The sequence below is a fragment of the Amblyomma maculatum genome, chromosome 5, assembly GCF_055883805.1.
Source record: "Amblyomma maculatum isolate TAMU_Amacu chromosome 5, ASM5588380v1, whole genome shotgun sequence".
NCBI classification, from domain to species: Eukaryota; Metazoa; Arthropoda; class Arachnida; order Ixodida; family Ixodidae; genus Amblyomma; species Amblyomma maculatum.
This window is the reverse complement of record NC_139348.1, coordinates 54,017,512-54,161,690: the sequence shown is the minus strand read 5'-3', so window position 1 is coordinate 54,161,690 and position 144,179 is coordinate 54,017,512. Positions and strand designations below refer to the sequence as shown.

Genomic DNA, 144,179 nt, shown 5'->3' with positions numbered 1-144,179 from the left:
TAATTTGCATTCTACAAGTTGTGATGGCCATTGTTCCGGGCCGCTTGCAGCATGCTCGGCGCACCGGAGTCACCCCGAAGCTTCGTGGTGATTGTACACACATACTGCAATGTACGCAATTGTCGATTTCGGTTCATCGTTGCAAAAACAATACTCGATGACCGTTTTCATTCGCTAAAATTTGTGAATTTCTCTCAACAATCAGCAGGTTCGCACACATGAAGCAGCGCTCAAAACTGCGCACGAAAGCGGTGCCTCGACCAGTGCATGCGATGAAAAACTATAATACCCGCGACCATTTACTCGCCAGCATTTACGCGCGCTCCTTCATAGTCAAAGCCTCCGCTAGGCGGCCTGCTGGGAGGAATAAGTTTTCACAGAGCGATTTGGATACAGCTGTTCGCAGGCGACAACGGCATGTTTCATAATATTTCGTGTTGGCTCGGCGTGACAGGATCGCCAAAACGACGCCAATATCATGTTTGGATGAAGTCGACCAACTCTTTCCGCAGTGGGACTCTGCCATAAGAGCATATGTGGAGTCACACTGCAAACAGAGCAGACGACGCGCCTACTTGTTGACGTCACCAGTTTTTGACCCATGTGACATTTGAATGTTATGTGTAGTGTTTTTACATCAAGTAAAAACCTAGCAACGAGAAATCAAAATTGGAACTGCTGCGTACTAATAATAACATAATAACTTGTGTAATGCGAGTTTGCGCTTTTAAGACCGTGCTCTATGCTTCAAGAATCGCTACGCACTATTTACGACACAAAATTACGGCACAAAGGTTTGGTGTCCCCTACCCCTTTAAAAGCCCACTGTCCACCCTCTGGTCGAAAATATTTTCTTCACCGGTGACTGTGAGACTTCGCCCTCAGAACGCAAGGCCGAAAAATGTTTTTGAAAAGAGTAACTAATAACGCAGTTACAGCCACCGCAATCATCCGATTCTGTCGTGTTTCTCTTCTCCCGTTCCCTCGCAAAGGTTTTTCAGTCCTGCCCGGTCATCTAGCCTCTGCAAAACGAATTCCCCTTCCTCCTCCGCGTTTGGCGGTAGGTGGGGCGTGGCACTCCGCGGGCGCGAAAAAAAAAATAATAAACGAGCGAGGAGCGCGTGCCGCTGCGAGCTGGATTCAGTCGGGCCATGGCGAGGGAAAAGCGCATGGATGGATGGATGGAATACAGGAGCGTCCCCTTTGAAACGGGGTAGTAGCAGTAGCTATCATGCTCATTTTTCTCCGTATATCTTAATTATTTATTTAGAATGGTTAACTAAACCATCATTCTATTTATTAAATTTTTGTTTCTACATTACTAACATTATGTCACTCCTGTGCTTTTAAGCCACCAATCTTCCAGTCGTTTTGTGCTAGTTTCCACCGCCAGTTTATTCACCCGGCCACTGGTATCTCTAAACCCCAGAGCTTCAGGAACAGTGATTGCGTCTGCATCAACTTCCGGACGGATACCATTACATTCGAGTATAATATGGTGAATTGTTTCACTGGAGTTTTCACATATAGCACATGCGTCATCTCCATTGTTAAATTTCGTTTTGTAGCTGCGTGTTCTAAGGCACCCTGATCTAGCTTCACGAAGTAGGGCACTGCCTCTTGAGTTATCAAAGAAATCTTCCTTCCTGATCTGCATTTTACACTTACGGTATAATTCCACACTCTGTTTCTTTTCCATCGCGTTTATCCAATTTTTAACTTCTGTGTTTTTCACCTGTTCCTTAATGCTCTTTATTTCTCCGTCCTTGTTACTAGCATACTTACTAGTTAGTTTCCTAGTTCTTTTTCTCCATTGTGAGTCCACGCTTTTTAAGTACAGGTATTTAAATACTTTAGCTGCCCATCTGTTACTGTCCAATTTCCTCAGGCGTTCCTCATATAAAATTTTTTACTCTGAGCTTCCCGTACTTCGAAAGATGCCCAGCCCATATCTCCCTGTACCGCCTCATTTGTAGTTTTGCCGTGGGCACCTAGTGCTAATCGTCCAACGGATCTCTGATTTATTTCTAATGTCGACTGTACCTCTGATTTTAGGCACAAAACCGCATTTCCGAAAGTGAGTCCGGGCACCATAATTCCTTTCCAAATACCCCTCAAAACCTCATACTTATTGTATCCCCACAATGCCTTATGCTTCATTATCCCGGCATTCCTTCTCCCTTTGGCCTTAAGTGATTGCTCATGCTTTCCAATGTATGCCAATCCTTTGTTTACCCATACCCCCAGATATTTATATTCAGATACTCAAGGTATTTCATGGCCTTGTATTTTAAGACCCTGATCAGTTGTGCCGTTGAAAATCATCAGCCCCGACTTAACTGCGCTGAAACTGAAGCCTAGAGCGTCCCCTTCGTCTTCGCAATAATTAACTAGAGTTTGCAATTCTTCCAGACTCTCAGCTAGCAGCACAATATTGTCTGCATACATCAAACCGGGGAGGCGCTGCTCTACTGTCTTTCCACCTAATCTATATGACAGGTTAAAACCTAGGTTACTGTCTTGTATCCTCCGTTCCAGGTTTATCAAATAAAGCATGAACAGCACCGGTGTAATCCTTTGCATACTTTGACATCCTCCGTACTACTTATCCCTTCCCACGTAATTTCTACTTTGTTATCCCGGTATATTTACTGTAGGAACTCTATTATCTCATAACTGATACCTTCTTTTTTTAATATGTTCCACAGGAGTTCCCTACTTACGTTGTCGTACGCCCCGTTTATGTCCAGGAAGGCCAAATACAAAGGCCTATTTTTAACTCTAGATATTTCGATGCATTGGGTAAGCACGAACAGGCTATCATCTAAGCGCCTACCATTTCTAAAGCCGTTCTGAAGTTCTCCGAGTATAATGTTACTTTCTACCCATGCTTGCACCTTTGATTTCACCGCCTGCATGGCTAACCTGTACATAACAGATGTTATGGTAATCGGCCTGTAGGATTTTATGTGAATCCTGTCTCCTTTCCCTTTATAAATCAAATTCATTTTACTCTGCCGCCAACTGTCCGGAATTTGCTTATTCGTTATGACTGTTTCCAGAGATTTTAACAACGTTTCCTTACTTTTTGGACCGAGTTCATTAATCAGCTTGATCGGAATTCCATCTATCCCTGTAGATGTGTTTTTAGGAGTATTTTTTTCTGCTTTTTTCCAGTTTAGATTGGTCAGTTCTAAGCTGTTTTGTATTCTGCTACCTTGTGTTGCTTCCTGATTTGCGGAGATTGCCCTATCGTCGCTCTTAAATGATTCGGCTATAACTGATGTAATGTAGTTCACTGCGTTGTCTCCTTTAAACAATTTCCCTCGTTATCTTGAATCCGAGTCTGCTTTCGTTGATTCTTCTTCCCTAGCCAGCTTATATGGTTCCAGAATTTTCTTGCTCCGCCTCTAGAGGCATCGTGTATGTCAGCCATCCAGCGATCGGTGGACTGCTTTATTTTACTTTGGAAGAGGGCCTGTACCTCAAGTTTCTTTTGTCGATATGATTCCCATTTTTGGTCGATTTCCTCCTGAGATACCTGTGCTTTCTTTGCCACTCGGTGTTGCCTTGAAGCAGCTCGTCGTTGTTCAATAGCTTCCCTGATTTCCTTATTCCACCAGCTCCGTGGCTTCTTCTTTCCATTCCAGCGCTTTGCTACTTTAACTTCCTGAATTTTCCTCCTTATGAGCAGTTCTACCTGTTCATAATCCCAGATTTCCATGGGGCATTTCTCTATTGCTTCCTTTATGTCTGCTGCTATCTGCGCTATTTGATCGTCGTTTTATTTTGCGTTTACGTTTTGTCTAAGTTTCATTTCTCTTTTCATCAAGGGCCCCACCTGAAGAGCACCAGCGCCGCCTCCTTCCTTTGGCGGTCCTTTCTGAACTACTGGTCCGGGGCGTCGCCGGGGGAGCGCATTGAACCACCCACGCCCCGACTGGTACGCGCACTGCCAACACCTCCCAGGTGTTGGTCAAGGCGCGTGCTCGTCCGAGAGAAAGCGCACAGTGCACACCGTGAAGGAAGCCAGCTGAGCAGGCAGCGTCCTGTGTGCGCCCGCGCAACAAAGCAGCGCGAGACATCTGAACGTGCGCTGAAGCGAGCGAGCGAAGGGAGAAAACTTGCACGGGATGCCTAGGTGGTACCGCGGCGTGTATCCCCAGTTTCTATTTTTCTGTCAGAGATGGCGCTCGCTGTCAGGAGCAGCAGCGCCGCTCGACGGTGCTTTGGAAGCCTATATCTTGCAGAGCGTGTAAACAAACGTAATACTCGTGCATGGCACAACCGCGGTCGAACCGACGGCCGAGATTCCCGGCAACGCTGGGTTATTCAGCTGATTTCGAATCACTGCCTATGCAGGCCTGCGCTTGCATAGGTAATTTTCCAAAAAGAAAGACTAGCATGGCACATACGCAAGACAGCGAGCGCACTTCATTCGTTCGTATTAAGTGATTTATCTCTTGAACATGCGCTCATTATCTGGGCGAAGTGCGAGGCAATGGATCACTGAGCAGAGCAGAGGCGGGCCTTGCGCCCATCACGATGAAAACAACGCAAGTTTCTGCTTCAGCCGACTGCCAGTTTTCTCCGATTCAGGAAAATGCAGTCAATTCACAAGTTCAATTACCTACAAAAAAAAAAGCCCGCGTCACAAGGATGTTTTTGCCAGCGTTTTAACCAGCTGTTACCGCAGGACACATATCCTGGACAGTAATACGAAGCACAGTTGTACGTATTTATTCTCTTCTGCTCTAGCGATCCGCACCAACACCTCTTTCATATTTTATAAGAATAGAGGAGGCATTGTTCCCAAAAAGGCTACTTGAGCTCGTCCTATGTGTGCAGGCTCATCACAATACTTGGAAGAAACTTACCTTATTTACTCGATCCTAAGCACCCGCCCCCCAATTATTTTTTCAGGCTTGAGCTTTGTTCAGCACCATGACAGAGAGAGCGAGAGCGGAACTATTTATTAGTCACAAGTGACCTCCTTGGTCACAAGCCGGCAGCCGAGTAGTTTTCTTGCACTTCCGATATGGTCACCCATGTCCATCAATTCAATCCTCGAGTTCAAGGGGTCGCTTACTCCCTTCATACGCTGTACCAACTGCTTGAGGAACACGCCAATGTTTCCCTGCCTGGAATAGGTAAGAAAAGGTAATTTCCCAGGTTAGGAATCACACTGCAAAAATTTCTACTTTCTCACGCGCGGTTCGTCATTTAACGCTGCATATCAATAAACCAAAAGAAGAGCAGAATTTTTACTTTGCATACTTTTTCCGTGTTCACGTAAAAAGAAAAAAGAATGCTAGGAAAAGCAAGAGCACAAAGTAAGACTCTTAAGTAAATACCCCTCATGGGTCTTTAAGGTAACAAAATGAAATGAAATGCAAAGTAACTCCCCTACTTACTGATCGCCATGACAAATCCTTAAGCGAAAACAAAGCGAGGTACCGTAGTGGACAGCGCCGGAATAATCGCTCAGCGCGTGTCCGTTTCATCATCAATGAAACGAGGCCGCAGGACGGGTACGATGGCTTCGAGGAAAAAAATGCCAAGACGGGAGAAGTAGCAGCTAGTATTCTCGCACACACGCACGCGCGCGTTCTCCGGCGCTCTCGATCACAATGTGCTGACTAGCGCTCACGTGTTGTGAATCACGAGTGTTAAGAGGATAGACATTCGTCGAATTGAGGCCGCTAGGTAGCCAACTGCACGCCGTATCCCTTCGTAGGGCAGCCTGTCTTAAAAACCCGCTGTGAATAACCGAGTTGTCTCGGTTGCGCAAAATTGGCTGTGATATGTATCTGAAACATAATATCTGCATCACATTTCGAAGTCGCCATGCGCTGCCTCAAGGTGCTCGCGGAGCTTTGCCGCGTACTGCGTAAGCGGAGGGGGCGCGGGCCCCGCCGCGTCAAGTAGGGCGTTCTCTAGCGGAAAAGCGATCTCTCTCCCAAAATTCAAGTAAGCAGGTGTCATACCCACCGACCTGTTCACGGTTGTTCTAGTGGCGAAAGCCAGTTCGGACAGCCGTGCGTCCCAATCTCTGTGCTGCTCGGTCGACGCAACCAGCATACTCTTAACATTCCGATTCACTCTCTCGGTTATGTTGCTCTGAGCGTGGTAGGGACTCGTTTTCCTGTGGCGGATTTGAAGCGCCCGACAGGAATCAACAAAGACTTTGCTTGTGAAATACGAATCATTGTCTGTAATGAGGTCGGAAGGGAAGCCGAAACGAGTGAATGTCTCCAACAGTTTATCCCAAATCCGTTCTGACACAAGCTTTCTAAGGGGGAAAACCTCAACCCACTTGGAATAGTGGTCCGTTATTACCAGGATATATTGGTGTCCGCGCGCGGAGCGAGGGAGGGGTCCCATGATATCGCACGCGACCACTTGCCACGGATAGTTGCTAACTACAGGCTTCATCATGCCAGCGGGTTTCCCGCCCGAGGCTTGGCTACCTGGCAAACAGGACATGTACGGGCGTAACCCAGCACATCCTTTCTCATACCTGGCCAGGTCGCGACACGGCATAACTTATCGTAAGTCTTACTGCCGCTGCTATGGCCTGCCAGCGCTGAGTCATGGAAGTACTGGAGGAATCGTTTCCGCAACTTCCTCGGGACCACGACTAGGAAGGGGGATGCAATCGCCTCTTCCTCGTCAAGTTGGGGGATGTAGCGGAGCAGTAAGCCATCATCGCCCAGCAGATACGCGTCGTACTTGCCCTCAGCGTTCCCGGTGCAAGCTGCACTATTCGCAAGCTCTGTCAGTACCCGCTGGCATAGACCGTCTGCTTTCTGGGCCTCAGTTAGCTCTTCCCTACTGACCGCTACTCCCCAAGACAGATTTCTCTCTGCCTCGCTTCTTGGCAGGCGAGTAGTCGCCGACACCAGCTGCTGCGCCGTCTCTCTCTCGCAGCACAGCGCGGCAACTCTGTCCGCCTCCTTTCTCTCTTTAACTACGCAGGGCGCGACACTCGTGTCCGCCCTCTCCTCCTCTCCACTAGCGGCGACGCCGCTTTCAGCAATGCTGGTTTGCGCCTCTTCTGCGCTTCTGCCAGCCTTCAACGGTGCGCGCGATAAAGCATCGGCCACCTTATTCATGCTGCCCCGGCGGTACTCAATGGCGTACGCGTAACGTTGCAACGTCAGCGCCCATCTCGCGAGTCTGCCTGCGGGGTTTTTCAGCCTCTTTAACCACGAAAGTGCCTGGTGATCTGTCTGCACGGTGAAAACCGCTCCGTGTAGGTACACGTCGAACTTTGACAATGCGAACATTATCGCCAGGCATTCCTTTTCGGTCACGGAGTAATTCCGCTCCGCCGATGTGAGCGTGCGGCTAGCGAACGCGACAGGGCGCAGTTTGCCCTCGTGTTCCTGCAACAAAACAGCTCCTACACCGGCATCACTAGCATCTGGCTGCAAGACAAACGGCTTGTTCAGGTCGGGGAGGCGTGAACTAGCGGTGTTCGCTATCGCGTGAGCCAAGGCAACAAAAGCGTCGTTCTGTTCCTTGCCCCAGACCCACTTCGAGCCTTTCCGCAACAGCTGGTTCAACGGCCTAGCGAGCTCTGAACAACTAGGGATGAATTGTCTGTAGAAGGCAACCATTCCCAAAAACCTCTGCAAGCTTTTCACGTCCGTCGGGCAGGGGTAGTTCAGAATTGCCTGCAGTTTGTCATCGTTCGGTCTCAAAGTGCCATCATCAACCACAAATCCCAAGAGGTTCACTCTCTTCGATGCCAACTGCACTTTCTTTGGGTTGATCGTTATACCCGCACGTCTCATTCTTTCAAGAACGGAATTCAAGTGAATGAGATGCTCTTCGAACGACTGTGAGAATATCACGACGTCGTCGAGGTACGCCATCGCGTAGTTGAACCTTGCATCGCCCAGCACGATGTCCATCAATCGCATGAACGTGCTCGGTGCATTAGACAAACCAAACGGGTGTCGAGTAAATTCGAAGAGCCCGCGGTGACAGGTGAATGCGGTTTTCTGAATGTCACCTTCCGCCACCTCAATCTGCAGGTACCCTCTGCTTGCATCCAGGACTGTGAAGAACCTTGCGTTCCCTAACGCGTACATCACAGCCTCGATCGACTGGAAAGGGTACGCAACCGTAGGCGTCAGTGAGTTGAGCTTTCGATAATCAACACACAGCCTGACCGAACCATCTTTCTTTGGCGCTAGAACCACTGGGGACGCCCAGGGACTTTGTGAGGGTCTCACCGCGCCGGTATCAATCATCTCGTCAAGGGCGCTGTCGAGAAGCTGTCTCTTATGCGCGCTTAACGGCCGCGGGTTACATCTGAAAGGGCGCGCATCACCCGTTTCGATCTCGTGCTGAAGCAAGTCGGTCCTGCCTGGTTTCTCTACAGGCGAGGGGGACAAAAGCCTCTGCGCCCCCGGGGCGGTCGCCCGGTGACGCGGCGTGGGAGTACATTTCCCATTTTCCGCCGTGGTTACCACGAAATTCTCCCGCCGACGGCGACAGGCCGGTGTTACCAATTAGGGCCGCCGGCGGTCCGCGTTTCCCTGCATAGGCCTTGCTTGACACTCTCGTGCCACGTGGCCCGGCTGGTTGCAATTCCGGCAAAGCCGATCGTTCACCTGCCGCGCGGTCGGGGGATGCCGCGTTCCACGAAGCGGTTGGGGACGTATTTCCCCTCTCTCCGCGCCTATGCGGACGTCGCTGGCGAGCCCAGCTCGACGCCGCTGCTCGAACGCGTACGGGTCAAGAGCGCGAGGAATATCGGAGCCTTCCGCTGGCCTTTCCTGCCCAACCGTCATTACGTCTGCGCCCCTGGCGCGCGGCGCGGAGTCTTGGCCTCCGGCCCAGGCGCATCGCGGCTCTAGCGATTCGGCTGGCCTTGGGGGTGGCTGGTAGCGCAATTCAGCGAGTAAATCCGCCTGTACTACCTTCGTTTCCTGTGCTAGGGCCTCGAGGTTTGCAAAACCACGTCCCCGCAAATACGGCTTGAAGCGCGGATGGCATTGCCTCATCACGCGTGCGACCTGTTCAAGATCGGTTGCCGTGGGATCTGCCCTCTTGTAGAGCTCCTGCATTGCGCGTACATACTCGAGGAGGCTCTCCTCTGGGTGCTGTGTGCGCAACGCTAGCTCCTCAAGCATCCGGCGTTCGTAATCGGGCGGCAAGAACTCGGCGCGGAAGCGATCTGTGAAGTCTGCCATCGACTGGAAGGCCGGCTGGCAGCGTCTCCACCGCGCCGCGCTCTCAACAAGTGCCACGGGGATTACCTGCGCTAGCACCACGTCGTCTGGGGAACCCAGTGCCGTCTGATAATCCTCGAGTTTTTGCAGGAACTCGTGGACTGACTTTACGTCCGTGTAACCGGAAAAGGAGGGAACCTCTACATTTATCCGCGGACGCGACACTGCCGCCGCAGCTCTGGCTTGGTTGGCGCTAGCCACCGAACCGAGCTGAAGGGTGAACACCGACCACACCTCGTTCATCTGCCTCATCAAGGCGGCCGCATCGGTAACCTGCACAGACTCTACCGCGTCCTTTACCTCACTTCCTGACGCACTGGCGTCCGAAGCGGCGGCCCTATCTGGCACGTCTTTTCTCGGAGGCATTGCACTCAACAACTAAGGCCGGTCGGGAGCCTAAACGCGCACGACTACCTCCTAGCCCGCATCAAGAGGCTAGTCACAAAGGCTAACCACTTCATAAAACTAACATATGCACAAAAAAAAATTAAACACAAACCGCCCGACACTAACAAACACGCACATAACCCAAAACAAGATAAAACACTGTACAAACACTGCTATACTACACTCCGTGTCATCTGCACACAAGATAGCCCTAAACTCAAAATGGCGTCGCGCCTAACATACAAAGGACCGGCCCGTCGTGTTGCCGTGCGCTGCCACGTTGGCAGAAGAATCGTCCACATGGGTGCTAATTCAGCCCCAGTTGGGTGCCAGTTGTGGGCGATTCCTCTGCCCGAGGGATGCGCACGACAAACACACAGTGGGCCGTATGATAAACATCTTTAATCTCACAGGGATCGGGGATCGTCGAAGTCGGTGTCGTCGTCCGGGTGGCTGCGGGTCGTTGAGCGCGCCGGAACGAAGAGCCAGGGACCAAGGAGCCAGAGACCAAGAGACAGCGACGGCGGCGCGAGGCTTCCTTTATAGCCCCCTCGCGCGGGACCGCTTATCCCCGAACGAGCGGGGAGAGGGAAACAGGCACCGCGCAGGGGGCATTGGGATAGTGGCGCGGCCTTTGAATGCGCGGCGCGCCACGAGCCCTACACCCTTCAGATAGCGAGGTGAGGAAACACTTGACGATATCGATATTGTTAATAAATTGAAGATTCGGGCTCGCAACAATCACGTTACTTGATGGCACGACGGAAAGATTAACTATTTATTTACTCATAAATAAAACGAGAAGACACAAGTGAGGAGAAAACTATTTACATGACTTACTCGTTTGTCGGACGAAATCAGCCCTGGTTTAATCCAGAGCGCTTACTTTTGTGCCATATGTTTGCGCCCTTAGCGGGGACAGCAACCAATAACCAGTAAGGCAACTTTTCTTACCAATCAAAGACTTGGGAAAGGATATTAACTACAGAATAACTGCCTGGGGGGCGAGTTGGTGCATGATGGAATTGAACGGCGGCGCAACACGGAAACGGACACAGACAAGAAGGGAAAGGAGAGGTCTCACACAAACATATGAACAGCACTGACATCACCACATTCCAAACCTCTGCCCTCCCTTGTTTTCTTTCGCACACATACATGCTGGACTAACCTTTGCCCTGTGAACAACAGCCTTAGTTCTTATAAATAAAAAAAAAGCAGAAAGCTGTCACTGAGGGGTAAAACGCCACCTGGAAACTCCCAATTGAGCAAGCCCTTCTTCTGAGCAACTGTGGCTCAATGACCCATTGCGCCTGATCGCGCGCTGGTCAGCCCCGCACACCTGCTACCCCACAAAGGCTGTATGCACATGAGCAGAGGGAAAGATGAGTACGTAGCAATACCAGAATGCATACAAAAGAAAATCTCCACTAGTCCCCAATATGACATTCAACATTGAACACTGCCCTAAGGGAAGGAGCACTGCCATGGCCACAATAGAGCTGCCACCGCGCCTCCATCATGTGTCTGTGGTTCCACCAAGTTAGAACCCTTCGACCCGGGACAGGTGCACATCTTAACGTATCTACCTCGGGTCGTACCGTCTGTGCGAGATACCGACGACCCGAAAGTTCACCGAACCTCACAGTAGCTATTACGGAAAAAAGAAGAAACGAGAAACTAACTGTCTGACATAGAGATGTGTAAACCTAGTCCGCCAGCAGAAACAGGCCTGAATAAGTTATCGCTCTGCCTAGGCTCAAAACCGGACGACCATGTGAACGTCTCAAACATTCGGTGAAAACTTTGAATGTAATTCCTCGCGCAATGGATTACCTGTAAAACGTAATAAATCTTTGTGGCCAGAAACATGTTACATGCCTGTTCTTGGCCAGAAAATGATAGGCGTGTGGAACAAAAGTCTGAGCATAGCTTTGGAGAGAAAAGAGACATAAAAAACGACCATATAAGGCTGACGATGCCAAATTAGCCAGCCATGTCGGGAAACTGACAGAAGCACTCGACACATTAAGCAATGAGCATGATGAATGCGACCTTTTCGCTCTATCTCTAGCAAAAAGACTAAAAAGGCTACCGGCGGCAGAACAAACCCGCATGCAAATAAGGATCCTGGAACTGTTCCAGGACCTGCCCCAATAAAAGGTGGGCATATTGATATGCATTCCGACATATTAGTGAATGAGTTTTGCTTGAACATTTAACTGACTTTTCATCTGATGCACAGAATATGAAAAAATCACGAATAGCTGCTTTGTTTGTGAGAAAAAAATCAATTATCTCTAGTGCAAAGGCAGCACTAATATGGCTAAAACATTAGAGGTGTTTGAAGAAACATAAATGCATTAAAATCCCCAGACAAGCTTGCAGGAACGCCATGATGCAAAACAACTGTCCATGCAAGTAACGTGCTAAATACGTGTACACAGTTAAAGTAGCCAGCCCCAGCGAGCCCTTAACATATAACTTTAATGATGCTAAGAGCAATGCTAATTTCCAAGAATAATTTCCTGTATTTTTTTTTGTAATAGACACGGCATGAAAACAAGGAGCATACTTTCAATCAATAAATCTAAATCGGATGGCAATTCTCATCCTGCCAATCTTTTTCATGCGGAGCATTTATTGCTTTTTTTAAGCCATGCATGCATGCAAACTTCATCAACCCAAAGCTTTTATGACCTGCTCAAAACTTTGGCCCTACTATGCTCATGGATTCCTGCTACTTCACTTCCTGTCAGCTTATTGCAATAGAAACACAATATTCAAGTAGCAAGGGAATACCCTTGTTATGATCAGGTTTGTGAAAAAGGAAAGTTACATGAAGATTCAAGCACTTAAGCCTGACAGGAACTTGTTACCTGGTTTAGAGAAAAGCCATAGCCTGTCAGCTTTGCTTGCTATACACGAAGCTATCGAACATTTTTGTCGCAGAGAAATAGGTACTGCACATAGGGAACCTGCACTGCATAGGAAGCACTGCAATTGTCCTGAAGCGTGACTCAAAAATGCTGCTGTTACCCATTTGGTTCGCGATAAACGACCGAGCATGATCAGCAGCATTATAAATACGCGTTTGACAGATAACGTCCTTGCCCAGACCTCTGGATCTAGTCCAGTTATCTGACACACGCCACGCAAAGCTTCGACAGAGCGTGCATTATTATCCTGCAAGCTCATGCAGGCGGCGTAAAAAATGCCCTAAAGAGCTAAAAAGTCGCCTGAGAAGTATTTGCTCTTCTCGCTAAGATATGTGTTCCGGCGTGGCGATCGGCGCAGCAAGCTTCATTGCATGTTGCATTGCAGCAAGCTTCATTGCAACTTCAAGGTCACTTGTTCGCGTCCTCGCATTGCACGTGGGCCTTGGCGCCCGATCTCGGCTGCGTCGTTTCTTCAGGTCATGGCTGGGGCATACCGTTGTTACTTCGCTGGGCGGCGGTGTCTGCTTACACTCTGGTCGTGTTGTCGTCGATGTCGTCGTGTGGAGCGGCGATGGAATGGTTGCGTCGTCGTTAGTGGTCGTCGGCGGCGGAGGATCTTCGTCTTTTCGCCGTTGAGCAACCTCACCTCCAAAGGTTGCTGCCTTTAGTTTCCCCTGCGCGGGCTTGGGGACCTTCCGCGCATACTCTCATCATAGTTACGGCCTGGCGACGCAAAGCGGGCCCTGTACGGCGATGGAGATCTGAACCGACGGCTTGGTGGTGCAATCTCACCGCTACGCAGGTAGTTGTCAATTTCTTGTGGCCGTTCACCTGGGCGTGGTCGTGGAGCGTCGACTGCAAATCCGCGGAGACCGATTCGTCGGTACGGGCAGTGGCGTAGAATGTGGCCGGCCTCACCGCAGTGGAAGCATAATGGCCGGTTGTTTGCAGTCCTCCAGGCGTCGCACCTCCTGGGGTTTGGGGGTCGTTGGTAGGCTTGGCGGGCGGGGGCCAAGGGGCGGTTTTCAGTAACAGGACGGTAGCGGCGAGGGCTGGGAAAGTCATCACGTCGGGGCGGAGGGCGACGTAATGCACCAGCGTAGTTCATCGCTGTTGCTTCTTGTGCTGGAACAGTCGCAGCCGTCGCTTCAGGAACGCCCAGCGCCTGCTGAACTTCTTCACGGACGACGTCCGCGAGCGTCGCCACCTGGGGTTGTTGCGATGATGGCAACATTCGGCGGAGCTCCTCTCGCACGATCTCCCGGATTAGGTCCCGAAGGTTCTCTCCGCTTGCAGATGTGCTGAGGTAGTGGCATGAGTAGTTTGGTTGAAGTGGTCGCTCGTAGTGGCGCATCCGGGTATCCAACGTCTTCTCGATGGTCGATGCTTCACTCTCAAAGTCTTCAACAGTTTTCGGTGGGTTCCGGACAAGCCCCGCAAAAAGCGACTCTTTAACGCCTCGCATTAAGAATTTCACTCTGTCATCTTCGGTCATGTTAGGGTCGGCGCGGCGAAACAGGCGTTTCATCTCCTCTACGTAGGCCAGGACGGGCTCGTTTGGTAGTTGAATTCTTGACTGGAGGAGGGCCTGAGCTCTTTCTTTTCGAACAGAACTTGTGATGGCCATCAGGAACTGTGCTTTGAATATCTCCCAATCCTTGAAAGAAGTCTCGTGATTTTTAAACCAAACTCGGGCATGTCCTTGAATAACAAAGTAGACCTGCCTGAGTTTCGCAGCGTCGTTCCAACCGTTGAATTCGGCCACACGGTCGAAAAGGTCCATCCAGTCTCCCGCATCTTCATCCGGTCATGCATGGAAGCAGGGGGGCTCACGGGGTTGGACGAAAACAACCGGTGCTGTAGGCTGGGCCATTGTCAGCGTCGATGCCTTCCGAGATCGAAGGGGGTCAGGAAGTAGACCGTGTTCGGGTTGTAGGCCTTGGAGTCGGCGGCTGGATCGGTGACCTGTAGGCTGGTTTTCCAGGGCGACAGGAACAAGGCTGGGGTCTTCGCTTGAAGGATCAGAGGCAGCACCTCCACCAGATGTCACGTAGTGGTGACGAGGTCGACAACACAAATGAGGGGTCGATGACTGCACTAAAGAAACTCTTTATTTGGGCTGACTTGCGCCCGCAAAAGAACTAAGCAACTCGGCGGCGGCGATAGAAACAAACGTGCTCGTGGATCGTCGAACAAAGAATGCTCGTCACACTCGGCAACGCTCAATTTAAAGGCTGCACAGAAGAATCTAGATAATCTCGCAAACAGCTACCAGCATGGGCTGGAACATTGTGGAAAGACAAGCGAGTGGCCGGAACCTTCTAGACAGATCTCGGTGCGTCTTGCGCTACAACAAAACTGATAAAGGTGTGACTCGCGACATCGAGCAGTAACAAACAAAGATTACGGAACTGATACGCGGTCCAGAATCATAGTGATAAGCCTGTATGCCGGCGGCTGTTAAAAAAAACAAATACTGTTTTGAAGGTTTCGCGGCAATACTGATGGGTAGGAGGCTTAGGACGAGAGTCCCAATGCTGCCTTCACACCGCAATCCGGGACAATGCTGTGTGCAAGAAGCGGCAGCCAAGGACCGTAAAGTCAGAAAGGAGCAAAGCCGCCACTTCGACCGACGTCACCGGTCTAAAAATCTCCCAAAGCTGGAAGCAGGTGATGTGGTGTGGGTGACGGATCTCCGTACCAAAGGCACAGTGCTCGGAGCAGCACCACAGCCGCGTTCATACCGTGTTCAAACGGAAAACGGGGTTGAAGTCCGTCGAAACAGGAGAATGCCTAACCGTCTCCCAAAAGACCGGGTAGATAGCGGGAACAACGAGTTTCCGGATAGTCAGGAACAGCCCAGCAGGGCCGAATTGGTAACTGCAGTAGACAACCAATTTGACGAAGCTCCGGAAGCTTTGGTGCCTCTAACTCAGACGGAGACTGACGGTGGCAATTCTCAAGCTAGGATTGTAACTATACGACCAGATTTGGCAGAGTTGTTCGCAAACCTATAAGGCTGGGCGTGGACGACTTATGCTTGGAGTGACTGTGTTCTGTCTTGTTTTCTTGGATGTGTTCCAATTTCATTTTGAAGTGTATGTGAGTAAAGTTAATAGTGCTTGAAAAGGGGGGATGTGCTGTTATTATCTGTTTCGGCTTGGCGCGCCACGTCAGCTGCCACTGGCAGCTGCGACTGCGATTGTGGATCTGCGGCGCAAGTGTATAAAAGCCGAGTGCGATTATAAACGGGGGGTCATTTTCGTCGCTTGGGAGCAGGGTGTCTGGACTGCTTTCTCGGACAGCGCTCCGGCGCGTGTGCGGCTACGCCCCCCTGCCTGGGCTAACACGACACACTGCCCAAAAGATTTGAGGAGGATGAGGGGGGGGGGGGGCGGGATCGCAGAGGTATTTGGCAGTGCAGGGAAGCACTGAAAACATTTTCTCTTTGTCAAATTCCACCTTTCCAAGACAAGTTGAAACTGCTTTCTTCTAGACATTTTTCCTTCTCAATCAGAAACAACAAAAGGAAAGACGAAAACGCAGAGGAAAAAAGTACAAGTCAAGTCCCACGTTTCCCATTGAAAACTCGCTCTTCCTCTTGAATAACCAACTCGGCATGCAATATGTCAAATTCATGTAACAAGGCTGCAGTCCGGAGCACCAGAGCTTCCTGGGCCCGGTATATTTGTGCACTTCTCCCTAGCATGGTCAGCACTTGCACTCGCATTTTTTGAAGAAGTGAGCAGAGGCAAACCTCCCTTTCTAAGTAAACTCTCGAATGTGAAGTTGACTTCAAGATGTCTCAGGGAGACATGTCAAAAAGGTACAATGGTTGAATACCACTCCTTCATATGTAAAAAAGAGGGTAAAAGGGGTGGAGATTGTCCAGCGCCTTGCTGCTCCAGTGTGACTGGTTTCGGCCCATTCGTCGCTCTCCCTCCCTGTCTCACTTTCGCGAATCGCCAGCATGAATGCGCCATTGAAAGGCTTCTGTCACTTTTCGTTTCGACAAAGACTGCGAGAGTGGCGTCTGGGAACAATACCTTTTGGTTGGAAAACAAGCCTTGGAAAACAAACTTCCTCCCCCTATGTAAAAGCTACAATTGACATTATTGCAGTAGCGCAACTGTTTTGCGACCGGCAAGAATAGTATGTTTTACAGGACGGGTTATGGAGAAAATGCCCACAAATTTGTTTTCCAAGCAGTGGTTGAGTGCAGGGCCTCCAAAAAGTTTGCAGAGGGGGCTCGCGGTGGTGATGGAAACGCTGAACACAATTTCCAAAATTCATTGCCTGTCGAAACAACTTTTATGGGCAGCAGATCCGGTTTCAAACACTCCACAGAGGAAGAATTTTGACAACTCTCTCACATGATGCAGAGGCTACAATTCATGATCTAGAGGAAAGCAGAGAGTGTCAGTGGAGTGAAAGGAATGAATGAATACCTGGAAGCCCCACTCGATCAAGGACGTGGTGCGAAAAGTCCGAGATACCACTGGTACTTAGCACAAGAAGACCAGCCACTCAAAAGTGACAACACAAACAGTCCATTAGGGAAGGACGGCGGAGTGAAAGTTCTTTTAGGTGATAAGACATGACACGCACGCTGCGTGCACGTGTTTTGCGCGCATACACTGTGGTTTATGCGGGGGCTATTCTCGCGCACGAAGATCCTGAACCGCATCACCCTTTGCACCTCTGCATTGTGTGCGAACAGTGGACGCTAGCCTGCAGTGCTAAGCCGCTAACCTTCACGCGCAATCTCTGGGGAGCTGCGCGCCGTTTCGTGCTTTCCTGTACTGGCCCTGTACTTTCTTTCTCAAGCATTCATATTTCGCTACCAGGCTCGGACAGCAAGTGACACGGCTAGCAAAAACCAAACAGAATGCGCAGAATCTTCCGGTAAATTTACATGACTCGGGTGTGCTTTTAGGCTGGCGAATTTATCAAAATGAAGACATGCCTTGACAGATTGCAGATTGCGTCCTCGAGGTTCTTCATCCGTGCGCGTGCTTGGTAGCCAGTGGTATTTCTCGCAAAATCTAGACATTATGTGTTTGACAGCGAGTGCTACGGATGTCGCCACGTTATGCTGCATGGTGTGCTGGCAAAAGGCTCGCACGTGACATCACGATACGCCAGCTTGCATACCACGCGTATGATCCACCGCTTAGGTGTTATGTGCGTCATGCGACTTTCAAATATTTGTTGAAAAAGGAATAGGACAGTGGGTCACAAGAAATAGTTTCGGCAAGCGGTATCGAGCTGTTGTCTCCTTTCCATCTTCGTTGGTGCGTGCTGTTCCCTAGAGCTTTCAGTGGCACACGTGCGCCTGTAACTGTCCTCTCGGATAGCACCGTTTTGAATGCAGCTTCGCAGCCGCTACAAGAAAATCGACTGCAAAAGGACGGCTGCAAATGCCTAAGAAACAAATAAAGAAAGAGAGAAAGAAAGAAAAAAAGAAAGTACAGATGAAAAAATAAAGAAAAACGAAGGGATTCAACGCTGCTGAACCGAATGTCGAGCGTTAGCTGAAGTGGGAATAGACACTGTATTGGCTTATTTTCCCATTTATTTTACATGTGCATGATGTCCCGCCATCTTCCTTGCCAATTCCGTTTCGTGAAGTGTTCTGTCCCATGGATTGGTCGGAAGCATTGCGGCATCCACGGTGAACCATAGATGCACAGGACCCGAAATCTGGTTCGGCGTCCATTTTTTCATAATACCAAGTGCCTATAGCACCACGTGGCCTCCGCGCTTAGCCGCAACGACGACGAAGCAGCTGTTGACGCGTGAGGAACACTTGGGATAGTTTGTCTGGGCACGATGACGAAGATGGCGGTGTTTGCTGCACAGCGCGAGAGTGTGTTGAAATTTGACACGAGCTTTACCGGCGATAGCATAGCCACCCCAAATTAAGGAAAATATTTTGCAAATTGCAAAGCAGCGCGGGGTACTCTAAAAGCAAAAGACTTCTCCAGTTTTTGGCAGACAAGGGTTTGCATGACTTTCTTTAGTATGCTTTATGGAAAGTTAGCGAAATAAAAAAAATGAGCACCCCCCTCCCCCTTTTCTCGCTGGTAATGACTGCCGAATGAGCACTAAAATATCAATAAAAAAACGATAATTGAGCAGTATGTTGTGACAGTAGGTATAAGGATGCGCCCTGGACGCCTCATGCCCACACGCAGTGACGCGGGTGAGGGTAAGTGGGTGCACATAAGCGACACGTCTCTAGTAATATGTACGTCTCCGATACGCGAACAGAGTCCGTTACAGTAATAATAAGCAAAAATAGTTTGGATGTACATAATTAAGTCCTCATTGGTCGCTGCACTATGGGGCAGGAGCAAAAATGAGAATAGGCATTCGTGTATACGGAAAAACTATGCCATTGTACGTTCTCTCACTATTTCTAGTGCGTGTGTGTTTTCTTGATTTGCAGGACTATCGGCTGAAGATTTATAGAATGACCATCTTGGAAGAAGGCCGCAGAGCAGGCAACAAAACAGAAGACGCACACACAGACACAAGGAAAACGCTGCACTGACAACTATATTGATCTCAACCCGCACATGTTAGACGAACTAGCTCAACGTTCTACTCTATTATTATAGAATGAGAGTAGCAGGTGCTTCTTGCACGCAGATTCTGATACAGGGCTTTGGACATTCGAGGATTGTGGCACCGGGAAATTGTTACGGGGGCATTGCGAAGCTGATATAACAACGTGGGGTGTTGTGGACGGGCGTCTTCCGTACGGGGCATTCGTGGTACAACAACCAGTATTTGTGTTCTAAGTTCTAAACAGGGGTTGCATAGAGGTCCTTTTATTGAGACTGCAACACACGGAGAAAACGCGGGAAAAAAAGCGCATGGAATTGTGCGTAGAAGTTATGAGCGCTGCTCCTGATATCTGCCCCAGAATTGTCCATGCCTTCGTGATAAAGTGTTCTCGCTCTGCAAACTAACAGACTACCACTTTCGAATTTTTGCAGACGGCCCAATGAGCAAGTAAATATAACCGCCAAAGATATTTTTTCTTTTGGTGTTTGATTGAAGCACTAGTCATGTATAAAAGACGTATCTCCGCTTGAAACAGGTGAGCAGAATGAAGTACACAGTCGTGCGAGGTGACGCGCTCAGCTACCGAACAAGCGAGGGCATTGAGACACGCTATAGCGCACCGAGTGCCAGTGCGAGTAAATTGAAAATGCTATGACCTTTTGTATCCGTGAGAGCACAGAGTGCAAACAGAAGCGGTCAATATTGGCATGCACACCGCGTACCGTTCTCACGTGCTCGTTCTGGATCAGGCAGTAATTATACTTTGCTTCCGCTGTAGACGGTTACCCAATAGCGTTTGGAGAGGAGGGAGCATGACACAGCACACGTGTATTCATAAAAATACTTAGTCTGAATTCACATAACGAATTGGGAAAATGGAAAGAAGTGGAAAATGAACTCGTACGCATACGTCCGGTGAACGTTATCGGGTACTGGAGTTTGAAAAGTCCGGCCCGACACACGGTGGAGAGAAATATCGAAGTAAATAAACGAAACACAAACGTGCGTGTTTCGTGGTGCGCACCCACAGGACAAGCATTCTTGTAATTTTTTTCACTGCCTGCATGCCAAGTCAGTTGTAGAACGGTTTACTGTAGCCTAAATTTTCGAAAACATTATTCGCTGAAGAAGCTGTAGTAAAGCGCAACATCAAATTCTTCAATCTCTGTTTTTTTTTTTTTGGGGGGGGGGGGGGGCACTACTTTTGCATATGGTTATGAACGGTATAAAATCCGTTCTCAGCAGATCATCAGAAGTGCCGGAATTTTCTTTTCCTATTTTTATTTTGATTACTTACAACCCTCAGCTTCTACGGTCAACTTTGCAGAAATGCTGCCGTGGACCGTACTGCACTGCGTGGAAATAACAGTTTCGAATGCAGACAACATAACATAAGCACAGCGACGCCGCTGAGAGGACAGCTGGGAGCATTTCAGTACGATAATAAATAGACAGCATAGCAGAGAAGCGCTTGCCTAGAAGTAAAACGAATTACCGGATTCCTTCGGCCCACACGCAGTGGCAGTGATGGGGCTGTGTGTGTGTGTGTGTTTTGGAAGGGGGGAGGGGGGTTGATGTATGCAAGAAAATCGCGCAGCAAAGTAGGGGTTGAGTACAGCTTCTCGGACTGCAGTTGCAAGACTTTTGAGTCACTTTGATTCTTTTTGTGAAAAAGCTGCTGTCATACTGACCATTTCCCATCATGCGCATGCTCGAGAATTTTTCAGCTCCCATGCTTGCTCACCATTCCAGGCGAAAATGGAGAAGTTCGCTTCAAGAGCTTTTTACGAAACGTTTCCTTGATCATCCCGCTGACAAGTTGCTGGAGAATAATTAGGTGCAGCGAAAGCCCATTCCAGGCTTTCAGAAATGCACATCGGGTCTCTCCGCCTGTACTTCTCAAGCCAGAATGCCTAGTCAGGTTTGCCAGTGTCCTTTTGTGCCAGAATAACAATATAGCGCGAAAGTGCTCTAAGGTGGGTCAACAGATATCTCACATGCCTGTGCGCACTCTAAATACTGGCTGGCAGGTTTTCGTGCCTCTGCAGCTGAAGGTAGGCAGGCGAAGGGAGACATGCCTTTGTCACACTGCCATGGGATGCATTGTTTGGAGTAGGGGTTGGGTGGGGTGAAAGGGGGACTTGAATGAGGAGAACCAGTCAGAAAAGGACAAAGAGAAGAGATGTACACCAGGAGGCCTGAGGTAGCCCATTGTCCACGGGCAGGAACTGAGGCCAATAACCTTCGCCCAGCCCACCGCCCCTTTGTAAATGAATTTTCGCCAAGGTGAGCTTGGGCAATACAGCCTGGCAAGCGCAATTTGTAGTGTGTTTTATTGACTAGTCTATGCACCTCAGGAACAAAGTGATGCGCGGAAGCAAAATCTTCCCGAGGCAGGATAAGCAGATCAACAAAATTACTCATCATCATCATGACTATAAATAGTACACAGCAAAAGTCTCTGATATCCTTCAGACATAATTTGCCATCTGCATCAAAACGAGGGTGCATAGCCCTCAAATGAAGCGGCAGTTTGAGCCAGTTGGTAATACAAATGAAAACAGGACGTAATAGGAACACAGTGCTTGTCCTGTGTGCCTTTCATGCCCTTGTTCCTTTTGTGCTAAAACCCCCTCTAAACATAATTCATCAAGCAGGCATGTTTAGCCGCATTCGTGCTACAAATTGTGTCAAAACGCGCTCTGAGAAATGTCATTGTTTTTGTGAGTGGACAAACGTCTAATAATTACGAGCTGATCTGCTTGTGTACGCGACTGCTCCCTCCAAAATCTACCACCTGTGGCAGGCTGAGATAAAACTTATGTATATGCATGTAATGTTTCGTTTTTTCTTTCTTTTTTTGCAGTTCGAAGACAAATCCTTCATAATTCAACCTTACAGAACCGCGCACCATGTACACGTACAGCGCAGTGGTCGCCGATAGCCTACATAATGTCCTTGTTTTCGGTAAAAGGAGCCTGGCAAACTGGAAATTTCTTGCTTGTTTTGGTACGGTATGTCCACACCACTAACCAGGCCCGCTTACTCTTTTTCAACTCTGTCCAGGAGACGGTCACAGGCGCTAAGGCTAACGCAGGCACGCCTCGGGGCGTTTTTGCGTGCTTTTGTTGTACAAGGTTTTACTGAGTTCTTTCAGAAAATCCTTTTCCGTTGTTAGAAAGAGTACTGAACAAGGGTAGAGGGGGAGCCTCAGTTCGCAAGCGCAGCCAATATTCCCGCAGGTAGACTTGCGCAAAAAATCATGAGTACTTTACACATTTTTTTTTTTCATAGGGATAGGAGCAGTACCTTTCCCAATGGGGCAAATTTTTTGTTAGTATAACCTCCGTATTCACAAACCGGCCTAACCTTTACCTTCCTGCAACTGCAAAGGCGACCTTCATAAAGGTAACAGAAAGGGGATGGTCACGCAAAAGCCAAGCCGCGTTTCAAAGACGCACCTTAGGGCAGCCTTCCGGAAGGGGCGGCTTAGCGCGGTTGTAAGCGATATGGTAGCGAGGCTAAACAAATAATAATGTTTCAATCAGCAGCATATGTTCGCGTAGCTTGTTTTTGTCCTAGAAATTGCAGTTAAATATATACAAGAGCTGTCATGTGCTTCGTACTGAATTGTGTGAGCGTTCGTTTTTTTTTTTTTTTTTTTGTGCTGTCTCAGAATGTGAACCAAAAACAAAAAAAAGATGCTCATTTGCGGAGAATGAGCGTGGCGTTCTAGTAGACCTTGTCAACAGTACTACAAGATAGTGTGCGCGTCGTCTGCTAGCCGGAAAACGTAGTACAAGTGGTGATCGTGGTTATCATTGCGCGAACGCCAACCTTTCTTTTTTAAAGAAGAATTTAAGATAAAGCTCCGCGAGTATCGTTTTTATTTTATTGTCTGCATATTCACTTGAGAATAAGTCGACAGGGGCATGCAGACGGCAAACCACGCAGCGAGATCACCAGAACGCAGATGGTACGGCATACAGCACGGGATCACCTGTCGCAACTTGAAATGTCCCTGCACCATAGAAGCACAGGGCGATCAGCAGTCACAGGAGCGGACGGGCAGGGTTAACCGCGGTTACGCGAAACCATGCTACGGCGGACCAAACCGTGGTTCCGCGGTTATCGCAAACCGAGCTTCGCGACCTCGGTTTGCGTCGTTAACTGCGAGGCGTCTGTTGACGGAGGCTACTCGATCGTCGGCGCCCGAGTGCGCGAGGCATGCGAGCGGGTCCGCTTCACAATGTTATTCATTTTCCAACTTCATCACGTTTAAGGATCGATGCATAAAACAGGCGTTGTCTACTCTACCGCCCGACGTCTTCGGTTACGGCCAACAGCGCAGCGACTGCGTACTGAAGCCCCGTCCTGCCTGCAGTATCATTTGAACGACTTGTTGCTGAACGGAACACCAAAAAATGTGTGGCCTTAGCTCTATCGTGAAAGTACACAAGTTTGCAACGCTTTCAGCACGGGATGCACGTTACACTTACCGAGAGCGCGGCGCACGACGGCGCCGTGCGTGACCGTCCCTAGTCGTCGCTAGGCCTAAATATTGTTTCGCTTCGAAGCCGCGGCGGTCGGCGCTTTGGAACTGATCAACGCTATCGTAAATAGTCTACTTATGAAACTGCCTTATTTTTAACCTGTTCTGCCATAGTAAAAGAATGATAGGATTATGTCTGGCGACGCATTAATCGCAGAGCTAGTACAAGCAGATCTAATGAACCGCAATGCACCAGCCGCAGCTGGCTTGAGCAGAAACTTGCTTGTATCGCGGCTATCGCTCATACCAGCAATTTGCTGCTGGTCAACGACCCTCACGAGTGCTACATTCTTGATATTCGGCTGAGTATTCCAGACGCCAACAAATTTATCACGCTTTATTTCGGACATCGGCGCTAGCGATCCGCCGTGTCGTTCGCGCACGGTTTGCGGGAGGAGGGGCTACCCCGCGGCGGTGTTTACGGCGGTCAAGGAGGTGCTGCCATCGTGGGGTGTTTGACAGCGCTGTTGACGCCTCGTTGGACGGCACTCCGGTACTCCTGAAACCACGTTATAAATTATGATATTTGTAAATGCACCTTCGTTCCACCGATCACCGAAGCGGTACCGTGGTATAAAGGAGCTGCTGAAGGTAGGTCAGACGCTACCTTAGCGAACGCTCCCTTTCCGAGGCCGAAAGGCCGGCTAAAGGTCTAGTTTAAAGGGAAGGCTGGTTTCTGAAACGCGATAAGGAGGCGCAAAGGTGAGAACCTCGAAAGGGAAGGTAAAGGTTGGTTCGTGAATACGGGGAAGGGAAGGTTGGTTCGTGAATATGTATGTGGCCCTTGTATAGTATACAAGGGCCACATACATATTTTCCATCATATCGCACCTTTCCAATTTTGGTATTCACTTGAGCTATCATGAATGTATGTCGAGGATGTATCATCAACTCGCTCAAGCTTCTACTCTATCAAGAACAGTGAACAACAATAAAACGAGGTGACGATCAACGTACTTTTCATTTAGGTTACGTACATGCGGTCATGGCCGTTCGAGCGGCGGCGTTCCGCGTCGCTGCTCAAGGTCAGCCCTGGTAAGGGAAGCTAGCACGCCGCAGTCCTGCTATCCGCTGTAGTCAAGCTAAGAACAGGTGAACCCTTCCCCCTGCGCACGCGGGGAGAAGAATGGGGCTTTGAAAACCCACCCTCCAACAAAAGAAAGTTTCTCTACAAAGCAAAGGTTTGGTCGTTCGGCCAACTGGGGGCAAGGCCGGTAGGCACATTCTCAGTCCTGAAGCAGTGGCATAGCATGGTGATGGGATTTGAACAAATCCCCCGATGGCCGCGGTGGGACCCCCGTCTTAACCCACGGCCGGCCACGAGAAAGAGCGCGCTCTCTCCCTCGAGACCGGCCGTGCTTAACCATGCTACTTGACAAGCTGTGTTCCGCCGAGGACCTTCTTTACGCTCTTCTTCCCTCCGTCTTCCGTACTCCTCCGTCCCCTCCCAAACCCTCAGCAGCAGAAGTAGAGGGGATGCGGCACGCCGGAAGTTCCGCTCGGACGAATGGACAGAAGCCGATGGGTGGATTTCGCGCAGTCTGCGCAAGGATCTGCGAGTGCTGGGATGCCTGTGCAGTGCGATGCTCGTCGAATTGGCGCCGTTTGTTGCTCGACGTGCGCCGTGGACTCCGTCGCCGATACACGTGCGTTCGTTGTCGGAGCCGTAAAGTGATGACCTGGCGCAGCAGCTAATGCCTCCTACGGAACACAGAGGATTGCGCCGTGCTACCGTGACTCTGCGGCATCTTCCTACGCTCTCCTCACGTGAGTGACGACACTTTTGGGCAGGCTCATTTGTCCGTGCCAAGCGGTAATATCATTTCGAATGTTTTATTCTATAGCCCGAGAATTATTTTTCGCTCGTGCTATGCGAGCGCCCTTTCCATGTTGTTCTTTTTTCGTTTGTTTAGTACGTGTGCGGATTTGGCTTCTCGCAACCAGATCATGGGGCGAAAATCCAAATGGTGCCTATATATGACCCTGAAAACAGCGTCAGCCAGAGATAAGCAGGTTGGAATTCACCCAAACCTTCTCCGCTTCGCTATAAGACACAGCGTGATATTTTTCGGAGGACACTCCTGAATTAATGGTTGCTTACGCACGACGTATAAAACTGAGAGCTTGTCCACGCACTACGTTGTTGGCAGCACTGGCGTGCACTCGCGCGTTTACGGGATACAGTTTTCAGACCACGACCTACTGTTAGGTCGTGTTTCAGACATTGTTCCGTCAAAACAAATTCCAAGGACGTTAGAAGACATCTGTCTAACATAGGAGGTCCTAACCTTTACGTCCCCTTTTTCATATTTTTTGTCTTATCTTCGGAAGAGGCACGTTCACTTTGGGCCAATGTGGCGATTTATTCGTACTCTGGCACGTGTTCCCTTTTGCAAGGGTGTCTGTCGGGTCGTCTTAACCCTCATCCTCGCGACGTTCATCATGTTTTTCGTATATGATGTCCGTGCTTTCATTACAAGCACAGAAGCAGCGCCTATTAAGAATGGTTGCCGCAACACTGGTGACGGCGTGTCCACCTTCGCGTCATCTTTTTATTATTTTCGAGCGCTTACCTTGCGACAATGCGGGGCAGTGTAATCCTGGCATTTTCTTGGCTATAGTAGCAATCCTAGATTCGAAAAAAACTTTCCACGTGGTGATTTTTTACATGCCTGTGCGAAAGCTTGCGTCAGGTATGTTTCCAGGGGCCGTATTGCGGGCCGCTGTACAACTGAGAGCGCTATAAAATGCCCGCTCCTATTGGTCGCAGTCGCCATCTTGAAAAGTTGCGTCACGGGATGCTGCGATTGCGTCGCGGGGGCGAAAAAACAGATGACGTTGCGCATCTAATTATGCCCGTGGTTTTAGACTAAAGTGCGCGTGGTATAGAGCGCGATGAGGGGGCCATAAACGCTTTAGAGCGAAAATGGCGGCGGCGGCATCCGCGGTGTGGTGGTGTGAGTGGTGGCTGTGGCGCTGAAGCGGCAACGAAGTTGCGAACAACGATGAAGGACGGCGTGTGAGAATGTGTTCTACTTGTTCGGCGAGTTGTTTCGACGCCTATTTCGACTTGAAAATGCGAAAGCGGAATGGTGGTGCGACGAATGCACCGGTGAACTGTGATGAAGCTCGCTGTCGACCGCTCTGTCGGTGCGTCTGCCATGCGTGCTCCGATCTTTTTTTTTTTTTTTTTTTTGCCTCCGGAGGATTTCAAGTGTCTGAAGGCAATCGGCCTCTGATAACTGACGGTGAGCAAGTGCGTGCATCAAATGGCTGAACTCAACTGCTGTAAAGTTGGCGCTGAAGGGTGGTTGGTCTCCGCAGTGCACCAAAAGCAAAAGGTGGGAGCGAAGGCGACATACAGTACACAACGAATGAAAACGATCGAGGTTGGTAGTGTACGCTCAACCGCGTTGCTTTTCCCCGTGTTCGTTCTGACTGAACCATTTGTGTGTGAGACGTCCGTGTGGGCATGAAAGTTTATTTTGCCTGTGCTCCGCGGTCGATCTTTCTTTTGTTTCTGTTTCTTAAAGAAAAATAAACAAAGCCACGATTACACTGCCTTCGATATGATTTCTCCACGCATTTAGGACAATCACACAGTACCACAGTACGCTATATGCATATAAAGTTAGCAAACGGCTCCTTGACATGCTAATAAACCTCTTGCCGTGAAAATAAGCGGCCCGGGGCGGCAGCCTGGTGATCATTGGTTGATTCCAATTCTCGTCACGGCGTTGTCATTTTGACGTCACGCTCTAAAACTTTAGAGGGAGTCCCGTAATTCGGCCCCAGGTCACTTCTGAAGTGTTCATGCTCATCTGACGCTCTTCATTTTATTCATTGGGCACGAAAATCTTGTCTGTGCACCAAGCTAGAGTGAACTCTACACCAACCATTCCAACCGGTCACAACGCTACACTGTCGTCGCGAAGAGAGCTTTCGAATTTTTTCATGGAGTGTAAACTCACATTCCTAAAGAAAGAGGAATGCGGATATCCGCGTGCACCTATGCTGTGTTCCCCCCCTGACCATGGGGGTCATACTGAGGAATGTTTTGTTCGCACTTGGCGCTTAGGTAGAACAGCAAAATAATTTGAGACGAGAGAAAGAGGAGATAAGGACGATGCTCCGCTCAAGGGAAAGGAGACGGAAGAGTGTTCTCGAGGGGGGAGGAGATTGCTGTCAGCAGCCCAACAGGCGCGGGAGGCAGCCGTCTGCAGTCCAAGATCAAAAATGCTGCTTACTTTCCCGCTGGTCGATTGTGGCGGCGTCTTCAAAAGACGAACTCTGTCTATAGTGACCGGGCGCCCGTTGTATGGCGCCACCGTCGCCTCGGTGGACAGCGCCGCCCGCGGCGGAGTGCCAAAACAGCGGAATGCCGAGGCAGCTGAGCGGCGGAGTCGTTTCCGTTCTGCGAGGCGTTTTTGAGCCTGTCCGTATACCCTTCGTTTTGCGGTGTGGCTTTAAGAGCTTTGAGCTGCTTTGAGTAATCGCAAGGAGTATTTTTTGACCGGGAAATCTTGAAAATGAAGAGGGCCGTTCTCGGCAGGGCGTGCGTGTTTTTTTTTTTTTTTTTTTGAAACCGCTCGGCGCATGGTATTTCTGTTATATACTCGTAAATGCAGCGCGCGTGATTTCACCATGCGCTAGCAACACCTTCGTTAGGCACTTGTTAAGGCGACTTCGAAGACGGGAATTGCGCCTGCACTGCGCGTCCATGTTATATTAGGTCTAGTCGAAACCTGCCTGAAGATCAAATACCGCCGAACCATGTAGCCGTGGCACCGTAGTAGTGGTAGTTGTAATGGTCAGCGATCAAGTAAAATGAAAAAGATGCTGCACCTGTCTTTTTTGGTAATAGCTAGACTCAAACGATTCAGAGTAGAATAATAGCAAATGACATTCCAGTTTCAACCTTGGAACGAGAGCTGTAAAAGGAGAAAAATAAACAAGCAAGACAAAAGTAGGATCCTATTTATGGTTGGAATAGCAAACACACATATACTTCCAGGACTTCCTACACAATTACGCTACAATAGCTCACTGAACCTGGCCTTGAGACTATCAAACTTAATCATAAGTCAAATGAGTAATACCACCTCAGCATCATTTTTACATATACGACAATGCTCTTGTTGAACACGTCACAGCTGCTACATATAATTGACTTAGAAAATATTATACTATACATGCCTTTCTCCCGACATGCTGCGGAGGTTGTGAAAAGAAAAAAAAAATTAAATTTCCTGCTAGCGTTCTCTCAGCGCAGGAAGTTCAATGCGATTGACCGCACCTGCCTTGAACATCTGAAGGCAATAGTCCAATACTGTCAAACTGTTAAATGCAATCGAAAAAAAAAAACACACGCAGTGTGATGTAAGATAAGACACCGACAACTAAGAGGGCTTTCTATTGTTAAATGAATCCCTTTGATGGCTCGTTCGCCAAGATGGTCTCCTTTCTCAGCGTACCACGAACTTGCGGGGCCGATACCTAGCTGACCTTGATACCTGATGTGTATAAGGGGACACGACCATGTATGTAGTTTTCTATTTGCACGTAAAGGAATCCGGATAACTGAAAGCCATTTCTTTTACAACTTTGTCACTGCAGCTTGCCGGACTGCTGCTAAATCTGTTTACATTGGCCATAGAAGGAATTTCTGAGAGAGGTAAAACGGTCTTGTCATACTACACCACAATCAGTAAATCTCACGTTAACTAAAACGCCGATGAGAAACACATGTATTAAGGCGGGCCAGGAAATGGACGCTGATGAGAAAATACGTAAAGCCGTGTCAGGTGCAACGTGAATGCGAAAAAAAAAAAACTGCTACACGGCCTTCGAAATTTAGAAAAAGAAAATGCTACGTTTATGCTGGTTTCCACAAATTAAATTGTATTTTTTTTTCTTGTTCGACTTTTATGAAGCCGATAGCAGATTTTGTGACCATACGGTATTGATTGAGCTCTGAAATGAGTGATTTTATTAGGCGAAATGAACGTGCCACAAACAAATGTTAACAAATGTTAAGAGTATCAACGCAGAGCTCTCAGCGCATTTTCATTGGTTGACAAACGAAAAGAGAAAAAATCACAAGATCATGGTAATAGGAATCGTTCATGTCTCCTATCTGCTCTTTCTGTTAAGAGAAAAAAGTAAATTATCTTTGACTATGTCAGCGAAAGTATCTGCACAAACATTGTCTCTGTCCATCACTGAATATCGTAACGCAGCCCGAACGACGATGGTGGAGCTGCCTTTTCTTTTTCCGTGCTGGGGTTTGCTTGTACACAGGCGGGGAAATGCTAGCGTTGTAACTTACGCTGTTGGGTCACTTCGATTTCTAATTGTCAATAAAGTGACTACAGATGAAGGAGTGCGGCTTCGACTCCGAGACTCTCGTTCTGTCACTCCTGGGGAACAGAAGGCACAGAGCATCCGGTAGCAAGCGGAATTTTAAAAATTCGGCACTTTCCATGACCACACAGTAACCAAATACGTAGGTTCGTGCCTTTGCCTTTCAAAGAACCATGCTTAGGTCACCCGCCACTCATGCTTCTGTGGAAACCCGAAGAAATGAATCGATTTAAAAACGTCCGACGAGTTTGCGTAGCTGCCAGTGGAGCCAACAACGCACCACGTTTCGCCAGCCTTGTTTGGCCAGACTTCATTTCACTGGACATATTCACACAACTAGCCCAACTTTCGGTTTCCTTGAGGATATATTCACGCACAACGTCATCTAAACCTTAGGATTTCCAATTTCCACACAAACCAACGACAAACAGTACGCACCAATTCGCTGGCAATGCGCCGGCCGGGGCCGGCGCATTCCAGCGATTGAGCGATGCGTACTGTTCCATTCCAGAAGAGGGCGAATGCGGGCTGGTTGGTACATGTTGAAGAAGAGAATAAAACAGGGCGAGGCAAGACCGGCCAAGTGAACGACAGACACGTGCGCTGAGTCAACGCATGTGTTTGTCCTAGAGCAATGCACGGGCCTGATTTTACAGCCCGGACCCATTGTTTGAAGCCTGGGTCTGCGCTGATATGGAGCAGGCACGAACAGAGCCAGCGCTACCAAAACTCTGCTCAGGACCAGCGGTCAGTCTGCGAGCACTGTTTAAAAATCTACAGGTGATACTAGGAACCATACCCGCTTTTTCATTTCATCATAAATGACCTAGTTTTGATTGGTATAAAAAAGAAGAACCGAACAAGGGTAAATAGGGTACGCCTCAGGTCGCAGATGAGCCAACGTTTCGACAAGTGGACTTGTCTTCGTCTGGGGCCTGATGCAAGTACCTCTCGTATATGGTTGATTGACATGCAACCATATACGAGAGAGTCCCCATCCCGAATAATTGCAACAAAAATTTCCAGCATGTAGAAGAAAAATAAATTTTCCCAAAAGACTGTATGTAGCATAATACAACATTTTGGGTGAGTTGGTCACATACATTCATTATTACAGCGCAAAGACGGCACAGAACAAGAGGAGGACACAACAGCGCTGACTGTCAACTAAATTTTATTCGAGACCAGTAGGGTATTTATACCGCCTGGCGATCAGAAACGAAAAAAAAAAACAGGAAAACATGCAAGATTAGCAACAAGAATGTGCAAGGGTACAAGAACCGAGGTTGGCCGACACGTATCAGATTTCACGTTCTAAATATTTGACCTCTTTCTGGGACAATGCCACTGATGGTGCGCTTATGCAATCGTCCTGCAATCTTATAATCATACAAGCTTCTATAATCTCTCTTGTTAATGCGTCTCGGTGTTTCCCTATGACACTGCATTGCCTGTACATAGGTTCACATTGATCGTCACTATAATCTTCTGCGCAGCAGTCCCTGCAATGTTTGGCTACGTGGCCTAAGGTAGCAACACGTTCGACATTATCACTGTGCTCTTTTAGCCTTTTGTTGAGACAGCGGCCAGTCTGCCCGATGTACTTTTTCCCACAGCAATCCTCAAACGTACCAACAAGGCTAGAAAGGTGTCCAGATGAATACAAAAGACCATTTGCGACAATTTTGTAGCTAAACTCTGACCTAGCATCGGGCATAGGGCAGTCTTGTTGGTCAGACGTCTGGTGCAGGCCTCACAGCATGTCTTTCGCTGCATCTTACGAACAGCATATTCCGCCATGTAGTAAACTAACGGTCTCGAACTCTTCCTTATGTTATAATTATGCTCTTCCTGGAGTAGTAAATTCACTCAGCCTTCTTAAACTTTCAGTCATCGACAAATTTGTCGAGTTGTGCGGCTCTGAACTTGTGATACAGTGCACTAATCATCTCAGAGCTACAGTTTCCGGTGCTAGGCGGGAGCGCGAGGTGATAAAAAGAAAGCGCATTAATAGTGTGGGGCCCCACAGCCCCTTTTAGTGTTTCAAACCGCGCGCGCTTTTTCCTGTTTGTGTTGGTGTCCGCCCCGGCAGCGCGAGTACGCATGAGCGAGCTGCCCGGAGCGGGGGCGGCATGTTATCGGCGCGAGACCGAGGGTAGATAAGCGCTTCGGAAGCATGGCTCGGGACATTCGCATTTTCGCCGGGGGGCCGGCCAGCGAAGGGCGGCGAGGCAGCGTCCCTGGCCAGCGGGACGTACACGGACGACGGAGCGGGGTCCCGCCAGACGAAGGCGGAAGCGGTGCCTACAAGAATGCCTTAGGAGTATTAGCGTGAGTGCTGCACGCAAGAAGCAATGCTTTTGTACCGTCGTCAACTCTTTGGCCCTATTACTCGCCCTAGCCGCAGTGTGTTTTGTGTTGCCGCAGTGAAGCCCTGGCCCATGTTCCGTTTTATTCTGCATAGTCCGTTGTCGCACACTTCGACGGCATGTTTTTAGCGCAGTTTTTACCAATGCTGTTTCTTTTTTATTTTATACTTTCTGTTGATCCGGAATAAACCGGTGTTTTTAAAGAAAGACTTGGTTTTTCACTCGTCGGGCGAGACCATCGCTCGCGGACCCGTATTCTAGAAGGCGGAGCCTTCAATGGTTGTTAAATACTGTGCTGATGTGAGGTGGTCGTTTGCTTCATTTGCCTTCCTCACAAAATCGAAAGCGCTTTCAAATTTACCCCGAGAGAGATGCGAGGTCAGAATATATTTGAAGCTGCATTTATAGCAAAGGTAATTTTCAATCTCCATTGTTTGTGGAATTTAAGGTCACTCGTAGTCCTTCGGCTGCGCTGTCACTTAGGAAGCCAATTATTTAGTTCTTTTTTTATGCGTTCAGTCGCTATTCATCAAGGAAGCCCGAAATTATTTCGGGGATTTTTCTTTCAAAGAATTGGGCTTTAATCCCTGCCCTGGAATTTTTATTTGTTTCAAAAGCTTTGCTAATTCTTCTGTCTCACTAGCTGAACCTTGCGCCTTTTGGACCTCACTTCGATATATAAAAAGGCTTTTTAGGACCTCTTGCCGTACCAGCTCTCATCTTTTCAAATCCATTTTGAAAAGGATGAATTATATTAATGTGAGGCATAACTTTAAACTTTGTATTTTCATTGTAATTCTTCTATGCCTCTTTAATGTATCCCGCATGCACGCCACCGTTGGCAAGTTGAACCCTGGTTTCAAAAAATGCATTGCTCGCAATCTTCACCAAGTGCGGCAAGGCCGAGAAGAAGTGGAAGGGACGAGTTTCATCCGCTCGATGTCGGCACTTCGACTTGATGTTTGCCAGGGCGGCTGCGCATGGCAAAAAATATGCGTTATTTCAGATAACTGAATTTCAGAACAGGCAGCATAAAATGGTCGCATGTTCGCACATATTTGTTTTTCATAAATGTATGGACGGTCTTGTGTCACTATGAATATATCTCTCTGGCTCCGCTAGGTTATTTATATTTTAGGTGAAACATTAGGGGGCCATGCGCACTTTCGTGTCGACCAAAATGCGTTGGAGCTTAAATTAAAGCTAATTCCTAATCAAACTAATGTCTTTGACACTTCAAAACCTGGACATACAAGAGATGTAACAAACAGAACCATTGCAACTGGGCTTCTGATATATTCCAATCTTTTTCTAAGAGTGTGTAACATGACCTCCCTACATAAATAAAATCGACGATGTTGCCACAGAGAGCAGCATCAAAATTTAAAAAAAAAATTTGTCCTACCTTTTATGGTAAAAGCCTGCCACATCCTCCGATTCCAGCTGGTGCCATCACACTTGACTCAATCAAAAAAGAGGCCAGCCTGTTCTCATAGGAGCGTCCCTTGGAGCACTACCTTTGCCAGGACGCTTGCTTTTGCGTTGCCCTTTGAGGCAAAAACGGCCAAGACGAGTTCTCCTGCTTGCAAGAAAAATGAAGGCGCTGCGAAAACGTTACAACACCGAATCTTTGGAACACGCTTTTCGATCGAAGAGAGTAAGAAAAACAATGAGGCTTCCGATAGAAGATTACCTTTAAAAGGCTGGAATATAATCACCAAGCCGTGGTCACGTAGTTTAACCGCAGAACCTCTAGAATGATCCGAAGTGGAATTTCCTAAACCAACGAACCCCTCCCGCGATCCTGCACAATGTCAATCAAATAACGCTAGAAAAGTTACAGGTTACTTAACTTCAGAGCTATATATACTGAAACATTGCCTCCCAATTAGTACTTTTGATAGAGTAGGAATAATGCATACCTGAAGTCGTTACATCGATCTGCTCTGAAAGCTTTTTCTCATCGGAGACGATAATTCCGTGCCGGGAATACTCATCTATTGTTTGCATATTCTCTCACAGTGCCCCAATAACATTGTTGTTGAAACCAAATCAATTCTTAAAATTTTGCGTGCCTTTCTTGAGGCAGGTGCGGCTGGGTAGCGTCAGACTCTGGTGTCTGTTTAAGTGTTCATACACCTTCGGACTCTGCATACGCACCGATATCCATTGCAAAAGCCATTCATTGTCGTACCTCATCCGGTTTTTCGGTTTTCTTTGGCAGCTTCGAAGCATGTGTGCATAGTAGGTGTTGCTTGCTTGGAAGGCCTTTGATTGTTTCTGAAAGTATTGTTCGAGCAGCTGCTCGTTTTTTACCTTCATATCGCTCGCACTCACCTCGGCTTTTTGTAGCTTCAATTGCAATTTCCTCACAGACCGATGTATCCTAGCTTTCGTTTCCTTCACAACTCTTTTACACCTTTGCGATAGCTGGTTTAAAATAAGCTTTCGCTGGTACTTGCTAGGAACACATTCGATGCCTGGATTGGTTACCAGGTGACTATACGTTTTGGAAAGGAAGTTTCCATTAAATTATGAATTCTCCTGACACAGGCTTTACACCTGCTCCAGGACACGATTGCTGATGCGATCGATCAACGCTTCTGCATCAGCTGGTGTCGAGACATTTCGTTTGAACAGTGTTTGTTATCTTATAAAGATTTCATCTAGAGGAGTCACTTCAGCTTAGAGGAGTCACTTCAGCTGTTGTAGGAATGGCGGATGTATCAATTTTTAGCAACTTCCTCTAGACTAATGCATTCACCTGTTTAGTGGCATAAGTGCGCCTTCAGCGTAATAAAAAGCATCCTCACAACTCGCAGCTCTGATTATCGACCACAGGCTGAAATTTGCAAGGCGTCAAATAATGAACACTGGTTCTGTCAAAAATCGTCTTCTTTGACTGATCTTCGGCTATCACTTTCATTTGCATTAAGCGCGGAGACTAAGGTGCTTGGTTGCTCCCCTGTTGGTTCGTCTGCTGAGATCGGATCATTAAGTCGCTCACGCTTTGGCGCAGGTAGCTTCTGCTCAGAAAGATTTCTTGCCTTCCTCTTATTTGGCAGGGACTTGGAAATATAGCTTGGGGCGTCCGGAAAGAATGTATAGAATGGCATCGTTTGGTAGCAGCCTCAATCCCCGAGGAATTTCCACGATCACGCCCTTAATTGGGGTCTGGTATGTCTGTTGGACGAAGTGCGCATCGAAGTCACGTTCGCAGACCACGCTGGGTTCGTCCAGGGCTTTATCGCCCATCCTGATGTTGCGGGACCATACCTCTCGCCGATTAGCCTTCAGCGCGGCACGAAAAAGGGATCGGCATTCCTTACAACTCCGATCGCCGCTGTGGCAGTCTAGCACAAAGCACGTCCTGTCCTTGATGTCTCGACTACGTCCCGTCATACTTTCATTCTAGCAGTGGGAAGGAACTACGCGCCGACTGATAGAGGACGAAGAAAGAGACACTGGGCGAGCGCGAAGTAACCACTGCTGTTTTGTTCTCAACTAGTGGAACTTAAATGGAGAATAGGTGAGTAACTTTCACACTTTTCAACAAGGATGTAAGCAAAATAGGGGGCGTTCAATGCGCCAACTATGGCCCACCTCTTGCAACCAGAAGAAGGTCACAAAGGGTGCACGCACAAAATGATGAAAACGTGCTTTGGAAGTCGAAACTATGCCTTACATGGGGCTATAATGGCCAGCGATGCGCAGTAACTTTAACAAAAAAGGCTCCAGTGGCGGGCGTGCGCGAGAGGCGGCGAGGAAGGAAAGCAAAGCAACACCCAACGGGGAAGTAAGGATACCAACTTATTTAAAGTTCTTTCCCTACCAATTTTCGGCGTCTAGCTTTCACGATTCTTATCTCACATTTTCCCACGTGCATTGCTTGTTTTCGGATTTCCAAAGCGGCGAGTGGACGTGCGCGGCGAGGAAGAAGGAAAAAAAAACAACACTCACGTGGGATAATAAATTTATAAACGTATATAACCTTTCCTCCCTTCGTACTTCTTTTTGGCGTCTCTTCTGTCATTAAGTCCCACCTACCTCACGGCGCTTCGGTCACATTGTTGCCACATGCGGGGCTTGCTTTCGGATTTCCAAAACACTTACTTCTCGCGCGGAGGGTGCGTTCGTTTTTTTTTTTTTTTCTTTTGATAGAGCAGTGCGAATACTGGGCGTAAAGTGACAAACAATTCCTTCGAGCGCTGAGTAACAGGTGGGTATTCGAAAGCAAGCAGCATAGCCTGGTTATACTATTCTATTGCAATTAAACGATCAGGGAGTCCAAACGTCTTCATAAAAGGGAGGGAAGAAAGGGCCTGGTGGGAGGCTGCATTGGCCTTCCGCGAGATGAACAAAAGGATAAAATCATGCGGTGCGGCAAACGACCGCCTAACGAACGGCCAAGCAAGAAAAAAAAAAAGACATGAAGAAATATGGAGGGAAAGGAAGGGCTGCAAAGATATTTACTGCATTTTCTTTTCCTCCGCATAGTCTCTGGAAGCCAACGGCTGTATGCAAAGAACTTTGAAGGCAAGGCGGAATCGGGTGGTTATAATAATATGTAAAGCGTACTGCAAAACTGTAGATACCGGTACACACGGTACGTCGGGAGTAAGTTTCCAATTGTTTTTCCTGTTTCAAAAAGCCTGAAGGACTCATCCAGCCAGCAAAAACTTTGCCATCAGCCTTGCTGTGCGAAGTATGGGCACCGTGCATGAGTAACTCGCGGCTCGACGCGCACGCCCCTCGCGGCGGGAAGAATCCGTTCGTGGTGGCCCATGCGCCCGGCCGTGCAGCGGAGACGCGGCGGATCTGCTGTGCGTGGGACGCATTCGCCATTCGTTCTCTAATCGCGGTATTCTGTGGTCACAAATGAATTGCTAGGTAGCAGTCCCTGGGTTGCTGCTGTAGCACACATTTTCACTGGCCTGATAAAATATTTTCACGCCACCGAATAAGCTTTGCGAAGCGAAGCGACGCTAACTTTGGATCGCTGCCCAATCATGCCCGTGTATTTCCGCGTCCAGATTTACCGGGAAGCAAAAGCTTCCCGGTAAATTTATCCGAGCATGATATTGGTGCAATCCTGCGCATGTGCTCGTGGTTATAACAAATTGGAAGAATTCAATATTTCCTAAACAGTGACTGTGGCTATGAACTAGTTCAACACCCGAAGACAACTCGAGCTATGAGCAGATGTTTTGTGCGCTGACATCGCGCATTTCACGGGCGTTTGTTTGTTTTTTTTTTCCTTTTATACCGCGTCCCTGGGCTCAGAATTACTTCAAGTGCCCTAAGCGCTTAGCCAGCGTGGCGGGGCAAAGGAAATACAGCGGAAATGGCAAATTAACTTTTTATTTTCACTTTATTGCATCAGGTGTATTTTCATTTTTCTGTGGGATGTCTTAGAGGCCTGCACATTCATGCAATGCCTTTAAAAAAGTGCTCGAAGTGAAAGCGTCGCAGCTTTGGTACCGCAGATGACAAAAAGCCGTTGTCCTTTTTTACAGGTGTCGTTAGAGCGTCGACACTTGAATACACATAGAAGTGGCAAAATTCCAGTCCTAGCACATGCATGCAAACTTGATCTTTGCGTGTAGTACTGGTGGCACCGTCTCAGGGAGATCTCCCTGTCAGCGCACAATTAATTAAGCAAGGGCTTACCCTTCACTGTCTTGTTTTTACGGCTGTAAGAACTCTTGATTTCGAGTAGGACTGTTCTCTCTTCTTAATCCCTGAAAAGAAACACAAAGAAGGGTGATCGGTTCAAAAGAGAACTGATTCAGAGAACAACTTACCTGAAAATTTCATCAGGGGAGCATGCTAGCCATGGGTCCTCAGGGCACGCAACAAGACCAAACTGCGTGACTTTAATGTCACATTCTTTTCCAAATTCTGCGCTAACTATCGGTTCCATTGAGACGCCATATCGAATTGAGGGAGCGCTGAGTGGCGCCTCTGTTAAAATGCGCCTTGCGCTGTCATGAAACCGCTTCTCAGGGCAGGTCAAGATCCTGTGTGCCTGTAAATATTCAGTGTCGAATATTAAATGCCCATTGATTTTGCAAAAGAGTGTTTGGCTTTTCGAGAAAAACAAATGAAACGAGTTGTACCTTTGTGGCTGTATATCCCGGGAACCTTCTCCCCAAATAGCTTCATTCTTTCCTTTCGATAGACTGGGAATATCGTCTCATAAAACTGCAACGTTGTTCCGGTAGAGTTGCAATAGCTGGTCTGACAGCATACATAAATCAGATAACGTAAGTTCATCGGCTGTGGCACATGTTCGAAGAGTATGAGAGAGCATTTCACTCTACTAGGCCATATCCGGCCGGATAAAAAATTATACTAACATAGCAGGCATGCAGACAAATTCACCTACGTGTTAATGAAGTTGGTCCTCTTTACAACCAGACTGTTATCCCCCTGTTCCGAAGAAAAACAGAACTTTATTGCACACTCTTTCTAAGTGAAATAATTAAAGTCACTGGCAGTCAACTGCAAGGTCTGGTTGGCTCTTTGGAGGAGAATTTTCAGATTCAGCACGAAGTGTATCCACTAGTGTGCAGTCAATCTCGCCCCCAAAAAATCTAAGACATAAAACACACGGAAGCTTTCGGCCCGGGCTGAAACAAAACATAATTGCAAGTGGGTGCAGCTGTACTGACTCATTTATTTTCATGATTTTAGAATTATTTTCTGATGCTATGAGCAACTTAATTCACACCAAGAGCCATGACGTACCCTGACCTTGTTCTTTTAGGGAAGCTCCAATCACGGAATGCTTGGGATAATGTTTTCGAGGCGACGGAAAGTCCCAAGCTCGCGTCGGCTCGTTTTGCTTTCGCAGGTGGCGGAATGCACAAATAACGCAGTAGCCGCAACATGCTTGCACTTCCCGGATACTCCGGCACGGCAGTCGCATTCCGCCGAAAGCAACCTTCGGTTCGTGTCAAACTGAGAAGAGTACATCACTTACAAATCTAAAACGTAGAATTAATGGTAGGAAAACTTACGTTAATCATCACGCTTGCAAAAGCATTGATTCTGGTTTGTGGGAAGCATTTCGCCGTGATTTCCGAACCGTCATTGAGCAGCAGGCGTGGGCGGCGTCTGAACCGCAAAGAAACGAGCCCTCGCCGGGAATACGTGCGGGTGACCGAAACACTTCACCGAACGGACGCCGGCTAGTAAACACGCACACACTCTGTCCTGCGCAGCAACAGGCTGCTACTCCCATAGTTCAGTCGGTTTGGTGCAAACTGTCGAAATTCCCGACCAATCAAGCCGAACAAGTTGTAAAGATTTTAAAGCCAGTATTATGATTGGTCGCAGCCAATATAAATTTTAAAACATATAAATCAGCAATACATATACTCATTTTAAAAAGAGAAATAATACCAAGCAGTAAGGGTATATAAAAAAAAGACAAGACATTGCTGTCCTATGCAAAGCATAATTCTGTAGGCCATAATGTTCTAGTAAACTATGAAGGGCGTGCAGCTTTTTTTCTCAACTAGGCTATTGCAGTACAATGGAAGACTTGCAATAACTGATAACAAGAAAGGGTATCATAAAAATTTGAGAACTATCACATTGGGTTATTGTTCATGTTGAGAAACGAAACAGCGGAAAACTGGCAAGAGACAAAGGAGAAGAGGACATAAGCCCCAACTAGCAACTGAAGGTTCATTAAAAAAAACAAAAGAACTTGTGACCATATAATAGAGAGCATGCTAAACTGTAAAAAAGGCAAAAAATCAACTAAATGCAGTAGAAGGCACTTATTCAAGAAAACCATATAAATTTTCTGTAAAGCGACAGATGGTTTTGCCATAAACATGTCCAGATGCAATAATAGAGTATGCCTTGAAGATTTATTTGCCTATGTATTGCTGTTTGTACATCCAATTGTTAGTGTTTTGTCTGTTTTGTATTGCCAATTTAGGTACTACTGCATTTCTATTGTTATTCATCATCCCTTCTTTCTACACATTATCCTGATGTGAAACACTCAAGTACAAAGACTGGTGTGCCAAACTATGTTTTAGAGGCTATGGAATTAAGCTGTACGTATTATTTTAGGTGCATTTTTTATTTTTGTTCTCACTGCTCTGTTCTCGATTAAAACAACATTCAGAGGCAGAACAGTAATGTATGCAGTCCCTCACTCAAGCCCTTATTATATTTGCACCATAAAACATAGCCTAAAATTATTTTCAAACTCTCCATATTACTGAAATAATGAAAAACAAAACTGCAGTTACACATAAAAACATTTCAATAATTTTCGCAAACAAAAAATTCCTTCATGACATTTTCTGTCTGCCGCTTTACGTTGGCCAGCAGACGTTAAGTCATGTAGTCGGAGCTGCGACACTTCATTTTTGGCTGCTCCTCCCGTGCGGGTGGCTCTGGATCCTCGCATAACAATAGAAGTTAGTATGTAATCCACAAACCTTCAGAAACTTCAGAAGAGTAGCCAGAATGGTGAAGATCAATGCAGGCATTCCACCAGAGCTTGGCTGAGCACTGGCGACATTCCCAGGCTGCAGGCTTCAATGTGGCGTGCAAAAATTGTCAATGACTGATGAGGACAGGCTGAGAATTCAGCGCTATAAGAGGACAGTTCAGCCATGCAAATACCAATTTTAGTTGCAAAGCTTTCCTGTAGCTGGCCCTTCAGCAACACTGTCACCAGCAGCACTGCCCAGTCGAAAAAAACTACAGAAAATTTTCTGATGTTACGGCAGAATTTCTGTGCGGTTTTTGACGGGAAACCTGTTGTAACAACAGAACATTCTTTAGTAACATCAGACATCTCTGTAGTTAGAACAGAAAAGTGCTACAGAACTACAGACAACAGAAATATACTACAGAAAAACTACAGAACTACAGAAAAGTACTACAGAACTACAGAAAAATCTGATGGTTACGACAGAAGTACAGGATATTTTGTTTTATTTTTGACACAGTTCTGTTGCTTTTTTCGACTGGGTGATGCTACTGACTTGGGCCGATGAGGCCAGGCGTCGTGGAGATATAATTGGGCGGCCACTCATGTCATCATCAAGGAGCCCAAAATAGGGGAACTCGAGCTCCCCATGCTCACTGCCTGTCCCAGATGGGGGATTCTTGAGCTCCTGGGAGCAAGAAGCCTTGGCACTGAGCATACTAACTGCAACAATAGTCCTAAACTTTACAGGCATCTTTAGCAAGTGCCAAGAGAAAGGTACAGTCGTGAGCAAAAGTGGTATACAACACTCAGCCGGTGGCAGAGCTCGAGAAAACTGCACCCCAACTTTATCTAGCAAAAACTATCTAAGATCGAGACAACAGTGCCGGTGCCTCACCTTATCCGCATGCATGTGCGGATGTCGCTGTCCCTGCCACTGTTGCTAGATGACATTTCGATGCAGCTTTCCCGGGCTCTGTCACTGACTGAGTGTTGTATACCACTTGTGCTCACGACTACGTGCACAGTACGCATTCGAAAAAATTAATTAAAGTTGCCTTATATTGCCTTAAGAAGTTGAGCCATTTCTTAAAGCATTGTTCAGGTGTGGCTCCCCACAACTACGGTTCCTCAACGATTCGACTAATAAACATTAAAATGTTGCTGGTAGATGATGCAGGAAAGTACTGAAACTTCATGCATAGACTTTTTTGTTCAATGGAAGCAGTAAAACTTCGCAGGTAGATGACGCCAACATGCAAACAAAGTGATTTTGAAAAAAACAACTTAGAGTATAGGCTGTGCTGCTTCATGGAATACATAACAAAAATAGATTTGCTGTCAACTACCTTTCATTGGGCCTAGTTTCTCACACCATGATCGCTGTGAATGCAGGCGGGAAATTTGCGATATACGGAAAGGAAAGAATACATGGACAACAGCAAAAGGCAAGGTAAAAGTTCAATGTATACAAAAAACATGCACATATCAAATTCATTCTTAGGCTACGCTACTTGGCTAACAGGGCTGCAGTCATGCTACGCACACACGCGATTGCTTTCTTGAACAACACTTAGAGCCAGGCTTGTTTGGAAGAATTTCTTTTCTCGGTGAATGCCGCCTCTATTTCAAAGCGCTTCACAATAAAACGCCCTCTTTGTTCCATTTAGACTATGGCAAGGTGAAAAACGTGAATCTGATAAAGATTCAGGTTTTCCGCTTTGGACATTAGGAGAAAGCGAAACCCAATAAAATAAATTGTTTTAATTTTATACAGAACAAAAGCCCGCATGTTCAATCGCCACCTCTTGGCAAAGGCAAACCCGTGATATTACATCCCGCATTATTTACGTCCGAGTAGTCGCTAGTACGTATAAGAATTAACCTAAATGAATGACTTGCATTTGAAAGCTGACGATTCTCCGTGTTCCGGCGCGCGTGGTGAGCCGCCGACATTACCCTGTCGGCGGCAGGCGGCCCCGACGCCAGCATTGAGCAGCAGCTCCAGGAGGCTGTTACTGCCAACGAGCAACACCTTGACAGCACAGGCCTCCGACTTTACCCTGTCGGCGGCAGGCGCCCCGACGCCAGCATTGAGCAGCTGCTCCAGGAGGCTGTTACTGCCAACGAGCAACACCTTGACAGCACAGGCCTCCGATATTACCCTGTCGGCGGCAGGCGGCCCCGACGCCAGCATTGAGCAGAAGCTCCAGGAGGCTGTTAACTGCCAACGAGCAACACCTTGACAGCACAGGCCTAGTATGCTCACCTGCCAAATCCGAGCTGTTCGTCCTCACACCATTACAACCGAGACTGAAACGCGCTCCCCCTCGAGAGTGCGATCGTGACTGCATCGGGGCAGTGCATCCCCGAAGTTCCCAAGATGAGGGTCCTGGGCCTGCTACTAAAGAAGAACGGCCGCAATGACGAGACCATCAACAAGATTACCACCTAGGCAATGGATGCTGTCCGGCTCAAACACCGAGTCTCGACACGACGCGCAGGCAGCGTGAAGACAGCCTTCTGCGCCTCGTACAGTCGTTCGTGATCAGTCACATCGCCTACGTTGCGGCCTACCTCAACTGGCAGGTCACTGATAGGACGGGTTGCAAGACGGCGGTGGGATTAATGGGGACCATGAATACGGCTCGGCTCGTGCAGCTCGGCGTCCATAACAACTTCGAAGAAATAGTCGAGGCGCTGCTCACTACTCAAATGGAGCGCCTCTCTACCACCGCGACAGGCCGCAGTATACTGACGTCCCTGGGTTACAATCCCTGATCTCCAAGTCGGCAATCGTGCGAGATCAGCGATGAGGCGTGGGCCCACATGCACGTGGACCCCATCCCGAAAAACATGCGCCCCGAGTACAATCATGAACGGCGGCAGGCGCGGCCAAAGTCCTCGTCGAGCAACACGCCCAGGACCCGCACGCCCGGTTCATGGACGCAGCGCAATACAAGCGAGAAGGATTAGTGGCAGTGGCCGTTGAGGCGGCTACCGGCATCAAGATAAGGTCATTAGCGTGCGGTTCAGGGACGCCACAGACGTCGGGGAGGTTGACATTGCTCTGGCGATCTCGGAGGCCGAGTGTCGCACCGTGCTCAGTGGCTCGAGGAACGCTGTGCGCAACTTTGCAAAGGGCGAGTGTGCGCGCCGGCGGCCGCCATCATCAGTAAGCTCAAGCTCCAAGACCGCCGGAATGCTATCCCCATCAAGTGGTTCCCGGCGCACGCGGGAGATTGTGCATCCTCACCGAATCACAACGAGACGGCTCATTCGGCGGCGCGAGCGCTTACCTTCCGCGCCTCCGAAGGGGACCGTTTCGAGTGGTGGTACGAAACAAAAGACCGATTGACCAGTTACGATAAAGGGGCTAAATTTTACCGCCTAGCTCGACGGACAATGCCGCCGCCTCACCCGGGACGTAGTCGGGAGGAGGCCGTCATCCTAAGGCAAATGCAAACCGGGTCACTCCTAGCCCCGGCAGTGCTACACGTCCTCCACCGAGACATCTACACGAGTGATATGTGTTCTGTATGTCAAGTGGGTCCGACAGACCAATGGCACATCATGTGGGATTGTGCCATGTTCCCGACCGAAGCTGCATCCAGGACATACCCGCGGAATTTCAAAGTGCTGTGCCAAATACAGACAAGGACATTCAACTATGGGCCGTCCAGCAGGCCTGGGGTGCGCTCGAAAAGCACAAGCCTCACCCCCCACCACAAACGGACCAAATGAGGTAGTGCAGAGTAGGGCATAACCCCGGGTCGACGCTTGGCCAGCGTCACGACGTTTTAACCTGTCGTTTGCCGGCTCCTTAATAAAATTATACATACATACATACGTAGAACGAATGATAGCGGAAATGTTTTCGACTCACCAATGCACCCGAGGGATGCTGGAACGCGGCGCCAAGCGGCAGTCTTTCGTGGTGTGGACTTGTAGTGCGTGTAACTCAGGTCGCACAGTACCCTTTCTTTTTTTCATCAATCAGTCGTTCAGTGAATTTCTGAGAAGGCGCCATCGCTGCCATTTTCAGCTGCGCGTCGGCTGCTGCTCCGATAAAAGCGGGCCAAAGCGAAAGGTTCTCGTGCTCAAAACGGGTCGGAAGTTACGTGCCCCCAACGCCAACATCCATTGGCTAGTCTCGTAAGGCACCTCCGGGCAACGCGCGAAATCTTCTACAAACTAGAACCTGAGCGACAGCGGCGAGCGGCAAAGCAGCTAGGGCTTAATGGTGCCTGTGTATACGGCGTGTTGAAGATCGGGTATATTTTAGAGTACCTGTGCTAAACGAGTTAGAGCGATGTTAAAGAGGATGGGTGAGAGGACAGCCATGAGGTGTCGCAGTTGGTTAAGTTGATGGTCGGGGATGTACAGGAGTCGAGTGTGATGCCGGCCGTGTGTTCGGACAGGAAAGCGATCACTTAGTACAAGAGGCATATTCTGCATTTAAGTGTGGCAAGGGTAGACAGAATGTGGTCGTGGGTTATGTTGTAAAGTGCTAATTTTATAATAAGACCAAGTATAGCTGGTGATGCCTGCACATGGAAATCGTTGTTGAGGACGGTCTTTTTCAGGGGTAGAGGTACGGGTGGAAGCCGAATTGAGTGTGAGGAAAAAGCCGGTAGATTCGTGTTAAGGTTTACATGCTCGTAGGGTTTGTCGAAACAGCTTGTCAGACAAATGGGCCGTCGTAAAGAGGTTTTCCGGGAGTTAGAATGAATTTGATCGTGGCGTGCTCCCAAGATGCCGGTTAGGTTACTTCCCTCCAATGTTGGTGTAGTAATCTATGAGTTGCGACAGTGACCTATCGTTGCGGTTTCGAAGGAGTTTATATGTAGTTATGTAATTTAGTCAGTCCCGGGTGCGGTGCTACGAGTGATGTGGGTGAGGGTGGCCCGTACTTCTGCACTGGTTACGTCTTCATCCAGTCTCGGGTTAGTTGAAGGAGTTTCTTGTTGTGCCGTTCAATACAAAACTAGCCTTTGGACCACAGAATAAACAATTGAAGGCCCGTGCGCAAAAAGGAGCAAAGATGTTTACTCCGACTATAGCGGTCGATAACCTTTAAAAGAACGGTTAACTACCTAGAGTTCGCGGCGCCGTTAAGCGCTGGTCCCGCGAGGCCACTCGATGCCATGCGTCCGGTTCTCCGTGCAGCTGATACAAACAGGACTGCTCTCGGCGAGCGAAGAAAGAAGACTCCCCCTGTTTATTCGTTCCTTTCGGGTACATGATACGAACAGTAAACACGCCTGAATCCTGCTGGCTGCGGCACGCAGCACACATGGAGGTGGTCCCAGCACAGAATGGATCTAATGTGTATAGTTAAGCCCGAAAATCCACTTTAACAGCTCTGGACCATGTATATCATTCCGGCTTAAGATTTGCTTTGGGCGCATGCAGAACATCGGTAATAGAGGGCGCATACAGGGAATGCTATGAACGATTTTTGAAATCACGAAAACGTTACTCAACATTGACATACGCATAAAAGGTATTTTTGCTCTCGGATCACACATGCAAACCTATCTTTGAACACAAACGTATGATCACTCCCTTCCGGAACAAGCCAAACCGTATACCGACCATAAGATCTAGGCTAAACCAGATAGGAATATAGCATGAAATTGATGTTCCTCTAAACACGTGTTTTTGTACGAAAAGGACGTTGCTGCATGGATGAAAACATCTCTTCAATGTTATTTTACACTTGCCAAATGCAATAAGAGCTTCGCGTCGTCAACAATAATCCAAAGCGAATTAATGGAAGTGAAAAATAATACACTCATTTTGCAAATTTCTACCTAGATCACTCCAAAACACATAACCGCGGTAGAGCACTGCCGTACAGAAAGATTCAGCCGGCCATGTCATCATCATCAACTCAAAAGGAAGTGTGTACAAGGCCAAGCCGTACGGTATGTTAAAGACGCTAGAAAAGGTGAGTAGTGAATACAATAAAAATTCCGTAATTTAAAAATTGTTGAAGTGCTATGACATCAATTAGATAAATGTTAAGAAACAACAGCCTTTCAGTGTATGCAATTCAAAATATTCATCAGCTTGCGATACGCGGTTCTACTGTGCACTTTTGCTGGGTTCCAAGTCCTGTAGGTATTGTAGGAAACGAGCTTGCTGCTCCACAACAGAAAACGCCGCCGTGAGCGACGTGCGAAAAACGACAATTCTCTATCAAGACTAAACAATCAATTAAACTTCTGCTGACGTGAAATTTTCACCTCAAATCGAACCGCCAACGAGATAACAAACTGATTTTAGTCAGACACCAATAAAAGAACGGAATGATTGCCATCAAAAAATCGTTTTATGAGTGATACACCCGTGACTACGAATTTGGAGCACACATCTTACACACAAGTACTTGCTTTAGGAACACAGCCACCGCAATGTGACAACTGTAGTGGCCTACTTTCAGTGCCCATGTTCAGCTTACGTGTCCATTTTATCAGTACATCGTCGCTGCCATTTTAGAAGCTTTTGCGAACATTATGCACCATTTCATCCTTCACTTTTAATACGGGATGTTCCCATTGTGCCATTCGACGGTGTCGTGCACTATTTGCATAACGTCGGCATTTTAAAGAGTATATATTGTTTTCATCTTTCGATTTTACAATGATTTGCAACCTGGCACCGAGCGGGATCGCGTCGTAACCAAGCACGGTAGGAGGAAACTCCTCGCTTTCTTGCTCGTGCCAAATCAATGCTATTAGCTTCGATTCACATTTTACAATAAAACGAAGACAAGCTAGTTGGTACATATGTACTAAAAGGAAGGTACTAGGAAGGGAAAGGAGACTATCAACAGCTGGCTTCCTTTTCTAAGGAGACGGCCGCTATCTACCGCCGCTTCTGAACGGCCATCGATCGTGAGCGACTGGCCGGTGACCGTAGCTGGCAGTGAGCCGGAAAACACGCGATGTAAAGGAAAACATACCTCTCCCCGTTTTCGTGCGCTGCTCTATTTTTTCATTTCCCTCACCCCGCATGTGGTAGAGACACTCCTCGCTGTGATGCGGTTGCTGTGAGTGTTGCCGTACGTAATTGCTTGAGGTCAATAAAGTCAGCTACTAAACTCAGCTGAGCTAAAGTCCGATAGAAACCTTTTGAGGCACTTCGAACACACACAGCCCGAGGCCGGGGCTAGTGCGACAAAATTCATATTTTTGAAATAGGATGCATATATAGAAAAACAGAAGTAGCAGTTGAGGCACTTTGACGAGCGTCCCTTCTGAATCCCATTTTGAGCGCGGTATCCTGCTGTATCTGCAGTAGCCAGGTATCTGGTACCCCTGCTGAATGCTACCCTGGTGTGCAATAGTTGTCGGAATTTCACTGAAGCTCGCTAGTAGCTACATTTTTCCCCACTTAGTCGCATGGTCAGCTGCTTTACATCGCGTTTACCGGCTGCTTTGTCAGCTCAGAAAAATTTGTTTACCCTTCCTGCTTTGCTTTTCTTCGGCGATTTATCTGCCCCTCTGCCAGCAATCTTATGACTCTTCGATTGGGCCCACAGTTTCAGCATGCTTCAGGTTGTTGGCACTGAAGTCAGTAAGTAATCATACAAATGATCTAACTCAAATTATACCTGGCGGGTGGCGCAATGGTTAGGGCGCTCGGCTACTGTGCCCAAGGATGTGAGATCGAATCCAGGCCTCGGCGGTCGCTCGTGCGATGTCAGTGCACGTTAAAGAACCCCAGGTTGCCGCAATTTCTGGAGATCTCCATTAGGGCATCTCCATAGACTTAGTCGCCTTTAAAAGTTGAACCTCACAAGCAAAACTAATCAAAATATTATACTAAAAAAGACTCCCACCAAAAACTGTCACCTATGCGACATCGTACTCAATGTCGCACTCGAAAGAATATCTGGGTTGATGATAATTCCTTGGAACTCGCTTTCCCTCAAACTACACGTAAACCAGTGGCTGCCTTAACAACAGGTTAACTAGTGATAGGTTAAGTGACTTGCTGCAGACGGTATGCAATCATACAGGAACACATTGTCTGCAAGCACGAACAGTTTCACTAAGCACGGGCAATTTTATTCCACTTTTGCGTTCGCCGTCACTTTGAGTCAACGTGCTCTACCAGTGCTGTTTGAATTTATTTCAATTTTCTGCGTTTATGATGTCTGCACAGGAGAATGTCTGCTATGCAGCAATATGCCGTGCAAAACATCCTTTCTACCTTTCCATATGAAGCAGGTAATGGACAGAAAGATTTCTGCGACCTGGCTTAGTACTGGCAATCTGCAGGCAAGTTTCGTCACAGATATGTCATTCTAAACTTCGCATGTGTGATGGTTCCCCCTTTTTGCCATCTTGCTGCAGGTTGCTGAAGATACCACTGGGTGTGTTCTGACGTGGCCATCTGCGCGCAAGAAAGCATAATTCGTCTACTAATGAAAAATGAACGCATCTAAAAACAATAACACACAGGTAGCGCGCCAGTATGGGTCGCAAAAGTCGCACGAATAATATAATCCACCACGCGTGCGCGCGTGTGTGTTATGTATAATTTTCGTGATTTTCACTAAAATCTAACAAGCAGTGGGGCGTGTAAGAAACTGACTAGAGGAATGCACAACATTTGATTCCGCCTTCTCTTTTCCTCCACGAGCCTTCTAGCCACCATGTATGAGCAGCGTGCCAGACCTTCAGGACATATAGCTGCAGGTTGGACTGCTTTAACTCGGTTTTGGGACACAGAGTGGAAGCTGCTATATTTAGAGGCTCTACGAATGCAGGACCAAATATGTCATGCATGTTAGGCTCATAAAGGGCCTGTCCTCTTTCGTCTGGATGCTTTTGCAGGTTGAAAAAGTAAAAGAAAAAAGAACAATAAAGGAGCATCATGCATGACACCCGGGTACACTTACTAAACGTCTTCGGAGACTAATATAATCGGTAGATGAAGTCGCAGGTGTTTGGCATTCATCTGTGACGAGCGGGATAAGTGATGACGTCACGCCGCTTCCTTGATGAACGTCAGTGGCTTCCCCCAGTAGTTTCAGTTATTCCCGAGACACTTTTGGTTCCTTTCTGTAGGGCGAGGGCTCATAAACACATTTGTTTGTCTCGTCATTTCTGTGCTGCAGCGTCTCTACAATTGCAGTGAATATCCTCAGGTTTGCTAAAAAGACGTTGAAATAGGTGCACACCTATATTAGAACGACGGTCTGTATAAAAGTATTAGTTTAACTTGCCTCTTACAGACGCTCTGCAGCGTGAATGAACGAATTCCACCGTGTGACAGAGGACATCACCAGATTGTTTTTGCATTTTTTGTTCCGCGCGGCTGTCCAAAAGGGCGACCGCTAACACGTCTACTACGGTGGCAATGCCTTTCACGCCGTGCAAGGCATCACTGTAAAAACGTAATGCGTTATTTATATCGTGATCAGAAGTGTATGCGAAAACAGGACAGGCACTCCAATTTTGAAGCGGGCGCCGAAACCAGCATTAAACTCGCGATCGATTTCGTCGCTAGAGCTTGCGTTGTCTTCCTCTTGGTACGCGGCTTCTTTTTTCTGCAAAACACTCTTCGATTCCGCTGTTTCATTGTGTAGAATGCGCACCTTCACAGCCTCGATCATATTAGCGGCGTTTTCAGCCATAGCATAGCCAACCTTTCCTTGGTTCATAGCGCTAGCCTTTAACTCTTAGCCAACGTTTTTCTCAATTTTCGCACCTGCATGCAATTGTAAAAGTAACTAGAGCAGCCAACGTAGGTTGGAAGGTACATTTAATCATAGTGACGCGGCAAGGCTGCCTGGAGCTCGAGCGAGGAAGACGAAGAACGCCGGGGTCACTAGCCAGCTAAAACGTCCGGTAATGCCGCCCGGCTGCGTGACGGTGCTAAAGGAGTGATTAGAAATGCGACATTAGTCCAACTCTTTCAAAGGGGACGTCCTCGGCGTTAACCAATGGCAATCCAAGTAACAAGGAACATCGGTAGTGTCGGGTGGCTGGGGCGAACGAGTGGCTAACGGACTTTGTAAGGCTTCATTTGTGCGACGTGTACCACTTCGGATGTTGGCCGTCGATAGGAACGAACAGTCCCCTGGGGAAGAACTTCATAGTTCACCTCGCTGAGTTGGCGGACTACCTCATATGGGCTAAAGTATCGCCGAAGCAGCTTTTACGACCGCCCTCTCATACGGATTGGGCTCCACACCCAAACTCGTTGTCCGAGCTCGTAACTTGCATTTCTGTGGCGTAGATTATACCGATGAGCGTCTTTTGCTTGCTGGCGCCGGACACACTGTCGAGCAAGTTGGCAGGTGGCCTCGGCAAGCACAACGAATTCGTCAGAACCGATCACTGCCAGATTAGCACTATCTGGAAGCAGCATTGTGTCCACCATAGTCATGGCTTCGCGGCCGTGGACTAAACGAAACGTAGTGAATGTTTCGTTTCTTGCGGCGAAGTATAATACGCGAAGGTGGCATAGGGAGGTTTCGATGGTCGTCGTCGACATACATTGAAAGCATATCAGCGATTGTCTTATTAAGCCGTTCGGTGAGTCCATTTGTTTGCGGGTGATAAGCTGTTGTTCTTCGGTGACTTGTGCCACTGAGGCGCATAACCTCCTGTATAAGTGCAGAGGTGAAAGCTGGTCTCCTGCCAGTTATAGCGAATGCGGGCTAACTGTGACGAAGCACAATGCTCTGCGTAAAAAAGGTCGCTATTTCAGCATCTGTTCCACGCGGAAGAGCTTTCGTTTCACAGTATCAGCTGAAATAGTCGGACAGCGCTGGGAATTGTGCAACCGCAAGCAGGTTTACCAATCCCGAAAGTTGTGTTGCACATAAAAGTTCATTCACTCTATTAATGTTGTTTATAACGTTCCAAACAATATTTATCAACTACTACAAACATATTTACGGTACCATACACACAACCACTTTTATGCTTTTATGCTTTTATGGTAAAAATAGAAAGACGTCTATTATTTTTCTTTCATTTTTCTAAAAAATTTCTTATCCAAGGGAGGCAGTCACCATGTCACGCTCATAAAATCCTCTCATTCATGCACTATGGGCCATACATGCATGAGCGCCGGCAACACATAGCATACGTGCTGAAGCCGAAAGAAACATACTATTTACAAGACATCCCCGACACATACCTGCCAACTCTTCCGAATTTTCCGTAAAATGTACGGATTTTGATCAGTCTTACGAGTTTACGAATCTTGCGGGAAATTTTACGGGGAATGTTTTGTTTTCGAAAAAAAAAAAGTGCGGACATCTATTGACATCGTGGCCTCCGAGATAACACCACACGCGCGGAAGGGTAATCTCAGAGGCCATGTTAACACTATTATGGTACCTTTGGCGGCCACGAGAGGGCAACACATATTTGTAATATCATCATCAGCAGCTGCAAACGTTGTAGTGACTTCTATCGTCTACTCGGGGGAACACGAATCCATATCCAAAACTCGATACCGCCTCTGCCAGGTTAGTGGCTGTTCCTTTGTTGACGTATTTGGACAACTTTGGTGTAGGCCTCTGTTTTTGCTTGGTCTGCGGCCGCGTCCGACTCAGTGTGACTCTGAAGTTTTAGTAGTAGCGGTTTCGCTGTGCAATGGCGGGCTCAAAGCCGCGACAGTACTTCCACGTATTTTTGAACTCGTACGCGGCAGAATTTACGTGCTTCGTGCCGTCTAAGAAAGGAGAGAAGTTCGGATTTTTCACCATGTCTGCCTGTGATGTTAACATTTCATATGGTGGCAAGTCCGACATAAAGATCCACATCGCTTCGAAAAAGCACCAAGGATACGTGAGAGCCGCGGACAGCCAGCCGAGCATGACAAGTTTTGTTCGCAGTGATAGCGACCTCGGTGTGATTTGTGCAGAATGCCATTTCATGGCGTTTTTAGTTGGACACAACATACCGCTCAGGGTCAGTGATCACGCTGGACCACTTTTCCGGAAAATGTTCCCCAAGTGCGAGGAAGCCAAACGCTACGCCTGTGGACGGACGAAGACGACGGCAATTGTTCGTGAAATGGCCGCGAACGCAGACTTCTTTGCTGGATGCCCTAAAAAAGTAGGTATTTTCGATTGCTGTGGACGGAAGTAACAATAGAGATACGCAGCTTTACCCTATTGTTGCGACATACTTCGTTAAAGAGACCAGCAGAGTTGAAAGCCGCCTCCCTTTCCTCGGTACAATCCAAGGGGAAGCGACGGGTCAGAAAATTGGAAATCTGATTCTGGACGAAATGAAGTCCCGAAGTTTTCCTCTTGAAAACCTGTTGGCATTGTCTTCGGACAGTGCCCATGTCATGATTGAAAAAAACAGCGTTTCGACTGTATTGAAAGAGGCCCAACCAGCTTTGATCAGGGTTGGTTGGCCATGCCACCTCATCAACTTGGCCGTCCAAAAAGGAGCTGTATGTCTTCCTGTAAAGGTTGATGAGGCCTTGGTTGACATTTTTTTTACATAGAGAAAAGCTCAAAGCGGAAAGATTGACTGAAATACTTTCAAAAATTGCACGACGTCGACGTCAGGAAGATGCTGAGGCATTCGCCGACACGTTGGCTGTCTTTGGGGAAGTGTTTTCAGAGGCTGCTGGACCAGTGGAAACCACTACTTAGCTTTTTCTTGAATGAAACAGAACAGTGCAATAAGCAGAGCTTGTTTTTGGAGTCTTACCAGATTCCCAGGACTTCTCTATAGATCGCCAAGAAACCTGCGCCGGCCTCAAATACTGCAGCATACCTTCCCAAGGCTGCTGCAGGTGTTGAAAAAAAAAGCACCGATTGTGATGGACCTTCATTAATAAGAAAAGGAGTTCATTCTGCACCACAAGCAAAGAAACTGAAACTTCAATGCGAGGCATCTGCAAAAACTAGCCACGTGACCCGTGAAGAGCGCCTATTTCTTTTTCTGTCATCGGAGCTAAGCAGGGCATGTTGTCTTTTTCTCCAAAATGTTATACCTCTTTTTGAGAAGAGAAACTGCCTACTTCAGTCACAGGCTCTACAGATTCATGTGCTCAGGGGCCTCTTGAACCGCCTTCTCGAGGATCTCTTGACTCGATTTGTGCGGCCAGGTGTTCTCAAGGGATGCCATCCAGACGGAAAAAAGTACAGAAACTTTTCTGATCTTACGACAGAATTTCTGTGCGGTTTTTGACGGGAAACCATTTGTGACAACAGAACATTCTGTAGTAACATCAGAAATATCTGTAGTTACAACACAAATGTGCTACAGAACTACAGACAACAGAAATATACCACAGAAAAACTACAGAACTACAAGATATTTTGTGGTATTTTTGACAGAGTTCTGTAGTTTTTTTCGACTGTGCATTCATTGCCTGAAGTTGCCTATGGAGCTGTAGAGAATCAAAAAGATGATAAAGACATCGTCATTGGCATGACAACCTCCTCTGTAGTTTAGACGCTGACCTCAAATGAGAAAGAGCAGTTCTTCTCGGCTGTACGTCTCTACTTCACTGCAGCATGTGATTATATTCGCCACAAGTTCCCGCTGGAAGACGTTAACCTGAAGATGGCTAAAGTTGCCCAAGTGCAGGCTCTAGAAACTGCTTCATTCAGCAGTGTACTTCATTTTATTATGGCGTTTCCTACTATTCTGCCCCAGCAGAGTGGGGAACCAAGAGAAGAAACAATTGATGCACTCGAAGTGGAGTTTGCCAACATACAAGCTTACCAGATTCCAGCAGACATATTGAATGAGCGACATGAAGGTGCGACATGCAGTGGTCGCAATTGAAAAGCATTCGAGATGTCGACGGATCGCCCAGATTACGCAGAATCTCAATAGTTATGCTGGACATACTCTCCATTCCCCACAGTAACGCATAATGTGAGAGAATATTCATCTCGTAACTATAACGGAATTTCGCTCATCTGTTTCCGACAAAACTCTAGAAAATCTGCTGACGGTGAAAGGACAACAGAGTGGCACCTGCTTTTGAAGGAGGTGCAAGAGAAGTTTTTGAAGCAGGCGAAGTCACCAACTGCAAAAGCGTTGCAAAAATAAATCGTGACACAATGGAGCTTTCGCTCATTACTCTACGGGACACGGATTTTGCTTGTGGGTGAGTGAGCAAGGGTATAGCTAAAGATAAATTCTTGGAAAGTAAAAAAAAAAACTGCTCCCCCTCCCCCCCCCCCCTGGTCGCGGAGGTTTTACGAATTTTGAAATCTTCAGGTTGGCAGGTATGCCGACATATCAGCCGCAATGCTGTTGGTCATCTGTATTTATTGTATAGCGTGTAAACGAACGTAATAATCGTGCATGGCACAACCGCCAGGTTGAGCCGACGGCCGAGATTACCGGCAACGCTGGGTAATTCAGGTGATTTCGAATCACTGCATATGCAGACCTGCGCGTACATAGGTAATTTTCCGAAAAGAAAGATTAGCATGGCACATACGCAAGACAGAGACAGCGAGCGCACTTCCTTCGTTCGTATAGTATTGAGTTCCGTATTCATCTGTTGTATAAAATTCTCCCACGCAAACTCGTAAACCGCGTGATGGTCGATGTTTTCGATAAATGATTTATCACCTGAACTTGCGCTCATTATCTGGGCGAAGTGCGAGGCAATGGATCACCGAGCAGAGCATAGGCGGGCATTGGGACTCGCCAAACGCGCAAAGCCTGTCGGCTGCGCTGCCCATCACGGTGAAAACAACGCAAGTTTCTGCCTCAGCCGACTGCCAGTTTTCTCCGATTCGGGAAAATGCAGTCAATACACATGTTAAATTACCTACCCAAAAAAAAAAGCCAGCAGAGCGTCACAAGGATGTTTCTTCTAGCGTTTTAACTAACTGTTACCGCAGGACACATATCCAGGACAGTAATACGAAGCATCATTGTACGTATTTAGAATCTTCCATGTTCTCGTTTTTTCTTTTTCTTTCACCTAGTTCAAACTAGGCTCCCATTGAAATCGGCATCGGCACATTCGCCAAAACAAATGGTTCCGTTCGTTTGACATGAATGTCAGTCCGTCTTTTCCAGACTGAGTGCCATCAGTTCGCGCGATTGATTTGCTATAACAAGCATATAGCACAGCACCACACCGCTAGAATACGACTTAGCACAACTTCACTAAAACGGTGGCAAAGAAAGACAACACATCAACAATGGCAGCCAGTCCGGTTGATTGTCACTATCTTCGTTTTTTCTCTAAGCTCTTCCACCATCTGGCCAAAATGAGTAGCGGGGGATACGAGAGACTCAAAATTCCGGTCCAACATACGTGTTTTCCACAGGCTGTGCAGTCCAAGGAGGAAAATAATGTCATAGGGTTTGTGGTCATGTTCGATGGGCATCAAGTAACGCACACTGTGGGAATTCAAAATAAAGTCTTACTTCAATGTTCTTTGCAGAAAGTCCTAAAATAATATTGCATCTTTGCAGGCAATGAAATAGTGTTTATTGTTTTTGGTGTGTCACATCACCGACAATTACCACAAGAAACAACGATATTTTTTTTTTGTGAAGTTACACTTTAACTGGCAAAATGTCTTCATGAAGTTTATAGAAAAACGTTTTAGTAGAAGGCGAGATTGGCATTTTGCGCACCCTTATAAAACATCATGCCCCATACAGTTAGAATAGAGTGAACGATATAAAGGAGGCGGTAACAACATAGATATCAATTCTTTGTGTGTATTTTTCCTTGAAACAATGAATGAGTGCTACTAAGAGAAGCGAACTGCCAGACAACGCACTGAATCGTAATCTTCTTTCATAAAACCAAATAATAATGGCCGATCGGTAAAATTGGAAGAGACCACTAAGTTTGGAAGAAGGTTCACAAAGTTTGCAGGGATGCTCTGGCTATTGGATGGTAGGAGTTGATTTTCCCTTCAGGTGGCGAGGTGAGGAAACACTTGATGATATCGATTTTGTTAATAAATGGAAGATTCGGACTCGCAAAAATCACGTTTCTTGATGGCACTACGAAAAGAATAACTATTTATTTACTCATAAATAAAACAAGAAGACACAAGCAAGGAGAAAACTATTTACATGACTTACCCGTTGGTCGGACGAAATCAGCGCTGGTTTAATCCAGAGCGCTTACTTTTAAGCCATATGTTTCTGTCCTTGGCGGGGACAGCGACCAATAAACAATAAGGCATTTTTTCTCACCAATCAAAGACTGGGGAAAGGATACTAACTCATCACACTACTTGAAAGAAACTTACCTTATTTACTCGATCCTAAGCACCCGGCCCCCAATTATTTTTTTCACGCTTGAGCTTTATTCAGCACCCTGACAGAGAGAGCGAGAGCAAAACTATTTATTAGTCACAAGTAACCTCCTTGATCAAAAGGCGGCAGCCGACTAGTTCCCTTGCACTTCCGAACTGGCCCCCTTCTCCATCAGTTCAATTCTATCGTTCAAGGGGTCGCTTACTCCCTTCATACGCTGTACCAACTGCTTGAGGAACACGCGAATTGTTTCCCTACCTGGAATAGGTAAGAAAAGGTAATTTCCCAGGCTAGAAATCACACTCCAAAAATTTATACTTTCGCACGCGCGGTTCGTGTGTCGTATTTCGCCACCGATCAGCAGTAAATGCATCATATACATTACTGTAGTCAATAAACGCTGCACATCAATAAACCAAAAGCTAAACAGTTTTTACTTTGCATACTTTTTGCGTCTTCACGTAAAAAGAAAAAAAGAATGGTAGGAAAGGCAAGAGCACGAAGTAAGACTGTAATGTAATACCCTTCGTGGGTCTTTAAGGTAATAAAATTAAATGAAATTCAAAGTAACTCTTCCACTTCTTATTGAACGCTGCGACCATTCCGTGAGCACAAACAAAGTGAGGGACCAGGACGGGCATGATGGCTTGGAGCAAAAAAATGCCAAGACAGAGAAGTGGCAGCTAGTATTGTGGCTCACACGCACGCGCGCTTTCTCCGGTGCTCTCGATCCCAATGTGCTGACTAGCGCTCACGTGTATGAAATCAAGAGTGTAAAGAGGAGAGACATTCGTCGAATTGAGGCCGCTAGCTAGCCGACAGCACGCCATGGCCCTTCGTAGGGCAGTCTGCCTTAATTGCTTCATAGTGCAATTTTTATTTTTTCTTTGTTTTATATGTTTGTATTTTCTTGATACACTTTTCTTTGTTTGCCCACTCCTGCCATAGCCTCATCGAGGCTGCAGTATGCTCAAATAAAATAAATAAATAACCCGCTGTGCATACCGAGTTGCCTCGGTTGCGCAAAATCGGCAGTGATTTTTATCTGAAACATAATATCTACATCACATTTCGAAATCGCCATGCATGAGGAATAAACATGTATGAAATTACATGATGAATATGTGTTCCGATTTGCATAAAAATAGCGCCGGGTTTTGCGCAGTGCACCATTAGTGCGTCTTATACAAATGTAAGAGCTGCACGAAGAGTCGAAACAAAGGAAAAACAATATTAGCACGCTGCAAATCCAATAAAGCATAGTTCTAAGATAAAAGGACTAAAGGGGGTAGTGAGGTTAGTGAGGTTAGTCCTTTTGGGAACCAACTGGTTTGCCACAACTGCAAGGGGATAAACACTTAGTCTCCAAAGGATGAACTGCAGGAGGAGGAACAGTTGCTCCTTGCAACTGCTCCCCAAGAGACTAACATTTGATCCTTTTTTTTTTCGTTTTACTGGCACGCTTCGCACTGATGACACTGGTGGCCCGGGCAAAAAAATGGCCGCAGATAAAAAGTAAAAGCTAGAAAGTAACGAAGTACCTCAAGTACATTAAAATAAGCTAAAATGTGTGAAGAAACCAAAACTAGAAGACAAAAAAAGTCTGGAATAGCGCTCTTCGAACTCGGTACCTCATACTTAGTAGCTTGCTACGCTAACCACTCGGTCACGCCGAGAATTTTTTTTTTCAGTATGGTATTTATTACATGTCTTTAAATGAACCATAGAGTTCTATACATTATTTACAAAGTAATCAGCCTGTAGGTGAAAAGTCCAATTGAAGCATATAACAGAGCCACACCGCTAGAATACGACTTAGCACAACTTCACTAAAACGGTGGCAAGGAAAGACAACATATCAACAATGGCAGCCAATCCGGTTGATAGTCATAATCTTTGTAATTGTCTCTAAGCTGGTGCACCAACTGGCCAAAATGAGTAGCGGGGGAGACGAGAGGCTCAAAATTCCGATCCAACATACGCGTTTTCCACAGGCTGTGCAGTCCAAGGAGGAAAATCATGTCATAGGGTTTGTGGTCTTGTTCGATGGGCATCAAGTAACGCGCGCTGTGGGAATTCAAAATAAAGTCTCACTTCAATGCTATTTTGCAGAAAGTCCCAAAATAATATTGCATCTTTGCAGGCAATGAAACAGTGTTCGATTGTTTTTCATGTATCACATAAACCGACAATTAACAGAAGAAACAAACATAATTTTTTTTTTGTGAAGTTACGCTTCAACTGGCAAAACTTAGGCATGAAGTTTATAGAAAAACTCTTTAGTAGAAGTGGAGATTGGCATTTTGCGCACCCTTTTTAAAACATCATGCCCCATACAGTTTGAGTAGAGTGAACAATATAAAGCAGGCGTGAGCAACATAGATATCAATTCTTTGTGTACATTTTTCCTTGAAACAGAGAATAAGTGCTACTAAGAGAAGTGAACTGCCAGAAAAAGCACTGAATCATAAACGTCTTTCATAAAACCAAATAATAATTGCCGATTGGTAAAATTGGAAGAGACCACTAAGTGTGGAAGAAGGTTCAAAAGGTTCACATGCTCTGGCTATTGGATGGTAGGAGTTGAGTTTCCCCTTCAGGTGGCGAGGTGAGGAAACACTTGATGATATCGATGTTGTTAATAAATTGAAGATTCGGGCTCGCAACAATCACGTTACTTGATGGCACTACGAAAAGTTTAACTATTTATTTACTCATAAATAAAACAAGAAGACACAAGCAAGGACAAAACGATTTACATCACTTACCCGTTGGTCGGACGAAATCAGCCCTGGTTTAATCCGGAGCGCTTACTATTAAGCCATATGTCCCCGCTCTTGGCGGGGACAGCAACTAATAACCAATAAGGCAACTTTTCTCACCAATCAAAGACTGAGGAAAGGATAATAACTCATCACACTACTTGAAAGAAATTTACCTTATTTACTCGATCCTAAGCACCCGCCCCCCAATTATTTTTCATGCTTGAGCTTTGTTCAGCACCATGACAGAGAGAGCGATAGCCAAACTATTTATTAGTCACAAGTAACTTCCTTGGTCACAAGGCGGCAGCCGACTAGTTCTCTTGCACTTCCTACTTGGCCACCCTTGTCCATCAGTTCAATTCTCTCGTTCAAGGGGTCGCTTACTAACTTCATACGCTGTACCAACTGCTTGAGGAACACGCCAACTGTTTCCCTACCTGGAACTGCTTTACTCAAGTATGATTTGCCCAACTATATCTTGTTCCAAATGTCTAATCATGGATCATTTGGTCAATGCCAGTTCATGGACACATGACTGTCTCATGATAATAGTCTAATAGGTGCAATTTTACCTTGTAGTTGTAGTATCGGATTAAAGAATTTGGAGGGCAAACAATGTCAACATGTTTCCCATCCACTGCTCCCAAGCAGTTCGGGAACTGCCACCGAATGGGAAAATCATCGGCAATTTTTTGCCACTCCTATTTTGTTAGTCTGAAAGAAGGCAGCAGCGCTATTTTAAGGCTGAAACCAGCAATCTGGCAAAATATGTCATCTTAAAGAAAGTCAAAAGCCAACAAAAGATATGCATAACTCAATTTTCTCAATAATTTTCAGAGCTAAGAACCTTCTCAAAAGTATGGCTTGGCAGACATGATAACAGATATGTTTAGAGCCTCTTAAGTCTTCCTCTTTTATTCAACTTCCTCTAATTCATAAACCTATAGCAGTACTTAGTGGCATAGATGTCCATTTCTACTGCTCATAAATAATTGTAGTTTATAACTATTATAGGATAATAGTGTCATGTACTGTCTTTGTCAATAATATACGGCCCAAGGTGTTCACTTATAAACCCTGTAACAAGGCTCCTGTAAGCATTACTGGAATATAATAGACAAGCTAGAGAAGAGTTCGGACGACATTTGTAATCTACGAGGTTTCGAATGCTGGAGATGTGCAATGAGCCCAGATATGGTGCTTAGAGTCAAAGCCCGTAAGCCGTATACATTTGACAGACTTTTGTCAAGAGTACATAATTTGCATATTAACTCGTAGCACTGCTGTCAACAGACTGGAGTATAATCAATAAGAATGGTATATCGGGACACAAAAACAGTTTTGGATTTGCTGGCTGTAAGCTAGCCAAGAATAGATTAGAAACTAGAAAAATGTTGAGTGCTGGGAACTCTCACAAAGCCACTGTGAAGCTTAGAACAAAGCACTTTAAAATGAAGGGTGCATGTCTAACAGTCCACTTCTAATGACTTTCATAACAGAGTGGGCGAGCAATAATGAAGTTGTGCTGTAGCACTTGTCTCACCATACAGTAGTTTCAATGAAATGCAATGGGTGAAAAAGATTTCAGCAAAGGTGCAGGCACACCTGCATGGAGATTTCTTTCAGTATTTCCCAGATGGCCCCGCATGTTGCATGAATGCAGCGCCTCGCAGTCTAGATCCCTTCACGGAACGCAAGTGCAACGTTGCAGATGTCCTGCCACGAAGCCAGGTAAGCTACAAGACAAGCAGAATCAATACATGCAGAAACTTCATCTTGATCATCTGGTTTTTGTTCGACGTTTGACTTTTGCAAGCAGCTTTTGCACAGATAAGGCAGGGAAAGGAATTTCATTATGTGATACTTCTAGGTTTTAACAATTCAATGCTGCATTATGTGGGCGATTCCTTTGCTCGAGGGATGCGCACGACAAATACACAGCGGGCCGTGTAACAAACATCTTTAATCTCACAGGGATCATCGAAGTCGATGCTAGGTCGTCGTCCGGGGGGCTGCAGTGTGCGGGTCGTCTCCCGTGCAGAAGCTCCAGGCGCGAAGCAGGAGCGAAGCAGGAACGAAAAGGCAGGGACCAAGAGAGGGCGAGACGGCGGCGCGTGCCTTCTTTTATAGCCCCCTCGCGCGGGACCGGTTATCCCCGAGCGAGCGGGGAGAGGGAAACAGGCACCACGCAGGGAGCATTGGGAAGTGACGCGGCCTTCGAACGCGTGGCGCGCCACGGGCCTTACAATTATTAGCACATTAATACGCTAAGTAATTATGCCAACATGATATAATCGTGTAAAACAAATTTAATGTATCTACGTAAAACGAAGCATTACTATGGCAAGTAGATAAGTGAAATCAAATAGACTTGTAACAAACCTGAATGGAAAGGAGTCCAAATGAAAGATGCGCACTTTTTATTGGGTGTTATGAAAGAATAATATTTCAAGAAAACAAACATAGTGCCAGATGTCAACAAATCATCTGTATATTTAAACCTGCTTTGCGCCATAGTAATATTTGCCACAGAGAAGCATGTGCATCTGCCTGTACTGCCTGCCTGGAAATAACACTTGCACTCTAGCAAAACAATTGTACTTCTAATTGATAAACCAAGGTGCAATGAAAGGGGAGCATATTTCTCCTTTTCTCGCGTACTGGGTGGCACACGCTCGGTGGATGTCGCTTACTGCAGTGTAATCATAACAAAATTCTTGTATACATTGTGCAAAACACTACTTTATATCTATTTTGTCTCTTGTTATAGGAGTTTAGCGCTCCTTTTTATACATTACCCTTAATAATGGAAAATTTGCTGGTCTCGGCTGTCTTTCTCAATTTCTTTTCATTCATGTTTGTTTATTTATTTACAATACCTTACAGGCCTCCAGATTGTGCAAGGGGGATACAAGAAGTATAGATACATATAATAGTGCCTAAAAAAGCAGCAAAATCAGCAGGAATGAACAGTGTTAAATACGAAAATAATAATATGTTCTCCATATTAAGAACAGCACGTTACTAACTGTCCTAATGCTAATTCTTGCAGAGCAGTACACTGTCTTCGACACCTTGTGGGCGATTTCTATGCCCGAGGGATGCGCATGACAAACACACAGTGGGCCGTATGACAAACATCTTTAATCACACAGGGATCGTCGAAGTCGGTGCTAGGTTGTCGTCCGGGGGGCTGCGGCCTGCGGGCGTCTTCCGTGCAGAAGCTCCAGGCGCGAAGCAGGACCGAGGGGGATGCCGCGTTCCACGAAGCGGCTGGGGACGTCTTTCCCCTCTCTCCGCGCCTGTGCGGAGGTCGCTGGCGAGCCCAGCTCGACGCCGCTGCTCGAACGCGTACGGGTCAAGACCGCGAGGAATCGCGGAGCCTTCCGCTGGCCTTTCCTGCCCTACCGTCATTACGTCTGCGCCTCTGGCGCGAGGCACGGAGTCTTGGCCTCCGGCCCAGGCGCATCGCGGCTCTAGCGATTCGGCTGGCCTGGGGGGTGGCTGGTAGCGCAATTCAGCGAGTAAATCCGCCTGTACTACCTTCGCTTCCTGTGCTAGGGCCTCGAGGTTTGCAAAACCACGCCCCCGCAAATACGGCTTGAAGCGCGGATGGCATTGCGTCATCACGCGCGTGACCTGTTCTAGATCGGTTGCCGTGGGATCTGCCCTCTTGTAGAGCTCCTGCATTGCGCGTACATACTCGAGGAGGCTCTCCTCTGGGTGCTGTGTGCGCAACGCTAGCTCCTCAAGCATCCGGCGTTCGTAATAGGGCGGGAAGAACTCGGCGCGGAAGCGATCTGTGAAGTCTGCCATCGACTGGAAGGCCGGCTGGCAGCGTCTCCACCGCGCCCCGCTCTCAACAAGTGCCGCGGGGATTACCTGCGCTAGCACCACGTCGTCTGGGGAACCCAGTGCCGTCTGATAATCCTCGAGTTCTTGCAAGAACGCGTGGACTGACTTCACGTCCGTGTAGCCGGAAAAAGAGGGAACCTCTACATTTATCCGCGGACGCGAGACTGTCGCCGCAGCTGTGGCTTGGTTCGCGCTAGCCACCGAACCGAGCTGGCGGGTGAACACCGACAACACTTCGTTCATCTGCCTCATCAGGGCTGCCGCATCGGTAACCTGCGCAGACTTTACCGCATCCCTCACCTCACTTCCGGACGCACTGGCGTCCGAAGCGGCGGCCCTATCTGGCATGTCTTTTCTCGGAGGCATTGCACTCAACAAGTAAGGCCGGCCGGGTGCCGCAGAACTGCTGCACGCCACGACTACCACCTAGCCCGCGTCAGGAGGCTAGTCACAAAGGTTAAACACTTCATAAAACTAACATATGCACAAAAAAATTAAAACACAAACCGCCTGTCACTAAAAAAACACACATAACCCTAAACTCAAAATGGCGTCGCGCCTAACAACAAAGGACCGGCCCGTCGTGTTGCCGTGTGCTGCCACGTTGGCAGAGAAATCATCCACATGGGTGCTAATTCAGCCCCAGTTGGGTGCCAGTTGTGGGCGATTTCTCTGCCCGAGGGATGCGCACGACACACAGTGGGCCGTATGACAAACATCTTTAATCTCACAGGGATCGTCGAAGTCGGGGCTAGGTCGTCGTCCGGGGGCTGCTGCCTGCGGGTCGTCTTCCGTGCAGAAGCTCCAGGCGCGAAGCAGGAGCGAAGCAGGAACGAGGAGGCAGGGACCAAGAGGGGGCGACGGCGGCGCGAGGCTTCCTTTATAGCCCCCTCGCGCGGGACCGGTTATCCCCGAACGAGCGGGGAGAGGGAAACAGGCACCGCGCAGGGGGCATTGGGATAGTGGCGCGGCCTTCAAATGCGCGGTGCGCACGGACCTTACGGATACGCGGTGCAGGGCCCCACAACCTTAACTGACAGAACTCGAGCTCTACAAACCTTAGCGCTATTGTCAGCTTTTTTCCTGGCTCCAGGGGCTCTCTCACAACGTGCTGCCGTGTGAGGTCCGTAGCCACATAGCCTAGAAGCTCATCGAACAGCTATGGGGTCATACGGGAAAAATTTGTAGAAAAGACCGTGGTCTTCTTCACGCATTCGACGCATCTGTTGAGAAAAATATGTGGTTTGTTGGTCCAATACACAAATTCACATCAAGGCTGCGATAATCTGTAATATGACAAGGCAGACCTGAATGTTATGAATAATTCCTACCTCCAAGTGAAGACTTTTTTAAATATATTAAATAGTTCTCATGGCAGATTCTGTTAAGGTGAGTACTGCACTTCTACTACATCTTGTCATCGTCTCAGGCGGCAAAAAAAAGAACAATGTTCGGTAAAATCAATAAAGGGTTGAACCTGCCAGGATCAGCACCTCAGCACTTGTTCATGAAAAATTCGCATGATGAGAGTCCTTCACATAGTATGCAGAAAACTTTGACGCGACTAATTTATGGCTGCATACAGCCAATAATGCCACCAATGCAGCGAACTTGCTGACCAAGTGCAACTCAAAGCTTTCCAGTTGCTGAGTGTCCAACATCCTATCCAAGTGGAACGACAGCTTCTACAAATATGTATATGCAAACACAGCATTTCAGGTTGCTGCATTACTAGAGCCCACATATATTTTGAAGCTAATATACAACAATAAAATGGCCCTTCAGATAGCAATATCTCAATCATATATGCCCTATTACCTGTCATTACAAAATCTACAATAGTAAATTGCTGCTAGATTTTGTTTGCATAGCCCTCAGTCTCGCTGGCACCGAACTCGTTGCATTTTGCTTTTCCCTGAACATAGTGGCTAATTTTTCATTTGTGCATGTGTGTCTGCGCGTGTGTCCAGCATTCCATCTAAACAAAACAACATAGCAGCTGCAGTTTTGTAAACAGGCACCAGTGCAGAGCATCACGATATATGTACTGCTTAATAGTTTTGCCTGATTAATTACATCACACACATTTACATTGCTTGGGAGAAGTTACTTGCAAGTTATAGGGTTTACTAACTCGAAACAACTCGCCCTATGCACTCAGCGATTCTCACTTTCTGATCCAGAACTTTTGTCCTCATGTCACGTCGTATGAGGATAAGAAAAAGAAGGAGGGGGGGGGGGCAGTCGACATCTGATTTGGCAAAAAATCTAACACAAGGACAAGAGAGAAGAAAAAAACCAAAAATTTAGGAGAGGAGTATATGCGACACCTGATCTGGCGTTCGAAAAAAGAGGGAGGGTGACAAATGATTTCACGCAGACACCTGAAATGAGAATGGGGGATACAGATATTGTGTATATATAAACATGACATGAGGACACGCGAGAAAAAAAAGGGCGAGGGAAGCGTTCGATACCTGACATAAATCTGGCATGTGGGGAAAAAAATAAACGAGGAGGAGAAACAACTTATAGCGTGAGTTGTTTCGAGATGGTAAACCCTACGCGAACGTTCCCATGAGAAATGATGGCCACTGAGCTATGTGGGAACTCACACAATTATAATTCTTTAACTAGACGATGGCAGATCACTGAAGCTCGAGTGGACGAAATCAATCTAGTAACAGTCTTCAAGCAGCGTAAGCTCCGAAGTTGTCTGTAGCCTGCATACGTACGTAATTAAATGAATAGCCCCACGCTTACCAAAAAGTTAGCTTCTCCTACGCGTGTTGGCGAAGCTTGCTGAAACTAACTTAAGCAGCTGGAAAAGACAGCGCGCTATATGCTTTCCTTGGTTTCGAATAAAGTGCAAAGTGCGTCTTAAAGAGTGATCAAAATGGGGCAAAGAGGAAAACGCGTTATGTTAGTGTAATACAGCAATGACAAGGTCCAACTGGACAAATTGCGTTACCCTCAGACAGAGGCAGACAGAGTTAAAATGAGCATACTAGCTTCATGAAAACGCGCTTGTAAAATTGTTCAAATGAACGTTTATCACACTGAAAGGAGCGAAGGTACTTACAGCTACGTGGTAGAGTCCTTCTTGCTTGCGCGCCAGAAACACTGGCAGAACCCACCACCGTGGCTCTTTCCACTGGCGTCGGATCTCTTTCCTCCTCAGTATGAGAAGTGCTACCCTTATCGAGAGCTGTACAACACGTTTTCTTGCGTTCACTGCTGGCATGATTTGAAATAAATGTGCACGCACACGGAGTCTAGCCTTCAAAGCCGATCGGGTGACCACAGCCGTGGAGGACAAAGACTTGTATTAGCTTCGGTAGCGGAAAACGGGACAGATTGATGTTGCGTCGATGTCGTTGCAGATTGTATTGAAAAGCCGAGAAAAATGTGAAAGATGCACGTTTATTTGAGCAGAAGTAGAATGTGTAATCTGTAATTACGTTTCATATCTAAATTACGTCTCCTAACGCCTTAAAAAGCAGAAATCTTTCAGTGAATGGTAAATCTGTTTGGGCAATGTCTGCTTGTTAAGTGTAGCAACAACGCACCAGCGCGAGTACAAGCGTCAGCAGTGAGTGCCAATGGCCCCAGCGCCGAGTACCATGGAGATGCGCACCGCATGTGACGCCCACCGTGGCACGGCGCTGACAGCACCGACGCCATAGCGACACCCAGGATATGTCAATGGAGTTGGACCTTTATGTATTTTCTTGTATTCCGCATTATCGCATAGATTTATAACTTATTGCACTTGCTGATGTCACAAATACTGATAATTAAGTACCCTCTCTGTACAGCTTGGACACGCGACATGACCGCAGTATTTCATAAATGAATAAACCCTTCTATTCGTCTTCTACACCTTTTTCTTCCCCCTACGCAACCAATTTTCCAGACTATTTTACTTTCGCTGTTTCGGCCTATGCCCAGGAATGCTTCCTCAGGTCATCCCGCTCTGTTGATATGGTGGCGCGTTCGACCCTGGCTTTGTGTGAGTGGTACTACACATGAAAGAGGGAGAAGGAAAGAGAGGGGCTTAATGGTTCTTTTTGCTTCACTTTATCTTGCTCGTTTTTTGGCCTCTTTCCTTGGAGGGTGGAAGTGTGTCCCCCGCAGACAGCCAGGGCCCGTCGGCGCCTCTCGTGTTGCCGTTCCCGTGCTGTTTACTCTTTGCTGTGTCACCTCAGTTACAGCGCACGCCCTGTACTATCCAAGCGGCCGCGCCTCTCCCGTCAAGGATCTTTCGGCTCCAAAGGGTGTTTTTTGAGTAGCGCTCTCTTTGAGGAAGGAACCCTTTTGTTCGAAAGTAGAGAGAAGCTTTTGACAGTATGCTTCCCCCCCCCCCCCCCCTCTAGCGAACTTCCTGAATTCAATGTAGGGCGGAAGCGGGTATCTGTATTTTCTTAGAAAAGCAAACCTCTGCACGTGTGCGTATTCTTATTTGTTTGCGCTCTTGAGTGTTTTGTGTTCATGTCTTTAAGTGGTGAAAAGCATTACAGCCCACAGAACACACTGAAGCATAGGTTGGCTATGTCAGGAAACATTTTTGTTTGGCTGTACATGTGTGCGAAAACGAAAGGCATGAAGGAAAAGAACACTCGAGTTGAGTACAGGACATTCAGAGTAGATAAATGGATTCCGCTGCTTTCCGTCGCGGGTATAGGGGACCGCAGCATCGCAGGGTGGCGCTGCAGGTGCCACTGAAAAGCGCCCTCTCCGGCTGCCTGTACAGAATTGGTCGGGGAGGCCACTCACACCTCCCATTGAAAAGCTGCGCGATAGGCGCGGTTGCTCGTGGAAAATACCAGTTTGGTCGGCACGTGTTGGCCTGCTCGCAAATATTTTTTGCTCAGTCGCATGCTTGTTCCTTCGCGGTTGTGTGCTGATGGTCTCAAGGCAAGAAAAATGTACAGGCTAAGATGTGCAATCAAGGAAATAGCAGACACTGAAAACTTCTTTCGGAGCGCCAACTTGAAGAAAGAATATCAATAGATCATGCTCACACGGTGGAACAGATTATCGATGAAAACGCCGTTAAAGCGACGGCGAAATGTGTGTCGCAAGTAAATGACAAAACCATTTACGACGTGGAATTTGAGGTAAATACCCGTTTTTTTTTGGCATGGTTGTGTTGGCAAAATGTTTTTTTTATATATGGCTGAGGAGTTTGCAGCCCGTAACTTTGTCGACCAAATAGTCAGAGTTTTGGTTATGTATTTCCTTTATTAAAAATTAAAAAAAGTTTTTCTCAGCATAAGGTGCTTAATGTGATATACGAGGCTGAAGAGATAAAACAAAGCATCTACGAGCTGATCGTTTACTGTTAGCAGAAAAATATGTTCTAGTTTGGTTAATCACTACTGAATACGTAAGTGACTGGTACATATATTTTAATGCCGATAAGCGCCTACGCGCGTCACAAAATTTATTTCCAGTCATGGCTCATATGAGAAACTCACTCGTTGTCACCCGTTAATAATTAAGGGGGTATTATTAACGATGCGCCCTTAACGGTGCGCACACTCCCAGACACCCTTTGAGTGAGTGGGGGTAGCTGTTCCGTTCGCAAAGGAGATGCCCTCGACCGGCGTGGCAAGCTCAGCCGGAATTCAACTACCTTGTGGTGACAAGGGGGTGGTCGTTTGGTGCCCAGCGGTCGCCGGTTCAAACCAGAGAAAGGATCGGAGTCAGAAGTAACAAACAAAACACAATTTATGCACAGCAAGAGACGATACAAAGGAATACACAAGATCACTTGAAATACAACAGACGAGAGGTTCACAGAATACAAACGCTAAGCACGCAATTACACAGGTATCCAATAACATAGAGGCTTTACAACAGATGAAACACGAGAGAGTACATAAACAAACACCAAATTGTTCACCGGGCACTGTTGCAGTCCGACGCCTCAAGAGTCACGATGTGGCCGCCATACGAGACGAGCGCCGCTCCCTTGAAAGTCCGTGGGCTTGCCCGCAGCGGGTGATCCCCGGGAGTCCAGTCGAAACACAGGCGAGCACGTCGCAAAACACTTGACGAACTGACTGACTGGCTGACCGACTCATCAAACGGCGCGGTCTCTTTAAATAGGGCGCGCCGCGTCTGTTTGTTAGCACGCGCCAAAGCTAGCGCGCACACACACTTAGCTTCGCTGGTTATAGCGCGCTCTTCTCCTCCCGTTGAACCGCGCGTCGTCATTGGCCAGGCCCCATAGAACCTTCTCGAAAGGCCTGGCACATTCCAGGCCGATGAACCACCGTCCTCCCCGGGCAATGGGGAAGAGGGTCACGGCAACGCGTACAAAGCTACGCGCTCTCCCGCGCGGGGAAGGGGCTTTTCTCTCCATGCTCTCCACGCGACGCCGCGCGCGCCTAGCGCTGTACCGGCTTGATGAAAATGGGCGCCGATTTCGTGACACTGCCCCTCCCTTAAAGAATATTGTCCCACAATATTCACAACAACCACGAACATCGCGCGCACATGCATGCGCTCACAAATATATGGGGCAAATGACCATATCACACACATTGCACAAATTTCACAAACTGTAATAACCCATTAAAAAATTTACACATCAATGCCATGAAATTCACAAACATAGCAACACACTGTCGTCAGATACACATAGGAATCAACAACACAGAACCACACAGTTATTCAAATATGAAGCGCACAAACCTAAGGTATGCTTTCGCCTATATTTCCAAAAACTGCTTGTGGCTCTTCCTTCGAACAGCTGAGCTCCTCTCAAACTACCTAGTGCGCCAGTTCTCTTTCTTACGAAGCACTGGTGCTTCTTTCTTACGCGGGTCCAGGCTCTTTTTCTGGTTCTAATCACACTTCTCATCCGCGATTTTATCTCGCTCCTCCCTCTACTCTTGAGTTCTGCTTTCCGATCGGAAGCTTGGCCAGAACTAACTCTACCTTGCCTAGCGGTGCTTCGAGCAGGCCGTCTCATTCTTTCTCGGTCTGGGCGGCTCTCCATGCGCTTGCGCATCCAGTCGTTCAGCCGCTTCTTCCTTCTATTTCTATGAGACATTTCCCTGTCGACTTTGCCTGACTTGGCAGGTTTGGATTCGTTTCTTTTTGTTTCCACTTTTATTCGCACCTTTGGCCGAGGAACGTTTGCTCCAGTTTTACCCGCATAATCAGAACATTGTTGTCTGAAAGGAACGTCTTTTTGAGAACTTTGTTCTCTCTCAATCCTTTTCATTTTCTTTCTTCTCTTTACGACCTTCAGTCGTATTTTCTTGAAGCAGGACTCATTTTCAACTAGGGACTCATTCTCCTCACTTTCAGTTACATCCCGTTCCTTAAAAGTTTCCTTAAAATGTTTCTTGAATCCTTTCATTGCAGTACAGTCTTCGCTTTCTTCCCTTCCTGAATCCTCAAGATTAGGATCTGTACTGTCACCTTTATCCCAGCTTTCGTGCTCACTGCAATTTGAAATCTCCTCATCCCGGTCACTCATGCACTCAGCCATGGCGTCATTTAATGAGGAGCTACAATCCTGCCCTTCTTCATCTTCAGGCTTTGAAAACACCGAGGTTTCTGGCTCGACATCTGCCGTTGCAGCTTCTCTGCAACTTGTCGTCTCGGAGGGCACAATCTCTTTTTTCTGAGAATTCTGAACTTCAGTTCGGTCATCTGAAGTTTCTGTTGCAGGAACACGCTGGTCCACAACCTCATTCTGGCTGCTGGAGCCAGTTTCTACAGTACCTGTGGTTGTCAATGTATCGCTTGGTTCACTGTACTTTCTAATATAAGGAAAGGTAACCTCCGGAGGCTCGGTAATACCTTTCAAACGCCGAACCTCAGCCAGCTTCTTCAGAAGGATATTTCTCTCTTTTAAGTATTCTCTTTCTTTCTCAAGCCTACGCTTGTTCCATTCTCTCTCTCTTTCTTTCTCAGCCTCTTCTCGAACCTCTCTTTCTTTTCGGTCCACCCATTCTCGCAGTTCAGCTCCTTTAAGACCCTTCTCTAGGCCTAAGGCAACAATCTCCTTGAGATTCATCTTCAATGTGAACTGCCTAATGCTAACACATAGCACTCTCAATGGACCTTACACAGCCGCTTCAGCGCGGTACCTCTCGTTATCGCTCTGCTGCTACACAGTTTACGACCTCTTCGTAAACTCTTCTAACTCGTTCTCCGTCCTCTGAGCTTGAGTGCACCAAACGTCCTGTCGCGGACGCCAGAATAATTGTCACCCGTTAATAATTAAGGGGGTATTATTAACGATGCGCCCTTAACGGTGCGCACACTCCCAGACACCCTTTGAGTGAGTGGGGGTAGCCGTTCCGTTCGCAAAGGAGATGCCCTCGACCTGAGTGGCAAGCTCAGCCGGAATTCAACTACCTTGTGGTGACAGAAGGGGGTGGTCGTTTGGTGCCCAGCGGTCGCCGGTTCAAACCAGAGAAAGGATCGGAGTCAGAAGTAACAAACAAAACACAATTTATGCACAGCAAGAGACGATACAAAGGAATACACAAGATCACTTGAAATACAACAGACGAGAGGTTCACAGAATACAAACGCTAAGCATGCAATTACACAGGTATCCAATAACATAGAGGCTTTACAACAGATGAAACACGAGAGACTACATAAACAAACACCAAATTGTTCACCGGGCACTGTTGCAGTCCGACGCCTCAAGAGTCACGATGTGGCCGCCATACGAAACGAGCGCCGCTCCCTTGAAAGTCCGTGGGCTTGCCCGCAGCGGGTGATCCCCGGGAGTCCAGTCGAAACACAGGCGAGCACGTCGCAAAACACTTGACGAACTGACTGACTGGCTGACCGACTCATCAAACGGCGCGGTCTCTTTAAATAGGGCGCGCCGCGTCTGTTTGTTAGCACGCGCCAAAGCTAGCGCGCACACACACTTAGCTTCGCTGGTTATAGCGCGCTCTTCTCCTCCCGTTGAACCGCGCGTCGTCATTGGCCAGGCCCCATAGAACCTTCTCGAAAGGCCTGGCACATTCCAGGCCGATGAACCACCGTCCTCCCCGGGCAATGGGGAAGAGGGTCACGGCAACGCGTACAAAGCTACGCGCTCTCCCGCGCGGGGAAGGGGCTTTTCTCTCCATGCTCTCCACGCGACGCCGCGCGCGCCTAGCGCTGTGCCGGCTTGATGAAAATGGGCGCCGATTTCGTGACACTCGTGTGCGAGCAAATATTGCCAATTTTTTAATACTTTCTTTCTGAAATTGCATTCAGCCATGACTGTGTATATTTCAGAAACTAGATGTGGTTCTCTACAAAGGACGAGATATCTTTTGCTTTCCGCTTTCGTGGTAATGCCCACTAAAGAAAGAGCTCACAATAACAAGTGGCAAATGTTCTTGTAAGGCCGGCATTCAAGGTCAATGCAAACATGGTGCTGCTGTCTGCTTCTTCATAAACAATTATGAGGAGCATTCCTGCACGAATCAGCCTCAGGAATGGTGAAAGCCGAAAAGCAAGAAGCGGAAGCTCTCGGCAGACCTTATGAAAGTGCTTCCAAGTAAGTGTGCAGAGGCGGTTGGTTTCAACTGTTTTTCTTTTTTGTTGTTGTTATAACCGCATTTATGTCAAATATGAGATAGAAAAGCATTACTATGATAGTATCTTTATTACCTTGCTTCTAACCTGTAAGCACCATGGGTAATGTCATTTTGTATTTCTCGCTTCAGGTCAAAACTCCATCTGCAGGGATGTCAAACCTGCGTGTCGCTCCATCCTGCTGCAATACCCAGATGTTGTATGCCCATTGAAAGAAATAGTGGAGCTGTCGACACTTCACGAACACGAAATAATTTGCAAAGAGGTCCTCAACGATGTTGTGAACAGAGCTTCATAATCTATTGAAAAAGAACATTTGGATATACTGCTGTCAACGATGTCGTCGAGACCTATTTAGCACCATCTCGAAGTCCTTGAAGATGAGAATACGCAGGCAAAGGACTTCGTGTCAGAACTGAGTGCCGATCAGGCACGAAAATATCGATCCACTATATCTGCCCATGAAAATGTTGCAGACCTGGCTATTCTTACGCAAGGACAGGCGAACTGTGCCCGGTATTGCGTATATAACTGATCGTTCTTATCTCCAGTCCGGCTAGGTGCGGTCAGCCACGGCCTGTCTCGAGGGAGAGCGCACTTCTCTTACGGCCTCGTCAATGGGGTCTGTGTCCACCGCCCGCCGCGCCTCGGTGGGTAGCCACCGCCCCACTGCTGCGTCTCTGCTACCGCAGTTCACGCGCAAGGGAAATGCGCGCTCGCTCTTCGCTCCGACCGCATCATTTGCAACGGGTCCTGCCATTTCACCCCTTATGGTTTATACAAAGACGCCATATTCAGCGTCTAAGATTTATATTTGTACGAGGAATAAAATGCATTCGATAATCCGCCCGCGCGCGACTTCGTCAAGTCGGCCGCGCAATGTCGAATGAAGCTTCGAGCACACTTACTTCTACACTTTTCCCTCCAAATTTTGTATACGAAATAAAAAAAATGTACCAGGCTATGCAGTGTGCCCGTGAAAGCGGTTGTTGGTGTAGGGCGACCTGACGTCAGTGCATGGCAAACTGATGGGTGAAGATTTTGTCAACCGCTGCCGTTCTCGTTCAGAGCAAAAGAGGACCTGCGAAAATTCATGTCGCGTCTCAGATCCAGAGTAAGGAACGAAAATTTAAGCAGCACAGCAAAAATAGTTTTTTGCGTCGACTCAAGGTGCCTTGATTTTGCTCTTAGATGAAACGTCCGTCTTGACAATGTAGTAAAGTATCGCTAGCTGTATTCGGTCCTCGCATCTAGCATGTCGTTCCCTTCCGCACAGTAGCCTTACTTTCCCGAAGAGAGCCTCAGTTGGGTAGCTATATGGCTTTAAATGTGTCTTCCGTGAGTGTGTTTTTCTTTAAGCACTTTAGAAGTTTCTTGCATACTTTCGATATAGCAGGTGAACTCATTTGTAGGCCACTACATCGAGTATCACCTGCGTCAATTATTGGCCTCTTTTTACCACTTCGAGCACAAATGGTGTCATAATATCAAATCAAATTTCATTGTTTTCATAATAAGCCTAATATCACGTAATAATTTTATTAAAGCAACGTTTTTTGCAAAATTAAAGTAATGTTTAAAATACAACACATTTGCTAATATATGAATTATAATAACATTTAAAACTCAACCATACAACGTTTATTTTGACTATTATACTAATACTTTACATCATGCAAGCATTTTGCAGTTTACACTAGATTTTTATGAAATTTTTTTCAGTTTCGGTGCTATGTGGATGGTTTCGCATCTACTGCTGAAACACGGTTTTGCAGTTGCAGGTGAGATGCTGTCATGTTAGTCTTGAAGAAGCTTCGATGTGATCACTGCTCATTTGTTTTTTGTTTTTTGTATTCTTATTCTTGTACAGGCATGCAAAAATTCGTATTAAAATGGACAAAAGCAGCTACCATACTGCAATGTATGCCATATGCTTGTAGAACGTTTGCTGAGCGATAGTGTTTTTTATATAAAGACTCCATTCACGTGTGTAGTACGTTGACGACATGCCAGTGCAGCATCTACCTTCTGCGTTCTTTCATTTCGGGGCTGCACACACCCCCGAAACCCGCGAGCGACAGCGCGAAACAAGGCAAAAGCCGCCCGCCGCAGCTGAAGCAGACGCGGAGCGAACATTAAGCCGGTCGCGCCTCTTGCGGCGGTGGAGAGCGTAACTCAAGGAGAAACGTTCCCATTGTTCCCGCGGCGATTGAGAAGGCCGTAAGAAAGAGCGAGCGCTCTCCCTCGATGATGATGATAAACTCTTTATTTACTCCCAAAGAAGGGGAACCAGCCGAAAGACTGGTTGCACTGCTTAGAGAAGGTCAGCAGGGATCCCTTGGGACTCTGCGGCCTCCTATGCGGGCAAAATGAGCTGGCGCTGTTAGGCGAGCTCGGTACGCAGGAGGGACTCCCACGCATCCCTTGTAGCTGTATTGTCTGCGTTGTGTCGTATACATGTCCACACCATGTGAATGAATGTGGCCGGTTGTGAGCAGTGTTTGCAGCTAGGTGCATTAAGATTTGGGAAAATTTTGCTATATAGCCACGGGTTGGGAAAGGTTCCTGTTTGTATTTTGCGCCAATGGACGGCCTCGCGCCGGGATAGTTCCCGGTGTGCAGGGGGGTATAGACACCATTTGAGCCGATAATGAGACCGGCCGTCGGTCAGCATGGCTAATATTTTTTGCATTTTGCAGATGGCATGAGGAGAGGAAGCTCCGGATGAGCAGTTCTAAAGCGCACACAGTCGCCACAAAAAAAAAAAAAAAGTGACGAAGGACTCCAAAAGACCGCAAAGCAGTTATCCTAATCTTCATCATATTCAAGTGCAGCAATGCGCTACGGTTCGTTTCCTGACACAAGCAGTTGCTAAAAAAAAAACGAAACGAAATACAACACTGAATCAAATGTGGAGATGAAAGTTTTAATATGTAACGAATTATCATTTCCAGGCACGAAGACAGAAGCTGAAGCTCGACAGAGCTTGGAAGGAAAACTTGAGACACGTATTTTCTAGGTAAATATTTTCCTTCTTTTGCTGTTAGATAGTAAGTGTGCTCTTGGTAGATATTTTTTCTTTGTTTTAGATTTGATGTCTATTGCCATCTTTGATTTTCCAAACCGGGCTAGTGAGGCATCCCCAGCAACCTTGGCTCTGCTGCAGTCCTGACGGTCTAATCAGAGTGGGGGAAGAGACCGTTCTAATTGAAATTAAATGTACATTTAAATTTAAGGATGCACCATTTATAAATTATGAAGACCGTATTTGCTATCTCCCCTATCTCACATTTATCAACGACGTCATCACACTCAAGAAAAAACATCAATATAACACACAAACACAAGTGTCTATGTATGTGCTAAATGTGCAAAAAGCCATACTGTATGTTTATTCACCAAATCAATCGGTAAGTGTGAGAGTATTAAGAGATGAATTATACTTCAAGTTCTTTACTTCAAGTTCTTTATTCCAGCGCGGTTTTGAACAATTTTTATTCGCTAAGAAAGGAAATCTATAAATTCTTGCTTTTTCAGGATGTATTGTTTAGTTTTGAATACAAGTGTTAAATCATAGTGTCAATATTTGGATATTTTATGTATAATGTGTGCATAGTATTTTGTGTATAATTTGTGCATAGTTTTACTAATTAGTATTATATTCTTGAGCATGCGTTTTAAAATGAATAAAAATTTGTTATCATTTGGAAAAAATGGGCCATGACTGAATAAAAATATACGAGCATTTCCATTTTTTTTATGAGGACATGGTCTGTTCTTAAATGTCATTATATTGTACTGCAAAATTCTGAGCAAGCAGCACATCCCCCCCCCCCCCCTCTTCCTCCCTCCTCTCACGTGCCGAAATTACAGGAAAGATGGCAGAGAAACTTTTCCTACCTGGAACAAAAAAATAAAAGCGGGCTTAGAAGTGTGCGCCGTGTTCTCGCTACTTCGCTGCTGTAGAGTGATCGGCACCTGATTTAAATATGCTGCCGATTGTTTTATTACACTTCGGTGCCGGCTCCAACCTAGGAGCGGCAGTCTGGTTTTTGGCTCACGCGCATCAAATGTCTCGCGCGCCCGGATGCGCCAGCCTTTGGGCATGTGTGCATCGGGCGAGCCTGCGTCGTACCTGTGCCGTTTTTGTTTGTGATACTTTTGAGAGTTGAAATTGAATTGCTTTATAGACGGGGTGGGTCATGAAGTGTGGGGTACTGTAAGTGAGGTGCGCGCTAAGCGCAGCGAAATACTCCAGCAATCTTTATACACTTTTATTTTCTGAATGTTGCCGTCTTTTGAACAGGACGCCGTTGAACATTGTCAGGCCGAACCGGTTATTTTTTTATTATAGGTGACTGCATGTTATCCAGAGCAGCACACACATAAAGTACTTTGCTCATCTGGAGGACCAAGCTGAGAGGCACTCTATTGGACAGGAGTTTGTAAATTTTTAGCCTCTGGATCACTCGTTCGAAATGAATGCGCACTGACGCAATCTTGTACGTTTTGTCCATGCCCTCCGCAGACAACTGACCTTCGGTCGAATTAAAGGTGGGATGAGAAGAACTGCACCTTTGACTTCTACACCTGCCCTAATGCAAGGGAAACCTTTGTCACTTACCACTAGATCTCCGGGTTCAATTAGCTCCAAAAACCCATAGTCACGCGTGAATGAAGGAGTCTGTTTGTCTCCCTCCATATACTTCCGACACAAATGAAATCATTCCATTGGGAATAATTTCTACAAGAAATTTGAGAATGGGTTTGGGTTTGATGGCATCTCTGTCCAGATTTCAGAGCAGTCTATGATAAAAGTGCAATTAGGGTAATTTACTTTAAATGCAGGCGGCATGGACATCCGAATGACCTCTCTTGAAGGGACACAGACCCATTCTCGTAGCACCACACTTAAAATATCAAGCGTTTTCTTGAAAACAGCTGATGCAGTCCTTTCATCGACTCCGAATATAATTGCCAAGGCACTGTATGTTAGCCCAAGCCGAAGTTTAGCCAGGAACAGGCACAACTTGTCCTCCCATGTTACATCTGTGTTTATGTATCTTGAAGCAGGCAGTAAGTTCAACTGGCATTGTCACCCCGCAAAATGTCTTTCAGCGCTTCCTGGTCATCCTGCAGTGATGCGAAGCCTTGAAAACTACATCTTCTCTGCCAACTGTGCTAGTGACCTTCAATAGTTAACAGGAAAATACGAATTAGAGGCTTCAAGACCAGATAATTCGTTGGAATATTAAAAATTCGTTTCTGTGGAACTACAGACGAAACATGCAAATAAAAAGATGATAAGCTCAACACGAGTTGTACCTTATCAGTCTGCTCGATATGAGTGACTTGAGTGGATGCTTCTGTACAATTTGTCATTGACAAAAAATATTGAGTTTTACACTCCTTGAAAGTTCTGTTTGGCATGCCTGAAAAAAAAAATCATGTATTTTCAACAGGTGCTTCTTGGTATTCTTAAATACTTTGCAATTAAACCTAAGTAAAACATAGATCGCAGTGACAACTCAAATGCATTTAATGTGCTTACATCTCTTCATTTCAAAAGAAGAGCAGGTGCTTACAGCGCCAGTTTTTGTTATTGGCAAAAGATCTGTAGAATGAGGTTGCTGCTCATCAGTTTCAATTCTTGTCACCCCACAATCCTCTAGCAAATCACTGCAGTCCCTTTTATGCTGATATTCCTCTTGGTGGCTCTGCATTGCTGAATGTTTCTTGGGTCACAGATGTTGGCATTTCCTCTGACATATTTGCAGGCGACTGAGGCTTTGTTGCGCTACGTAGTTTAGAAAAGTTTACATGCAGTAAAACAGGCTTAGATACTGAGCTGGTCCTCGCAAGTCGGAACACTGTGGCGGTCTCTAACCTTGCTTGGTATGCGTCTGCATAAGAAATATGTTGATATCAGTCCCCCCAAAATAATTATTGCATTACCAGACACGCGGAGGGCTTACTGGCCAAAAAAAAAAAAGAAATGACAACCATTAGCGCGAGCTCGGAATTAAAAGGTACGGAGTTAAATGAACACTGGTCAGAAATAACATTACATTTCCAACATACCAAGTTTGCTTAGCAAGTAATAAAAAGGAATCACTTGACTCTGCGCAAAGCATTTATCCAGGCTTGCTGTCTCTTTTTCATACCATTTCCCAGGAAATCGGTAGAATTTCACCTTCAGCTCTCGGCCCTTGGTGTTCACGGAACTATTGTGACATCCCAGGACACAACAATAAGTTTCTCCCCTCTTCGAGCGCCGCGAAATTACAGCCATGACTGAAAGGTAAAATACTATGCTCTCCTGTGCAGCCGCGAGTATGACCGCACGTGCGCACTATGAAAGGACAGGTTAGAGCGTCGCGAGCAGTGCACATACCAGTCGAGACTGGGAGGTTCAATGCGCTCCTCCGGCGACGGCCCCGACAAGTAGTTCAGAAATGACCGCCACGGGAGAGACGGCGCTGGTGTAGTGGGAGCAAACTTCATGTGCGCTCCCCTATTGCTCTGGTACCTGACCAAAGCACTGTGTTTGTGTGTGTGTGCGCGTGTGTATGTGTGTATGTGTGTCACACCCAGAGGCTCGCCAGTGATCATCACTGTGGACATATGGCTTACTAGCAAGAAAATGACAGCGCATCGTAAAGGTATCCTGTTTACCCATGGACCTACGAGAAATCATATCTAAAAATGCGGTTAAAACAAAGGTAAAAGATACACTACATTAAAAGGAAATGAAAACGCGGATGCTACATTTTTGTCGTACCTTGTTATGGCTGTCATTTTATTTTTTTTTTATTTTATGGAGCTTACTAGGGACGGATTTGGATATTAGAAAACAAAGTGGGTAATTAATACAAAATAGATTTATCCATAAATATGTGCTACCCATGCAGTATGCGAAACAAAGGTTAAACGCTCGTACAATATTTTAGACTCTTCTAATAGTCAGTGAACGAAATGTATGCAAGGAATGAAGCGCTTAAAAGGCGAGTTAATGAATTTGAAATATCGAACAAAACTTGAGCATACACGCCAACGATACCCATGTGGTTGAAAGTAGTTTGCCCACGGTATATTTCAATTCCGGTAAAAATGATCAGTGAGTAAAATATTTTTGTTTTGACAGTAATGGTTGTGCTTAGGACAGTATTTTGACACTATTTGACAGTTGTGACAATAATTTCTGTTGGCGCGGCATCTTAACTTGCTCAGAAAATTCTTTTCAAAGAATTTGGTGCTTGTCAAGTCTCATTTTTGTGTGAACTGTCGGAAAGTGAAACGGTGAGAGGGGAGCGGCGCTGCCCTGTCCGAATAAATGGTGGCGGGGGGGGGGTGGGGGGGCTGCTGCCCCCCTCTGCCTCCACGGTTCCGGAGTTCCTGCTGGTTGCCGAAACGCCGGCTCGCTCGGCATCAGCGGATCACGCTGCGTGCATCCCAAGCTGGAATGCAGAGCAAGGTTGACTTGACTCGCTAGCGGTGTCAGCGGCATCAGTCAGTCGCTGCTATCTCTTCGCCGCGCAACGTTCCTAGGGGCCCACGCGCTGCCTTCTGCGACCTCCCGATAACTTAATTTCTCTCTTCATTTCTCCGAACGCGAGGCTTTCTTCATCACAGTCCACCACAGTGGAGTGTTCCTTCAATGAATATCAGTAAAAAATAAAATGTTTTTAATTGTACATACATATCTTGCTCGAAATCTTTTCCTCAATCTATCGAAAAAGTGAAACAGCTGCTGAGCTGCGCTCAAATTCCGCATTAGGAAGTACAGTAATCGTCGGCAATCTTTTTGTATTTAACGGGCTTTATTTAGAGATAAAAAAAAAAACATATATGATGCTTTCTTTATCTGAAATAAATAGAATGGGGGTTTCTTAAGGTGCTTTCCAACTTCACAAATCACATTTATTTTCTGAAGTCAATATTTAATCATTGAGAAAAACCTTAATATCTAAATAATAAATCGAAGAACAAAACTTTGTAACTAGTGTGCAAGACGTATGGCAGCTCTATGGAACTGGTTTCCCTGGCCTGCCTCAAATGATTTATTTTAAACCCTTGGCTAAAATTAGCTTGGACAGCCTGTACATCTGCATGTTCTTTAGTCTTTGCAGCAGCGGTTGTCGATTGAAAATGTTGCCCTCAAGGGTAGGTTAAGGCAGAAGTCCACTGGTGGCAAAGGCTGAGACCAAAAGTGGTTTAGTGCGACTGCAGTACAGGAAGGTCAAACACTAACTAGTAAAACTACAAATTAAAAAGCTATTCACAATCGTAAGAATAATAAACGTTGTGATACATTCTTTTATAAAGCAATTAAGCTTTCAATAAATGCTTCCTTTCTTTTTTAATTGTGCAACACTCTTAATGTTCCATCGTCCTTGGTGCCACTAACGAGTTTCTAATCGCTGTCGTCCCGGAAATGGTACAAAGTTAGCTCGCTTGTCTCAGTAGTGTGGCTGCAAAGTTATCGTCTTGCATGCAAGTTGCTTCGCTGTCATTACTATGTGGTAGGATGCTTCCTAGTTTTGTAAATGCGTCGTCTTCTCTTTATACGTGTGGCCAGCGCTAAATCCTGTTGAGCTATTATGGCCTGCTTTTCTTCCCTTTCAGAGCGCTTGACGCTTCTAGAACAGAGGTCGGGGCATGCAAACGACTCATGCGCCGTGAATGGACTTTACCGTCGGTGTCGCTCTATACTGTTTCCCGCGAAACCTTCGCACGTGAGCTCTCGTCTGAACATTGGTTACATATATGTTGGCCGGTGCTGGCTGTGTTGTAGCTTTTGTTGGTATGCTTGATCCTCGCATTTGTGAAATCGATGTAATAAATCAGGAATACATACGAACCATACTTTTTGGACGCTATATTGCGCTTCACGCGGTTACGCCAGCGCTTTGCAGGTCGTGCTATAACAAGTGTCCTGAGCTTGTCCTTTTCCGAGAGGTGCAGGTTCGCCCCCTTTCTGTGCCACTTTCTTTACCAGCTTTTACTAAAAGCCGCCCTTAAAGATACCAGGGTTGGGTTTATTTTGCGACCAGTAGCTGAGTGCAGGACCTACTGAAAATCTCCCATATGAATTTTGAACATACGATATTATTGGATATGGGGGATATGGTGGTATGCGTGACAGATGGGGAGTACGGGTGATGAATGCAATATGTGCGATATGGGCATTATGGTGGTAGTGATAGTGGTTGATTTATGTTTTTTATATTAATCAAAAAGAAGGAAAAGAGTAATGCCGGCCTCGGCAACTGCTATCTAAAAAACTGAAGCACTTGAGCTGCGGCCGGCGGGAAGGAAAAGGGGATAGGGAGAGGATAGCGAGGGGAAGTAGAGAGGGGAGGGATAAGAAGAAAGGACAGGAGGAGCTTTGTACATTATTTACAAAGTGCAGACGGTCAACGAGTTCACATCGCTCGCGCGCAAATGTCCGAGCACTGTCCACAAATGCCTGCGCGCGAGCGGCCACTGCAATTGTTTACAAATTATATATATATATATAATACCATTGATGTATATACATAGTCGCGCGCACGTAGCGTCCTGTCGCAGACAGATCGCGCGCGCGATACAATGCACCAGCTGCCGGGGTGGGGCGCCCGGCTGCATACGTCCAAGGTAGCACACACGGAGCGTTCAGGTCACGCACGCACTACCTGGCGAAGAGCAAGCGAGGCTTCAAGCCCGCCCGTTCGATGAACGCACAGAGGCTCACCATCGCCCTGTCACGGGTGCGCGCACTGCCTCGCGGCCAAAGGAGAGTCTCGATGCTGGCCGGGATGATTCCGAGCGCCCTATAAGCTGCGAGCATCTCGCGACGTGGCTCTGCGGATGCGGTACAAAGAAGCAGCATGTGCTCCAATGTCTCCACTGCACCGCAATCACAACACACGTCGCTCGACGAAAGTCCGTGGCGCACCCGTCTTACCCCGGGCCACACGCAGCCGACGCGCACTCGGATGAGCATTGCACGCTGTAGGCGCGACAATGAGCGCGCGCCGACAGCAGGGATGTGCTGTCCTTGCGCGATGGGTGGGTCCGGGTGTTGCTGACGGAGGTGGTCATAGACTACCACGCGCACGTCCTCCAAAGCGAGAAGTTCGTCGCTGGGAGGGAGTTGATGTGCGGCGGTGGCGAGTTCATCAACTTGCTCATTGCCGTGTATGCCGCTGGCGGTGCAACTACACGGCAGGGATGGTGGCCGCTGCTGCGAGCGAGCAGCTTTCTCTCGCCACGGAGCCGTCAGTGAAAACAAGCAGGTGGTCGCTTAGTTGCAGAGTTGCAGCACAGAGTTGTGTGCTGCGTTTTCTCGCGATGCCGATTATCTCGCGCTGTACCTCCGTCGTGAGAGGCCAGGGGGAGCAGAGGACGCAGGGGGGCGTGGCACGCGTCAGCTGGTCATACTCCTGCAGCGCCGCGCCCATTCTAGAGCGTGGGAAATTCCGAAGGCGCTGCAGGAGTTCGACGCCGTCTGGTGCGCGGTGAAGGTGGTCGATGTGGTGCAGCGCTCGCTGTGTGGCCTGTAGCTGCAGTGGCCAGGCGCCTGCCTCGGCGAGTGTCGCTTCGCATTGAGAGTTACCCGGCAGGCCAAGGCAGGTTCGCAGCGCTTTGCGATGCTGCACCTCCAGTGCCCTCCACGATGGTTTGCGCACCCTGACGAGTGGCAGTGCGTAGAGAATCGGCCCCACGGCAGCTGCGTTGTAGAGGCGCAGCACAGCCTTCTGGGAAATCCTCTGGCCCCGGGCGGTGAGCTTGTGCACGGCGGCGGTGGTCCTCTTCATCTGCTGGCATGCCCTGGTCGCCGCGGGACGGAAGGAAAGGCGCTGGTCGATATCTAGACCCAGGTACCGCACGGAGCTTTTCCACGGCAGCGGCATCCCAACCAACGTTAGCGGTGAAATGCGGGCGCCCCTGCGAGCGCCGCAAACCATGGCCGCGGACTTGTCCGGACAGAGCGCCAGACCGAGATCCCGCAACCGGGCGTCTATGGCGCAAAGGGCCTCCTGAAGGCACTCTCTGACGCGGGAAGCATAGCCCGGCGGCCCCAGGCACCACAGTGCGATGTCGTCCATGTACATGGAGATGTACACACGGTGCCGGTTGACTGCGGGCAGACAGCCCGGCACCGCCGACTTCGCCACATTGAATAGAAACGGCGACAAAACCGATCCTAGCGGAACGCCTAGATCCACCGGACGGGGTCGCGAGAGAGCCTCTCCAACACGCACGCGAATAGTGCGCTTGTTGAGGAGGCCCTGCACATAGAGCAACAAGCGCCCGTTTACGCCTGCCTCTTCCGATATGGGCATTATGGGCAATACGGGCATTATGGGTGATTTGGGCAGGATAGGTGATTTGGAATCCATGGCCATATAATTCCTTTTCAGGTGTTCTGTGCAGGTGTTCGACATTATACAATAAGAGAAAGTTGGTAATAACTGCCATTTTGGGCATTATTTATTTGTCTTCCGATACACATGATTGGATTTTTTATCTGTTCATGTCTTTTACCATTTCTGCAATATATCTATTCATTTTCTGCATGCGCTTGCTTAGAGGCAACTGATCACTTTCATTCCCGCTAATACACGCAGCAAATCCACCTGCAAAGCAAACAAATGAGTTGTTGAAATCAGTCAAGAAACACCAAAACAATTTGAAGGAATTCATATTCTCCACAAATGTGAAGGATATTGTGCTGCGTAAAACAACATGAAAATGACTGGAACAAGATAATTAGCTCAAGGTTCAAACACTTACTTGTTACAGCTGCCAACTTGTGAGGGGCCAGGGCTTTTTTCGGAGGCTGAATGGAGTCCGCGTTCAGAAAGCGGCAACATGGGGCCCCTGTCACACTCCTGTTTTTGAGCTCTGACACAGGCCAAAGCACCCTCACCGTTTCTTTGCAAATCAGAATCATTGGGCCGTGTCAGGAGCCACTGCCATCTCTCTACTGGGATGTACACTCCCTTGCCGAGGTGAACCTGCATGGAACAAACAAAAGCATTACACTCTGCATTCATGCAAAGATAAATATGTACCCCATTAAAGGATAAAATCTACACTTTACAGTACCCTTAGGAAAAAGGCAATTTTCCTTAATATTTCTTGGGAGGATATTTATCAGTCATGAGGCAGTTGAGCTCAAAATTATTATAAATATTTTTCCAAGGTATACATGTTATGACAAACTGATTAGGCCTATTATTGCTCACCAATTTATCATGTTTTGAAAAACGATGAAAAACAAATGCATCTTCAGTTACAAAAATCACTCCAATGGCACTTTTTGGTGCCTAATAAAAATCTTTGTTCACAGATCACCTACAAAAAATTTGGAGTGCGAAAACACAATTTAACTTTTCATTAGACAAAAAATTCAAAGGGGTGTTACATGATAGCACCTTTAAAGAAAATCGGCTTTGAACAGTTCAGTAAAGCCACAAAACTCTAGAAGAAATTGCAGATCGTAGAAGACACAAACTAGTGTATTTGGAGTATCAAACGACTCATTATTTTCGATATTAATAAACAAAATAAATAATCCTCTATGCTTTCTCTGGTACGAGCGACTGTAGGCTGATGTTGTATGTGCCATACAATGAGTCGCTTTCGACCCTACAGTTTGATCACTAGCCAAGTAGTGTTTTAATATATGTTGTATTGTAAATGCGATGAAATAAACGGTTATTTCCATGCATACCCAAGCTAAAAGCAACAGTAAAAACATGAATGCATAAACTTCCTATATAGAATACATAGAAAAACATATTCTTGACCAGTCTTTCCCAGTTTTTAAATGAGATGGCATAGCAAGAAACACAAAACAAAGTGTAAAAAGAGTTAATCTGGGTATTATGGCCTCTTCCCAGCGTATTTCTATTTCTGTCAGCATAAGTATAAGAGTGTTAAACATGTAATTGTCTTACGTGGTGGTTTACTGTTGCCAGTACACATTCGACGCCTACAAGAAAAGGAAAAGCAGTGAAACATGTACCAAACTGAAATCTGAAGTCACACATGTTTATAGACGGGCCACAGTAGGCATGAAAAATAAAAGAAAAGATATCACTCTTGTTATGGAAGTTAGCTATGTGTTGTCTGCAGCCACGAAGAAAAGCCACCCTTACAACTCTGATGTGTAAGAAATAATAAAAGCATGAATTCATATATAAACTTCTTGACACCTATTTCCCAGTTTTTAAGTGGGAAGGCATAGCAAGAAACACAAAACAAAGCAAAGCAGTGCACATTAAAAAGAGTTACATGTTCATCTGGGTGTTATGACTGCTTGCATATGCAAATCCCTTACCTGGCAGTTTGTTGTTACCCCTACAGGGACCGATTTCAGCGGCGGTTCCGTTCAGGAACCGTTCGCTTTGAAGATGACGTCAAATCTGCGTCATCGAGGGAGGGGCCAGCGCACCAGGAGGAAAATGGGAAAGAAACCGGCCAATCGACGAGCGAGGCAGCATGCGTCGATTTGCGTCACGGCTGTTCGGCTTTTTCGGGGCAAGATACTAGTTAATAAGTCGCTGCAGGCATGTATTAAATATAAAAACTTTATAACAACAAATTTTATTTACATGGAAGTTGTAATATGCCTGAGATATCTCAGCAAATAACTGTTGCAACCTTTTCTTGGCTCAAGTTTTCTTTTTTGGCCGCTAGATGGTGTCGCATGCGTGCAATATGGAAGATTTGTGGCATAATGTTGGTAATGTAGAAACAAAAATTTAATAAATAGAATGATGGCTTAGTTAACCAATCTAAATCAATAATTAAGATACAGGGAGAAAAATGAGCATGATAGCTACTGCTACCACCCCGTTTCAAAGGGGACGCTCCTATATTCCATCCATCCATGGCATCGTCTGCTGCTGCTTTGCGCGCGCGCGCGGTATTGTTCCAAACGTTTCGAACAAAAGATCCGAAATTGCTCAAGCGGACCGCCGGCCTCTAGGCATTCATGCTTCGCAGCAGCAGCGCCATATATTAGTTGAATTTATGGAGCAATATCCATGCCTTGTGAAAGGTTCATCGACGCTGACGCCAGACGTTACCAAGGCGACGAAGGTGCAGTTGTGGCCCGAGCTTGCCGCTGCTCTGAACGCCGAATGGCCTGCAACAAAGACCATCGAGCAGTGGCGCAATTATTGGAAAAAAGAGGTATACAATTCTCGCCATGATGCAGCCGTGGTGGCAGCTGAACACAGGTAAGCTCTTGATCGGGTATGTACTTCTGCGGTTGTACAACAATTCAGCACTTGTTTATTTCTAGGGGCACCGGCGGCGGCCGCTTGTCGGGCCTTCGAGGACGCATCCTCTCTCCTGTCGGCAGCTCAAGCGCGTTGGATGTGTGCGACGATATTTAGGACGAGGTATGCTTGAGTGTGAACAAAAAAAAAAAGAAATTCAAAAGTGTACAATTCGCCCAATCCTCATTGTCCTCAACAGAATGAACAGCTGGCGTTTCCGCGATTTGCATTGAGTGATATCATGAGAGAATACTTAATAAATTATCTGCTCCGAACGGTCCCAGCGATATAAACCTTCAGTGCTTCAAAATATGTTATATACCTTTAACATCTTGGACATTTTCAAGTTCTCTTGGATGTATCCTGTGTGTGTTCCTTTTATTTTTGCTTAACTTCAGCTCATGTTACAGTTTGAGATTATTCATGTTGAGAGAAATGATTCATGAATCGCAATCCCAGTATTCGCTGTGATATTTTTGTGCATTCAGGAGCGGAGTACTTCACTGCGTTCAGCTCCAGAGTCCCTTGCGGGTGACACCTCAAGTCCTCAGCTGCAGCTTCGTGCTTCTTGTGTTCTCGGCGCCATTCACAGTCCACAGCCTGCAGCGGAAGGTACGCCCTGCCGGCGACAGCATCGGCCCCAGCGTATTTCTGTTCGAGATGAGCCAGGGACGAGTGGCTTGTGGCATAAATTCAACCTTGTGCATGACTGGTTTATGGTATCAATGTTCTCTACTGCATGTCACTGTGTATATACTGCCAAGGGATAAGATCCCTCAGCAGCGATTAAGTACTGCAAGAATGTCTTTTCTGTGTATATTTTTAAGGGCAGGCCAGCACGAGAGACGTACACCTTCCCGCAGGCCATGTGCCGAGGACTACCTACCAGGCATTGCGGATGGCCATAAGAAGTTCTTGGAGCAGGGGGCTGCGATCAAGAGTGTATGCGCATGTTTTGCTTCTTCTTACATTGTCATTACAAAAAAAAACAATACTGGGAAAGAGCCTACACTGTAAGAGACAACATCTAATGTGGAATGTACAAAAACCAAGGTCTCACTAACGGAAAAGATTGCACATTTAGCAACTCGATTTCTTTTTGTGTACCATCCGAGGCAGTTTTCAAGGTTATTAGATGATTGCATTCTGAATGCCCCTGCATACATGTTTGTCCATATGGAGCTTTGCTGTGAAGAACTTTATATACAGAGTTCGGCCCCACATTGTCTAGTATTGTTTGGTAGCTCTAGTGTGAATGCATGGTGAATTGCACTGCATTTGCAAACTACTTGCAAAAAAGTTCCAGTAAAACAGGAACACTGCTGAAGGAGACCTTCTTTCTCATTTTTGCAATAGCTAACAAACAATGCAATAAGACTGCAAAGACGTGAAGCAACACATGAAGCAATGCCTAAGTATCAAAGTCACCTAACAGCAGCAATGCATTTATAGCAGGTGCACTGGGTGCGTGCTGTTCTGCGCCTTTACAATTAATGAGCAACCGCTGTAATGAAGGAGTTAAGTTGCTTTAATTCAGATATGAAACTGTGGAGAAGGGAAAGATCACCCTCAGTACAAGCGGCGCGGTGATGAGAATCGCTACTGCAAATGTTCCCGATCGAGAATTCAGCTTAGGTGAAAAGGTCATAGGTGTCCTGATTCCGTTAGTTCAAATTGTAGCCCAACGCTTACAAGCAGAATGAGACTGAAATTTCAAACCAACTGCTTGAAGAGCCTCGTTATATATTACGTTTTGAGAATGCTGCATCGACTGTCAGCAAGTGTTCTCACGCATGTCATATGTATATGTTGCTCGCTAATAGATAACTGCATTTCAAAGGATCTATAGGCTTCGAATTTTTCTCCAGTAAAAAAACTGCCCCACGTCACAGTTTATGCAGTGATACGCAGGTGTCAATATTCAGGGATAGTCCAACTTTTCAGAAACATGTGGTTGTTTCTGGTGGACACAGATTGTAAACATACCCACTGAATCAAACTGTTGTTAAGCCAGAAGCATTGAAGTACAGCAGCTTTAATCATGCAGGATGAAGCAGGGACTAAAAGTTGATTAGACGCGTGCGCCGTGCATCCTGATGTGATGCACCCTGCCAGCATCCTGAAATGGCAGCCACTGTGGCCTAAGCGCCAGCTCTCTATGTATGCCCACAATAGCCTTTTTTCTCCGTTTACATTGCTCTCAGCCTACATTTTTGACCATTCATTCAATATGCTCAATATATGCTTTTCTGGAATCCTGTACACTTACTAGTCAGTTTTCTAGTTCTCTTCCTCCATTGCAAATCCGCGCTATTCCTATACAAATATTCAGGTAATACCATCGTTGCCCGTCAGTTTTGTCCATTCTCCACAGCAATCCTTCTTAGCATTCATTCTATGCTTCTCGAGCTTTCAGTGATCTCCACTTTATGTCACTCTGTGCAGCCGCATCAGTGGTTTATTTCTAACACCGCTGGTACTTCCGACTCCAGGAACAATTCTCCACTTCTAAAAGTGATCTCTGGTGCTAATACCTTTCCATACACTTCTCAGCACATCACACCAACTCTATTTCCATATTGCGCTATACTTCCTTAATCTGACATGTCTCTTCCCTTTCAGCTAAACAATGTTCCTCTTTTTCCACACACGTACTGTCCTCGTTCGTCCATCCTGCAAGGTATCTATTTTCCATCAATGCTGTGCTGCTTAGTTGTACACGGACAAAGGAACTGGACAAACGCTGAGGTTAAGCGCAATGCTAAAGCATTTATGAGAAGCTGTTCCAACTAGCCCAGTCTTAAGTTCTTCTTAAATCTATTTTCCAGAAGCCTCTCTTTCCTTAATTATTGATGACATATGCTGTAGCAGACGACCACCCTGAATGTGACCGGGTGGATAAATTTTAGTGACAGCAAATAAATGCTCAACAGATGCACGTCCCTTTTGTCATTTGTCTACTAATTGTGCTAGCCTATGTGGCATGCGGAGAGAGAAATTTATGGGAGTTAAACTTATTGCTAACTGAAGGACACGTTACACAGCACTTTACAATGGAATATGGAATGTATTCCATTATTCCATTACCTTTTCAATGGTGCTGCCGCCAGCGTCAGACTCGTAAAATATATTGTCTGATATGGCAATGCACGTTTTTGCCATTTTCTGGACGAGGTCACTCAGGCTAGCTAAAAATGAATTAGAATGAGAGGAATAATATGAGCATATATAATGAGCAGATAAACCGGCCGCACGTCTAGTCGGCAAGCTCCGCCACCCATGCAAAGTAAACATTTGCTTGCTTTGCTTGCGAGAAGACTCACGCGGGTCGTGTCACTGTCCAGGGCAGCAAAAAGGCCTAAATATGATCTACAGCCATCAACAGGTCAAACTGTTAACGACTACGACATCTAATAATATGCCGCGTCATAATAATCTCAATAATAATAATAACCGATAATAATCTGCCGCGTCAGCACGCACAGTGCAGCGGAGTGCTGTGAGCCAGATAATGTACGTGCGATCAGTTGCATAGTGCACTGGACACGTTCTTAATACGCTATTTAAGCCATCAAGAAAAGCGTCCTCATGCCAGTGCGCGAATGCGCACACTGTGAGCATGCGTACTGTACTCGCTGTCCGTTATTCTTATATTCAAGAATAGCTAGAGGGGGGCGGGATGCGGCAATTACTCTGAGCAGTATCACCGCCTTTGCGAAACTCATCATGCGTTTGCGCATACACAGTTCCATACCGCGGCGGTCGCGGTAGTTTACGTGGTAGGGTTGCTTTTTGATCATTTATTAATGATATGCGTGTATAGCTTCAGGTCAAAAAGTGCGGTACCGCTTTCAGTGCAACGTTCGAGATCCCGCGACCTACTTTATAAGCGGTCTACACTGCATGTATACTGCTCCTAGACTGAAAACTGGCAAAAGATGTGCCTGAAATATGTGGCAACATAAAAATATGTAAGGAATTTCCTAAGAGAACGCGAGGCACCTATCATATAGACAAGCATTCCATAATCTGAAAAAAAAAAAGAAAACTTCCAAGAGCCACTCGTCCTGGAGACCGAGACCAATTATAGGAAATAAAATGCCTTCTTCAGTTAGGTGACCCCAAACCACATGAACCCTACCAGCTAGCCACAACGCAGAGAAGAAAAAAATGACCTCAGCGAGCACCGCTGCTATCGCACACCTGAACCTGCCGGCACCTTGACTCAATCTGGGCTTTTAAATCCCCCCCCCCCCCGTCCTACCCTCTACATTTAATTTTTGCCGTGCCCGGGCTGGGCTCGGGCTTGAAGTTGCGGGCCTGAGCCGGGTCAGGGATTGGAAGCAGAAGCGTGCGGAGCCAGGCAGGACTGGGGCCTGGCTATGTGCGGCCATAGCCTCCTTTGGTACGGCGCATTCTTTCGGAAACATGGGAACACAAGTACTGAAATCGTCGATGTGGTTTGTGAATAAACCCCTACCAGTAAATTTGTTAACGCCGAGTGAGATAAAGCTCATTTGTAGACCAAGTTTAATCAGCGGAATTTAGTGGTTTCTCAAAGTAACTTCAGACAAACACGCCCGGCGGTCTACAGCGACATAGCGAAAAAGTTGAAAAAGCGCAATACCCTGCGGCGCGCTTTAGTATACAGTGCAGGTTTTCTGAAGCGCTGCAACAAACATGGTTCGTTTGCATCAGCATGCGCCTGCTAAAGTACACAACACCGCAAGCTTGGCATTTTTCAGCAACCAATAAGCACTCTCTGTTGGATCAAGCAGACTCGATCTCTTGTATCTCCTCCATATTGTGTTACCAGTAAAGACTGGACATTTGAAGCCTCATAACAGCAGCCGGAGAAGGATCTTTAATCGACTGCTCGGCAGGCGTTCATCGAGCGAGCGGGCTTGAAGCCTCGCTTGCTCTTTGCCAGGTAGTGCGTGCGTGACCTGAACGCTCTTGGACGTATGCTGCCGGGCGCCCCACCCCGGCAGCTGGTGCATTGTGTCGCGCGCACGATCTGTCTGCGACAGGACGCTACGTGCGCGCGGCTATGTATATACATCAATGGTATTAAATATATATATATATATATGTGTGTGTGTATATATTTTGTAAACAATTGCAGTGGCCGCTCGCGCGCAGGCATTTGTGGACAGTGCTCGGACACTTGCGCGCGAGCGATGCGAACTCGTTGACCGTCTGCACTTTGTAAATAATGTACAAAGCTCCCTCTGTCCTTTCTTCCTATCGCTCCCCTCTCTACTTCCCCTCGCTATCCTCTCCCTATCCCCTTTTCCTTCCCGCCGGCCGCAGCTCAAGTGCTTCAGTTTTTTAGATAGCAGTTGCCGCGGCCGGCAATACTCTTTTCCTTCTTTTTGATTATTAAAAAAATAATAAATCAACCACTACCACCAACTGATGCATCAGTAAAAGACGGCTTTTGCCTGGCTTCAACTAAGACTCCTTTATTTTTATAAAGGCAGCGACAGGTCTTGATCCAGCCGCCCCTCCCTCCGATAGGCCGGTTGGCTGCACGTGACCTCTTCGCCGCCAAGCTCCGCCCAAAGGGTCCAGCAGTGCTCGCTGCGCCGCTCAAACGCACGGCGGTCTGCGCTTGCCAGCGTGACATTGGCCGATTAGTTAAGCAAAAAGTACTTCACATGCCTCTATTGCATTTTTAGGAGTGTATAGGTAGTACTTAATGCTTGAAGCGTGCGCGTGACATGCGGCTACGCCGGGCTGCTGTGCTTTCGCTGCAGGAACCGCGCGGAAGATACGAAAAAGAAATTTTGTATTCCTCGCGGTGACGATAGTAGCAACAGAAAGAAGCTATGACCTCACGAGATCGAGCGTAATATTTTCATGGCCACGGAAAACACCCGCTTTTGCGAAGTTATTTCTGTCTGCTGAGATCGACATATCTAGAGTGGAAAATACACCTTTGTATTTGGCCTTCCTGGGCATGCATAAACGGGGCGTACGACAACGTAAGCAGGGAACTCCTGTGGAACATATTAAAAGAAGAAGGTATCGGTTATGAGATAATAGAGTTCCTACAGGAAATATACCGGGATAACAAAGTAGAAATTACGTGGGAAGAGATAAGAAGTACGGAGGATGTCAAAGTATGCAAAGGATTAAGACAAGGCAGTCCTCTATCACCGGTGCTGTTCATGCTTCATTTGATAAACCTGGAACGAAGGATACAAGACAGTAACCTAGGTTTTAACCTGTCATATAGATTAGGTGGAAAGGCGGTAGAGCAGCGCCTCCCCGGTTTGATGTATGCAGACGATATTGTGCTGCTAGCTGAGAGTCTGGAAGAATTGCAAACTCTAGTTAAGTATTTCGGAGACGAAGGGGACGCTCTAGGCTCCAGTTTCAGCGCAGTTAAGTCGGGGCTGATGATTTTCAACGGGTCAACTGATCAGGGTCTTAAAATACAAGCTCATGAAATAGCTAGAGTAGCTGAATATAAATATCTGGGGGTATGGGTAAACGAAGGATTGGCATACATTGGAAAGCATGAGCAATCACTTAAGGCCAAAGGGAGAAGGAATGCCGGGATAATGAAGCATAAGGCATTGTGGGGATGAGGTACTGAGGTACTGAGGGGTATTTGGAAAGAAATTATGGTGCCCGGACTTACTTTCGGAAATGCGGTTTTGTGCGTAAAATCAGAGGTACAGTCGACATTAGAAATAAATCAGAGATCCGTTGGACAATTAGCACTAGATGCCCATGGCAAAACTACAAATGAGGCGGTACAGGGAGATATGGGCTGGGCATCTTTCGAAGTACGGGAAGCTCAGAGTAAAATATTATATGAGGAACGCCTGAGGAAATTGGACAGTAACAGATGGGCAGCTAAAGTATTTAAATACCTGTACCTAAAAAGCGTTGACTCACAATGGAGGAAAAGAACTAGGAAACTAACTAGTAAGTATGCTAGTCACAAGGACGGAGAAATAAAGAGCATTAGGCACCAGGTGAAAAACACAGAAGGTAAAAATTTGATAAATTTGGTGGAAAACAAACAGTGTGGAATTATACCATAAGTGGAAAATGCAGATCAGGAAGAAAGATTTCTTTGATAACTCAAGAGGCAGTGCCCTACTTTTTGAAGCTAGATCAGGGTGCCTTAGAACACGAAGCTACAAAAAGAAATTTAACAATGGAGATGACACATGTGCTGTATGTTGAAACTCCCGTGAAACAATTGACCATATTATACTCGAATGTAATGGTATCCATCCGGAAGATGATGCAGGCGCAATCACTGTTCCTGAAGCTCTGGGGTTTAGAGATACCAGTGGCCGGATGAATAAACCGGCGGTGGAAACTAGCAAAACACGACTGGAAGATTGGTGGCTTAAAAGCAGAGAAGTGACATAATGTTATTAATGTAGGAACAAAAATTTAATAAATAGAATGAAGGTTTAGTTTAATCATTGTAAATCAATAAAGATATATGGAGAAAAATGAGCATGATAGCTACTGCTACCACCGCGTTTCAAAGGGGACGCTCCTACATTCCATCCATCCATCCATCTATCCATCCATCCATCCATCCATCCATCCATCCAACCATCCAACCATCCATCCATCCATAAGGTTAGTTTACAGTATGCACTGAAACTAAGATGCAGTGGTAGTGCAATTCAGCTACTTACTTAAGACACTTGCATTCTTTACGTCTGCTGCCTCAGATGGGAGGCTTGTGTCAGTAAACACGAGAAAAAAAATAAAATTATACCTTGCACTAAGTAGGATGCAATCATAGTAATTGCCAGTCTAATAAATATCTCATAATTACCCGACGGGCTTCTCTCCAAAGTCACAATCTCGGACGGAAGGCCTGCGCCAGTAAACATGAGACAATGTTAGTTTACAGTATGCACTGAAACTAACATGCAATGGTAGTGTAATTCGACTGCTTACGTGAGACAAATTTTTTACAACTGCTGCCTCAGATGGAAAGCTTGCGTCAGTAAACACCTGAAAAGATAAAATTATAGTTTGCACTAAGTAGGAAGCAATCATAGTAACTGCCATTCTCATAAATATCTCATAAATACCCGACGTGCTTCTCTCCAAAGTCACAATCTCGGACGGAAGGCCTGCGCCAATAAACATGAGACAAGGTTAGTTTGTATGCACTGAAACTAAGATGCAATGGTAGTGCAATTCAACTACTTACTTGAAACACTGGCATTCTTTACAACTGCTGCCTCAGGTGGAAGGCCTGTGTCAGTAAACAGGAGAAAAGATAAAATTATAGTTTGCACTAAGTAGGACGCAATCATAGTAACTGCCATTCTCATAAATATCTCACAAATACCTGATGTGCTTCTCTCCGAAGTCACAGTCTCGGACGGAAGGCCTGTGCCAGTAAACATGTGACAAGATGAGTTTACACTCCTCTGAAACTAGGATCCAATGGCAGTGCCATTCACATATTTACTTGAGATATTCATGCTCTCCAAGCTTGCCACTTCGGATGGAAGGCCTGTGCCAGTAAACATGAGAAAAAATTATATTTACATTTTGCCCTGAAGTGAAGCACAAGAGGAAAATATTGTGATTTGCGCATTTTTTCAGCTGTTTGATTTCTTCAAATCCTTATTTGCTGCTCAAACTGCGATGCAACTTATTCATTTATCATAGTAACCACAGTACAATTATCTGTCATCACAGTTGCAGGTAAACAAGAAAATAAAATTCATGATAGAGTTGGAGGTGGAAAAAAAAGTGGAATCAGAAATGATTTAAATTTAAGACATTTGAGCTGCAATGCATAATAGGACACGTCACATGATGCAGGGGCCAAAATAGTGGAAATCAATTCGGTACAATCCCTATGTGAGAGTACAAAAGTAGTACCTGCATCCACATCAGCTGCCAGAACATACTCTGCAATGACAGTGCCACCATGCTGAAAGCTCCCTCCGACAGCAGCTCGTATTTCATCTTCAGATGAAAGCAATTGAAACAGGAGCAATGTGTGTAAGAAAGGCTGCTGTGTAAAGGAGAGAAACAATATTATTTTGAGAAAGTACAGGAATGACAAACTGCAACATACACTAAATCTATACCAACAAGATAAGAACTATACTTTATAAAAGCAATGCCGAAAGTTCGGCGAGTTCGTTAACATTCATGATGGAAAATAGCGCGACAGTACACGAAGGACGGAAGGAAGTAAGCGCTTGTCCGTGTAAGACACGGTAGCGTTTGTCCGTGTCTTACTTCCTTCCGTCCTTCGTGTACTTTCGCGCTATGTTCCATTATAAAAGCAAGTGCTCTTTATGCCACGACAATTGAAAAAACATTCACAAAGAATTGCATTTTCGAAGTACCAACTGTTTCTAATGCAAATCAAAGGAAGTCACTACAAACCTTCAGCCGTGTCAGCTTCAAATGTTTTATAAAATGAGGGGCATTCACAGGAGCCCTCGAGATTCTTACTGTTGTTCTAGAAACTCCCCCGATTTATTCCACATCCAATTCAATCATAATTGAAAAAAAGTATGGTAGATCCCATTTGACTCACAGGCCGTCAAACTGCCTATGTGACACAAGAAATGAGGAGACTGTGCTCCCCGATATTGCCATGCACAGGTGCAGACAAAAAAATCATGCAATTTCCTTCTAAATTTTTTTACATGTTACCTAATTTAAACTCACAGCCTCTGTATGTGTAAACTGGTAGTAGACGCCAGTGTTGATTTGTAATAGAACATAAATAACATAACAGAATACAGAACATAATAGAACATAAACAATGTTCTATTATGTCCAATACAGGAGTGACTGACTAGAATGGAAAAATGTGCTTATATAGTTCCGCGCCTCTACATACAGAAGGCTAATGACAGCCTCACCAAAAAGGGAGTGGTTTGAAGAAAAAGCAGCCAGATGAAGGCAAAAAAGATGGAAGAACAGTAGTAGCCTGGAATACAAATTTCAGCTGTGGTAAATATTGTTGCGGACGGTTTAAAGCTCAGGCATAATAGCCTTAGCTTTAAACCAACACAATCCATGCTCAAAACAAACAAGTAAGCAGCTGCAACAGGCATTTAAGCAGGACTGTATGAGACACCAGCTTCAGAAATCATGCCTGGTAGAGCTAGAAACAATCAGATATCGCTGATCAAATTTATTATTTTCCTAACTTAGAAAGCTACCAAAATCAATCGCACGTCGATTCGTACTTACAGCATAAATGTTTCCTAGCAATTGATATATAAACAGAGGCAATTACAACAGCCACTACATATGCATGCGGTAGCCATTTTTTCTCGATATTAGGAAATGATTCCCCTAATTTTTCTCTTATTTTCTTGCGATTGTTTGCCATTCCTCAATAGCTTTAAATAAAGCTAACAAAAAGCAAGGAGAATTCTGAACTATGCTAAACAGTTTCTTTTGCAGTGCTCAGCTTCAGTTCTCATTTCATATACAGAAAGATGAGATTGGCCTTAACAGGTTTGAATGCTGTAAGTAGGGACTGATCATGTTTCCAGCAGCAACTAAGTGGGCAGTGAGATTAGCAATCAGGCGCCACTACAGCAATAAAAGATATTAGGTTTCCCTACTATGTATCAACAGGTGCATCTCGACAGTACGTGACTCAGCAAGGCACTTGGATAATTTGAGATTTCTGCGGGCCGCGCCGCCGCCTGCGATTGGTCGAGCTGTCGTGACGTAGTCGTGAGGGCCCGAGACGTTGCCGATATGCATCCTGCGCTGCGCTGCATGTAGATCGCAGCCGTCACAGCTCTCTGCGACGTTACAAAAGCGGTTGCGGTAGGCTAAAGTGACTATCTGGGTCTCGTCGTATGTATACGCACCAGATACTGCCGCAAACGACGCAGCATCGACGGAGCGAATGCCACTCATCAGCGTCTACTGGCATCGAAATGTGGATCTGGCATGTAAAACGGCAATTTGCAAAGCTGCATATGTTTTTATTAGCCGAAATTAGATGCATGTGTGGGAGCAGATTCAGGCGCCCCTAACGCCCTGCCTAGTAGAGAAGGGACGAAACCCGTTGAGGTGTTTGCTTGTTGACTGCCTTGCTGCTTGCGAACCGAGTACTCGGTGTATTCTTGATAGTGGTGTAGAGTGTTTTCGGTTCTCTCGAGAATGGTGAGACCGATGATTCGGGACTGCATGTTCCAGCCCCATATTTTGAACCTAGCAAAAATCAGCGTCTTCCAGCGTCTTCCAGTGCGAAACCAGTAAATGTTTCACACTTGTTTCGCACTGGATCTGCTGGGTATGCTGGAGGTCTGCGATATTCACTGAAGCAGTGGCGGGAAGACACTTGTTGCCCTGGTACGATGGGAGAAAAACGCTGGGATTAGCTTTTTGACGCTGGGTGTGTCACTGGCATCCGCGAAGCGCTGCATGTGTTCTGGGGCCGCACTGGTTCCGGTTAGCATCCCTCAGGGGCCAACCTGGCAACAGCGTACTCGCAATCGACCATCGGGGCGCATATGGAAAATATGGTTCAAGTAGGCGCTTTCTGCTGCGAAATTGTGGCGCACCTGTAAGAAAACAAAAGCAGTATATTGTTGCCAGTTTTCATGTTTCGGTAGGTCGTTTCGAGCGCTTCGTAAGAGACTCCAATCGCCGCGCCTCTGATATCTCATGACACACTAATGATGTCGTGCAACCAATACTGGAATTGAATAATGTGTGCTACCATGCATATCAAACTTCACAGCTGATCTTGATGGCACTCTGACATAATGTTTACAGCCCAAATGTTCAATGCAGGCTCCAAACAGGGCCTACGCATTACAGAGAGTAGCGTACAGCGTGGCCCAGTATAAACAGCAGAAAGAAAAAAAAATAAAGCTAGGAAGAGAGTAGTTTACCGAGCGATGGGCCATGACAGAAAAAAACATACAGTGCTTGTAATGCTTGATATTTTGCGTGTTTCTGAAGCTTCTGACCTCTTGTTATGCGTATAAATTATCCGAGCCCTCGGCCATACATCAGTTTCAGAAATGTTTACATATAATGGAAATCTATTTACCAGCAAAATAATGTCCTCACTGCTGCGCTTGCCGGTATTGAAGCTTGGTCACACTTTTTTCCTTGGAGGTTTGGGCTACAGCTACTTGTTCAGCGAGAATTACGGCCACAGTAGCAGAGCACCACCGAAGAGCCGGCGCTGTTACATTTACCAGCGATTCCAAAGACAACATGTTAAAATGATTCCTGCGCACAAAATAGTGCGCATAGGCATCCAGAACATTAGTTACAAGTCGTGAGAGAAGGCAGCAAGCTGCAATGGTCAAGAAATTGTAATTGTTAGAGCGGCAGCAATAGCCTGTACACTTCGAAACATGAGGTCCCAATCCTATGAAAATGATCATGGCATAACATGCAAAAATGTTTCAAATGTTCCCAGTCCTCACTTCACACATCAACCTTGCCTGTCAAAACCTGGCTCCTTGCAAAAGAGACTTTTGTGCCATGGTCAGTAGACTGTCGCCTGTGTCAGCAGCTAGAAACTATAGATCATTGCTTTGTATATTGCCGTGATACAGTGGTTTTTTGGACGTTCTTCAACGGACTCTCAAGAAGGACATTTATATTACGGCCTATACTATAAACTTTTTTTTTGCCTACAAAAGAAGCTTCTGAGGCGCCATGTGACCTTTTCGTGCTCATGGGACAAAGCATGAGGAAGAGGGAAGAGCTGCATGAACGATCGCCACTCAGAGCCACCACATTCATCGAAGTCCCCCGCAAGGGCACCTTGTGTAAACTAGGTGTTGGTGCTTGGTGCCACCACGGACCCTGAGCCCCCATACCGAAGCTGTAATCCGTACCGTGGCGATAGGTTGAGAGGTGAAGGGAAGAAACCTTGAACGGTGGCGGTCGAGGCCATGGTCAAGCCTCGGCCGATGGGCTCCTCGCCTGTCCACCAGGCGAGGGGCTCCGGGATCTTCCTCTGCGTATAAGGGTGAACCAGAGGCGACATATATTAGGACCCCTTAAAACAATCCATACTGCATGGAAAAACTACCTTTAAAAAAACCTGATCGACCCCCGAAAAGGAGTCGCACCGAAGTGACGCAAAAAATCAGTACACCAACTGAGAACTTTCCGAAATTTCTTGTCTTGCACTCTGTAACCGAATCTCAACCAGTAAATGAACTGTCAGTCTTTCTGATTGCCAATTCTCTGAAGGCCATCATTGGGGCAAACTACAAAGCGAAAAAACTAGGATCTGGTGACCTGCTAATAGAGGTATCAGACAAAAGTCAATCTGAAAACCTTCTCATAACAAAAACGTTTGCTCACCTTGACGTTCAGGTATCACCCCACCGCAGTCTTAACAGCTGCCAGGGAGTTGTCTCTGAGCGAGACCTCCTAAACGAAACAGAATCAGATCTCCTTAAGGGCCTACAGAACCAAGGTGTAACAGCAGTACGAAGAATAACAATCAGGCGAAAGAACGAAGAAATAAAAACGAAACATATTGTTCTCACTTTCAACCAGAGCACACTTCCTGAATTTGTCAATGTGGAATTTATCCGATGCAAAGTTAGCCCGTACATACCAAGCCCCCGCAGGTGCTTCAAGTGTCAGCGGTACGGGCATGGTAGCCAGACATGTCGAGGACGCCTTACCTGTGCAAAATGCAGCGCGCATGATCATGCAACCGATAAATGCAGTGCAACTGACTACAAATGTGTAAACTGTGAGGGCACCCACCCTGCATACTCACGGTCCTGTGCAGCCTTTCAGGCCGAAAAAGAAGTAATCAATATACAGATAACTGAGAAGATAACATACGGAGAGGCCCGAAAAAAGCACAGAATGCTTTCCTCAGCTCCCTATGCTAACGCAGCCCGCAGAGGGGCCAGGCCGCGTCTAGTAACGGTGGGCACGCAGTGCAATGCTGCTGACGTGCTCCCACCACGGCTCCTCACTAAGCAGCCACCGGCTGCACCAATCTTTGCAATCCCGGAGGTCACTTTCCCCCAGACGTCCGGGACACCAAAGACATCTGAGAGGGACTTTGTTCCTCTTGAAAAGCCTCCTGCCTCCATGCCTTCACCAGAGGCGATGGAGGTGAGCACGGACTCCGCAGCGTCAGCGGCGCCTAGGGAGTCCGCCAATGAGAGGCGGGGCCTGCTGGACCGTCTCAAATCAAAAAAAAACATACACCAGTTAAGCCCCCTGATAAGGGCGGCGAGTCCTAACCCTACTCTATATTCCTTCCACACCTACCAAAATGACTACCGAGAGTATCATTTATTGGAACTGTCGAGGACTCCTAAAAAATCTAGATGACGTATATGAAATCCTCGCCGAACACCAACCAAACATAGTTTGTCTGCAAGAAACGCATCTGAAACCAACAGACACAAGTTTTCTCAAACAGTATCGTATATTCAGGAAAGATAGGCAAGGCAGTACTCACCCCTCCGGTGGCGTTGCCATTATAACACAAAAGTCAATCGCTTGTCGAAACATCTCGATTAACACAGACTTAGAGGCTGTGGCAATACAAGCCTTAATATTCGGTAAAATAACAACGGTATGTTCGCTGTATATTCCGCCAGATCATAGGCTATGCAACAAAAATTTTGAAAAGCTGATTGACCAACTCCCAGAACCATGGCTGCTTGTCGGAGACTTTAATGCCCACCACCCATTATGGGGATGTACAAGAACGGACTTCCGAGGTGCACTAATTGAAAAGTTCTTGTTGTCCTCAGGATCATGTTTACTCAACTCAAAACAGCCAACATACTACAGCTCAGCTCATAATACGTACACAGCCATTGACTTAGCCATTGGCTCTCCGATGCTCTTGACAGCTACAGAGTGGGTTGTTATTGACAATCTATATGGAAGCGACCATTTTCCCATCTCTGTGAAGTACACAGGCAAACAAAATGTAAATGCATCTAGTCCCAGGAAATTTAAAGAATATGTGGCCAACTGGGAGATGTTCAGGGAACACTCAGCTCGGCCCTGTTCATCAGTTACTGGCTTAGGCGTTGACGAATCTCAACTCTTGATCACGCTGCACATTATAGATGCTGCAGAAAAACACATTCCACAAACATCAAGTAAGCCACGAAACAAACGAGGGCCGTGGTGGAATGCAGAATGTAAAACTGCCCGTGAAACACAAAACAAGGCATGGTCGAAGTTACGCCGATACCCCACGGCTGAAAACCTAATAGAATTTAAGCGCGCAAAGGCAAATGGCAAACGTGTTCGACGCATCTCCAAGCGAGAAAGCTGGTCATCATTCCTTTCTTCTGTGAACTCTTATTCTGATTCTCACAAAGTATACAACAGAATAAGAGCACTCAAAGGAAATAACACTCTCCCAACACCCCTTGTCAGCACTAGTGGTGACTCTCTTGAACACCAAGCAGACACACTAGGGCAACACTTCGAATATGTATTCAGCTCAGCGCACTATACAGATTCTTTTTTGCGGCACAAGGTAACTGAGGAGAGGAAGCCTATATGTGATAAAAGACCGTGCACAGGAGGGTACAATAGCCCTTTCACCATGCAGGAGCTGAAGATTGCACTTGGCACATGTGGGAACACAGCACCAGGTCCTGACAGGGTCACATATGGAATGCTTAAACACCTGCATACGGGCACGCTTGAAACCCTACTTTGCCTGTATAATAAAATATGGGCCACAGGACGCTTTCCTAAAGCATGGAAGGAAGCGATCATTATCCCGATATTAAAACCCGGAAAAGAATCCACTCTTGCTGCCAGTTATCGGCCTATTGCTCTAACCAGCTGCTTATGCAAGCTTTTTGAAAAAATGGTAAATCGCCGCCTCCTACATTTCCTTGAATACAATGGTCTTCTTCATCCAAACCAAGCTGGTTTTAGAGCTGGGCGGTCAACTGCTGATCAGCTCATTGCATTCGAGTCTTACGCAAGGGATGCTTTTGTACATAAACAGCATTGTTTATCTGTCTTTTTCGATCTCGAAAAAGCATATGATACCATTTGGCGCTATGGTATCATCCGCGACATCTTCTCTCTTGGCATCACAGGGAACATGTTGAATACAATTCGAAGTTACTTGTCTGAGCGGGCCTTCAAAGTTCGTGTTGGCAATGCATACTCAAAGCAGTACATACAGGAAAACGGTGTCCCTCAAGGTGGTGTTCTCAGTTGCACACTTTTCATAGTCAAAATGAACTCTTTAAAAAGTGTGTTGCCAAAAACCATTTCTTGCTCTGTATATGTTGATGACATCCAGATAAGCTTCAAATCTTGCAACTTGGCCATCTGTGAAAGACAGATTCAGCTAGGTGTTAACAAACTGTCCAGGTGGGCGGATGACAATGGGTTTAAATTTAACTCTGAAAAAAGTGTTTGTGTACTTTTCTCTAAGCAGCGTGGCATCAGACCTGACCCCAACATTACACTGAATGGTCAGAGCCTTGCCTTTAAAAAAGAACATAAATTTCTTGGCGTAGTTGTTGACGAAAAACTCTCCTTCATTGCCCACATAAAACAGTTGCGACTGAAGTGTCTCAAAGCAATGAATCTGCTAAAAATTCTCTCTCACCGGTCATGGGGTACAGATCGCGACTGCCTTCTGAGCCTTCTGAATAGTGTAGTTCTATCACGCATAGACTATGGCTCGATGGTCTATGGGTCAGCATCATCCTCTGCACTAAAATTACTCGATCCAGTGCACCACCTCGGCCTTCGCCTCGCTACGGGGGCTTTTCGAACTAGCCCAATTGCTAGCCTTTATGTCGAGGCGAACCGATGGTCACTGCAACGAAGGAGAGAATTTACTTGTGTAACTTATGCTATGAAGGTACTATGCCAACTGAACCATCCATGTCGTCGCCTCCTGCTTGACAAAACTAGCACAGCACTCTTCTCAAGAAAACCATCTCTAACACCGCCATATCCAGTCAGAGTTGCCACGCATATTGAACAACTGGACATTCCGATTAACAGCCTTCATACAACTTCACCAAAAGACTTAATTGCCCCTTGGGAAATGCATGCTGTTAATTGTGACCTGTCGTTTCTTGCAGTGGGGAAGCACGCATCCTCTATTGCCATACAGCGGCACTTCATGTTACTTCAGGCGAAGTACACTTGTGATGAATATTACACTGATGCTTCGAAGTCTGCTCAAGTGTCCTGTGCAGCACATGGACCACACTTTTCACTTTCAAAAACACTGAACAGACATACAAGTATATTTACCGCATGAATGCCATGGAATCCTGCTAGCTGTGAGACACATTATAGAAAAGAAAATACAGACATCGATCATCTACACAGACTCCCTCAGTGTTTTAATGTCCCTATCCTTTCTAAAGTGGCACAATAAGAACCCAGTCCTGAATTCCCTTTATAACTCCCTTATGTCTGCCCATAAACTAGAACTTAATATTACACTGTGTTGGGTGCCAGGCCACCGCTGTATACCAGGAAACGAGGCAGCAGATAGGCTTGCTGCATCAGCTGCCCTTCGAAACACTACAGAAACTGACAACATATCATATCAGGATCTCAAGCCACACATCAAAAACACGATCAGACAACAATGGCAAGAGGAGTGGGACATGGCAACGGAGAATAAACTACACACAATAAAACCAAGGATAGGCAGATACACCACAGAAAAACAAAACAGATTCAAAGAAGTAGCTCTGTGCAGGATGAGAATAGGTCACACATACACGACACATTCATACATTTTAACGAACTCTCCTGCACCACGTTGTTCGAGATGTGGTTGCCGGCTCACAGTACTCCATATTTTAATTGAATGTCAAAGAGTGGAACAGCATAGGAGACGTCACTTCCCTGAATTATACACGAAACAAATACCGCCACATCCATCCATCTTTCTTGGCGACCATCCAATGTTTCCTTTAGAAAGACTTCTTAAATATTTATTAAAAGTAGGCTTTTTATACGGAGTCATTTATCAACATGGGCGGCAGCCCATTTCTTTTAATTAAATAGCTTTCTTTTACAGAAACTTTTGCTGAGGCAACTTATTCTTTTAACACGTACTTTTCACCCTTTGCAGTTGTACTCAGACCACTAAACACCTCAACTCAATGTTTTTAGGCCCTATACACCACTGCTTTTAGACTACACACTCCGGAAAAACTTTTAGGCCCTATACACCATCGTATTTAAGTACTTCATTAAACACCTCACCTCGGACATCTTATTAAATTCAGCTGTGACTTCACCTTGTGTTTTGGCGCTCTTTGGCCAAAGATGCCCTTGCGCCATAAAAAATCAGTCCATCATCAACATTCATCGAAGTGTCTGTTCAGAGAACAATATGCTATGTTGCGGTGGGTATATGCTGCGCAGGTTCGACCTCCTGCCTGGTTACATTTACTTGCTGCATGTATATGTCTCCCGGAATTTTGATGTGTGATAGTGAGAGCTTGATGCTGGTGTAACTATGTATTGACAGGTTGGGAAATGCGACCTGGTTAAATTGCTCAAAAGACAAAGAAATCCTCAGCGCGGCCTAGTGGTTAGCATATAAAGCTGCGGAGTAAGAGGTACTGAGTTCGAAACGCGCTAGTGCTGCAGTTTCTGTTTTTGCCTAGTTCTTATTTTTTTATTTTCTTTAGCTTTTTAAATATAGCATGGGTGCTTTGTTGCTTTTCAGCTTTTACTTTTTGTCCGAGGCGTTTTTTTTTCTCCGGGCGACCAGTGCAACCAGTGCGACGTGTCAGTATGCCGCGTCCCAGTACGCCCAGTCTCTAGCGTCATACTGTGCCCATAATCAGGTATGGCACTGGGGCGCTGGGACACAGCAGCACTGATTTTTGCAATAGAGGTGGGGCAGTTGAATTTACAATTTTGGCTTTCATATATGCGTTGATCCACAGCAGTATATTCACAATATTGGTTTGCATTCTTATGCTCGAGTGGTAACCATACTGGAAGCTTGACGCAAGATAGTCGAGGCTCCCAGTAGCTGGTGGAAACCTTCCTTCCAAAAGCGAACTGCCCAAATTCGCTCGTAGTCAATAAAAAAGGTCTGGTACGTGCCCGCTGCTTGTCAGCGATTTGTTTTCGCCCGAATAATCGTATTTCCGCTTAGGACATTATATTCTTTCACAATAGGTGTTTATATTGCTACGAAGATGACGAAGCGGGCAGTGGCGTGGGGCAGAGCGCTCGCGCCAGGCCCGCTGGCCATTAAAGCATTTTTGATCGTCATGTTATCGCGTCGTTCTGTATTTGTTATGTCGCCGTGTTCTATCACTTGTCATGCCACCACGTAACATTTGGTTAGAGGTGCGGTTCATCCCCATCCTCGCCTTGCACCGTCGAAGCCAACAGTACGCCGGGTCCATCTGCCGAAAGCCCGTGGAGATCGCCGCCCAGCTCTGCCGCAGCCCTTTTTGCTCAGACCCGACCAGCCACTGTCCCCAGCCTCGTCCCCAGCCCTGACCACAACACACGAACACCAGGAAGAGCCCAAAGCCGACCCTACCGACCCCACGACGAAGCGACCTCACGACCACTCGAGCGAAGACAGCACCCCCGCCCATGCCATTCGGCGTGTCCACCCCAGTAAAAAAAAACTACAGAAAATTTCTGATGTTCTGTAGTCTTGTCGTATTTTTGACCTGCAGTCTGACGTTCTGTATTTTGACATTCTGTGGTCTGTTGTTCTGTTGTCTATAGTTTTGAATTGTGATGTTAATTGTCTGTAGTTCTGTATTGTGAAGTACATTGTCTGTAGTTCTGTATTTTGACTTTCTGTAGTGTGTTGTTCTGTACTGTGACTTTTTATATTGTGACGTCATATACTTTCATGCCGGAAAAATTTTTCTAATGAAATCATGGTCATTATTAGGCAGCTCACCACAAAAATTTGCGAGCCTGCTAAAAAGACATGTAGAACAACAACTGTCACAATTGCCGCCATTTATTTAACATCTATGGACCATCTCGATCAGCACCTGGCACTTGAACAGGAACACCTGAATGAAAAAAAAATTCAGATTTCAATTAAATATATAAACCACTAAATGTGCTTTTATAAAAATCGATTTCAATGAAGGAAGACTGCTGTCAGTTATCAAGAAAGTACCTATGAGTTGAAAACAATACTTAATGCTCTTAACACTGGCTTTGAGGAATGCTGTAGTGGAAGGCTCCAAAATAATTTCAGTAGTATTGTGTTCGTTAATGTACATTGCCAAATCACAGCATGTCAATGCAAAGCACTCGACAATTTCCATTTTTCAGTTTCAGGAAACCACGCTTGGCATTGCCTGGATAAATCCCAGGACTACAAGATGAGCAGCCAAATGCCAAAACACTAAACTTCTGTATCGGGCATCGAACAAGCTGTTTCACAAAAAAAGCTTAATTAGAAAAAAACCAAAGAGCTTATATGTTCCACTTATTTCGCCACTTGAAGCCCTTAACATTCTACACAGGCCTACATAGGATCACTCAGCATTTAAAGCTCTTACAGATTCCGGCTCATGCGAACCAGTGTTTCTCTACTAGAACGGCCTGCAGTAGTTCTTATTTCATACTTTAGCTTTTGTCGTCTACTGCAACGTCACATTTTCTGATTTTCTGTACGTACCCCAAAGCAAGCATAACTGCACAGAAAAAAGTGCTTAGCACGCAATTGCTCTGTTACCCAGCACAAGGAATTTGGTGCAGAACTTACTCTAGCGGCGAAGATCTGAGCATTTCTGGACCAAGTACCGCGGCAACAACTTGTGGCGCTTGGTCAGTTCTTCATCGCTGCAGCCCCGCTCCACCAAATAATGCCAGAAGGAATCTGCACAGTAAAATCATTCATAATATATACATTTGCTAGAGAATCTTTTATCTGGTTTTTTAACTTTAAATATTTCCCGCAAATATTATTGGAAGAATTGGCCCACTACTTCAACACTGCTTAGCCCCGACTACTACAGTTAACCCTGGTTATAACGAAATTGTAAAATATCCGCGATTATTCGTTGCATCTAGGTTTTCATTATTCACAGTTTTCGCGTGTAGATCCAAAAGCAGGAAACCAGATTAATAATTGATTCTAGAAGAAACCGTGCACCATGGAAGTGTTCACAGTAAATGAGCACCATTCGTAGTTATAGAACCGGTGAAATGTTCCTCGACTGAGCGAATGGCGCTGCGCGCCTGCGGCGGCAACCTCCACCCCGCAGCTCGCGCGACTCAACTACCAGGGGGTTTACATGAGACCGACAAAGTCGGGTCGGGGAGGCCTGTCGGGCTAAAAACCGGCTATCGGGCTCATGTATACGCTAGGGGGTCGAGCTAAAGGACCGTCGGGTCGGGTCCCGCCAGCCCGACTGCAGGGGGTAGGTTGGCTCGACCCTACCCGATGGGCGAGGGGCATGTATACTCTGACGCGTCGGGCAGGCACCTCCTCTCTTGCCTCCTTGCTGGTCGGGGACGGGACCGTGAGCTGTTCGTCTGAGCATTCCTCCTTTTCCTCCTCTCCTGCCTGCGCCTGGTTCTCTTGCTCGACGCACGGTGTAGCAGCGATCTTTGCCCGATAGAAACGAGCTCATGTAAACCCGGACGGGTCGGGCTGGCTCAGCTCGACAACCGGCTCCCCCCTACCCGACCCGCTTGCGTCGGGCTCATGTATACAAGGCTTACGAGGGAGCAGACAAAGGGGAGGGGAGGAGGAAACAGTTTTGGGGAGAGCACACGCTTTCGCACCGCCCCATTCTCACCGAGCGAGGAGCTGTCTGCGTGTTCATGTATGTTCCCGCTGGCCCATCGCTCGTCACGAAATCGCCGCTGCCTCGCGTCGCGGGCACACTCCGCAACCGCGTGGCAGCGATGGATGCGCACTTCTCACGCTCTGCCTTTTTCTGTTAATTTTTGCCGCTATTAAGCGCGAACTGTTGTAGTGAAATCTTCTGATAGGGAAGTGGCTAAATGGGGGAATTGGTTGGACATTATGTTAAAACAGCGCTAGAAACACACAGATAGATCAGCGCAGTGCGTGTTTGTCTTTCTATCTGTACGTGTTTCTAGCGCCGTTTTAACACAATGTTCTGATAGCAAATGCAGTGGAGACTGCTGTGTCAGGCACGTAGATGCGGCGTCGGCGCAGAAACATGGCACGTTGTATAAACTGCGTTCGCTTGTTACTCTCGTAGACGTTCCTTTCAATTCAGTACGTGTTTTAACGTCCTCAAACTTGGAGGGTCTGCCAAAGTGCCTGTAATTCAGCACTAGCTAACAGACAGTTGGCGCTGCGAGTTCATATCAAGTTCAACAGCCACGACATGTCTGTTACATGAAGTTTTGAAATGCACGCACTTCAAAGGGGGTGGCATTGGGGAATTAAAAATCTTCGAAATATCGAGGAATTCGCTACATGGATGTTCGTTACATAGAAGCTGAACTGTTTATTGCATGTGTTAGTATGTAAAAATGCATCTATTGCACTGATCACGATGAGGTGACTCCCTTGTACAGATTTGTAACTGAGAAACGCATATTGTTTTGTACTGATAAAGACTTGCAGAGGAATCAATGCAGGTATGGCTTTATTTTCGCGCTAACCAAGTTAGACTATGAAAATGATACAGAATATTTATTATAACTTTGAGTTCCTGCCAGCGAACACACACACGAATGCAGTCAGACACTGATGATGACAAAGCAGTTTTGCATGCTCCGATCGACCTCACCCTGAACAGCATCCAAAGAAGCAGCCACTGTTATAACTGTTATAAGCAAAACGTTTTTTCAGCTTGTTGATGCGCACTAATTAGCTATTACTACCATCAGTTCAAAATATACCGAAAACAAAAATTGGTGTTCACTATTTAAGCCATGCAGCCATAAAACCCAATGAAATCATTACTGTAGTACACAGAAAAGTGTTTTGTTTACCTGACACTGACGCCACTTTCACAGGAGAAAGTGGTGGGAAAACTTTTGTCGCACCCTTCGAGATTGCTTTGTTTGAAAGGGCGCCAGTCACACTCCTTCCGGCAAGGACTTCAGTCCCCCACAGGTACACAGCCATCTGTTTGCAGAAGGCAGAGTCCGATGGGAGATTGAAAAGCCTACACCATGTCTCTTGGTCCATGTAACTTCCATGGCCAAGATGAACCTGTAAATACATAAGGGAATTGTAGTGTGGCTTACAACAAAATAATGAGAAGAGGCACTTGATGCAGCTGATATTTAATAAATCTGACTATGTTTCACTCATAACATTTTATTCCACTTGCTGAAGGGACAATAGCACCTGATTGAACGAAGCTTAAAACAAACAAGAACAGATTATTTATAATTTACTTTACTCATTAAAGGTAACCTATCGGATTGGACAATAACGTCATAAAATGAGGAAAATGGAACAAACTTTGGAAAAGAAAAATGTAGGTGTAGCATATGGGGCCAGAGAAGTAAAGATTTGTCAACACATAAATGTGAGTTCAGAAAACAGACTTAAAAATCGAATTGAAGAAAAATGGGGATCGGTAGTTTTGCAAAGCCAGGATAACCAAAGGTTGTTAGGTTGATGGTCTGTATTCCAAGAGAAGTCATGCCTAGAAGGTGGGGGAGGCTCAGCAAGGTAGATAAAATTAGGAGGCTTAATTGCCGAGATGAGGTTAGCACAGCTAACACAGGAGCGCAATATGAGTTCTACAGGGTGTCAAGCTAACTACAACCAATAGTTGAAGAGTGAAACATTTGATATAGGCCAGAGAGATCACTTGTATACAGTTTGCCATCTGGCGAACCGCAGGCAATTTCTATTATAAAATTTAAAAATAAGTAATTCAGACAGTTTTTCTCATTTGCTATTACCTTTCGACAAGAAATGTCAGTTGCAAAGTTGGATAGCACCTTCTGAAACCCCCATTTAATTTATTTCCGATAAACAAAGCCTCAGATGTATAATTTTTCCAAGCTTTAAAGAAAGCCCGCAAAATACAAAAATATCACATGACTGACGCATTCGTGCACCATGGTTGTGGTGCTTTCAATCGTAGTTTAAATGAACGAAATTAGTTGGGGTCGTGTCCACAGCCCCATTGTAGCCGCAGGCCGATATGTCTTTGATGGTTTCTTTGCTCACTTCAGGTAGTCGGCGCACGTGACGGTGCTGTTGCTGCGAGCTCACCACGCTCGCTACAACCATCGCCAACATATCAGCCTACTGCTGGAACCGGGCCGTCTAGTCGTAGCCGCAGCTAATTTCGTTCGCTCAAACCATGACAGACAGCACCAAAATCGTGGCGCGCGAATACGTTAGTCACGTGATATTTTTCATATTTCACGGGCTTTCTTTAGAACTTGGAACATACGCGCGAGCCTTTCTTTATTGGAAATGAATGGAATGTCGGTTTCAAAAGGTGCTTTCCAACTTTGCAAATAACATTTATCGTATAATTTTCTTAAATTATAATCAGTTATTTTCAAAATAAGATATTGCCTGCGGTGCGCTGCAGCTGTATACGAGTGGTTTCTCTGGCCTACCTCAAATGTAGGAGTTTTTAACCCTAGGATATGTTAGCTTGGACGCACTGTATATGGGAGAATTTTTCGTACAGTGCCGCTGATACAGTGTCGCTGATGATGATCGCGTGTTTAAAATGAAAACACTACCATTCTTTTTTAAATTACATGCAACAAACTATAAGACATAAATGGCTTTCTTGTCTATACTGCCTCTGTTAGCCATCTTTCAATTTTGCAAAAGCTGATATGCTCGCCAAGATGCACTCTAAAATGCAGATCCTTTCTTGTAGTTTCTCTTCCAGTTATGTGCCTTACAAACAGAACATTGTTTGAAGCTAAAATAATTAAATATAGCAGCACCAACAAGTTAAATGCCCTTCCAGCTAATGGGCAGAAACCAGGCAGTCATTCCTAATTACACGCAGTGTAGTTTAAATGTCATTACTATTAAAGCAATAAAGTTGTATAGGATTTTTTTCGGGCCATAAATAACAGAGTTTGGATCGATATAATAGTGTTTCAAATGCATCACAGCCCAGAGGAATGCCCTTGTACTTATTGACCGACATTATAGTAAATGTGCATAATGCTTTTTAATGACACTACCTCAGTACAGAAATTCTGACGTTTTTTTAGAGCCTGAAGTGTCTGCTTAACCAGACTAGATTACACATTGAGAAGAATGACAATGAGGTCTCCATGTGCCTTTCAATGGACTTAGCCAACAATCATTGGACAAAACCTAAATGTAATGAATGGAAAGCAGCACTCACCTGACCATCTTCACCGACAGTTCCAACCGTCTTATCTATTGGTTCCGCTTTCCCCAAAACTGTAAAACATTAAAATACAACTATTACCTCTCTGACGCACACAAGAACAACTAATGTGGTTATGGGCACCTAATACTCCTGACATTCTGGACAGACTGCCTTTTTCCAGCTCCAGAACTAAGCACAAGCAAACTGAACTGAATTTGATGTTCATGGTCAACTGCGCTTCTGCACGTGCAGCAATGGTTCATTCCCCAACATTGGATACTGGCATGAATTTGATTTTCTTCTTACTCATTACTGAATCCAGCTTTTTTTTATCGCTGCGCACAATGAAAAACACTAAAAGGCTGAAATTGAAACAAAAACACCTATGCTAATTTTTTTAAATGGACAATAGTCCAAAGTGGAGAAACTGAAGTAGGTATTCTTAAACATTGTAGTGCCAGGGTAAAAAAAAAAACAGTACATTTTTATCAGTTTTCAGCTTCCAGTGTATAAAAAGAAGCTTTGTTAAGCATTTCCGACACTTTCATCACAGACGTTTTATATTTGCCCCTTCATGCTGAACTTAGTACGGATTTTTTATATCAAACGTGCTAATAAAACTTTACACACCTTTTGAAGGGCGCTTCAGGACCTGTTGACTCATTTCTCCCATTCCAGAGCAGGTTCCGGACGCTATGAAAAGAAAATAATAAATTAAATTTTCCTGCACTACTTATTGGCACCACTTAAGCAACATAAGATATTTTTTTTAATGTTTTTATGTATGACTTGTTTACATCTTAACTGCACCATATTTCTCTGCATTACAGGCTGAGTATTCAGTGATTCCGAAAGCATATTTTAAGTGGCGGGCGAACAAACCTCCGTTTTGTGTTTAATTTCTTCGTTTTTTAATTTTATATATTTAAAAAATACTCGATCACTCATACCCTTTCTCACGTTACTGCGCTGAACGAAGCTAGCAAGCAAGGCTAGCTTACCTTGGTGCCTGCGCAAGCCTATTCTTATTCTAATATGCTGTTTGATAAACACTAAAATTACGGCTCGCATCTCTTATTCTTGCCTGTTTTAGTATTTTGTGGGCGTGAACAATGTAAAATATTATGAAAATGCGGAAGGCTGAGGTTAGGCTACAGGAAAAAAAAATGTAAGCATTCAAGTCAGATGAAGGAATTAGTGGCTGAGCACCAACATAAAATTATGAGGGACACAAGGGTATGACGCGACAGAGCAGGTGATCAGCCCACATTATAACGCCCCGCTCCTAGCCATTTGAACGTGCCTGCGTGGCCTATGGGTTACGTGAATGCAAGAGTCCCAGCTGGCAGCCTGATTCTGGTGTTACCGTAACATGTGAAAGGAGAGGCCCAAGTTGGCAGCTCCTGCCAAACGTAATGGGAGGCAGCGAGTACGCCCAGTCAGTGTACGATTATGTCAGCTGCCAGCTACTCGCTAGAACCATGCTCGTGAATTCGTAATTTTTCTGTGACAATGCCAACGCCGGCGGACGCTCGCCGATTTTTGATGAACGGGGCCATTAAAGCAGTCACGTTAACAATACTTCTAGCCGGGCGAGGAGATGGGGAGGACATCGGCCCTCCGGCACCCCTGCCCCCCTCTCCCCACCCTCGATTCCGGCCTCCCTGTCCGCATTCTTTGAACACAGAAACCGCTGCGCAAACGCAATGTTTGCTGATGGCATTTTACTGTGCCTGTGTACGGTGCCCAATCCGAACTGCTCGCAATATTGTTCTTCATCATGCAGATACTCTTCTTGCTTTTCAGAAAAGTTCGATACAGGAATAAGCGAAAGCATATCATCAACTTTTTGGGCATTATGTGCGAAGTGATACAGCTAGCAAAATAAAAAGGGAACAGACCGCTGAATATGACATCATAGTTACCAACATATCCCAGCGTTCAGTTCCTGTGTGATTTACGCCTTCATTATGTTTTGGTGTGATGGTTGGCGTCAAATAATTCAGCTGTTTATAGAGCAATTTTTTCTGATTTTCAGCAAGTGATATGTTTTTCTTGTCTATGACTTCAATGTACCTATCCAAACTCATCAAAGAAGTCTGCTCGCTAAGCAGTTATTAGAGAATTTGAAGGTATAATCAACATAAATAGAGGACTATTTTTATAATAGCTGATGTCTGTCGTGGAAGTAAGTGCATAGGCAAAATATTTGTTTTTCATCATAATAATTCTGCTTAGAAAATTTTTGAAGTGGTAGCTGGAATAACTATTAGAGGGATAAATTTGGAAGCTTCAAAAAAGGGAGGTATAATTGTCTTCCGACCACCTGTACAAGTTCTAAAACTGGAGTACGAGCTGTCAACAGCAATGGTAGCCTTAAAATAATTGTCTTCTTTTCTCGAAAATGCAAAAAAAACCTATATTCCCTACTTACCAGCTGGCTGGGCATCTGTGGATATCGCACTTTCCGGGAGATTCGTAGGCTGTAAGACAAGCCAAGCATGTGGTCCTCCCATTACTCGTGTTGGCTCAGGAAATTGGGATGGGTCTTCCGTAACCAGGCAGGTTGAAGCGTCCCCTGCATTGTGAGCAGCAAAATTGCTTCCTGATGGCAGCGCTGCTACAAATAAAAAGCTTCAAATATGAACCAGCCAAACCTGTCAGCTTAGGTGCGATCATACTGAGTCATGCTAGGAAACTGCTGATTGAAATAATGAGGAAAAATTATTACGGAAATGATGAAGCACACATTACCTTGTTATTCAAACTTATATGCATATTACTTGTAAGGTCATGTCATGTATGAAGCGCTGTCTAAAGCTTTCCAAGCTCAGATGTAGAAAGCAATATCTCTTCGAAATTTGCACAGATATCGAAAGCCATAAGGGTTTTGCTTCACAGGCTTTTCATTTTGGAGTAGTTTCAACAAGCTCTTAGGAAGAATGAGATAGCCATAAAAGAGCAAAAAAAAATAATTTTCTATGCTCAAGTACCTCCAAGCATACAGGTAGTGACACTAATGAAAGCAAAAGCATAAATCACAGAATTGTGACAAACATTTTTTCATTAGAATAACATCAAAGCCTGAAACTCTTCCTTTTCCAAAGCTTCATGAAAACTACTTACCATCAGGGTGGCCATGAGCATTGATCACATGTGCTCTTAAGATGCTCGATGGATCTGCAGCTGCTGCTATGGGTGACGAGTTTTGTGCGTCACCTACTGCCAGTTTTGCAGCAGCAGCAGCAGCACTAGGCTCTAAATGGGACCTCCTCTCGGGAATTCTTATTCCTGTGCGTTCTGCGAAGGAAGCATGAAATAGTACAAAATGTCGATAAAAAGCAAAATTATGGAACCATATAAAAAAAAAACAAAAACATTTCACTAAAAAAAAAAAACTATCACTCGTGGTGCACGTTGGCCATGTTATAATAATAGGGATCTAATATTGCGTAGACAAGTGTTCAAAATATATCAATTGGTTTTTCTTAGCGAGGTCAGACATCTAGTATGAAGTGTAAAAAGTAGCGGCCTACATATACAGAAAGGAGCCGCTTCAGTTTTTTTACCAACTGGAGAAATCAGGCGCTTTTCTCTCCACAAATTAACCGCAACTGGGTGCGTGTGATGTGAAGTAAGCCGGATGTAAACGCAACAACCGTTGGTAGTTGCAGTTTCTATACCCCCTATTTTGATCTTAAGACAGTGTTGTACCACGCATGCGCATTTTTATCGTTCGAGACTTTGTGAAGGAAAAAAGAGTCAACGCCAACTACATAGTCGTTATAACGGATGTTCCAGCTATAGTAAACCAAGACTCCTAAAGCAGAGATTTCGAGATGGCTTCATCGGCATTACTGAAGATTTTGAGGGAGGTGTTCGTAATAACGATATCCCCTTTCTTCTTAGATATCAAAAGCGCGACTTCCCTCGCTACCCTGGCTTAACAAATTTTCGCGGGAACTGCCACCGCGCACCCGTTTTGAAAAGCCCGCCTCTTCAGTGATTCAGGATAGCAAATTTCCTTAGAAGCCGTTGTTACCAATTTCAGACGCTAGTGCCAACCCTTTCAAGCAGCAGGGGAAAGCCTTACTAACGCTTTTTATTGTTTTCATGGCGACGATATTAAACAGAAGAAAAAAAAAGAAACGTTTGTCGTCGTCGAGCGCAATGCAAATCGCCGCCGAAGTACTTCAAATGCCTGCGCCTTAAGGCTGGTTCACATGCAAGCGATTGAGAGAACTGAGCGGCGAGTGGCAGCGACAAGAGCGAAAAATTTCCAACGAGTTGGAACTACGTCGCTCTCACCGCTGGAGCCGCCGCGACAGCTCAGAACAGGTTTTTGCGTCGCCGCGGCAGAAATTGCTAGCGTTTTCCTTTGCATGTGAACCAGGCTTCAGACAACTCAGGCACCACCACATTTTTCTTTACAACCAACTTTAAAACCTCATTTTACACACGCAAAATGATACGCAACCAACAAAGGACATCGACTTTTTTCAGGGACTTCGTACCTTACTGAGTAACGTTTTAGAAAGTATAAAAGCAAACAAGAACAGAGGAAGTACAATGAAAGGGCATGTTTCCATACCTGCTTCAAAGATCTTGCTACAGAGGGCCCGCTGCAGGTCTTCGTTTAATAATTCTAGGTGGCCAATTTTTTCAGATTGGCCTTGAACAACTGTCTCTAAATGTGCCACCTTTTCTTGAAGTTCACTTTTTCCAGGGGATGATAACAGCTCCGCCTCAGCACTTCTTTTAATTTTTTCCTTCGCCATGACATCGAGTTTTGCCTGTAATGAGGTAATGAATGCAATCTTATACATGAACTGTTCGCTTCTGAATACCCCGAGCCCACTTAAACTAGCGCTCCCGATAAGTTACATTGCCCGCTAAGTTTTGGCATTGAATCTAAAACTGTAATTCAGGGAAGAATGGGCAAAACCACAGCATAGACGCCGACTCCAAACATTCGCGCGGGGGACACTGCACTGCTGCGAACCACATGGCGGTCGTACACAAGCATAAAAAACAATGACGGTTGTCAGCGGCAAAACAGTGTTATAACCGATAAACGCGGAGAACTAAAAGTGCGTTAAACGCTACATGCATTTAAAAGTCCTGCTCTACCGACAACTGCAATCTTGCTCAGGTAGGAAACGACCTCGTGGCTCGAAAGAGAAGCGGCATGTTCATGGCCAGCAAATACTATCTATCCTCTCTCCATTCGCGTGACGTGAAGATTCTTCTTATGACAGCCAATACATGAGAACACCTATTATACCTGAATCAACGTGCTACCAGAAAGCGATGAAATTTGACAAAGCGCCTTTGGTGGCACCACCTATTAGTTCTCCGTATGTTCGATAAGCAACTCCACAGGCAAGCAATAAACGTTGCAAGTTCTGAAGCACGTACGCCTACCTTGGAACACCTCTGCGTTATCCATCTATATTGGCGGTCGCACCGCGCGCTTTTGACATTCGCCGTTGGCCACAGTAATAGCGTCATTCTACAATGGCAGTTTTCTTCACTACATCAGTTCTGAACTTGGCGAAAGCTTGCGCCTTACGAGGCATTCGTCGCAAGTGCAAAAATGTGACAAATGGGGAGAGGAGCGGTATCACGAAAAAGAAAGCTAAGAGTGCTAAAACATTCCAGAGGCTGTGGTGCATGAAGGCGGCATAAAAATTGTGTACACCGCGAAACTCACCTTATCACTCGGAGCGATTCATTCGGCCGCCACACCAGTCCGATCCGAAATGTCATCGGAGATACAACGCCGCTTCGGCCAGGCAGTGAGACCGGACGGAGCCCGTCTGTTCCAGGCTGACGCAGGGACCAGCTCGCCGCAGCAGGAGCAGTCACGGCTAAGGCAGGGACCAGCTCGCCGCAGCAGGAGCAGTCACGGCATCTCCTTCGGCCACCGGGACGCCGCCAGGAACCAGGGCGCCGGCAGCCACGGTCTCGGCTGGTATCGCAGCAAGGGCCGCAGCAGAGGGGCCTTCGGCGGCCTGGGCCACAGCAAGGGGGCCCGCAGCATCGGGGCCCGCGGCCGCAGTGGCCGCAGCAGCACGAGCAGCAACCACAGTGGATGCAGCAGCACGACTCGCAACCGCAGTGGCCGCAGCAGCCGCTACAGCAGGAGCGGCCGCGGTCTCCGCGACGGACTCCAGCGACGGCGGCTGAACCACGGCAACGGCGGTTCCGGTCCACGGCCACCTGGACGAGCCAGGAGGGTGCCGAGCCGCCATGACCGTATGTAAGTGTGGCGGCCTGGGAAGACCATCTCCAGGTAGTGGCGGACCTCACCCTGGATCGGGTGCCGCGGGTCTTCCGCGGCCGCACTGAGCGGGAAAGCTTGGCGGCGCACCCGACTTCGGGGATAGGCCCCGATCCGAGAGCAATCTACTGCGGCACGTGCGGCGTGCTGGTGGTGAACGAGGCCATACACAGGAAGTCGGCTGTCCACCGGGACATCGCGGACCGCTGCGACACGAGGCAGGAGGCGGAGGCGATACGAGCCAGGATGGCTCGAGACCCTGAGTTCGCCGACCTCATACTCCGGGTGGACGTTCCAGGCAACCAGAACCCGGAGTCCCTCCTGCCTCGCCTTGAGCCCGCGGATGACCGGTTGGTCACTGACGAGGATTAGATGGCCCTTGAAATGGACCTGCTGTGGGGGGGGGGGGGGCTTTAAAGGGAAGCGAGCCCGGACTCCAGCCCCCCCCCCCCCCCCCCCCCCCCCCCCGGCTCCTTCAGCTGGAAGAAGGCGGCAAGGAAGTCGTTGCCGGCCTACCGCCGCCTGAATTCATGTGACGTTCGGTCTTTAGGGAGGAGGAGTGCAGCGATCGTGGAGAACCGCGCATCCCTTCGAAACGCCGCGCGCCGCGGAGGATGAAGGGGACAAAAGTATTCCTTCTCTTCCGAGTATGAGTAACCCAAACGGGCTGCTGAATAGCGCCGTGTTTCCCTCTTCCCTCGCCGGGCGCAGGAGCAAAGGCAGGAGCCCACCGCTAGCCGTCGCAGACGCGACGCTCATCGGCCGAAAAAGGACCAAGGGCAAGATGCGCCGCGATCGGCGGGAACCGGCTACCGCCAGGGAGAGACGACAGCCAGTCGCGACAACGGAAGGACGCAAGATAAATACTCCCCGCTCTACTTTGTTGTCGCCTTCTTGCCTTTCTGTCAGGCCCCATCCAAAAGGATAGGGTCGCCAGCAAGATCTTCACCAGCGTTCGATTGGGAAGACCCATTAAACATCTGGTTCCGGGCAAAGTCCTGTTCTATGTTGTGTCGTACTTCGCATTGCCACTTTGCGGCCGTGAGAACGGCTGCCCGTGGTGTGCGATCGCGGAAGCTCAGTGTTTGCAGCCTAGACCTCAGAAGAGGCTCGATGGCTTAGTAAGAACCCCCACACACGGTTTTTTTTCTTTTCTCCCCTCTACTCGGGCGCTAGCTGCGCCGCGCGGGGCGCACAGGCGAGGCCATTCGCCCTGCCCACGGCCGGTCTCGACGGAGAGCGCGCGCTCTTTCAAAGGCTGGTTAACACTGGCGACTCGCGGAGGCCGCGCGGCTCGATTCGTCACGGAGGGGGTGACCCGCAACAAGCGCCGATCGACAACGAGTGTTCACATCGGCATGCGACTCGCTTCACGACAACCCCTTCACCGAACGAGATTTGAACGAACAGCCGACTTTCGCGCCTTTACCGACTCTGCTACAGCGCTAGTGGTAGATCAATTCGGACTCATTTCGGGTATGAATATGTGCAATTATCAGCGAGAAAGTAGATCTTATGGTTAGGCCCATGTTTAGGGCTGTTTCGACGGTCAAAAGCTCTCTAGTTCAACGAAGATGGAAGCGGCGGTGGTGTACGCGCTGTTGTTTGCAGTCTCACGTAATAGCAGATCACGAAATGACCTCATGACAGAGCGTCGAGCACATGATAAAGACTACGAGTACAAACCCGAATTAGTACGTTTCACTGTCGCAGTGATCCTTGACATGTGTGCTCAACAACAGCGGGCGCATTAATTCGTGCACATGCGCGCATGCACACTTGAATTTTCCCGCCCAAGAAAGAAGGGAGAAGCGCCGCGGGTTGGCTGAGGAGTTCTGCGACTTCAAGTCGCGTCGCAAGAAATCGGTCAGCGAGCGACTCTCTCAAACTACCTGTAACAAGTCGCTGGCGACTGGTTCGGGTCTCCCCCTCCGTGACTAATCGCCCCCTCCGTGACGAATCGTTTCTTGCGACCTCCGCGAGTCGCCAGTGTGAACCAGCCTGTTTCACACTGGCGACTCGCCGAGGTCGCGCGACTCGATTTGTCACGGAGGGGGCGACCCGCGACAAGCACCGAGCGACGACAAGTGTTCACACTGGCATGCGACTCGTTTCCCGATGTCTCGCTCCGAACGAGACTTGCCGCGAGAGAGCCGGTTTTGGCGCCTTTTATTCCTTTTCGTCCGCTGCCGTGCACTCACTCGGTCGTCAGTTCTGTCTCTCCAACATGTATATGTACGATTATCTGAGCGAGGAAGAAGAAATAACCGCCATGCTCGTGTGTAGTGCTGCTTTGGCAGCGCAAAACGCTGTGGTTCAGCGAGAACGGAAGCGGCGGTGGTGTTTGCGGCCTTGTTTGCGGTCCCGCGAAGTTGCAGGCCAGGCAAGTCGTCTCATGATCGAGCTCCGAGCGCTTGACGAAGACTACTACCGCAAGTGAGTGTGCTTCATTTTCATAACTTAACATCTGTGTTTCACCGTGTTATAATCTAACCTCGCTGTTTTTTACCAGTTTCATCAGAATGTCACCCCGGACTTTTGACACGTTGCTGGAACTGCTGAAAAGTGAAATTGCAAAACAGGATACAAATTTCAGGCGTTCCATCAGCCATCTGCTCGGCTTGCAATGACGCTGAGGTAAGCCATCACTTGGGCAACAAAATTGATGAAATCAAAAAATTATTGCTCGAGCGTTGTGGCAACCTTAAACCATTTAAATGGGACTATGCAATCAATATTGCGTCTCAAATATTTTTTTTCTCGTTGCGAGCGAAGCAATGTGTTTTCTGCCCAGGTTGCTCTCCTATAATGACTGTCATTTGCGTGCAATATTATGAATATGATTGCCGGCTGTTTCTGTTAACCTTAATCGCGCTTTGCTGGCGGGAAAACTGCGGTAATCTCTACTGTGTTCAGTATAGTCTATAAGGGCTATGCCGCCTTAGCAATTTGCCTAAAAAACACCGTTCTTAGCGTTTCTGCGAAAGTGCTATCGTAAACAGCATTTTGCATATGACATGTGAACGCTCATTAATGCGTATGTAAGGTGTGATCGACCAAGAGCCGCCCAAACTTCATATCACTAGTTTCAAGTTGTCGCATAATAATATGAATCATTTAGAGATAATGGAAAGTCCACCTAGTTCTAATGCGACTGCAGGGGCCATAGTTTTGACAGATACAATACGAATTCGCGAGGCCGCTCCACGCGCACCACAAGCAATGAATCAAAACTTGGTCTTGTTTCAATTTGTGCTTTACTTATATTCGTCAATGTTTTGGTGCCTTCAGTTGTTACCTCATTTCTGATTTTATGCACTTCCTCTTTCTTAGGTTTCTTGCTGCAGGCCACACGCTAAGAAGCCTGTCATACGACTTTTTGGTGGGCAGATCCACTGCCTGCACAATTGTAACTGATGTGTGTAAGGCACTGTGGCAGATTTTGAAACCATTGTACCTGGCCAGCCCAAAGACAGCAGAAGAGTGGATCAGGATATGTCAGCATGTTAAAAACCCTGCATGTAACATTGGAGCCATAACTACAACATTTTTGGCATGGGAATATTTCGTATTCATGTATTTATGGATTTGATCTTAGGGTATGTAAGTCATTGATATAACTGTTCTTGCATTCAGTAAAACTTTTTATTCATTAAACAGGTTGCAGCAGAGTTTGAAGAGAGGTGGAATTTTCCACATTGCTTTGGGGCCATTGACGGCAAGCATATCCACATGATTGCCCGGCCAACTCTGGAAGTCTTGATCGCAATTAAAAGGGTGGCTTCAGCAAAACACTTCTTGCCATCAGTGATGCCCAATATAGGTAAAATTGCCCCTTCCCTTTTCATGTGTGAATGCTTATTCAGCAGTTATGAAATATAAAAGCCTTAATTGTCCCAGCAAGGCATGTTTCATGTATACATCAGTTAATCCTGAGTGAATGACACCACATCTTATTATATGAAGTCAGGCTGATGGTGATATGACTTTGTGTATTATCATATCCAGAAAGGCGCATATCATTATAAATGGTTCACTACTGTGAAAAGTCAGATGGAGGATGAATGGCTTACTACTATATGTTAAGTTATATTGATTATAGGTCATGAGCAAGCTACCTTTAGGGAAAAGAGGATGCATATTGCTTCTAGCCAAGTCAAATTATTGAAAAATGTTCAGCTTGTAGGAGCCATGTATGCGGGAGCATGACCTGTTCTTTCTTAGCAGTCGTATTACAAGCAATACCTAACATAGTATTGACTCACTGCTAATTATACCATGCTCACCATAACTTTCTAGTGAGCTCAGAATGTATTACATATTTCAGCTGCAGTTTTTTGAAATGGAACATACTGAATAATATAGCTAATTTAGTTGAACTGGCATTATCATACATTCTGCATTGTCGCTTTAACATGTAGATGCCTGACTTTGGCTACAGGCAAGGCAGTAGAACTAACAAAAATGGCATATTTTTATTGTACAGGTTTTTGTATGTCGAGCATGGACATCACGGTAGCGACAACGACGGGGGTATATTTTCCTGCTCAACACTTCAAGAAAGGTTGCTGGAAGCTTCCCTGGGTGTGCCTCCACCAGACAATGTTGGAACTGAAGGACCACTGTCGTACTATTTTGTGGGTGAAGAGGCATTACCTTTAAAAACCTATGTGATGCAGCCCTACCCCAGAAGGTGTAAGTACAGTGTTTATGAGAAAGATCTCATCCACCTCACTTAAGTTGTGCATCTCTTTATTGATGCATAAGAATACACACTAGGTAACGATACATATTCTCGATGACAGCTAAACGATGCATGATAAAATTTCTTCTCTTATGCCATTTTGGTTTCGCCGACTGACCTATGGCTGTGAAATCTAAGATGCATTTAGGCCGCATAAATGTTGGTAGAAACTGCACTACTACCACTGATGTTTGGTGTCATTCTGATGCTTGAAACACAGTATTCTCATCATATTAGTGGTGTCAAATGTATCAGAGGCTATAATGCAGTTAATTCGTGGCTTCATATGCCTAAACACACCCCATACACCATAGCCGCTGTTTTATGTTTGCCACTGAAACAGTGTTAAAGAATTCAATGATAAATAATTTAGTGGTCACAGTGCAATACCACAATATGTTCCATTGCTTACTAAAGCCTAACATGTCATTTCAGAGAAGAATGCACCCAAGAAAACGTTTGGTGTTGGTTATAAGCTACCTTTAGGCACATTTCACCTTCAAAAACACTGAATAAAAATGTCGATGACATATTTTCTCGATCGATGGCTTATGTGAGTAGCACAAACAGCATTTTTTTATTAATTTGTTGCTGTCTCTTTTTTCCTTCTAACAGCGTTACGTGAGATATCCAGCCAGCCCTCCTCGAAAGAACGGAGAGTTTTTAATTACAGTTTGAGCCGGGCATGGCGCGTTATTGAGAACGCTTTTGGCATAATGGCTCAAAGGTGGCGCATACTACGCCTACCATTCCGGGCCAAAGATGGAAATGTCAATGCAATTGTCGGAGCTTGTGTAGTGCTCCATAATTTTTTGCTCAAGGAGTCTACAACATCTGCTGCTGCCTACTGCCCGCCTGGCCTTACAGACAGTGAAGACTGGGCGGGACGGCTCACACCTGGCAGCTGGAGACAAGACCAGCCGCCAACAACTGCTTTTGTGGCCATAGCACCTGTCGGCGGTAATGCGGCAGGGTATGTTGGCAACTTTAAATGTTCTTAGACCATCACAAGCTTTCAATGATGCAGCCTTCACAACCTTTCTTTTGTTACTGTTCACTAGGGGCCAGCCAAACTAGCTTTGGCATAGCCTTTATTAATCACACTTAATGTTCTCTTGTTTATGTAGCCAGAACCTCAACTTAAGCACACTACTGAGTAGCACAGGCTCTACTGCTGAATCATCTATTCAGTCATAAGATATATATATATATATTGAATTAGACCAATAATGATAAAATATTTGTTATCTTACAGGTATGCCCAAGCCATGTGCAACAGTCTGTGCCACCATTTTGTAACAGTTGGGCAGCTATCTTGGCAGGACCGCATGGTCAGTGGTGGCCAGCAGTAACAACAGGTACAAAGAATTACGAAAACCAAATCATTTATTTTATTGCCTACAACAGGGGCGTGTCCCGGTGCTGCAGTTCAACGTTGTACATCATATTTTCTATGCTATGCATGACGTCTTTGGCAACATTCTTGTCAAGTCTTCTCAGTCTGTCATTCAGACCCATACAAAAATGGAATATCCTGTCCCTTCTTGTTGTTGTTCTTTGCGCACTGATTTCATTCAGGCGCCCAAAGCATGCTGCCGCAAATTCTTGCTGAGTGCAATTTTCAGATCCTCTGTTAAAAAAGGAATCCTCGCCTTACAATGGGTGTCAACAATTAAGAAGCGAATGTTCATCATTGTGAAAACTGAAAGCTTCCCGACTTGACTGGCGCACATTCAACCTTTTTGGTGCTCGAATACTGAAAAAAAATTATTTGTCATAAGAAACATTCAGCTTACGCTGTGCCTCTAAATGGTGATTACCGTTTACAAGATGGGCAACCCCCTTCTATGGCCCTAGGAGTTTGCTGGGATGGCTCCCCTTATAAAAATGAGTTTTGAATTTCTGTTGACAAATCATTGAGGACTTGTTGAGATCACAGAAAGTCAATGGAAATTCAACATGCGTTGTGCCAACACAACACTAACTCAATGGAACTAGTGTGCACAAAAGTCAACATAATTTTTGTTGATCACTTTTCTTGAATTTTCACTGTTTTTAGAGTGCGCAGTCAAAAAGGGAAATGTTCAAGTCTAAATTTTTTTGCAATGATGGGTGCCACTTTTGTGAGTGAATTATTCAGACAACAAAACAATGTTATGTTACAAATTGCCTACTACTTTCACATAGTCTGTGCGTTATTATTCAACCCCTTATGTACCTACCCAATTATTTAATACAAAGACTATATAATGCAGGTAGTTACTAGTTTAACAGCTGTAACAATACAGAAAAGAATGGTAAAGGTACAATCTTGTATTAACACGATGCTTCCATGATTGCATTATACCAGCTATCAGAGGCTAAAGTTGGTTCAGGAAACATATAATTAGTGAGTAGTATATGACATTGTACTTTTGAGCACAAATTAAATGTATTGACCTTGTGACAAAGCCTTCATTTTTTGTCATTCATTAAAGTTAGTTGTAGACCTTTTCATTGGGTGAGATTGCTGGTGCACCTCCTTTCCAGACTCGGAAACAAGTCTTCCAGTTGGCTGCTTCAACTGTGCCAACATGATGCGTACAATAGAGTGCACTGAAAACAATATGGCAGCACATAGGAAGCCCTTGTTGTAAAGGTCTATACTAAGCTACCTTTAGCATTGAGTAGCATCTAGTTTCAGTTGATCAAAATCATAATCAAATGCACTTCCACAATAAAAAGTAGATGATAGGCAAACTGAAATGTATAAATTCTTGGCTGCACAGTTCCAGTAGTTCTGCTTTCTCCTGATGTCAAAGTAAGGAATACGAAAATGGGAAGCTAATTTTCTGAATAGCTGTGGATATAAATGCCAAGACTTACCAGTAGCTGTAGTTCATACAACTCAAGAATAAATTGGCAGATGTCTGTCAAAAGAGGCTCTAGTAATTGGACCCGACAAATAGCATGATGTCACAGTTAATCTGTAGTTATAAAGCTTTCTACTTGCCATGCCCTGTGATGCCAACAGATGCAAGGGCATTATAGCAGTGCCTTTGTCGGAGGAATTGCTGCTTGGTGCTTGGCAGGACAAGGGGAAGGATATCCAGGTAGTGAGGGCTCTTTACTCTTCTTTGTGCGCAACCGGTTGCGCACAAGTTGCCGTGCCTGTATATATATTCATATGCCTTCTCCCACCATCGTCACTCACCATAATCTTTTTGTTCTCCCCTTTCCCTTCTGCAGTGCAGAGTAGCTGCCAGACTTTAATCATTCCGGCCAACCTTTCAGTCTTTCCTATCAATAATGTATCTATCAACCCGGGATACCGTAACCAGTTGAAGCCTTTGGTGGTAGGCCTTTTTTGAAGGGTATTTGCTACCTTGTTCTAGAGTTGAGCCTTTAGTATCATGCATGCTCGTTACACGGCAGCCACTGTCACAATAATATCACAACAGAACATGTACAACACAGGAATGACTGCCGCATGCAGCAGCATGTTGTTTAGAAGCATGAAACCAGTTTATGACACTGAAGATAGGATTATGACAAAAGACTGAAGCACAACATTGAAAATGGGTTTATTTCACACCAGTTAATTCTCCAAACATGACAACCAAAATCGAGTATAGCTCATAACAACATTCACAGTGTAATACAGCATTTATACAACACTACAAATCTAACTGCTCTTCATTTATATACTTAAAAACTATCAATGGGCAATATACAAGCCAGGCATAACACTTAACACTGCAGTCACTGTCCCAATAATATCTCAACAGAGTAGGTAGAACATAGGAATGACTGTCGCATGCAGCAGCATGTTGTTCAGAAGCATGAATTCAGTATAAATAAGTGGAGATCGGATTTTTGACAAAAGATGTTATGGAAGCACAAGGTTGAAAATGGGTTTATTTCACACCAGTTAATTCTTGAAATATGACACTCAAAATCGAGTATAGCTCATAACAACATTCACAGTACTTTACAGTATTTATACAATACTACAAATGTAACTGCTATTCTTTTATACAGGTAATTAAAAACAATACCAATTCTATTTACAAGCAGGGCATAATATTTATAGAATAAATGTGCATGCATATTGTTTATTCACCCCCCCCCCCTCACCCCTCATACATACATCTGAAAGAAATGCTTACATGACACTTCAGTAATGCGCTTCTAACATATCTACTCTCAAGAGGGAGGAATTTGAAAGAATATTACCATATCTTTTTCAAGTTCTGGTATATTTTTCGAATTCTGGTATATTTACAGGGCACAGAATTACGAAAGGGAATAAAGTGAAAAGCACATATTTTAGAAAGCTATTTATATTACCAAATATATGAAAATTGCTCTGGTAAATATGGTAGATGCCGATAACACTCAAGCTTCACGTCTATTAATTCAGGACAAAGATAATTTTAGCAGGTCAGAGTATCATTCGCTACAGACAGTGGTCCATAATATGCGCTCCTACAAGATTGTAGGTTATTTTTTTTGTCCCAAAAGGGGGTCAGCATAACCTTCTCTGCTGATAGCTGGGCTCGGAACTTTTCTGGTTGGACATCACACCATCTTCCTGTGACGCATTTGGATTAGTTTCCAACTTTCACTATTCAGAATCCAATACACCAAACGTTGTTCCTATGTGGACGATGGCGCTACTGTGTTAGCCATTTTTATACTTCCCTATAACGATGCTTTTGCATCAACACAATGCTAACAACTGCCTACTAACTTGTAGGCCACTGGCCCCATGTTTTTTTTTAGTGTGCTTGCACTATCAATCTCAGTCTGACAATAAGCAAGTGCATGTGTTTGTCTGTAGCCAGTGATCCACAGAAAGGAATAAAATAAACAGAGCCGCACTGTGCCGATCATGAGTTTCGAGCCCGCAGTGATGAAAACAAATTAGTTTCACTGGCCAGTGCACCAGAGCAACATGCTATTGCTACAACCAATCACCCCTTATGGCTAACTGCCACTCTATCATGCTATGCATTGCATTTTGCCGTCTTCATCAACTTCCATTCATGAACAAAGGATACAGAAAGCACTGCTATTGCATTGCCCCTCCTAAGGTGTGCTCAGTTTAGTTCAGTCGTGTCCGAATCTTCATGATCCTATGGGCCATATTATGCCACGCTTTCCAGTCTCTCACTATCTTTCTAGCATCACATAACTTCATCTGCAGTGCCACGAGGATGCCATCTAACCATCGCGTTCACTGCCTACCCCTTCTCTGGTGACCCTCAACCTTTCCCAACATCAAATCTTTCTCCAGCGACTCCTCTCTTCTCATCAGATGACCTAAGCAGCTGAGCTTTAACTTTAGAATTTGACCCTCCAATGAGCAGTCAGGGTTTATGGTCGACAATATCGACTGATTTGATCTTCTGGCCGTCCAAGGAACTCTCAAGAGTCTCTAAGGTGTGCTGGGCGGTCCTAAAATGTTATAGTACACGACCACTAAGGTCCACAGTCCCCGATTTCTCAGATCCTCTAAAACAACCAAACCAAGCCAGAACTACGCAAAATTAATAGCATTTGATTTTCATGCACTACACACAAGTAGAGAGACTTGGTATCATCCAGGCATATGCACTTTGTTAGGGACTTGGCAGCAACAATGAAATCTTGTGAGCTAGGCTCTGCCTCCACAAAATGCAAATTCATATCCAGGGGGACAGTGCTAAATGTTGCGTGCTTTACAGTCAGGATATTAATGCATACTTTAACTTGTTCAGTTCCACTTGAGGAATTACTGGAAAGCAAGAGGATTTTTACAATTTCACCGAAAAGCCCATTAGTATACACATAGGAATTTTTCTCCGAGATTTGTCAAGGCCTGCAGTGCAGAACCGGAATGACCCAACCAACATTTGTTGAAACACTGTGCCCCCTTCTCTACATTCACCTTTTCCTAAAAGCAGCACATGTCCCACTTAAGTGAAGTTCTTTCGGAGTATGTACCCTCTGATCAGAGATTTGAAGTCGGACTCCAGACTGTGGTGCGTTTTTCGTGTTACAGATTTTGAGGACCATAACTTTGAAAGTGCTTGCAAGATACAAAACTTTTGCACAATCTGAAAGTGAGGGTACCGTGTTCCCTTGACAAACCTGCTCAGAGTACCGTTCATAGATTCGAATGGGAAAAGAGAATAACCCCACAATGGGCCCCAGTTTTTTGCACTTTCTATAAGATGAACTAGCAGATGAGAGTTATAGGTCATATACTCTGTTCCGTAGAAGCTTTCATACTCCACAAGAAAATTCAGCATTTCCTTCTGGATATTCATGAGGTGTTCTATGTGAACTGATGAGCCAAGAAGATAGTGCATCATTGCAACAAACTTCAGCCAGTGCTTATATTGTTTTTCAGGTATGCAGTCCTTCAGCAAGACTGGGGAAAAGAACAACATCCAGTTCTTCCATTCTGACGCCTTCCATTCTTTGATGTCAGACAGAGACCTAGGTAACCTAGACATTTCCCATATAGGGGTCAAGCTCAACAGTAGCCTATTTGCATCGTAAAGGTGCTGACGCAGTCTGAAATGGCGACAGCGCTTTGTCTTCAGCCACATAAACAAAGTGCTTCTAACAAAACCTAAGCAGACTGAGTGCATATAGTGTACTGCAAACCCTGCTCCAAATGTAAAAGAAGCAAGCATTGTTAAGACACTTGTCCCTATAATGCCACAGCTTGCTTGCTGATTAGACCTTGCCTTCCTGGCATGGTCAATAAATGAATTGTGTGTCCTCAGCTTGGCTGTTAAAGTAGCTGGTGGATACACATGCCAGAATCTATTACCTTTCGGCACAATTTGACCAGGGTCCTCACACCAAGCACACCGACTGGCCCCATCAAATTGCGTCATGTTCATAATTTCACACCCGCAATGCTGTCTACTGAACACGGGCCAGGGAATGCTTTAGACAGCCGAACATTTCCGTCCCAGTCGTGCCGTGTGATTCCCTCCGCAGACAACTCATTCATAACTTTCACAAACGGAATCAAAAAAGTGTTCATGACAGGTTTACAGGAGCCTGTCTACAGGCCTGCCAACAGAAGCTTTTCAATTCTGTGCTTGTATGGGAGCTCATTCACCATACCCAGCAGTGGCCACATGCTCAGATTAGAACTCTCAAAGAAGGGGACACGGTCAGTGTTGAAGGTAAGTGTCACGTCCCCTTCAGACAAGGACAATTTGTGATAGGACATGCTCTGCGTAATACCTCCCACATCATATGAAACTGCAGGCACATCAGTTCTCTGCACTGCAGACTCAAGTAGCTCTCGAAGCTGACTTTTGAGGTCCATGACCAGGAAGAAGGAAGACTTCAGGAGGTCCTCATGCGTGTGTAACAGATTACACTTGTTACATGTAACGTCTCCAGTCGCCTCGCCTATGTATTCTTTGCAAGCCCTACAGTGAAAGTGCTTTTTGTACTCTTTCTCACATGCAACAAAATGCCTAAAGAAGGCGTACTTTGATGCCGGGTATGTCACACTGAAGGCAAGTGGGCACCAATGAGACGTATCAGGCTCTCTGTTGCCTCCGTGGAGCATCCATGGCGCAAGCTGTGAGCCATGACCATCAGCAAGCTTTCTGCTAGCGTTAGGTGTGATCCTGGAAACAGCAGATCATCCTAAAATGAGAAACAGTAGACAACACTTTAGGTGCCACACCAATTGAAGCCATGAAACAAATGAGTACACAGAATGCCCCTGTCACATATTAAACATAGTTAAAGGTAAATCTTTTTATCGAATGCTAATTTCATAAGAGGGATGAAAAATAACAGCCCTTATAGTGGATAAATGCTTTACTAATGCAGATCATCCAACAGGTAAGCTGTACACTTCTGACAGCTGGTATTTAATATGCTACCCCTCTTTTTCATGCCGTGGAACCTATTCAGTATAAAAAAGCAAGCTTACCAGTTCACCAGTCCGTTCGTCAGACGAGGCCTCTCGACTCTCGGGTTCACACGGATCAAGGTCGCTCTCATCAGATGTTGAGCTGCCGTCGACATCATCCGATGAGACATCGTCGGACGAATCATCTTCCAGAGACTCGCAAGGATGTGAGTGGCTATACGCAGTCTCCTCAGCAAATGGACTGGATCCAGGATCTGTAATGCCGGCTTTTTGTTTTACATCGCTTGCACAAGCGCTCCTTTCATCACCCGATTCATTTGAGTCACTATCAGCTTGAGAAGCTGGTGGCGCGCCAAGTAATTCCCGCTTCTTAAATCTGTACTTTGAACGAGGTGGAACTTCGGTGCACGAGTCCCATAAATATCTGCTGTACTGCTCTTTGGAGGCATGACGTCGATCGGCGACCTAAGCAGACCGTATCACGCAGAACGTGTAGAACCGATGCTTCTTCACCTCGACTAGAGATTTGAAACAAAGTACGCCGAAGTTACAACACAGCACACTGCAAAGCCTTCCCGCAACTCCCAAGAAAAAAAAAAAAAAGATTCGGCGTTGTACACATGATGCAAGGACTAGATAATGGCAAAATACGTAGGCTAAAGAGAGGCTAGTTCGGTAAATGTGCAGCAACAAGCCCACAAACCCACTTTTAATTGTTTTCGATCTCAGCGCCACTAATAATATATGCATGTGGACGCCTTTTTTTTTCCTAAATTGCTGTTGGTAACCAGGCTGCGGAGAAAAAAATAAATACATTGTTCTATCCACGAGATATGCGCAAAAAGTTTTTATCAATTTATTTGCATGTGCACTCGTTTAACTGGTCAAAGCGTTTAAGCGCATGCGACTTTAGCGCTGTCGCATCGTTCGCATGTGATTTGGCTGTGTTATGAGTGGCACTACTGGCGATCATACTGTGAGTTGTGTGCGGTGCGCGTGTGGCCCTGAGACGTTGAGAGCTCACGTGGGATTTGTCTGAAACACGCACCGAAAGCACGTGCAAGGATGTCAACTTCTGATATTCCGCACATATTAGTCAAATGGGTGGCGGAAGCCAAATGGGATGTTTATCCATTTACCGCAATTGCTGAACCTGCGGTTGGCCTCCGTCTCCTCACCGAAGAGAGCTACATAAAGGAGGTTCAGGGCTCCATACTGAACGTGCGATGGAAGGATGGCGAGCAGGCAGCTCCAGCAGAGCTTCTTGAGCTTGGTAAGTGTTTTTGCTTGTGTTCATGCATGTGCATTTTTGGCCCTTTGTGGACGTTGTAGCGCTTACGTATTGTCTCTGATAGGTAAACTCCGTGTCGTGGCAAAGAAAAGGGACAGAATAGCAACCGCATATTTGCTGGAGAATAATGGCGGCAGCTCCGAGTATATCTTGTTTTAAGCCCTGTGGTCATAATCGTTGTTTGCTTGAGTGAGCGTCGTATTTTTTTTTTCATTCACATTAATAGTGGCTGGCTTGAACATTTGCAGCACGGAGTGGTATGACCAGAATTGAGAGTGAATTATGTGGCTTTGGCCAGTGATATTGCCTTGTGCTTGAGAGTTAATTGCAGCACGGGCACATAGCCTTACACCGCGGCCTTGGTCGTGACAGCTCCTTTGTGTCGTTCGTCTTGTCCCCTAAGGTCGCAAAATTGAGTTTTGACCGCGATGGCTGCATTACTGTGGAGGCGACTTGCAAAAACGGCCATTTTCTGTGTTAGGTCAGTGTAATTCGGTAAGTTATCCGTGTTCAAATTAATATGCAGGCTGCCAATGCGCCGTCTCGCACGGGCAGTTTCGGACACGGTGGGCATATTAAAGGACGTAGTCAAGTCAGTAATCATACCAACGGTTTTGATTCCACTGGAGGCAATATTCCAGTTGCTTTTATATTTTTATACTGAATGCTCTGGGGTTGCGGTGTTTTTCCTGCATAGTTATGACGAGCCTATGAGAATGTGATGGGGCTGTGTGGGATTTCTAGTTCTGTAGTTCCATATTTGCATACATACAGGTTTAGCTGTTGCTTTCAAAATCCCACTGTTCAAGCTAGGGATCAACCTACATGGGGCTCACATCCAGTAAAATTCACAGGACTAGCTTTAAGCTAAGAAAAATAAAGGACACTTTTGCTGAAAGGCTTGAATTCTGCCTCCTTGAACCTCATAAATGACAGTAGTTTCTGCTAATGTTAATGCGCAGGGGTTTCACATCTACCTTCTTTTGAGAGCCACACAAGAGGTTTTCAAAAAAGGCGAAGGCAAGGATACAGAGCCCCACTGCAGTGTGAACACATTAAGTGGATACTTTCGATTCATTGTCATAAAACCAAACCTGTCGCCCTGTCACTTGGTGAGCAATTTGTTACATGGGCATTTTCAACAGCAGTTCAGTTGACGGTCAATTGGAATGAATGGCACACCGGTGCATGCATTGCACTTTGAACTAAATAAAGGATTATTAATTACTCGCATGTGGTGAGATCACGTGATTCAGACATTTAGTTGAGCATGGTCCAAGTTTCACGACAAGTTTCGTGTGACTGCAACCGACTGACATTCATTCCAAGGTCAGTCGAGAAGCTGAACTGTCACTTAACTGAACAGCAGTTGAAACTGCCAATGTGATATGGGTGTAATGCCTTCTCTTTCCAAATATGGACGACCGTTCTTGGTGTTAGCATTCGTTCTAGCCACCACTTTATGCACAGGAGTAATAAAAAAAAATATTAGGGGCTTTTTGAGCCCCGCCTTTAGAGGTGGGAAGCGACAGTGTTAATGACCCCAGTTGGCCAGCTCTCCTTATGGATCCTTGGGCATATGCATAGACTTTGCTACTCACTTTATTACTAGTCTCCTAATTTGTTCCTCTGTTATCTCACACACACATACCCTTTAGCAACAAGAAGATAAATGAAGGGGAAATGAGGATGCTCGTTATATTACATGAAGGAAAGAAGCCAACAGTCGGCGAGGCCAAGGAAAGCATTGAGGATAGTAATTTGTCTTTTTTTTTATTTTTACTTCTATAATCGCATAAATTAGTAATGTAGTCTGTTCAGGGGAAAGATAAATAAACGCAAAGTAGAAGAAAAAACAAAGTGTCGATGGTGGGAACTGAACCCACGAACTCCGAATATCGCGTCCGGTGCTCTTCCAACTGAGCTACATCGGCCGCTGTCCCCCCTAGCACTTTCTTGGGTATTAATGTTGTCTGTATACGAACCTTGACAGTGTTCACCAGCGCCACCCTCAACCATTGCGGCTGACGTGGAACGCCCTGTGTTACCACCAGCGTAAGGTTTCTGCAATGTTTATGGCTCCAAAATTTGAATCCGGGCTGCAAAGTGCAATATTATTTTTTATCTCTGAGCGGCTGCAAATATGAATTTTACTGCTCCGAAACTAAGGTATTGCTGCTCTAACAATTGCTACAAATCTAATTTGAGTTGTTGCGCCCTACATATTTGTTAGGAATTTCATATTTATTGGGAATCACCAGCACACCTCCATACATCAGTGATCTCTGTTGGCACAAGTGGCAGCAGGAACTGCCATATTTCCAAGGGCTTTTAATGTTCTAATAATAATAATAATAATAATAATAATAATAATTGGTTCATAGGAAAGGAAAGGCGCAATATCTGTCACACTTGTTTCTGTGGACACCTGAACCGCGCCATAAGAGAAGGGAGGAAGGGGGGAGTGAAAGTGGAAAGAGAGAAAGAGGAGCCGTAGTGGGGGCTACGGAGTAATTTCGACCACCAGGGGATGTTTAACGTGCGCTGACATCGCTCAGCACACGGACGCCTCTTCGTTTCGCCTCTATCGAAACGCAGCCGCCGCGGTCGGGATAGAAAATCGGGTACTCCGGCACATTAGTCGGGCGTCTTACCACTGCACCAGCGCTGCGGGGCGTTCTAACTGCTCATATATGGGAATATGCAACCTGTACTTTTTGTACTAAAAAACTGGATAGCTAACTACAGAGTTTTCCAAGTAAAAGTTCAAGCGTTTTTGTGGTGTAGTTTGGTTAAATCACTGTGTTTATGACTGACCTGCATGCTAAGTACTAGACAGGTATTTAAAACTACTTTCGGAGATTATTTTCGCACATTATGGCAGAGTATTGATAGAAATTAGCACTTCAAGATTGCTTGGAATAAATGAAGCATACGCCGATGCCATTCTGCATTTGTCGTTTCAGAACTGCAAGTAACTCCCGCGGTTACTAGGCCAGCAGCACATGAAAGCCTGCAGTTGGCCCTGACTCCTTATGCACGGCCTACAGCAGCAAGAGGTAAGCAAAGGCACATCACATTCATTTTGGAAAAATGTTTTCGTAAAGGCACACTTGTGCCTAAAATCCTGTAGCATGCAAGCTATGGTGGTTTGAGCCGATCAAAACTGGTTTATAATTGCATCTTAGAAATGCCATGCAATCGGCATTTTAGCTAAGAACATTTATGTGTGACATTGCTAGAGGACACATGCACCATTGCTTCCATCGCCTTTGGGCTATTGCGTACAGCTTTCATTCTCAATTCATTTCATTAGGTTTCCAAAGGCAGAACGACAGAAGCTTTAGTTCCTTGACGAAGGAGCCAAACGGGAACTCGACATCGAAAGCCAGCGCCTGGCTCTTGAAGAACGAAAGCTGGCATTCGAACAGTGTAGACATGAGGACAAAAGGTCTCTTCGATTTGGCTTGCACTGGCTGCACTAGTTCTGAAAAGTGCTGCAGCGGTACCAGGTGGTCACGTGAGCGGGCAGTGCCAGTTCCGACACTGGCATGCGGCGGCAGCTGCCAAAACGAGTACGCAAGTGTAGGACTCTGCAACCTAGCAGACGCGTGCGCGCATCATGCATCGCGTGCTGTAACATGATCACGTCCAGTTTCGAAGCCAGCTGCCGTAGGCCTACAGCGCTCGATCGGAAAGTGACGACGACTAACAGCAACACCAATTGACCAAATACGTGCGACTGCGCACGATCTTTATATCGGACGGTCTGCGAAGGTGCCATTCATGCTCCTGGGTACGAGAGAATCAACGTTGTAAGCAGTTGCCACGAGTACTAGTTTAAATAATTAAGACTGCATAACAAGACGCTTGATTGGTTTCCACGAACTCAGTTCTGTCCAAAAGCACTAGCTGACGCACGTATGTTTGTACCTCATTGCGCTCTCAGACATTCTATGTGCTCCGTGGGCGACAAGTTTGATGTCGCATAGTCGCTGCGCAAGCTTTCTTGTGGCACACACACTTGGCACGACAGAAACTCGATCGATCGCAGCTGATTTCTGTTCGCATCCACCCGTCTTCCGAGGTCACAACGCGATAAAAAAAATACTACGTAGGACAACACGCGCGAAGGTGCCGTATCGCGGCCACGTACCACTACATATGTGGCCACAACTACATATAATACCGCTCCCCCATCAACAAAATGCCAATCACCAGCATGCAGCCCAACTACCTTGTATACGCAACCATTTGCGGATCCGTTAGCAGCGAACCGTCCGGGTTCTGAAGGAGACGGACTTTTCAAAAGCTATGCAGAACGATGCGCAGCGTCGTCTGCTCTTGGCCTAGCGGAGCGTACGCCATGCTGCACTTTTTTTGCACCTCTTCTGGAGCGAGTGCAGAGTGAGCGAGAACTCGTGCAGAACTAGCCTTGCACCTTGACAAAACGAGGAGAGAAGTGCAAACGGCGCGCGCGGCGCTGGCAAAGCGAGGACGGCGGTTCTGCACTACTTGAACTAGCGCAGCTGGTGCAGGCAAATCGAAGAGACCTAAAATAATGCTCAAAAAGCTTGAAATCCAGGAAAGGGCGGAGGAGAGAAGAGCTCTCGCTGAAGAACGACAGCCAGAGAGGGAGGCGATGGCCGAGGCAAGACTGCAAGAGCGGAAGGCGATGGCTGAGGAGAGACGGCAAGAGCGGGAGGCGAGGGCTGCAGATTGGCGCCAAGCTCACGAAGAACGGCTTGCAGTGGCTGAAGAACGGAAGCAGCGCTTTGTTATGAAGAGGCTCAGCAGCGCCTCATTGACAAACTCCTTGAGCGCATTGAAGACAAGGAAAATAAAGACCCGGCTGTCTGAAACCTGAAAGTTTCAGAAAACAAAGTAATTGAAGGAGAGAAATGAAGAACAAGGCAGACGCAAAGTATGCTTGATTTCAAATGAAGAAAAAGCTAGATTTCGCAAGAAGATGGTTTGGTTTGGTTTATCGGAAAAGCTCATACCTTCTCAGAAAAGGAGTGGAATAAAATGTAAATAAAGATGAATTGCAAATTTCCTATACATTATCACTATTATCTGCTGTGTGTAAACGAGCTATTACTTTGAATGCGGGCAAACATTTTTATTTTCAAAGCTTGGTGAGTCTTTCTTTGCTGATGTGAGACTATGTGTTTTAGGTATTATAGTTTAGTTCTTTTATTAAATCGTAATGGAGAATTTGTCAAACATTGTAGGTAGTCCTACAATCATGGCAACAGAAGATCAAACAATGACAGCGATATGGCCACCTGATTTCGTGATACGGCTGCCTAGATCGCTGCATGAAACAGCCTTCTGGACGGCAGCTGAGTGGAGGAATTGATTACTATACTGCTGCCTGCCATGCTGTCACGACATTCTTCCATGTTGGTACTGGAACCACTTTTCTCACATTGTGGAATACATCCATCTTCCACTGAGTGAATAACAATGCCTTGACGAACTTACTCATGCTAGTAAGCTATTTTATCTGCAAACCAGAGTGAAAAGCGTTGTAAATAACTTTGCGAAAAAAGGCAGAAGTGATATAGGGCATAGACTTGCAACTTTTTAGTTGTGACTGAAATCGCATACCATGTATGTAATGAACCAAGACATGCAATCACTGCTATTATTGACACAAGAAAAAAGTGTTGCTCTAAAAGGTATGGATAGAGTGTGATATATCTAAATGCACCTCAGAAAGTTAAATGACTGAGGGCTGCGTTTTCATCTGGCTGGGAGGATCTGCATTTCAAGGCATTTTTTATATCATGTATAAGTACACAAAACAAATAAATAATTTTCTTAATTCTTGGGACGGTCAAACTTGTAGCTTAATTTCATTACCTGTGTAAAAGCTTCGACACAATTTGAGCAGAAATATGTCGTCAAAGCTAGGGCTCCATGCATGCGCAAAACTGATTGACAAGGAAATGTTTTCTGCTCCTGATAGCCATCTTGAATTAGGCTTAGGAGATTCTGAAATGCATTTAATCTTGAAAACGAAAATAGAAACTGAAGGATGGTTTTCTTTTTCTCAGTTTTACAAGCATTGCATGATTAGCAGAAAACTAAGTAAACGATGTCCGAAGACATTACCTTTCTTAATTATTTACTCTAATTTTTCAGGTGCCACCAGCAGCTCAAATATTTTTCAGTAGCCTGCTGCAATTGGAAGGATAACTTGAGATGGCTCAAATGTAGTCCCTTTACTTTTATTTAATAAAAAGAAACATCAAGAAACCCAAAGGCATGCCAGGGCTCGCTTGAATTATTAAGTATGCACGTATGTCAATGAGCAGAAAAATGACATGTGATGCACAAAACTTCCTCCTCGAAAAAAGGGAAACATTTTCTAAACAATCTTTTTCTTGAAGAAAAACAAGCCCTAGTGACTATGGTCTATCACATTTACCCACATCTTATGTACGTGCACATGCTCCGCACCTGTTAAGCAACCACATCCCGATTCCTCATATCACAGAGCAGCACTAACTGCATATGAGATAAACTCTGTAAGGGAGCAGCTGGAAGCTGAAGTTTCGGGACGCACCATAAACATGAGGACATCTGGATTAGCCATTCACTGAGCAATAGTACCCTTGTAAACATATGTCAAACAGAAAGCACATAACTGAGACATTATCAGACTCACTTGGCACAAAGCCATAGGCTATTGTAAAGCCTATTCACCTTGCAAGAGTTGAAAAAGCAGTGTAAATTTAGTATTTAAAGAAAAATGTCAGTGAAATTTTATCCTTGTGTGCAAACAAGGAATAAAATAGGCTCAACTCTATCCTAACCTTCATATCAAGATTTTCGCAGCAACACTCAGGCTCAAGACGGGAACTCAGGTGAAAGGTTTTATTCATATCTTGCCTGAACTCACACGTGGTGCGCAGTTAGGATGTCTAGAGTAGAAATAAATATAGGAGGTGCTAAGAAAGAAACATGATTCCACTATACGTTGAGGGATGGGGAAGAATGCAGGCTCATATTTGCTCACAATCATCCTCAAGAGACGGCGACAAGCCCTCACTCAGTACAAATTCTTCTTGCCAAAGTTTTCACTATAATGGTCATGAGGCATTTGTGCCAGATTGATATGAATAGTCTCCATGCTTATCACTGGAATGTAACTTTTTCTTGTTGCATTAAGAAAACTTAGCTTATACTTTTAGCTTGACTTACATTTTTTTATCCTTTTACGCGTCCATGGGTAACTAGGAATATTTTGTGCTGTTGTCTGGGGTCGTGTTGTAATATTTTACAGCTCCAGATGACATCCTTCATAAGTTTGTGGAGTGAGTTGCGGCACTCTATGGTGTGTACTGCATGACATTTAATGCGCATCTCCAGCAGCACCTTGCCAGCAGCGCAAGGAACTTGGGACCATTGTGGTGCAATTCTGCATTTGTATTCGAAAGGAGAATTAGGACAATAATGAAATACATAACATCAGCCATAGGTGTGCCCAATCAAATAATTGAGTGAATCGCCATGGCCCAGCATCTGAATGAGAATCCTGTCACAGCCCCACATATTCCCAAAGCTTTAGAATTCTGCCAGAATTTGAATAAGAGAATGCTTAACTCATGAATTATTGGCGATGTTAGAGTGTTTGGATCATCATGGTCATTAGCAGTGCTGTCAGAATCAGAAGAATTTGCCCTTAACACGCTTTGTAGTGGATTTAGCCATATGGTAGAACACTTTCGTTTTTTTTATTGTGAAAATATTTTAGAGCTGCCAATATAAGCTTAAAAAATTACACTGTTTTTCAGTGTGAAGATTGCAGATGTTATATGAATAACCGTATTGTTCAAGTTTCATGCGGGCGGGCGCATGATAAGCTTGTGTTACTTTGCAAAAAACTCGTTGATGTGGAAAGTGACAATACTTTTCCTCCTCACTTAAGACAGTGCTTCTTTTCTTTAGGGCACCCCATGAGTGCCTTTTTTATTTTAAGAAATTACGTAGCTTTGCTAATGTGCCTAAAATGAAAGTCCGTGGAATATCGATTGCTTCAAGAAAGTGTCCTTCGCAAGGGTCAAGTAGATGCAGCTAGTCCAGGATCAGGTTAATTGGGGTACGCAAAATGGGAGATCGAGTTCACACTGCAGTAGGTAGAGTCCAGCTGATGATGAATTGTCAACTGGGCATGGTCCCATTTGTGTGTCGCGAAAGTAATGCTGCTACACTGCTACCGCACGAACCCCATTGATTGCATCTTTTTGTTTAAATTTGCTATAGCTCAAATGAAGCTTTGGGTACTTCTCGTAGTGTACATAATAATAATGTGGGGAAGGACAGCCAAGAAGGAGGGGGAGGGGTTGCTATTTGCGCATAATTTGGCCTCGGGCATCTATTCTTCATTATCCGGCCTTGATTTCGTATGAAAACGAATTCAAATCATCGAAGGAATTAATGTCACTGAGGAGGCAATCATTAAGAAAAATACAACCAAATTAAGCGCACCAAATGTATGTTCTCACAAATATGTAGTGCTTTAGCACTTGCGCTTACAAAACTATGGAAGTCAGCTTCTCTGCACAGTAAACCCCCTTCAATATGGCGGCCAAACCTGTTTTGGGGGCAGAAATAGGTCACAGCGCAGGAGGTGCCTCTTGTGACAACAATGGCCGTGTCCATTTCCTGCACCCCTCTGCCTTGTGTAGCTGTCGTTATTGAAGAATTTGCATCTGCCTTGCAATTATAATTACCATTCATTATGAGCAAGCTGTATGGTTGCAAATAGCAGGAAGAACTAGCTGTCCGCTGTATATATACCTAGCTAGCTGTTTTAATGTGTTTCCTTTTGCTGTGTTTTAATGTGTTTCCCTGAGTGGGCTGACTACATAACACATTTGGTTTGAAGTTCTGCCCTTCCAGCTGATTTCTGCGACAAACTTGCCTAGCACATTGAGGCGAGTTCCGCCTATGCCAGTTAAAACTTCTTGCACTTTATTGAGTTTTGTGAGACTGCAAGGAAACGTTGCTGGCAAAACCGAAACTTCCGCACCAGAGTCTACCTTTTCAAAAACTGGCACCGAGTTTATCTGGACCTGCGCGTAATGTGTCTTACTTCCCGTGGCTTCAGTGGCCAGGAACCTTTCTCCCGTTTCCTCCCCGACTGCAGAAACGCGCCTTTCCAAAATGTCCTTTGTTGCCGCATTTGTAGCACTTTTGTGCTCGAGCTGGACACACAGAAAACGGATGAGCGTCTCCGCCACAGAAGTTGCACTCTCCGCCATGCTGCTGTCGCCTGCGTCGGTAGACGGCATCTACGTTGGGACGATTTTGGTCGACAGCATCCACATTCTGCAGGATTCTGTTGCCTCTGGAAAACCGCTGCACGGGCTTTCACGGCGTCTTCATAAATTCGTGCTTAAGGTGGCGGTCCCACTCCAGCGGTGAAGAGACGACATTTTTGGCGACATTCATACGCCTACTGCGCCTCACTAGTTTAGTTTATAAATATGACTTTGATATATTTGTAAAGTTTATTTCCTCTCCTTTCTAATGGTGCATTTGGTTTATAAATAGCTGCAACGATGTTTAAGCTGTAAAGGAAAACACAAAGGTAAGAAACGGCTTTTCAGCTCTACTTGTCTCGGGAAAAGCAAAATTGTGCAAAATCTTTTGCAGCTAGAGAAACACCGTTCGAGATGTTTTGAGATTAGATGTTAATGAACAAAGTTAAGCATTTTTATTACTGTGTATCGCATAGTTTATTAGCCTGTGAAAAGTGTATAAAACAGGTAATTATACATACAATAACTTTCAAGATACGCATTCTGCTGCGGAGATTTTTTGCGCAGTTGGAGGTCGTACATAGTTCGCTTTTTCCTGAAAATATCATCTGTCTGCTTCATTTAGTGTAAAAGTTATTTGTGATCAAACTTTGCGTTTTTTGCAAAATGGCTTAAAGTATATGCTAAACTGTTCAAGTAATAAGCTCTTATCTGTGCTGAAATTTCGCGTGGAAAAACTTTGCACCTCGCTGTCAGAGGATAAGCATCGGTTTTGTTCTACGACTCTCGAGGAATGTGCACTGTCAGGATGATTTCAGCTATTTTTTTCGTGGTTCACTTGAAGCGCGCGAGCTCTTCATGAAATATTTTAAGTATGATTGAAATGCTCCATGGCTTGTTTGTTTCTGGCGAATATAACTTAAAGGTTCGGGCTTTCGTTCCCTTATTCAACCGGTAACAATTATCAACTACAAAGTAAAATAATAGTAAAATAACAGAGCCATGTGTGATAAACGTAGTAGGTAGCGCCATCTATGAAATTTCATATGCACTAAAATGTCGCAGTTCAGAAAAATTACGAGGATGGCGCCACAAACACCCTGAATCGAGGGGTATTTACGAGAGGGTATTGTGCATCTACAACGTTTTCCCTGTGCCCTTTCCTTTCCATCGGGTGAGAGAGGTAAACACTGGCGAGTCCGATCGAGTGGTCGGGTCGAACTGAGGTGCAGGTGCTTCGCGCACTCAGGTGCTTCGCGCATACACAGTAGCGCTACTTGAAAATAGTCCCTTGACAAATGTACACTTGCTTGCTTTTATCGCCTCGAATTTATCGCCTCGAATTAAGTGTGTCATACTGTTTGTGTGCCGAAACGTTGCCAGCTAAGGCTCTCGCGCTACTTACTTACTCTACTTACTCAGCAAGATATAATCGTGGCGGAGATATTGAAATTTTTTTTTCTGGTTTTGTTTTGTAGTCTTGTAGCGCCCCTCGCGCCGCGCTTTTATCACAAACAACGGCACGGCGCTGGACAAAGAAGAATTTGGCACTAAGCGTCTCAGTGAAAGCAGCGAAAAAAAAAAGACAGTTCGAATCCGAACGCTGTCGGAGCTGGTTATTCCTCGTCTTAGCTCCACCACAAAGCTATCTTCAGATGTTCGCGGTGTTAGCATATATTGTGAGAATGTGGAATTTAGACTTTTCTTTTTTTCAAGTGGCAAGAAGGAAAAATATTGTCCCCTTTCTACGATAAAATGAATAGTAGGGCACGGAACTATAACACTGCATAAATTAATATAATATAATTTCAAAGAGCGTCTCCCTAGGAGAAATTGC

At 46.0% G+C, this 144,179-nt stretch overlaps 2 protein-coding genes and 1 pseudogene across 2 annotated transcripts; 2 read left to right on the top strand and 1 right to left on the bottom strand.

Annotated features, from left to right (window-relative positions):
* The first annotated feature begins 79,616 nt into the window (after positions 1-79,616).
* LOC146188317 (uncharacterized) lies at positions 79,617-89,322 on the top strand. The gene is made up of 4 exons (XM_084605027.1): positions 79,617-79,627; positions 87,273-87,560; positions 87,626-87,705; positions 88,435-89,322. Exons 1-4 carry the CDS (start codon positions 79,617-79,619, stop codon positions 88,617-88,619), a joined length of 564 nt encoding a protein of 187 aa, XP_084461153.1. The 3' UTR covers positions 88,620-89,322.
* Positions 89,323-108,290: 18,968 nt separating this feature from the next.
* On the bottom strand, positions 108,291-115,439 carry LOC146188316 (BEN domain-containing protein 5-like). The gene is made up of 5 exons (XM_084603090.1): positions 115,308-115,439; positions 113,504-113,566; positions 112,886-112,944; positions 110,532-110,754; positions 108,291-108,432 (listed from the first exon to the last, which is right to left on the bottom strand). Exons 1-5 carry the CDS (start codon positions 115,387-115,389, stop codon positions 108,320-108,322), a joined length of 540 nt encoding a protein of 179 aa, XP_084459216.1. The 5' UTR covers positions 115,390-115,439; the 3' UTR covers positions 108,291-108,319.
* A 5,944-nt stretch (positions 115,440-121,383) lies between these two features.
* LOC146188315 (uncharacterized) lies at positions 121,384-125,293 on the top strand (annotated as a pseudogene).
* The last annotated feature ends 18,886 nt before the right edge of the window (positions 125,294-144,179 follow it).

Coding starts and splice junctions, on each gene's coding strand:
- LOC146188317 (XM_084605027.1), top strand. Junction 87,561..87,625: donor GTGGTGGCAGCTGAACACAG/GTAAGCTCTTGA, acceptor GTTTATTTCTAG/GGGCACCGGCGGCGGCCGCT. Junction 87,706..88,434: donor CTCAAGCGCGTTGGATGTGT/GCGACGATATTT, acceptor TTTTAAGGGCAG/GCCAGCACGAGAGACGTACA.
- LOC146188316 (XM_084603090.1), bottom strand. CDS start 115,389: ATGGGAGGACCACATGCTTGGCTTGTCTTACAGCCTACGAATCTCCCG. Junction 113,567..115,307: donor CACAGATGCCCAGCCAGCTG/GTAAGTAGGGAA, acceptor TTCTTTTCATAG/CGTCCGGAACCTGCTCTGGA. Junction 110,755..112,885: donor CTGTCGGTGAAGATGGTCAG/GTGAGTGCTGCT, acceptor ATGTATTTACAG/GTTCATCTTGGCCATGGAAG.